The 136,736-nt window shown below is 33.5% G+C and overlaps 9 protein-coding genes and 1 long non-coding RNA gene across 25 annotated transcripts; 2 read left to right on the top strand and 8 right to left on the bottom strand.

The window, feature by feature from the left end:
* Positions 1-42,806: 42,806 nt before the first annotated feature.
* On the bottom strand, positions 42,807-45,090 carry LOC145316422 (endonuclease III-like protein 1). Its single transcript, XM_080156891.1, has 5 exons — positions 44,973-45,090; positions 44,458-44,546; positions 43,995-44,120; positions 43,298-43,523; positions 42,807-43,137 (listed from the first exon to the last, which is right to left on the bottom strand). The coding sequence occupies exons 1-5, from the start codon at positions 45,076-45,078 to the stop codon at positions 42,965-42,967; spliced, it is 720 nt and encodes a 239-aa protein (XP_080013017.1). The 5' UTR covers positions 45,079-45,090; the 3' UTR covers positions 42,807-42,964.
* A 797-nt stretch (positions 45,091-45,887) lies between these two features.
* alpha-Man-IIb (alpha-Mannosidase class II b) lies at positions 45,888-58,727 on the bottom strand. 4 transcript variants are annotated; one of them, XR_013878492.1, is made up of 17 exons: positions 58,288-58,727; positions 57,577-57,835; positions 57,062-57,136; positions 56,111-56,728; positions 55,434-55,680; positions 54,921-55,094; positions 54,525-54,690; positions 54,033-54,189; positions 53,392-53,623; positions 52,849-53,127; positions 52,029-52,343; positions 51,580-51,764; positions 50,821-51,182; positions 49,991-50,195; positions 48,192-48,372; positions 47,545-47,596; positions 46,944-47,050 (listed from the first exon to the last, which is right to left on the bottom strand). XR_013878492.1 is itself a non-coding variant. In XM_080156886.1 (16 exons), exons 1-15 carry the CDS (start codon positions 58,331-58,333, stop codon positions 48,213-48,215), a joined length of 3,480 nt encoding a protein of 1,159 aa, XP_080013012.1. In that variant the 5' UTR covers positions 58,334-58,727; the 3' UTR covers positions 47,530-47,596; positions 48,192-48,212. The 4 variants fall into 4 exon arrangements, 2 of the variants coding, with proteins under 2 accessions (XP_080013012.1, XP_080013013.1); XR_013878493.1 differs by having other exon boundaries at positions 45,888-47,799; positions 48,141-48,372; positions 58,288-58,726; XM_080156886.1 differs by lacking the exon at positions 46,944-47,050 and having other exon boundaries at positions 47,530-47,596.
* On the bottom strand, positions 58,386-59,679 carry HemK1 (HemK methyltransferase 1). Its single transcript, XM_080155373.1, has 2 exons — positions 58,921-59,679; positions 58,386-58,397 (listed from the first exon to the last, which is right to left on the bottom strand). Exons 1-2 carry the CDS (start codon positions 59,677-59,679, stop codon positions 58,386-58,388), a joined length of 771 nt encoding a protein of 256 aa, XP_080011499.1.
* Positions 58,720-61,805, bottom strand: mRpL33 (mitochondrial ribosomal protein L33). The gene is made up of 3 exons (XM_080156890.1): positions 61,501-61,805; positions 60,831-60,990; positions 58,720-59,941 (listed from the first exon to the last, which is right to left on the bottom strand). The coding sequence occupies exons 1-3, from the start codon at positions 61,513-61,515 to the stop codon at positions 59,808-59,810; spliced, it is 309 nt and encodes a 102-aa protein (XP_080013016.1). The 5' UTR covers positions 61,516-61,805; the 3' UTR covers positions 58,720-59,807.
* Positions 61,806-62,273: 468 nt separating this feature from the next.
* On the bottom strand, positions 62,274-66,294 carry LOC145315388 (cytochrome P450 2L1-like). Its single transcript, XM_080155372.1, has 8 exons — positions 66,238-66,294; positions 65,707-65,962; positions 65,183-65,522; positions 64,500-64,736; positions 63,858-64,041; positions 63,388-63,570; positions 62,946-63,073; positions 62,274-62,385 (listed from the first exon to the last, which is right to left on the bottom strand). The coding sequence occupies exons 1-8, from the start codon at positions 66,292-66,294 to the stop codon at positions 62,274-62,276; spliced, it is 1,497 nt and encodes a 498-aa protein (XP_080011498.1).
* Positions 66,294-73,572, bottom strand: LOC145316417 (uncharacterized). The gene is made up of 9 exons (XM_080156888.1): positions 73,479-73,572; positions 72,985-73,102; positions 72,436-72,583; positions 71,722-71,997; positions 70,053-71,488; positions 69,054-69,205; positions 68,392-68,645; positions 67,007-67,236; positions 66,294-66,456 (listed from the first exon to the last, which is right to left on the bottom strand). The coding sequence occupies exons 2-8, from the start codon at positions 73,042-73,044 to the stop codon at positions 67,061-67,063; spliced, it is 2,502 nt and encodes an 833-aa protein (XP_080013014.1). The 5' UTR covers positions 73,045-73,102; positions 73,479-73,572; the 3' UTR covers positions 66,294-66,456; positions 67,007-67,060.
* A 5,152-nt stretch (positions 73,573-78,724) lies between these two features.
* Positions 78,725-120,408, bottom strand: LOC145316415 (cyclin-dependent kinase 11B-like). 13 transcript variants are annotated; one of them, XM_080156885.1, is made up of 12 exons: positions 120,367-120,400; positions 102,103-102,375; positions 101,290-101,514; positions 100,726-100,905; positions 98,785-99,341; positions 98,307-98,550; positions 97,989-98,112; positions 97,451-97,569; positions 96,516-96,632; positions 91,616-91,720; positions 90,953-91,142; positions 89,975-90,457 (listed from the first exon to the last, which is right to left on the bottom strand). In XM_080156885.1, the coding sequence occupies exons 2-12, from the start codon at positions 102,364-102,366 to the stop codon at positions 90,318-90,320; spliced, it is 2,265 nt and encodes a 754-aa protein (XP_080013011.1). In that variant the 5' UTR covers positions 102,367-102,375; positions 120,367-120,400; the 3' UTR covers positions 89,975-90,317. The 13 variants fall into 13 exon arrangements, 1 of the variants encoding a protein (XP_080013011.1); XR_013878481.1 differs by lacking the exons at positions 89,975-90,457; positions 90,953-91,142; positions 91,616-91,720; ... (6 more) ...; positions 101,290-101,514; positions 102,103-102,375 and adding exons at positions 78,725-78,830; positions 79,004-79,137; positions 79,549-79,617; ... (2 more) ...; positions 81,623-84,792; positions 85,704-85,765 and having other exon boundaries at positions 120,367-120,408; XR_013878487.1 differs by lacking the exons at positions 89,975-90,457; positions 90,953-91,142; positions 91,616-91,720; ... (6 more) ...; positions 101,290-101,514; positions 102,103-102,375 and adding exons at positions 78,725-78,830; positions 79,004-79,137; positions 79,571-79,617; ... (2 more) ...; positions 81,623-84,792; positions 85,704-85,765 and having other exon boundaries at positions 120,367-120,408.
* On the bottom strand, positions 85,762-87,039 carry LOC145316421 (uncharacterized). Its single transcript, XR_013878494.1, has 2 exons — positions 86,905-87,039; positions 85,762-85,973 (listed from the first exon to the last, which is right to left on the bottom strand). It is a non-coding gene; the product is annotated as an uncharacterized LOC145316421 (long non-coding RNA).
* Positions 106,612-115,817, top strand: LOC145316418 (uncharacterized). Its single transcript, XM_080156889.1, has 5 exons — positions 106,612-106,796; positions 107,089-107,165; positions 111,228-111,314; positions 111,720-113,042; positions 115,649-115,817. The coding sequence occupies exons 1-4, from the start codon at positions 106,656-106,658 to the stop codon at positions 112,993-112,995; spliced, it is 1,581 nt and encodes a 526-aa protein (XP_080013015.1). The 5' UTR covers positions 106,612-106,655; the 3' UTR covers positions 112,996-113,042; positions 115,649-115,817.
* A 4,549-nt stretch (positions 120,409-124,957) lies between the features above and the next one.
* On the top strand, positions 124,958-128,556 carry LOC145316414 (uncharacterized). Its single transcript, XM_080156884.1, has 2 exons — positions 124,958-125,247; positions 127,390-128,556. The coding sequence occupies exons 1-2, from the start codon at positions 125,245-125,247 to the stop codon at positions 128,479-128,481; spliced, it is 1,095 nt and encodes a 364-aa protein (XP_080013010.1). The 5' UTR covers positions 124,958-125,244; the 3' UTR covers positions 128,482-128,556.
* Positions 128,557-136,736: the final 8,180 nt, after the last annotated feature.

Genomic DNA, 136,736 nt, shown 5'->3' with positions numbered 1-136,736 from the left:
AGAGTTCCAGGGAGATTTTTCTAGTAATTAATTCCAGAATGGTTACGTCAGTCTGGTATACTGGTAATCTAATTTTCAAATGATTGCTTTTTTTCTTTTTTCTTAGTTTATAGTTTACTAAATTTAATTAACACACCCTTTACAATTTTCTCCAAATTTTCTGGATTAATCTGGATTTCATGGCCTTTCTTTGAAAACTCTTAAATTGAATTAATTGCCCATTGTCCCCTTCCTTACTCCCTGCCACTAAGCTCACATACCCCTCCTGGGTTTTAGTTTAAGGGGATGTATCAAAAATTGTATTGGGGCCGGGGGTGTCAAATTTTTCGGGTGAGCCTAGTACACCCCAATGAAAAATCCTGTGCACGGCAGTGGTTTAAAGTCAAACTATCATCATCCAAACCTTTCAACCAAGATTGTTTCTGATGATTGTGGATGTGTATTAATTTATCGTCCATTGTCTTATCCCCTAAGATAACTACTGAGGAAGTATAACTATGCCTATAACATAACTAGCGCAGCAACTTATATTTTAGAGAGAAAAAAACAGTGGTCTGATATGATATATAGATCATGGATCTAAAAGGTTAATAAGAAAAGCGACAATAAATTGATTTAAACACTAAATTATTATAAACAAAATTACCCCATGTTTAGATGTAGAAATAGCTCATGATTCTTTTCTTTCCATATGTTAATTCTTCATAACACTGATCATCTGCTCTATAACTGACTTTGTCAGTATGTCCATCCGCAGTTTTTGTGCTTCGCTGCTTATGGATGTTATTGTCCTTGTTAAATATCTTTATTATGCATATTTTTAAGATGTTTAATATGTTATTAATCATAAAAATTGAAGTATTAATCTTTTAATTTGCCGTGGGGGGTTTTTAACAACATATAAAGTTTTGATATTTTACAACATTTTTAACTTAATTGGTAAAATCGGTGAAATATTTATAAGGGGGGGGGGAAGGGTGTTACCCCCCCCCCAAAAAAAAAAGACTTGGATGTCTGGCTCACATCAACATATCCAGCAATTAAAGAATATTTATTTATCGCATCGTATTATAGACAGCGTTCCGCGGATAAACCAGTTTTTTAATCCAAAGGCCGGGCTAGCAAAACTGGTATCAATTCAATGATTTTAGTTTATAATTCGTGAACAAAATGTCAGTAATACAATGCGATAGATAACTATTCTTGATTTTTCAGTATGGCTAGAAACCAGTTTTAATTCAGCGGATATTAATCGGTTTCGAAGCCATACTGGAAAAGAAATTTCTATGTATATTTGTCTTTGATCAAATAGTTTTGATAGCTTTGCTTGAATGGAACATAATCATCCATAGTTTCTCCTATACAATTATAATATTTCTACAAATACGGTCATGTAAATGAGGTCTGTTCGTATGTGTGTGTGTAAGGGTTTTGGTGTGTGTGTTAGACTGTGTATATGTGTTAGTGTGTGTGTGTATGTGTGTGTGATGTGTGAAAGAGTAAATACCAATAATTTACACATGAAATCGTGTCACAAATTGCTAAATTATGCAGGGAGGGAGGGGACAATGGGCTGTTTATTAGTCCCCAAAGTCTTTAAAAAACATTTTCTTAATCGTTGGCTTAAAATCTTTAAGGACTTTTACGGAATTTTGATCGGTTGGTTCAATTAGTTGAGAGTCAAACGATTCATCCACTAATTTTATCGGCCATTGTCTTATCCCTGTGAATTATGTGTGAGAATATGTTTAGATCATACAGGGATTCTTAAATGGCACAATTGAAGATATATTATTATTTTACACAAATTCCTGAACAATATGTTAAAACCATAATTTTTTGTGGAATAACCAGGGCTATAAGTATAAGAAAATGGAAGAACAAACTCATATGAAAGAACCAGGGATACATGAATAAGTGAATGCAAGATAGTTATTATTGAACACCGTAAAAGTGTCTGACTATGACGTCAGTAAAAATTAACAATTAACCAATGAGAAGCCAGTATTCACAATGGTAAAATATATAGCGGCCTCTCATTGGTTAATCTTTAATTTTTTCTGACGTCATATTCAGACACTTTTACGGTGTTCTTATTATTTTTCACAAATTCATCAAAGTATTTAGAGATACAACGGTAGGTACTTTAAGATTACTAGCGGCTGCGCCCCTAGCATCTAGGGGCTCTATATATTCGAAGGGTAAAAAAAAAACATAAAAACCAATTTAAAAAATCAAATAGACTAAAACCACTTCAGAGCCTATAAGAGGCTTCACTGTAAAGAAGAACCATATCGGTTCAGCGGTTAGCGAGATCCTTCGCTACAGACAAATAAAGCTTATTACTTTATATTATAGGATTGCACAAAAAATTCTAAACGTTAACAAGTAAAATAAATAGGGATGATCTACACAGTACAAAACCCTGAATAGAAAATAGGAAATCATTTAAATTAGCAGGTCCTGCCCTTCCTTTTAACCCCCTCAAAATTCGCAACCCCCATGTTAAACCCTGAGCATGGCATGCCACTAATTGAAAATAAAATATATATAATTTTCTCTGATACAAAAAAGTAAAATCAAGTATTTTAACTATTTTAATATTTCTTTTATCCTGGGTACATAATTTATCCTGGAATTTGTGATTTTATTTGTGTGTGAAGGGTTTTGTGTGTGTGTATGTGTATATGTGTGTGTGTGTCACAGCATCCTTTAATTAAGTTTTCAACGCGATAGAATGAGGGTGAAATCTTGAATATGCAATAATCAGGAATCTTTAGGGATAAGACAATGGGCGATGAATTGATTTACAACCCCCAAAGCAAAATAACTTTTCTGCTAATTAAAATTATTGGTCGAATATCCAGAACATTGATAGTTTGTACCAAGTAATCAATATTTAATAAAGTGGCCAGAGTTTTTAAGTCAACAAATAAGAGAAGGTGTTTATTAAACTTTGGGTACATGTATAATTTTCACTGATTTGACCTCTTCCTCCCTGGCAATAATGAAACCCCCAATCGATGAATTAATCATAAATACATTGGCTGGAAGCAAAGTTTTATACATGTTTTCCCATGTAAGTATATATGGTGTAAGTACGTAAGTACAGCATTAAAGCTTTTAAATTACTGTACCTAAATATCATCGATTATACATGATTTTTCAGTATGGCTGAGAACCGGTTCTAATCTACGGTATATTAATCGGTTTCGAAGATAAAGGTACTGGAAAGATTGGATCATATAATTATTTTTCTCGTATTCATTTGAATCCGGTGGATAGGAACTGGTTCTCATGAATACGAAAAAAGTATGTCTAGCATCGTATTATATCCAGTTTTCTACGAATATAGAAATGTACAATCATAAGATTAAAACTAGTTTTAATCTTATAATTGTACATTCTATATCCGCGGAAAGCCGTTTATAATACGATACGAGAAATAACTATTATCAACGTTTATAAAAATGTAAATGGGTTAAACTTTACTAAAGTTATCAATTTGAAATGAATATTTATAGGTTAAACTTATTTAAATAATAATTGATAAACTTCCATTATGATAATATTGAATTTCTAGCTATTATCAGGAATGTAAGAAAATGTAAATTCTGCAGAAATCGTAATGGATAAGACAATGGTCAAAAAATTTATGATGATAAACAAAATTACAAATTCTCTAGACTGAAATTATCATAATAAATAAAATAAAATATTGAATAGTTTTTTAAATACTAGAGGATATGCCTCCTAGCATTTAGAGCTTTTCTAGAAAAAAAAACTTAAAACCATACCAAGATATAAAACTAAAAATAAAATAGAACATAAACGTCGCAGGACCTATGTGAAGCTTACATAAGAAAAAAAAAGTCGGATCAGAATTTATTAAGATCTTAAGCTTCACACAAAAAAAACTTACTACTTATAATTCGATGAAACCAAGAAACTATTTGTTTTGTTTTGATTTTTAACTAATTTATTTTTCTGTTTATTTCTGAAAAAGCGTAAAATATAAGAATATGCTTATTGTTAATTAGGACAGATGTACATATAAAGGGTGCATACTGCATGCTGTGCAATATTGTGTGTGTATGTCTGTGTGTTTGTGTGTGGGGGGAAGGGTTTAAACAAAATAACATAGAAAATAATCCTATGAAATACTATTTTATAAGATACGAGTAGCTTCTCTTTTAGACTCTATAGGCTTTTTTCAAGGTTAACATATTTCCAAACAGCAGAAAAATTTCCTGAAAATTGTAAGAATATCAGTCTTGCCATTTAGGAGATCTCAAAGCACATAATAATGATTAAACTAATACAATTGTTTTAGATGAATTGAATTATTTAATTTATGTTGTTTAGGGTTTGTATAAAAAATAAATTTTATCATTATTGTTATTTTTTTTCATGAAATTTAAATAAACTCCAGATATTTTATGATAACTTAGGTATTCTATTTATTTTATATGAAAAATTTCATAATTTGAGATTAATTTTAATAATATCTGTTAATTTAGATTTTAACTAAAAAAAGTTAGGGCAAAAGGGCAACGAGGGGGGGCTGATATGTTGTGGCGGTAGGGCAACCAGGGGGGCTTCTAGGGGGGGGGGGGGGGCAGCAGGGGGCTTCTACGGGGGCAGTGTGAAGTTTGACAGGAATCAAATAGCAGGAGCTCAATATTTATACATTTACAATATCACTGCTCAATATTAGAGTATACAGAGGGTAGGATTAATGGGGGAGGGTGAAGGGGCCGAAACGTGTAAAATATCCTTCATCTTCCTCTTTCTTTCTTTACATAATTTCTCAGAACCGGTTCTCAGCTATATTAAAAAAACATGTATTGTATCGTATTACAGACATTTTTCCACAAATATGAAAAATAAGATGAAATTAACACCAGTTTTGTTAGCACTATTCTTAAAATTTTTCATTCTATATACGTGGAAAGCTGTCAATAATACGATGCTATAAATAACTATTCTTTATTAACACTATTCTAAGTCATTGTAGTTATTTTTCCATGCATAAATAATGTCAGTTTATTATTGTTTTACAGTACTTTTTAACAACACTATATAAGATTTTTCTAAAGTAATTATAATTTAGAATTAAATCCTTAATACATATTATTAACATCATAAATTAAAACTTAATGAAATTGAAATTACAACAAGATATTAAAAGTTGTGACTACGCCCCAACTATTGGAGATGAGCCTAGCATAGAACTGTCTAACCCTTGCATAAACACGTTCCTGCTGAGCTATTCATTGATCTAATGCAGGGATCAAAAGGGATAAGGCAATGGCCGATAAATTGATGTACATCCCCAATAATAAAACAGCAAATTACTCCTTTGGTAGATTACAATTTGTGGTTGAAACGTATGGATCTTAACTTAATGAACCAACTAAGCGAAATTCTTTTAAAGTCCCCAAAATTGTTAAGCCAACGAATGAGAAAACATTATTATACAACTTTGGGGACTAGTGTAATAAACAACTTCATGTCCCCTTCCTCCCTGGATCCAATGTTTATCCTATTTCCATTATTGAGCATCTACATTTTACTCAAATATTTTCTCCCTTAATTTTATCAAGACATTTCTGAATTGCAACAATTTTTCTTTCAAAAATCAACATTTTCTTATTCTTTAAGTTTATAGTAGCTGCTTTTTTTTTGTTTTCAGTAAGATTTAAATAATTCTTAGAATTTTTAGATCGATGGGAGAAGGGGAGGGCATGATAACCTTCAAGCTACCCCCCCCCCCCCATTTATACCCTTTTATTTGAAAAATTTCAAAAAGAATGAATTAATATAAGAAAATCTTGATTCATTTAAGGGGTGTTGTTATGTAAAATCTGTCAGGGAAGCCTTACTTATTTTCTCTTTAATTTCTTAGGGATATACAGACAGGACAATGGGAGATTAATTTTTTCCTGTATGGCCTCAAAACCTATTGATATCCGCTGTGTTAGAACAGCCAAACTGAAAAGTCATGCATATCATCGTATTACTATACTGACAATTTTCCATGAATATCAAAATAAAAATTCATTAAATTAATACTAATTTTGTAATCCCGGGCCTTCGACCCCTCGAAGCTAACAAAACTGGTTTTAATTTTAATATTTTTCATTCTTTTATCTGCGGATGCTGTCCATAATACGATGCGATACATAACTAATCTTTCATTTTCATATTATCTTTTGTGCAATGTAAATATTGAGAAAATTTGTAGATGAAATACAATAAATTAGATGAAATATAATAGTTATTTATCGCATTGTATTACAGATAGCTTTCCTCGAATATTAAAATGAAAAATAAAAAAAATTAAAACCAAACAAACAGGGGCGTCCAAGCTTTTTAATTTGGGGGGGGGTAAAAATTTTTTAAGGGGGGGGGGGTAATTCGGTTTTGGGGGGGGGGTAAAATGGCGCGCGAAGCGCGCCGCTAATTTTTTTTACCCCCCCCCAAAATTTTTACCTAGGGGGTAAAATTTGCTTGGGGGGGGGGGGTGTAATTACCCCCCTGAAATCTATTGGCAGGGGTAAAATTTGTTTACCCCCCCAAAAATTTACCCCCGGGGTAAAATTTTTGGGGGGGGTAATTTAAATTTTATCAAAAATTTAGTATTAAAAATGCACGCGAAGCGCGCAAAAATTTTTTTTGTTAGAGATTTTCTATTTTGGGGGGGTATTTACCCCCCCAAAATTGTTTGGGGGGGGGGTAAATACCCCCTTCTAAATAGTTGGGGGTGCCTACGGCACCCCCAGGGTAGGAGTGAATTTTAAATGGGGGGGGGTAATCGCCCCATTACCCCCCCCCCCCTTGGACGTCTATGCATATAAACAGCCCCGGGATAACAAAAGTGGTATTAATATTATAATTTTTATTTTAACATTCATAAAAAAAAGTATGTAATACATTGCTGTACATGATTTTTCAGTATGGCTGAAAACCGGTTCTAATCTAGCGAATATCAATCGGTTTCATAGCAATACTGGTAAGGTTATTACAACTCTAAACAATGATTTGTAAATAATTATTTGAACAAATATTCAATAATCAAATAAAATATAAAAAATTCCCTTTTACATTTTATCTTCTTATTTTCATATTTGTATTTTTAAGAGAAAAAAAAATAAACAAAGTTTGCTTTGTTTGAAATAATTTGATGTTTTGAAAGAAGGTAAATAAACTGAAATATTTTCTTAAATGATGGAAAAATATATGGATAAGATGTTATCTTTTATGTTTTTTTAAAGAAAATATTCTCAAATTTACATGAGTTCATGATATTAAATATTTGCAATAAGTGAAGTCTACAATCCGATTTTTTATGTAAATATGTAAATAAGAGAGAAAAAACTTAGGGCGAAGTGTAACATGGTCTTTTCGCTCAAAGTACCTATCGAGCAATAAAACCTATTTCTTCTGTCTAAACCCTTTCTGCCCTAACCCACCGTTGTGACCTAACCCTGAGGAGATAACTTAATATAACCTAACCTAAAGTAAAAAAACAAACTAAATTTAATATGCGACCTAAAGAAGCTGCCCCAAAACCACAAAAGGCCACATTTTAGGTCTAATTATTTTAGCCACAGCTAAGGACACAGACGCCAAGCCCTGTTATTTTTGTTTCTCTGGGAATAAGTTGTGAGACACGTGATATTGGTTACTCATTTCCGATTTAGGTATCCAATCTAGATAATAGTAGTAGCCACTAAATAAATATGGTATATAGATACCAAATAACAATATAATAATGGTATTTCTAATAGATTTAATATAACTTAGAGTGATAAAATACCCTAAGATTCATTTGTCTGTCTTATCTAAATCTAAATGGTAATGTGTCAGCTTGCTGTCGGGGAGATGTCGGGTTCGAGTCTGGACTACACTGCGTCATATTAGAGACGATAAAATTTACCTACTGTAAATCAATAGTATAAGTAATGTTGATGCCTTGGCCCATAAAAGGGTGCATCTTATTATCATGCACAATTAGGACTTCAAGACAAAGGTCTTGCAATTAAAGGGTTGGTTGTCTAATGGTCAACCCAATAATTTCAAGGTGCGTGAAGAGGGCTGAGAACCCAAAGCGGAAACTCGCTCCCGAGAGGTAATTATCTGAAATTTGATAAGTTAGTCAAGTACAAGTATAATAAAGTCTATTTTCATAATTTATAGACCGATGTTGAAAATCGTTATTTGTAGATTGTTTCAATACCATTGAACTTATTCCCCTTGTGACAAACATTCTACATAAATATAGAGTTTATTATTGATTTTGAGCATTGTTGTGAGAAAATTATGGGTAGAGTAATTACAAGATACATATACATACAACATTCAATCCTATAATATAAAGTATTAAGGTTTTTTGTCTGAATCTTGAGATCTCAATAACTACTGAACTGATTGTGTTTTCTTTTATAGGGGAGCTTTACATTGGTCCCGTGAAGGTTTTAGGATATTATATTTTAAGATATAAGTCTTGCGATAGTTTTAAGCTATTTTTCCAGGCACTTTCTACCTCTGAATACAGATATAGGATGATATTATAAAGGATAATATTGTACCAGCGGCTTCGCCTGTAGCATCTAGGGACTCCGTATGTAAAGCAGAAGGGATTGGCAGACAAATGGCAAAAAAACTATCCCTTTACTTTAATCTCTAAAGAAAATAGCTTGAAAAATTAAATTTTAACGAATTAAAACATTTGTTAAAATCATTATTACTGCAGTAAATATTTTTCAAATAATACATTTTAATTATAAAAATGAACTATTTCTTGACATTATTATATCATTTACCTCCCACACATTGTCCAATTAACTCAGGGAGATAGGGGATAAGTCTGATTAATTTTCCAGTACGGCTTTCAAAACGATTAATATCCGCTGGATTAGAAACGGTTGTTAGCCATACTGAAATCTCATGTATAGCATCGTATTACAGACAGTTTTTCACGAGTATTAAAATAATAATCATAAATTAATACTAGTTTTGTTAGACTTCGTCCACTAGGGGCTAACAAAACTGGTTTTAATCTTTTAATATTTCATTTTGATATCCGTAGAAAGCTGTCTATAATACGATACGATATATTAACCTTCTTTCCCTCATAGATTTAATGGCTATCAAAGACTTATGGCATTATTTTAGATGGGGTAAGGAGAAAAGATCAATCACTTATAATCCCTGAAATAACTAGAGTAATATTGGATATCTCTGTTTGAAAATAATTAATAAAGTAATTTATTTTCTTGATAAGTGTGTCCAATCTAGAGATGGCAAATAATAGAATTAAAATAGAGTGTCCAATCTAGAGATGGCAAATAATAGAATTAAAATAGAGTGTCCAATCTAGAGATGGCAAATAATAGAATTAAAATAGAGTGTCCAATCTAGAGATGGCAAATAATAGAATTAAAATAGAGTGTCCAATCTAGAGATGGCAAATAATAGAATTAAAATAGAGTGTCCAATCTAGAGATGGCAAATAATAGAATTAAAATAGAGTGTCCAATCTAGAGATGGCAAGTAATAGAATTAAAATAGAGTGTCCAATCTAGAGATGGCAAGTAATAGAATTAAAATAGAGTGTCCAATCTACAGATGGCAAATAATAGAATTAAAATAGAGTGTCCAATCTAGAGATGGCAAATAATAGAATTAAAATAGAGTGTCCAATCTAGAGATGGCAAATAATAGAATTAAAATAGAGTGTCCAATCTAGAGATGGCAAATAATAGAATTAAAATAGAGTGTCCAATCTAGAGATGGCAAATAATAGAATTAAAATAGAGTGTCCAATCTAGAGATAGCAAATAATAGAATTAATATAGAGTGTCCAATCTAGAGATGGAAAATAATATAATTAAAATAGAGTGTCCAATCTAGAGATGGCAAATAATAGACTTAAAATAGAGTGTACAATCTAGAGATGGCAAATAATAGACTTAAAATAGAGTGTACAATCTAGAGATGGCAAATAATAGAATTAAAATAGAGTGTCCAATCTAGAGATGGCAAATAATAGAATTAAAATAGAGTGTCCAATCTAGAGATGGCAGATAATAGAATTAAAATAGAGTGTCCAATCTAGAGATGGCAAATAATAGAATTAAAATAGAGTGTCTAATCTTGAGATGGCAAATAATAGAATTAAAATAGAGTGTCCAATCTAGAGATGGCAAATAATAGAATTAAAATAAAGTGTCCAATCTAGTGATGGCAAATAATAGAATTAAATTCAAGTTTTAGTTAGATTTATAAATTTTCACTTAGAAGGGTGGCAAGCAAATAACAAGGATGACAACATTCATAAAAGTGTAGCTCAAAAATCAGAAGGAAGGTCAAACGAACAATAACTGTTGTAGAGTGTCATAACTCAATAAGCAAAATATTAATTAAACAATTTAAACAAATGTGTTGCAATATTGGGAAATTCATACTTTATTTTTAGGATTTAATTATAGAAATGCCTAAAATATTGTACCTCATTGTCCTAGGAATCATTATTCTAACAATCAAATAAACAAGATAATATTATCATACAAATTTTGTTGCCAAAAGACTAAAAATCAGAATGTTTTAAATGGACATACGGTCTTTCTGTTACCGATTATAGAGTTGCTACGCGTCCTAAAAAAGTACCTGATCGGTCTAAAACTCTGATAGTCTAAAGTAAGTGCCCAATCAGAAGAAAAATAGGGAGCTATTAATCCTAATTTGTGAAGGTAGTAAAAGGTTTGACAACGGATATATTTCTCTGGGACGCTACTTGTGTAATAATTTAGCTACAAACTCTTTGTCATAACGAGTTGACCAGGGATCTAAAGGGATAAATCAATGGCCGATAAATTGATTTATATTTCCAATTGTGATACATAGTATTACCCCTTCTTTGGATTACAATTAGTGTGTGAAACGTTTGGGCACCCAACTTAATGTCCTAACTAATCAAAATTCTACAAGAGTCCCAAAAGTTGTAAAGCCAACGAATAAGGAAACGTTAGTATAAAACTTTGGGGACTAGTGTAATAAACAGTCCAATGCCCCCTCCCTCCCTGAATGATTTACCAACTCTTTGTTGTAAGGAGTTGACCCTACATATTTTATAAGAAAAGGATGACAACATCCATAAAAGCGATGCTCAACATACTGACATGGACAGGCGAACACTGATAATAGGTAAAAAATGCATACCTTGTTGAAAAAAGGAAACATTCTTACAGACGTTCAATACTGTTTTTAAAAGAGTATGTTGATTTACTTTTTACGATGACAACATCCATATGTTGCGAAGCACAAGAATTGAAGGATGTCCAAACGAACAAAGTGAGCCATAGAGCAAATGTTCAGAGGTTGTAAAAAATAAAAATAAATAATATAAAAATTAAAATGTATGTCTTCTTGTACAATGACCGACAGATAGATGACCCAAGTAATTTTTATCTTTTTTATAAGGGGTATCTTTAACCAAAAATCAAATTTATCTTAAATAGCAGCCGTTATGTACGTCCGGACTGACAAAGTGAATTATAAAGTAGCTTCGCTCAGACGTACAGACAAAGTGAATTGTAAAGTAGCTTAGCTATTTAAAAAAAAAGAGGGAGTACATAAGGATAAAATAAATTTGAATAAATGAGATTAAATTACTCATTAGCATTAATATCTTACCCTTAATTTGAAATTCTAAACTAATCTATGTATATAGTCAGGGCGAGAGGGGACAATGGGCTGTTTATTACTTTAGCCCCCAAAGTTTTGTGATAACGTGTTCTTATTCGTTGGCTTGATAACTTTGGGGACTTTTATTTAATTTTGATTGGTTGGTTTATTAAGTTGTGTGTCCAAACATTTCAACCACTAATTGTAAACTACAGAAGGGTTAATTTTGTATATCATCATTGGGGATGTACATCAATGTCTTATTCCTGCAGATCCCTGGTACATAGTAGTTCACATTTAACATAACATACATATGTGTATTAAAGTCAAGTGTTGTAAGTTCTGCATTTTTTTGAAGCACAATATCTTCATTTCTTTTTTTTCTTTTGAGAACTGAAAATCTGCTCCTTAACTCACTTTGTATGTTTGTCCTTTCATGATTTTGACTTATACTTTTGGATGTTGTCAATTTTTTTTGTTTTGCAGCTACTCTTTAAAAAGAGTTAGTCCTTTCGTCTAACTATCGGTGATTGGTAAGAATATAAATGTAATTTTTTGCTATAGGAACTAATAACTGTACAGAGAAACAAAAATGTTTCTCCCTCTGTTTATTGTTCAATAGTTGCTGCGCTGATTTTGTACATAACTGCAACTCTTATAATGACCATTACTGTTCTCGGCTATATTGATACAACTAGAGTTGGCTCGATATAACAATCTCGCTATTGGCTAGTTTTCTATGAGTACATATCTATCTATATATTTCTCAATAAATCAATATTCCTCCCCCGCTATTACTATCTAAAAGAAAGAAGTAAATATTTAATAACTTAAATTTTTTCACATTACCATCACCAAAGGGTTAATATGATTAAAATTTTAGTTTTAATATTTGAACACACAAAGGGTGTCGCCACAATCGAATTCTTTTAAAACAGAGTTTTCTTAAATTTACTATATTATAAAATAAAATTTTCTTTTTTTAAATTAGAAATTAAATACTTCAATATAATGTAAATAGCAACATGAAATAAAAAAATGAATTTATTTTTAATAAAGTAAAATAATGGGTCTTATCGTTCTGGCCAATGAGAGTTTATTATGGATTATTGGAGCACTATGAGTTTAAAACATTTATTCCTTGGAAAACTTGAGCTCATTTATAGACATTTATTTCCTATATAGATCTGACATGGATCTTGAAGCAATAAAGCAAGCCGTTTTGTAAATGTTAAAAATTGGAAGAAACTATTAAATAAAAGTTATCGCAAATATACTTAGTAAATAACACCACACATTTTTTCTACATGGTTGGGAAAGTAAGATCTAAGAGTCCGTTTTTTGGTCGGTCAGCCAGTCAGTTTTTTAGGCAGTAAGAGTCTGGCGGTCATTCAGTCAAACAGACAGTCAGAACTTAAGCCAGTCGGTCAGTCGGTAGAAACTTAAATCAATTAATCAACAAGTAAGTCAATCAATCAGCAAGTGAGTCAATCAGGAAGTCAACACTTAAGTTGGTCATTCAGTTCGGTTTATCAGTCAACCAGTTAGTCAATCGGTGAGTGCAAAGACACTTACAGGGATGCAACGCATATAAAAAGTGTTCCATTTAGAATTCACATAAAACATAAAGTTTCTGAGATAAGAGATAAATCATTTTCTCGTATTCATTTGAATCCGGTGGATAGGAACCGGTTCTCATGAATACGAAAAAACTATGTCTAGCATCGTATTATATCCAGTTTTCTACGAATATAGAAATGTACAATCAAAAGATTAAAACCAGTTTTTTTAGCCGGTGCCTCCGGCACCTCGGGGCTAAAAAAACTAGTTTTAATCTTATAATTGTACATTCTATATCCGCGGAAAGCCGTTTATAATACGATACGAGAAATAACTATTCCAGTATGGCTTCGAAACCGATTAATATCCGCTGGATCTCAGCAATACTGAAATATCATGTATAGCATCGTATTACTGACAATTTTCCACAAATATTAAAATGAAAAGCATAAAATATTCATATCCAAATCATATTTTAACTTCCGCAGAAAGCTGTCTATAATACGATGCGATAATAACTAATCTGTTTTGAAATTCCCCTGAGTTTACTAAGATTAATCATTGATATAAAGCAGTGCGATATTTAAATGCCTGTAAATAATATAAATAAAGAATTACAACTTCCATAAAAGCAAACGTGAAAACTTGTAGAGTTTCAAAACATAATATTTTTACAAAATATTGTACATTGTTGTCCTAAGAATCAGATGAATAGGATAATTATAGCATATCAAAAAATTTTTTATAAAGCAGCATGTTTTAAATGGACATACGGACATTTGGTAACAGCTATAAAGTTGCTACGCTCTCAAAATCGTTATAGGAATCATAATTCAAAGCTAGAAATCGATGAGACAATTCTAATATGCCTAAATTACCGAAAGGACGTAACCTTTCGTACAAACATCCTCTAATTATAGAAAAGCTTCGCTTTTAAGAATTAATTTAAGTTCTTTTACAAGTTCAGCTTTTGAGGGAAGTTGTTAAAAATTACAATTTTCAATTAAATTACAGGAATTCTGAAAAAAAAATTTACCTTACAATTTTCTTTAAATAGATTAGCTGAAAAATTTAATAGTTATTTCTCGTATCGTATTATAAACGGCTTTCCGCGGATATAGAATGTACAATTATAAGATTAAAACTAGTTTTTTTTAGCCCCGAGGTGCCGAATGAATACGAGAAAATGTTTTACAGCTTTATTAAAATCCTTTGTTTGTTTATCTTCATCCATTTAACGTAAAATATTTTCTTGTGACTGTCTGGAAAGTTTTTACTGGGGAGGTAAAACACAGGTAGGGAGGGGACATTGGGCTGTTTATTACACTGTCCCCAAAGTTTTACTTCCTTTAGAGTCTTTTATTTTTTGATTGGTTGTTTTTTTAAGTTCAGTGTCCAAACGTTTCAACCACTAATTGTTATCTACAAAAGGAGAAATTCTGTGTATCATTACTGGGGATGTAAACGAATATGTAGGAAGTACGGGGTGAGAATTTCGCAAAATCCCCAAAGGTCATATTAGATTTTCACACTTTTAGCTTGTCCGTATGTTTAGCGGCATTCAAATCCCCAATCTCTATTTGAACACAGTTCTCCCCTCAACCCACCCCCCCCCCCCCTACAAAAAAAATTCCAACAATCAATCAAAGTAAAGATTTAACAATTACTGTTATTTGTTAAAACAGTTGGACACTCAACTAAATGAACCAACCAATAAAATTATTATAAAAACTTTGTGGTTTAGTGTAATTAACAGCCCAATGTCCCCTCCCTCCCTGACATACAATACATACATTATACAAACTTAATAATCAAATTTTAAACAAGAAAAAAGAACTTCTTTTTCTTGCTTCAGGGCGCCAAAATTTGACACTTTCTTATATACACTCTAAAAACTATTGAACAGAGTTGAAATATTTATGTTCAATGTTAATCAAGAATAATGTATTAGTATAGATGTATAACCCATACAAATTATACCAGTGCTTGGGAGATTTTTCGTCTGTTAGCATATTGTCTTTTGCAGTGATTGGCTGATATTCACAGACCAAATTGAGTCGGAAGAGGGTCCCCACCCTGTGGACTTAAAGTTATTTAACCACTGCCCCCCCCCCCCCCCCACATTTCTCTTACTTTAACTCTTCAAGCTGTTGGTTGCAGTGACTAGATCTAACTGGACTTTCAAATATTTTTTTTATAGTGAATATTATTTACAAAAAGTTGTTCAGACAAATATGCCTTAAAGAAACATAATTTTTAACATGTTCAAATATCTTGGAGAAATTTTAAAATACGATTTTAAAGATTTATGTATAACATTAAATTATACATATTTTCATTTCCCCCCAAGTTACTTTAAGGCAAAAAGTTGCAAAAAATGCTTTCATTCATAGAAACGAGGAAAAGAAAACTCAAACAAATCAATATTTATAAGTGTAATTTCCGAGTTTAATCAGTTACAAGGCTGTATCATAAACGTTAACATTGAAATAATGTAATCCCAAAAGACAGAATGCTCGGGACAGTGGAAAGAGTGAGGTGTGACGTCATAAAAAATACGTCTATTATCCATATCTTTTTTTATGGGTTCCCTTTACAATTTCTCCCCTCATCCTTCCTTTTTAGACGTATTCTTATGACGTCACACATGACACTTTCCGCTGTCCTAGAATACTCTTGTAAATAAGCTACGCTACTTAAAAACCCAGTATGGAGAGTAAAAGTGATGAAGGGACAAAAGAAGAATTACTTTTGCCTGATAATCATGTGATTGATGGATGGGTATAACACATACAGGATGCCGTTAGGTAGTGTTCATATTTGGAGGGTAAAAGTCATACATACCTCTTGAAATATTAGAATATGAAATATGGATAAAATACAGCTCACAGTGCGTTTAAAGGTGCTTTGACTTTAGTGTCAGAACCTAAATTGGGACATTGTGCATTTCATTACCCTAGGTTAGGTAACTTTATTTCACTTTTCAATCAAATCTAAAATGCAGCCGTTTTTGAGAAAATTAGATTTGAAAATTTCAAGTTAAATTTTCACCCACTAGGAGTTATCGCATAACCATGACAAGAAAAGCTAAGATTATTTATCTAAAATTTTGAACAAGTTTGCTTTTATAAAGTTCTTCATAAAATCACTCCTGAAGTGAGTTGATTCATGGCCATTTTATCAATTGCTTTGCTAAGGTCACAGAAATTCAGCCTTAAATAAATCATATATAGAAAGGTTTTATGACAGCCTAGCAGCACCAAATAAACATTATTATTATTTTTTTTTTTAAATGTTACCTCTAACGGCAGCTTTACACTGCACTACCCTACTCTTATTCAAAGTGATGTCAAGCTGAGGGAATATAAGGTGTCGGGACAAAAATACAGGGTTACCGCATTTTTTTTGTAGAATTCTGATGATTAACGGACAAAGATTCTGTTTCTGCAATAACAGTTTATTAAGTTGATTTTTGTCTAAACAATAATTCTATTTTTATCTATTAATATTTCAAAGATTGACAACTCGGACAAATAAATTTTTGATTAATAATTTATTGAAAATCTGTTTTTTTCTGATAAAAAAACTCCCAAAGACAATTAAGAAAATAAGATATTGAGAATTTGTGTCGAGGGTAAGTAGTTTACATCAAGAAATACTAGTGTAGTAGTGATCCTTCCATAAAAGTAGCAGAATGTGTGTCTTAAGCTTAAAATCTCGCCAACCACTGGAATGGCATGGTTCTGCTTTTTAGTAAAGATTCTTATTTGTCAGAGGATGGTTTATAACTATTTTAGGGTAATGATAATACGTATGATTTTAGTATATTTTATCCATTATGGAGCCTCGAGAGGTAAGGGGCACATCCGCTATCATAATAATAAAACACCCTGTATGATATTTCTCTAGTATCCACCCTGTTATTAAAATAACAGGTACTTTGTAGTGAATCAGAAAGAGAGGGGACAATGGGCTGCTTATTACACTATTCCCCAAAGTTTTATAATAATGTTTTCTTACTCGTTGGCTTTACAACTTTGGGGACTGTTATTGAATTATGATTGGTTTGTATATTAATCTGAGTGTTCAAACGTTTCAACCACTAATTGTAACTAGAATGTACATCAATTTATCGGGCATTGTCTTATCCCTATAGATCCCTGACATAGTGAATAGTCTTAGATATAAATGATTGATTTCATTCTCCTAAACAAATGTTGCGGTATACCTTGGAATATTTCAGCGTAGCTTACGCTTATTTCAGTTTTTCTGTCAGAAAAAGTGTAATCCTCATTTAATTCTGCTATTCAAAATCCAATCCTTATAAAAAAGTAAGACGATGTTTGTCTGTTTGTACCGAAAGATCTCGCTAACCGCTGAATCGATCGGGTTCTCCTTAACAGGGTAGCTTCTCATAGTTTCCGGGGAGGTTTAAAACTATTTTGGGGGAAGATACCACCACCCTCCCCAGAGAAATCGACAAAAATAAATAAAATAAACGCCGCCCTTTGGACATTTTTGCAATTTGCTTAAAACATATTTAACGCTATCTATTGGCGAAAAAAAATATTTTTGGTAATAGCTGTATTTAAAATAGGCTAAAAAGAAACAATTTTACTTGTCCCTAGAGGCCTCTAGGGGCGTAGTTGCAAGTAATTTAGAAAGGGAAGGGACATTGAACCATAAATTAAATTTATCAGGTCCCCAAAGTTTTGTAAACACTCTCTCTCATTCGTTGCCTTAAAAAATTTGAGACTTTTCAAAAATCTTGAATTGTTGTTTTACACTAATCCAATAATTATAATCTACAGAAGGGGTATTTTTGTTTATCATCGTTTTAGCGCCTTGGTATTTTTCTTTCTATATGTTTTTTTTTCATGATATACTAATAATGTTCTAATTTAGACATATTGAAATAAAAAGTTATTAAATAATACCGAAAAAGTTGTTATTTTGATTGACTTTTGTTTTGCTGTAAGGTACATATATATATACATTATATACAAAAAATAAAAGATCTTCTTAGTTTTAAGAGAACCACTCTAATTGTGTATTTATAGGGGATGGGTAGAATAAATTCAACTGAGTTTAAAATGCATAGAGAAAAAAATAAAAGAGAGGAATCGAAGCAACTAGAAGACGAAAATAGGCAGTGGGCCTAGAGGCCTACTCAGCGCTGTTGCCGCGCTAAAATTTATTGCTATTCCACTACTTTTCAAATGGGAGGATTAAAAATTATTTTAAAAAAATATTTTTTACTTTTTACTATTTCCATATTTAGGGCAAGAATATTAGATTAGATATTTTCGTTTTAATGTTTTAATTAAAAATTACATAGAAATTTTATTTTTATTTAAACAAATTTGTTCATGAAAGATGAATCCTTCTATTTCTAAAAAGGGGGAAATTTTTTTTATAATGAACATTCAGCTGATTCTGACCGCCAACGGCTGTTTGCTAAATATCGCTTTTCTTTTTATTCACATTATTATTTATGATTGACTTACAAAAAGCCCTGGGCGGCTTTTGATTTTCGTCTGCTTCTAAATTTAGGGATGGGGAAGAAGTATTTTACCATGAAAAAGGGGTGAGTATTCATCCTCTTATCCTTAAATGTCTAAAACAACGACGTCCAAGCTTTTAAGTTTCAGATGTTTTTTTTTGGGTGGGGGAGGGGGGTAATACTAGTGAATCCCAACTTGGTGGTTAACTATTTATGGAGGGGAAGGTCAAATCTAACTTTTTTTTATATTTTGGGGGGAAGGAGTCGATATTACATTTTAACCCCTTGAACCTACTTGGTATAGAAAAAACCTTATTTTGAAAATTTCTAGAGGAGGCGTGAGGGAGGGGGGACAACCAATATTTTAGGGGATATTACTAATATTATTCTTCTTCTTCTTTTGATAATAGATCTGACCACTTTTTATTTACATTTTCATTGTTTCATCTTTTTAGTCCACAATCCAAAAAGTGGATTAAAATAAAACTCACAATGGTCTGTGTTAAGATTTTTAAAATGTTATAACAAAAAATCTAATAAGATCGATGAATGCGATTTAAAGACAAAATCAATTTATTTAGTAAGTTGCTTCACCCATAGCCTTTGGAGGCAAAAATAGCATAAAACCCTCCCAAAACAGTATTAATGTTTCCTTTAATAATACAACGAATTCAAACCAGTATTTTCATTTCGGATCAGAAGCGTAATCTAGATATAGTATGTCTATTCATAGGATAGTACAGAAAGAGCATGACAAAAATAGGTTTTGAAAATAATCTAGTAAATATCTATTTAGATTTTAGGAATTGATTTTGTTCTTCATATTTCCAATTGAACATAGATATTTTTTAAGAGACAGATAAACATGACTTGGTAGTATTGTAACTGAACCACTAAAAATAGCATAAAACCTTTATAAGAAAAAATAATAAAACAATCTGATTAAAATTTATATTTTTGTACAGCCAGCAGATTTTAGAACGTTGTGCTATATGAGAGATAGAAAGATAGGGAAAAAGAGATAGATAGATAGAGAGATATGCGGATCGAATTATAATAAATTTTCATTTGTAGCTAAATACAACAAAAACTGACATTGCATCATTTCTTAGTTACGCCGATACCCTATAATCATGGTATGTTCTTACGTCCATCACAACTTTAGACATTGTTAAAGAAATCGACCTTATCTTGTTTGATGCATCGCATTTAATGGTGTAAATTGGTTTCCGTACGTTTATCACATCATGAAACCATCATAACCGCATATTTTTAACCCCTTTCCAAATACTTCAATCAAATTATTCACCCCCTATTCTATTATGAGCAATGAAAAACTTTCAAATTTTTTGTTGTACTAAAAATATGATTTTGAAATGCCTATAACTTTTTTGTTTTTGAAGCTGGAGGCTTTTTTGGGTATCGGGTTTATTCGTGGCAGTCTTTCAGCAGTTAAAGTGGTATATTTCTTGCATGGTTCCTTTTATATAATAGGATTTGAAATAATACAACAGTATGGCAAAAGTTATATCTGCAGAATTAGCGTAAATGATAGCGTGTCTGCTAGCTGTCGGGTTTGAGTCTTAAACACATTGCGTTAAACTAGATACTTTAAAATTGTACCTATTGCTGCTATTTCTGGCACATCAGAGTAGGTTGAATGACTTGGCCCATTACTACAATACAACTCATTACTATGAACGGTATGGACTTACAGACAAAGAAAGTGCAATCAAAGGGTTGGTTGTCTGTTACTTAACCTTAAATATCATATAGAAGGCGTTAGAACATCGTATCCAAGTACAAGCGGATAATGCTCTGGGTTCTCTACTCTTGTTGATCACTTGATATCGAAGGAGAACTCCGCCCCAAACAAGGAATTTATAGATAAATGGGAGAAGTTATAGCACACTGCTTATGACAAGTTTTGATAAGTCTCAGGATTAAATTCAGATTTCAAATAAGATTAACCAAAAAAATTGTATTATTCTCCAAGCCATTTTTATAAACACAGTGCAAAAAGTTTAAAAATAAAGGGAGAGAGGGAACATTATTACACTAGTCCCAAAAGTTTTAAAATGATGTTTTCTTGTTCAGTGGTTTATCAACTTTGGGGACTTTGATTGAATTTTGATTGGTTGATTCGTTAAGTTGAGTCTCCAAACGTTTCACCACTAATTGTAATATGCAGAAGGGGTAATATATGCATTATCATTGGGGATGAATATCAATGTATCAGCCATGGTCTTATCCCTTTAGACCCCTGGTAAAAATAACATTTTTTTAATGCTCTTCAGTGTAGATAAATGGTTTTCTTCAGAATATGTTTATTTTATGAAAGCCTGATAATAGTCTTGGCAAATATATAATATTGATAAGCATAAATGTGTAAATAAGTTTTTTTTTAATTATTTGTACAATTTAATCATTTCCTTTAAAAATTGTAAAATACTAAGTTCAGTTCTGATTTCTGTAATAAAATTGTAATTATATGCAAAGACCTTGAGCTAAAAACAAAAAGAAAAATCATCATCGATGCCAGCGAAGCTCTTTGTGAAAAAAGGACGTATTAACATAATTATATGACAATTTAACTATTTTAAGTTATTGAAAGAAAAAATTAAACACAAAAAAACAGCTCTCAACCTCCCCCACCCCATTAAGCTTCGCTGCTTCCCCAAACGCATTACCAACAATGTAAAGCTCACTGCGGTGTAGACCGACAGACACACCAACAAGCGTGACATAAAGAGTAGCCTCCCTTCTTAAAAAATAAATTTGCTGAATCTAAATCAAATAGTTTTGCTGAGTTTAAACACAAATATTTTAATTAAAATTAAAAATATAAACACAATTTTTATTGAATATTTTAGAAACACAGCTATTCTATAGCTACAGTAAATAGTTTGTCAGGAGAATTATATTCTACTCCCCCTTTGACGTTATGAAGACCCGGAGCCGGAGGGGGGGGGGGAGTGTCGACCTTTCCCCTTTTTCAATCTTAGTTTTTTTTTAAATTTGTTTTTTTCTCGGAGTGGGGCATTTATTTCCAGGGGCGATTTCTCTTGGGAGTGGTGGTGACCTCCTTAAAAATAGTAATAATGAGAAGCTACTCTGTAAATGAGAATCATATCGTTTCAGCGGTTATCGAGATCCTTTAGTGCACACAGACATCCTGTTACTTTTATAAAAAGATAATCCTTCCAGGCTTTACAAATAGTATCTCTATGACTTAACAACAATTTAGTTTTTAAAAAAATTTACTCCTGCTTATGAATCTAAAAACAATTCTAATCCATAACTAATAAGATTTATTTACTGCCTGGAAAAAAATAATTTTCTGCTTAACAAAGTGTTGTTCAATTCATACATGAATTGTTTTCATTTATTAAATTTGAAATTTCAAACTTCATAAATATTCAATTTAGACACAGATACACTTTTACAAGGTTTAAAACTGAAAGATATAAAAATTAAAAAAAATATTAAATTAAATATTTTTTTATTCCACAAAGTGGACGAAAAATTTAATAGCAATGATGATAAATAAAAATAATTTTTTTTGTACATTAAAACTATCGGTTGAAAAGTTTAAACGCATCATCAAGATTTAGTAAAAGTACCAAAATTTTAAAAGCCAACGAATGTGAATCATAAATATAGTCTCATATTTCAGTGGTGTATCTTTGTTCATGCACGCGCCTGGCTCAGTGCATGCAGGGAAAATGGAATGTAATTCTGACAAACAATACTAAAGGAAAATTTCCCCACAACCCCCTTCCCCTTTTCCTCCCCTTCTTACTAACCCCTCGTCAATTACATAAAAAAAATATACTTCCACTTTACTTTAAAGGGTTTCGTGATTTTTTTTTGTAGAATTGATTGTTAGAATAGCTACCCCTGAGTGCATGGAAAAGTTTATGGGTTTAACTTCACAGAATTGAATAAAAGTGAAATTTGTAACAAACCATAAACATATTTGTTTATTGATTGATTTATATATGCTTCATAGAATAGGATATAAAGATTTAGAGAAATGTTTACTTTTTAGTGAAAAAATGAAGGAAAAACTGCATTGGCCTTTAAACATTTTATTTTTTTTTTCTTAAAGAAAGTAGTAGATGTATATTTGTCTGTCTTTTTGCCATGTATTATCACTAAAACTTCACAGTTTTTCTTAAAAAAGAAATAGTCCCAAAAACCCTACAGTTTTAGACACATTTTTTAACTAAAATATAAGGAGTTAAAAGTAAAAAATTTTAAGAAAAAAATTCTCATGCGGGGCTTCAAAATTTTGCCATTCTATAAATTCTTATTATTGATCTATTATTTATCATGTATTGTTGATAATAACACTGAATACAACAGTATGAAAGTCTAGAATATGAATAGGCATTTGTTTAGTTGTATGGTTGTAATACGGAGGTGTAAAATATAAACGATAACAGGGTAATCACATCACCAATCCTATGTTTTAGCAATTCAAATAAAAGTGTTTGTTGTTGGCATTTTTGAAAATCTTTTAAAAAATTACAAAACAAATTATGGTGGTCGCGGTTATACTATTGTCAATCATATTTATTTGAACTTTTGGGCCAAAAAAACATAAGTATTTGAACAAAATTATTATTATTATAACAAATTAAACAGGAGAAAAGGATATAGGATGTACGTGGATATTATGACAGAGGAAAATTTGACGTCAATTTAGCTTGATAATTTGGACCTCATTTATTGGTCAGTTCGTTCATACAGTAGGAGTGGAGGAGATGGTGTAAAGGGGAGTATCGGTATTTTAGCTAGCTGCGAGCATCCCTTTATCAGAGTACTTGAATATTTGGTGCAACATCTATGAAATAACATATCAATTATTGTAGATTATGTGCTTAAATTGACTGCAGTTGACTTAAAATCCCCACTGCACACATATATATAAGGGCGTGTAAATATTATCGCACCAATCTCGCAAGAATTTTGACAACACAAATCAAGCTATAGTCACTAGAATGTCAGGGATATAGGATTATCATTGGAAGATAAAATACCCTTTCCCCTTTTAATTCAAAGATTACAAATTCTGACTCTGTGTTTATGAAAAATTTAACTTACAAGGACGAGTGATTTCCAGTAGGGAGGGAACATTAGGCTAGTTATTACACTATTCCATAAAGTATTATAATAACGTTTTCTTATTCGTTGGCTTAACAACTTTTGAAACTTTTGTTAAATTTTTATTCACTGTACCTTTCACAGGTTGTGCTATTTATTAGAAGCTGTTCATAGGTTCGTGATACAATAAATATAGTGATTTATTTAGAAATTTTCAAAACTATATTTATTAGCTCTTCAACAAAATTTCAAGCTAATAAATCACTTTGAATCATATGATTTTAGGAAGAATAAGGGTTTATGTCGACAGTGAAAAGTGGTCGTGGCTAACACAACATCGACATATTGATAGTATGATGCCACTATAACTTCTTACTTGTGTTTATAATAACTACACTATATTTTTTATAAAGATTAATTATCATGTTTTGTGCTATCCTTGTATTCCTGTAGCTCACATAAAGACCAAAGTTTCTCTACTCTCTCACTTTGTCACAAGCCAATCAGGGATCTGAAGGGATAAGACAATGGCCAATTGATATACGTCTCCAATGATGATTAACAAAATTACTCCTTTTGTTGATTACAATTAGTAGCTGAAAACCAATCAAAAATCAATAAAAGTCCCAAAGGGAACCCGGTATTAGTGTCTTAGAAATTATCTTAGTGACGTCAAAAAAATAGGATGTGTCGATACTACTAGGATTTTTAAGAATTGTTAATATAGGCCTGAAATCAAGATTTTTTGTGCTTTTAAAAAATATTAAAAATATTTCTAAAAATTCTACATTATTTTTGCTCACTTTTAAAAAACAAAATCAACTTTTTTTTATTTTTTTTTATAAAATTATCTTTCAAAATTGAAATAAGATCTATCAGCTGATATTGTACTTCTTACATAACTCAAGAGTTGACTTACAATGTGTAAATATTTTATAGATTATTTAGCAAAATAATAAAAAACCTATATGTAATTTCGTGATTAATAATTGGCTTAATCTTACATTAAACATTGAATGATTTTAAATAATTTTCAAATATTTGCTTTTATAATTATACTTATTGTATAAACACCTCATAAGTTAGCGCAAAATGCTATATATTTTATCACATATGAGCTATTTTTTAAGCCAGCTTTTTAGTCAAAATTTCAAACCAATAACAATTAAATCAAAAGATATTAGGTTAAAACTATATATAAACGAGAGTAAAGAAATAAGATATTGCTATCAACAACAACAAAAAAGGGTTTTGTCTAGTTTTTGGTAAAAATAACGCATATTTATCATTTTAAATTAAAGCTATCTTTTCAAGATTACATCTATAAATTCGTCTGTATTTTATAACTTATACCTGTTCAATTGATTTTCCATAATAATTTTATTTCTATATTAAATTTAGAGACAGCTAATTTTTCTTTAAATATAATGAGATGTTTATCAGAAATTTTTAATTAAGCATAATAATGTATATATAAAAAAGACAATTACGAATAAAAACAAAACAATCAATTATTAGATTATTTATATCAATAAATTTAACGGAATTTGAACGTAATTGTTAAAAAAGCTAGCTTAAACAGTTTTGCCATTAAAAAATAACCTTCTTTATGAATGGTACATTCTAACAAGGGTAATGATATCCAGTAGAGCAACATATTTAACAAATATGTCTTTAAATAATCAGTCTATTTAACAAATATCTTTTTAAAATGCATAAGTTATATTACCTCTCACAAGATTGTTTAGTCCTTTGACACTGTACATAATTATTATTTGATTGATCTATTCTTAATTTTTATTCATATTCAATTTTATTGTTTGTATATAAATATTTAATACCTGTATTATAATACGGTTATTATTTTTTTTGCTATGTTTTTATAAAATAAATATCTAAGCAAATGTTACCAATTCTTATAATTATCTGGAATTGAAAAGAATTACTTTCATTCGGTTGCTAAAAAGAGGAGAAAAAGAAATGTATTGAGTCAGATAGTAGCCTTAACCTGTACAGCTTTACATTTATTTCATAGATAAATTGAAATTGAAATTAGATAAAATTATTAATTGATTTTAGATTATTAAACAAGACATGTTAGAATTATCCTATCAATTTCAAACTCTTCATGATGATTCCTATGACAGTTAGGTATAATTTAGAAAGCAACTCTATCATTGTTAACAGAAAGTCAGTACGTCCATTTAAAACATGCTTTGTGTGTTTTTTGGCTGCTATTGAAGAAAGACAACTGAAATTTTAAGTGAAAAGGTCTTTTAAGAGGTGTTTTAATGTATTTTTTTTACAGTAGCTTTTGATGGATTATTTTAGGTTAGGTTAGGTGATTGCCCTGCAGGGTTAGGAAAATGGCCCCGCATGGATAGAGCCCCCCCCCCCCCCGCAGTGGCTAGAAATAGGATAAAATCTACTGTGAAAATACCAAGAAACGTCCCTTAAGAGGCATTGTCATGAAAGGGACTATACCCAAGATATATGTGCATCTACTTAACGACTTCCAAAATTTGAGGGTGCCCTCAAGTAATGACCCCTTCCCCCCCCCCTGCATCTACTCTATACATTATTTTGTCTGTCTGACTGTCGGTCATGCTTAAAAAACCTTATTGTTGGAGAAATGTTATTTTCACGACTGCTTTTTTAGATAGCCAGCTGTAAGTTTTAGTCAAGATACCTTATATTTATACAGATCTGCTCCATATATTTATTGTCTGTCTGTCTGACAGATATACTTAAAAGGACAATTTAGTTTTAAAAGAAAAAAATTTAAAAAATGTTGGTGGTTTTTTTTCTAAGCGCGTGAGGGTGCAGGTACCCTATCCTAAAATAGTTAAAAACCTTCCCATGACCTATGACCTATGTCCCTGCAAAGGAGAAGCATATTAGTTAGGAAGATCCTTCCATATAAATAGACACACACACACAAACATTCTTTTACTTTGATATAAGGATTAGCATTTTGTTACTGTATCCTATTACTAGCGGCTACGCCTTAGAGGCCTCTTGGGGCACTTGAGGAGGAGAGAGTCCAATTTAATAAACCAATTTATTTTTCTAGATTTTAAAAGAAAAAGACAAACAAACAAACAAAGAGACAGACAAACAGACATCCTGTTACTTTATTATATCCTATTATATAAATTAGTAAGCTAAGCTTTTTTTGACTGTAGCAACGGATCTTGTTAACCGCTGAACCTAAAGGGTTCTTCTTTACAGTGAAGCTTATTATAGGTATAGAAAAGTTTATAACTATTTAGGAAGAGGGCTCTCCGCTCTCCAAAAAAAATAACACCTAGAAAAAAAGTACCATCTCCGCAATTTTACTTCTTTGTTTTAAAACTTAAATTGAAAATTGGAAGAATGAACTTTCCCCCTTACCACCCTAAAAGCTTCTAGTGATGTTACTGCTAGTGATAATATATTATAGTTTATATCAACATAATATGCGGATTTTAAGAAAAATTTAATCAAATATGCGGACTTTTTTCAACCTTTTGACAACATTTATTAGACATATTAGAATTATACCATTGATTTCAAATTTTGCACGGAAGTATGTCCTTTTACTGTATGCTATATTTACGCAATTTTGCAACAAATTTATGTGCAATTTCATTTAGACTTCAAAATTAATATTCTGCTTATTAAGTTCTGACACTCTAGCTATTGTGCGTTTGTTCTACCTTCTGATTTTTGTGCTTCGTTTTTATGGATGTTGTCATCCTTGTCTAGAAAATACAAATTAATTAATCTATGGTAGAAAGTACAGAGAGTATAAATTATTTCCTACATTTTCTTTATCAATTATCAATTATCAATCACCTCTATTATCCATCTCTTTTTTAGGGGTTACCTTTCCCACCTCCCCTCTAATCCCTCGTTTTTAGTTACGTCACTAAGATAATTTCTAAGACACTAATACCGGGTTCTCCCAAAGGTTGTTAGGCCAACGAATAAGAAAACGTTATTAAAAAACTTTGGAGATTAGTGTAATAAACAGCCCGAAGTTCCCTCCCTCCCTGCAAGCCCGTAGCTTTCCCTCACAACCATATCCCCCCCCCCCCCCTCCACCCAACTTTCCCTAGAATCAAATAAATACTATGTAAGATAAATCATATAGATTACTAGAGTTGGCTCGATATAACTCTCTCGCTATTGGCTAGTGTTCTATAAGTATATATCTATTTCTCAATAAATCAATTTTCCGCCCCCGCCATTACTATCAAAAAGAAAGTAGTGAATATTTAATAATTTAAATGATTTTAAGATTTCTTCAATTATATTTTTTTCAGTTTACCATCATCAAAGGGTTAATATGATTAAAATTTTAGTTTCAATATTGGAACACACGGGAAGTGTCGCCACAATAGAATTCTTTTAAAACAGACTTTTCTTAAATTTATTATATTATACATTTTGATTTTCTTTTTTATGATTATAAATTAAATACATCAATATAATGTAAATAGCAACATGAAATGAAAAAAATGAATTTATTTTTAATAAAGTAAATAATGGGTCTTATCGTTCTGGGCAATGAGAGTTTATTATGGATTATGGGAGCACTATGAGTTTTAAACGATTATTCCTTGGAAAATTTGAGCTCATTTATAGACATTTATTTCCTATATAGATATGTCATGGATCTTGAAGCAATAAAGCAGGCCCTTTTGTAAATGTTAAAAATTGGAAGAATCTATTAAATAAAAGTTATCGCAAATATACTTAGTAAATAAATTTTGGAATAAAAAATATGCGGGGTCCAAATTAAACATTTACAAATTTCCCAATACACCCAAACTAGGGTGGAACAAGTTATTTTAAATATTCTTTTAAAATTTTTTTTTACATAAATAATAGATAGTAAAAAGGCTTTAATATCAATGGATATATCAATACTTGGATCTTACATTAGATTTTCTTGTTATCTAATGAAGTGAAACACGCAGTGAAACATACATTCTAATAATATAAAAGTTATCCCATCCACCCTATAATGTTGCGTGTCCTCAAACTTTCTAATCAGAGAAAACTAATCAACATATTTTCATTCTATTAACACCATCTAGGTTTTACACTCATTTTTAATAAAACAAGGATGAAAACATCCATAATAGCGATACTCTCAAATCGGACAAAAGGACTAATTAACCTTAACCCTTGTGGAATGTCAGAACTTAATAGGCAGAATAATACATAATTATAACAAAATTTACATAAATTTGTGGCAAAACTGAATAAATCAACATGTTTTAAATGACTGGATTTTCTAGTGCCGATTAAAGAGTTGCCACGATTTCTAAAAGGTACCTAACAGTTACTGGGATCATCAAGAAAAGTTTGAAAACGACAGGACAATTATAACATGCCTAAATAACGACAAGACGATTAGTGATGCAAACGCTGTTTAATTAAAACTTAACAATTAAAATTTTATTATGTAATTATTAATGGATTTATTATTACTTGGATCTTACACCAGATTTTCATGTAGTCCAATAAAGTGAAACTTGTAGCTGGCTAAAATAACAAAAACCCCTATTTACCCAATCCCTTCCCCTCCTACAGGATGAGCAAACTGACCAATAAGTGATGACCATGTCAGCAACCTAAATTAACGCCAAAGTTTCCCGTCATAATATCCACGTATTTTCTATAACCATTAATGTAACGTATATTCTACTGATTAATTGTTAGGGTATTTTTGTGTATCTGCCCACAAATATAAGTTTGTCCTTGTTGTGAAAGACTTTGTCCAAGGTGAGAGAAAGAGAAAGCTGGGATTTTTTTTGTAGTGAAATGAATTTGTTTTTGTGCAATGCATCACTCATGACAAAACAAAATTGTTACACAGTCAAGATTTTGAAGGACTTCAACTCTGGAGAAGAAAAAAAATAGTACGTCATTTTGAATAAGATGTCAATATGTTGCATTCTGTGGTTGGGTGTCAACGCCCATTAAAAATGAAAAACCCTGCCTTCAACTTTTCACTGGTGAATCGCTGTGCACGGAACTGATGTAAATTTTATAGGATACAGATACATTATTATATCTGTGTTACCATTTGCCTATAAAGATAACCTAAACGATAGGTCAACAACGTCTTAGTTTAATATTATTACAGAACAAGTAGCATGTTCATTTTGAAGGGTATTCTTTACTTACCTTAGGGGGTGGTGTTAAAGAGGTAAACTTCGTTGAAACATAATAGTTTCTAGTTTTCTAGTCCTTCAAAGTCCTAACTATTTGATATGGGTCACATTCCTCGCTTTTCTGAATATATAGTGATAATCTTTGTAATGCTTTAAAGTTGAGTGTATATGTAAATACATTATTTAAAATATTTACTAAAACAAATTATGTTGTATCATGATTAGGAGCAATTACTAAGGAAATGTGTTAACCATCAACCAGTGGTGTAAACAGATATTTGACAACAGAGTGTAAGTCTTTGGGGGGTGAAAAAAGTGGAGGGCTGGCCCTAAAATTTCATAGTTTAAGGGTATGTTGTCAACCACTATTCTGCACACCACTGCAAACAATCCCTTATGAGGAAGATACTACTAGGAAAACTATGTCTAATAAATTATGTCTTAAATAATCAGAAAAAGTGGTTAATTTTCTCATATTATACCAAGCAAAGTTCTTATTATAATTAAGTTACAATTAATGAATAGTAGGGGGAGGAAAAAAGACGTTTGTATGTATAATACAAGAATGTTTACGTACAAACACAGCGAAGCATTAAAAAAATTATCAACCAATACATGTAGAGTAGCTTTGCAATTAAGAACCCTGTTGAGTCAGAAAGCATTTTGAGGAGCCCTATTTTCAATGTAAATCGTGAATTGAACACTAGTGATAAAGAGTGACATATTATCGATATTTTGACGTTATTACAATGACTAAATCTGTTTTATGTTGATACAATAAAATTAATCATCCTATAATATTTATAAAGTATTACATTTTTTGTCGGCTTGTAAGATCTTGACAACGAATGTTTTGAATTGTATGAGTTTTCCATATCAGGGAAGCTTTCTAGAATTACTGGTCAGATTTTAAGTTCTTTCTCTAAAAGTAAAGACAAAAGCGCAGCATCTAGCATCAGAAAGACAACATAAAATTTTAGTGGAATAAATACCATGCTTAAAAACTTCTTAAAACTGCTAAAATGTTAACAGTTCTTTTTTGTCAGACATGCATATTAATATGTAGAATTTATAAATAATAGAGTATCTTCGCAGCTTAGGTTAAAAAGAAAGGGGTTGTAATTTGTAAATTATAGAGTATCTTCACAGCTAAATAGGTTGTAAGAAAGGGGTTGTAATTTGTACATGTTTAATTAACCAAATAAAAAATACATGTTCATTTGTTGCAACAAAAAAGAAATAGCTAAAAGGTAAAACAATGGATTAGTTATTGATCGCATCGTATTAAAATTATAGACAACTTTACGCGGTTGTTAAAATTAAAAATCATAAGAGAATCGCCATTTTAGTCCGCTGCAATTTTCAATTTATTAGAGAATATGAAAATCTGTTGTAGGATCCAAGTAATAATATATCCATCCTGAGGATTTTCTAATTTTAGAAAACCATATGCTTCTGCTAAAAAATGCGGCTGGCAAACTTTGGTTGTAATTAAATGGATTGTAAATATGACAGGAGCATAAATTAAAACCAGATGAAAACAATTATTTCTAACATTATATATTATATACTTTACATCATGCAAAACGATGAACTGAATTTTAGTTTCCGAAAGTGTACTTAGCATCCGCGTCCTATCTCAATATTTGCTACTAGCTAAAAAAGCTTCAAACTTCCCCAAAAAAGAACACAGTAATAGTGTCTAACTGATTATGACGTAACAAAAAAAATTAGCCAATGAGAGGCCACTATAAATTATACCATTGGTCAATAACGGCCTCTCATTGGCTATTTTTTTTTGTTACGCCATAATCAGTCAGACACTATTACTGTGTTCCCAAAAAAATCAAAATTTGAAAAATTAAAATTTTGAATGTATAATGTATAAATCGTTTTTCCTTTTGGCGTTTCCAATAATTGGGTTACCTGCTGTACACATTTGGAAATTATTGAAGAAATAGGCAATCCATTTTCAGCTCATCTGCAAAACTCTTTATTAGGGGAAGTCAGGGATCTAAAAGGATAGGACAATGTCCGATAAATTGTTGCACATACTCACTGAATACCCCTTCTGTGGATTAAAATTACAGGTTGAAACGTTTGGACACTCTTTTAAATGAACTAACCTAATAATGATTCAAAGTCCCAAAGTTATTGAGCCAACAAATAAGAAAACGAAGACGAAGAAAGTCCCTCAAAAAATCAGCATGTTACGTCATAAAAACGAGGAATTATCCATCTCTTTTTAAGAGGTTTTCTTTCCCACTCCTCCTCTCCTCATTTTTATGACGTCATTGAGGGACTTTCTTCGTCTTCAAAAAAACGTTATTTTAAAAACTTTTGGGACAAGTGTAATAAACAGCCCATTGTCCATTCCATTCCTGAGGGGAAGGTGAACCTAATAAGATTAACTTGCACATATATTCTACTAGAGTTGGCTCGATATAATTATCTCCCTATTGGCTAGTTTTCTATATGCATATCTATTTCTCAATAAATCTATTTTCCTCGACCGGCATTACTATCTAAAAGAAAGTAAATATTTAATAATCTAAATGATTTTAAAAAGATTTTTTAAATTATATTTTTTTCTTTACATTACCATCACCAAAGGGTTAATGATGATGATTACAATTTTAGTTTAATATTTGAACACACAAAGTGTCGCCACAATCGAATTCTTTTAAAACAGAGTTTTCTTAAATTTATTATATTATAAATTTAAATTTTCTTTTTTATGATTAGAAATTAAATACATTGATATAAGGTAAATAGCAACATGAAATTAAAAAAAGGAATTTATTTTTAATAAAGTAAAATAATGGGTCTTATCGTTCTGGGCAATGAGATTTTATTATGGATTATTGGAGCACTATGAGTTTTAAACAAATATTCCTTGGAAAACTTGAGCTCGTTTATAGACATTTATTTCCTATATAGATCTGACATGGATCTTGAAGCAATTAAGCAGGCCGTTTTGTACATGTTAAAAATTGGAAGATTTCATTAAATAAAAGTTATCGCAAATATACTTAGTAAATAACCAGGGTCCGTCCGACAGACCAAGCAGCTTACGTTAGTTGTTTTTTTGTGTAATGATATTAAACGTTCACTGATAAATTTTAATTTGAAAATTACTTTAGCGAACTTTTTCTTTCAAAAGTAATTTTTAAAAACTTTAATTAGATACTATAACATAACTTTCCACTATGCCTTAGAAACCGATTATTGTCCGATGGATTAGAGCCGATTACGATACATACTGAAAAACCATGCATCGTATTATATTACAGACAATTTTTCACGAATAGTAAAATAAAAAGTCATAAAATCAAAACCAATTTAGTTGGCTCTGCCCTGCGTGGAATTAATCATTATAATTTATATTTTACTATACGCGGAAAGCTGTCTATAATACGATGCGATACATAACTAATTAAAGGGCTCCAAGTACTCATTGGCCCAAATTAAAATATTTGACTTGCAATTTGGTTTTAAGATTTCAAAAATAATCTATTCGTAATCGCAATATATATTCAAAATTCCAATGTGATCGGTTAAAAAAACGCAAAATATTGAGAATAAAATTTATGACCTTTCTTCTATATTTGAATAGTTCGTGCAGATTCCAAGGTCAAGGGGATTTAGATCAATTTTCACAAAATTTTGAATTGGACCATCCTAGAAAATCTGTAATTAATTATTTCATGGGTTAATATGTCCAACCATAAATAGAGTAGCAGTAACAAGCAGGTATCAAAAGGGATAAGACAATGGCCGATGAATTGGTATACAACCCCAATGATAACACATAAAATTATCCTTTATGTAGATTACAATTAGTGGTTGTAACGATTAAACACTCAACTAATTGAACTAACAAATAAAATTTTTAAAATTCCCTAAAGTTGTTAAGCCAACGAATAAGACGTAATTATAAAACTTTTGAGACTAATCAAAATTCAGGAATAGTACCAAAAGTTGTTGAGCCAACGATTAGGAATGTCGATATAAAACTTTGGAGACTAGTGTAATATAAGTAACCCAATAATAACAGGAGGAATGGACATTGGGCTGTTTATGACTCTGGTCCCCAAAGTTTTATTGTAACGTTTCCTTAATCGTTGGCTAAACAACTTTAGGGACTATAATTGAAATAATTTGAGTGTTCAAACGTTTCAATTACTAATTGTAATTTACAGAAGGGTAAATTTTGTGTATCACCCTTTTATATGTGCATCAATTTATCGGTCATTGTCTTATCCCTTTGGATCCCTGTATTAGTAGACTAATAGAAAACTAATTAATAGTCAAAAATAATTTAGTTATCACCAATTTTTACTGATTTTAAATGGTTAACGAGATACACATTAATGTAAAAATCGACAGATTTATTTTTAATGACAACAAGGAAATAATTAAAGGAATAGTGGGTTCACTTTAAATTCCTCGGAAATTGAGGTATTATTTTCAGATTTGTCTTGCAGAGGGTTTCTTATCTATTTTTAAAATTCAAACAAACTTAAAATCAATGATTTCCTTGCAATTACCATATTGGCATAAAAAGTATATATTTTTGTGTTTTAAATTTTGCTGAAACACAAAACCTTAATGTTTAAGTCAAAATTACCAATGGATATACAATACAGGTGGATATTGTGACAGGGGAAAAATTGTCGTTGATTTAGGTTGCTGACATAGACATCATATTTTCGACAGTTGATTCATCCAATAGGAGGGGATAGGGGAATAGAATGGTGTGGGTGGGGGGTCGTTATTTTTGCCTGGTACACGTTTCACTATTAAATAGAATACATGATAATCTGGTGGAAAATCCAAGTAATAATAAATCCATTAAATTACCTTAGCATACACATTAATTAATAAATTATTTTGCAGTACAGTTAATTCATGATCTAATTCTAATTAACAAGTTACAAAAAGTGGTTGATGCGTTCAAGCCCTGCTTCTCTGCTACTAGTTTCAGCCTGCAAAAATCCAAGCTGTTCCTGAACCCACTTAGTTCATTGTTGGTAAAGAACAAGAAACTCTTTTCTTTTCATTTCAAACAAATGTATAAATCTAAAATTGACATAGAATTACCTTCTATAATGACAAGAAAAAGAGACAAACTGTTCTTTCCTGACAAGGAACTTTTTGAACTTACTATTAAGAAACTTTTTAATTTACCAATTATATTACATTTCAAAAACTTTTATCTAGAACAATTGAATCGCACACTACCAAGCAAAAATAAACTATTTAAATTCAAATTAGTCGATTCAAATATTTGCAACAAATGTAATACAGAAAGCAATACAGATCATGCATTATTCTTTTGTTTATTTCCTTCTTATTTTATTCATAAACTAGCTGTCTTTTTAGATATTAAGTATAATAATGGACAACCTCAATTTATTTTTCTAAAAGAAAGCTTTTACCTATTTAATATGTATTATGATGATTTCTCGTTAAATGTATATACTCAACTATCCAATCTTATTTTAGCTGCAAAAGACAAATCACTCAAATTAAGCAAAGAAGACTGTATTTCAAATTGGAATAAAAACAACCTGCATGCCCATACAATTCTCCTAACCCAATTTTCCTTCAAACTGTTACAAAATGCAGGGCAAGAAACTAATTTTATCTCTGATTTTCTTGAGTTTTTAATAACACAGTGATTCCTGTTTTTTCTGATTAATTTCCAGCTACTAAGCTATGTTGATGTAAATAAAAGTCTCGTACTATAATATGTAATTCTGTATGTATATGTCTTTTCTTTATGAAATACATATCTTTAAAACAAAACGAATTTTGTATTTTTCTTAAGAATATTATTTTGTTTTATTGTAGCTGGATTACTCATTACAAATGTACATTTTTGTTCTTGTTATACCTTACCAAATTTACATTTGTTAGACATCTTAAATGTTATAAAATGGACAAGTGATTCTTCTTTTTTTTTTTATAAAAAGTGACAAAATAAAAAGCAATGTAACAGTGGATATATTATTACATGGATCTTACACTAATTCCTCCTCTCCCCTCCTACTGGATGAATGAAATAACCAACAAATGATGACGCATACGATAAAGCATACAATAAAGAGGAATATTAATCCTTCATGGGTTAGTTTACAAATATCTGGAAAAAGTCTTCAAAATAATCTAAGGAATGAGAGAGGGGCCTGAATCGTAAGGGAAAAGCACGTTTATGGAGATATTACGCGAATCTCTAAAATCAGTAGGAAGGACAAACGAACTATAACTCTTGTAGAGTGTCAGAACTTAGTAAGCAGAACATTAGTTTGAAAGTCTAAACAAAATTGCATATAAATTTGTTGTTTGAGTTACTACACTTTCTAAATTTACCTAACTGTTATGGGAATCATCATGCAAAGTTTGAAAACGATAGGACAATTCTAACATGCAGGGCGACCACTCCAAAACAAAAAAAATATAGTATTTTTATAGTATATTTTTTAAATCCATATAGTATATATAGTATATTTTTTAAAACTCATATAGTATGATATAGTATCGGACTTAGAATTTTTTAGTAATACATAGTATATACATCATCAATAATAACTCAAAGCATAGCTGTTATCAAAGCAATTTCACATATAATGATCTTACTCTGTGATTATTAGGCTGGGTTTTAATGTGAGACTATAGGATATTTAGGATAAAAGTTTACTTTTGGTTAGTATTCACATATATATTTAATCATTTTTGGATAGGTCTCAGGTTCAGGTGCTGCAGGCTATATGGAAGGTGGTTTCTGGACAAGTAAAAAAAAATTCTGTTAGAAGGGTTATAGATCAACTTAAAAAACAAAATATGCACCTTTTTGGATGTTATTAACATAAATGAAGAAAAAATTAAAATAGGCCTCCAAGTTCTGGTCTTGCAGGCCTCCAGGTCCACTCTGGACAGGTTGTAGATATTTTTTTATTTGAAGAGTAAGAAGCCAACTAATAAAACAGAATATGCATCTTTTTGAATGCTATTAACATACAGGGAGTAAGGGAGGGAACAATGGATCGAATATTCAATCTTTAGGAGTCTCAGACTTTGGGGACTGGCTTAAAGGGAATGTGCAAGAATTTAGCAGTTTCTGACTGAGTTTGGGGACTTGCGCAAGAAATGCCGTTACTCGCTATGTTAGTTTTGAATATATATAGTTTTGCAGACAGAGAGTAGTTCAAATATAAATACACAGCCCCCCTCCCATACTATATTTCACTCCCTTCATCCCCACCTCCTTTTTAAAAGTAGACGAGAAAGGGAAATGGAGAAGGGATGTGGGGAAAATAAACAGGATAAAAAGGGGCAGGAAGGCGTGCGGGTCATGTCCGCTGTTCATGTGAAAAAGGCCGTGACTTTATCTACATTCAAGAAAAGACTTGATAGTCATATTCAGACTTTGGCCTAGATATTCAGACCTCTTACTATGACCCTACTTGGGTTCTTAAGAGTAAAATAACAATAAACAACAATATACTTGCCCATCCAGCTACACGCCTGCCTGCCCCTTTTTTTCCGTGTTCACATCACTTGCCCCCAAATCTCTTTTCTCTTTCCCTGTCATCTGAAGAGATCCAGGGAGATATTTCTAGTAATTAATTACAGAATGGTTATGTCAGTCTGTAATACTGGTAATCTTATTTTCAAATGATTGCTTTTTTTCTTGGAACTTTTTTCTTAGTTTATGGTTTTCTAGATTTAATCAACAATCACTTTACAATTTCCACCATATTTTCGGGATTATTCTGGTTTTCATGGCCTTTCTTCAAAAACTCTCAAATTGAATTAATTGCCCATTGTCCCCTCCCTTACTCCATGATTAACATATCTGAAGAAAGAATTAAAATCGGCCTCCAAGTTCTTGTCCGGCAGGCCTCCAGGTCCACTCTTGACAGGTAAAAAATTCAAATTTCTTATTTGAAGAGTTTGAGGTCAACTTTTAGAATGTTATTAACATAACTGAAGAAAAAAATTAAAATCGACCTCTAACAACCTTTGTTTTTAGGTCCTTTTTTACTTAAAAATTTCAAACAGCTTTAAATTTCTTATTTTTGAAGCTAGAAGAAATTTTTTTTGCAGAAAATGTTTACCTTTATGTAAATATTATATTAAAAATATCAAAATATAAATTTCAGCGGTAGCAGCTGTACTTGGCAGCTGCAAGCCGCCGCAGTCGGTGGTCGGCAGGAAAACGGCAGCGGATCTTTATGAAATTTTAATATGTTATGTAGACATGTAAGGAAAGCTTAAGTTTATAATTTGAAGTCTCTAAGTCAAAAATTGCGGTCACAGGAGCCTTTGCAAGATTTCTGGAGACCTGGAGGACCAGGACCTGCAGGATCATATCTGGAACCTGAAATTGACTTTAACACCTGTATTTCATATGAGAATGTACTACTAGAGGATATTTTAGTATTTTGATAAGATAAAATGCTTTGTTTAAGTCAAAAAAAAATATTTTTGCTCTTTACCTGGATCACCCTGCCAGGTTTGCTGGCATCCTGTGCCCGCCAGGATGGAGATATTCAAAAAATTCCAACTCTCAGTTATGTGTCATACCCATACTTAAAAAGTCACGCAGTTTGGGCTCATTATCTTTCACACACAGAAAATGAGATAGAAAATCCGGAGAGAGAAAAAGAGAAAACATACTGTGAAAATAAGACAAAACGCTCCTTAAGGGGCGTTGTTACAAAACTGACAATATTCGTTTTTGTCATATAAATGTAATATTATATAGTATATATAGTAAATTTAGGTCAAGTAAAGGTAATAATATATAGTATATATAGTAAATTTTAGTCATATAGTATGATATAGTATCCAAATTCATCCTATATAGTATAAATAGTATATATAGTATGCAGTGGTCGCCCTGAACATGTCTAAATCAGGTAGGGAAAAGAACATTTATGGAGTTACTACGCATGTAAAAAAAAGTTGATATCTATCCAAATATGTCAAGCTTTAACATTTCACAGTTGGGGCACACAGAGAAAAGCATATAAAAAGTTGCTTCATACACACACATACACACTCACACAAATACTCACACACACTCATTCACACAAACACACTTACTCGCGCACACACTTACTCAAGCACACACACACAGACATCCCCAATTAGAATGACAATCTGTCACTTGTGAAGTTTTTGTTGAATCAAAACTGTTTAACGATTAATGTGGACAGTCTTAAGAGAGGATTGTTTTGCCTTATTTTACAGGGTACAAAAAAGTTGTGCGGTATCTAAACCTATTTCTTGGCAACTGTCCCCCCCCCCATTCTTAAAAAAAATATAAACTATATTTCTAGCCCTGAGTGGAGTTTCAACTCTGCGGGGTCTTACAAGGCAATGGATTTTTTTATAACTTGGATCTTACGCCAGATTATCATGTACTCTAATAAACCGAAACTTGTAGCGGACTATAATAACTATCCCACCATTCCCTCCCCTCCTACTGGATGAACGAACTGACCAATAAATGACAGGGAAAAATAGCAACCAAAATTTACGTAAATTTTGTCCCTGTCATAATATCCATGTACATTCTACATCCATTTATAAGGCTAAGCTCAACATAACTTTTAATAATTATAAAATACGTTTTCTTCTCAAAAAATCATTACAATATGACGGAAACACGACTACTTTTGACTAGCTCTTACCATTGTAATATTGCATATCTGACCGACAGACCAACACGTCAGACTTATAGGGTATCTTTTCACCCTGGCTTAAAGGGGTGTAAGAATCTGCTTGAAAGGCATGGCAAAATTCAGAAACTAAATAAATCAAACAATTGGCAATATAAGTCATGTATTTCTTTAATTTATTTCAATAGAACAATCCTAAAATGCTTCTAAAAATGCCTATTTGTAGAATTGCTACGCTTTTACATATTTAACCTATTAATATAAAAGCTCATATTTAAGGTTTAAAATCGATGCAAAGTTTCTAGATTGCCTTCGTTTATTGTTTCTAACCGACGGACGGACACACACATATTAGAAAAGCATCGCTTTCGAAAAAAAACTTGCCACGGTAATATTTCTCGCTTTTCTCTCTGATCTGACATGAAAATCCGAGATAATCCCCCTAAAAATTTTATTTAACACAAGGATATGTTTTGATATGTTTCCAATATGAAGGGCAGGGCAGCAGGGTGTCCCATCGCTTCCGCATTGTTTCATATTCGCACAAAGACACAGTAGCATTCATTCCAAAGGATTTGGTGCTTTCACTCCAACCACTGAACCCCTACTTCTATTTTTTTAAAATAAGATTATTTTTTATCTCCTGGGGTTGTGGGGGAAAGGTTTTAACACTGCGGGGCCCTATTCCTGCAAAATTTCACAGACCTTTACTAACCTAACCTATCTTAATATTTAGTTAAAACAGTTCGTTTGGGATGCAAATTTAATACATGCGAGAAACATAGAGGTAAAGTAGTGAAGTAATTTTTTTGTGATGACAGTTTGAGTATGTGATGGCACACCCAGGCAATAATAAATAGGGGTGGGCGACAGGAAGGGAGTGGACATTGAGCTGTTTATTACACTAGTCCCCAAAGTTAGGTTTTCTTATTAGTTGGCTTTACAACTTTGGGGACTCTTATTCATTTTTGATTAGTTGGTTTATTAAATTGAGTGCAATCTACAGAATGGGTAATTGAATGTATCATCATTGGGGATGTACATCATTTTATCGGACATTGTGTTATCCCTTTCGATCCTGGGGTGGGCGAGCAGAAATATTTTATCTAGGGGAGAATTCTTGTCAAAATACTTGTAAGACATTTCCTAAATGTTCGTTTTTTCTTTCATATGTCGTGAAGAAAGAAATATGAGAAATATGTCAAAATTAATGATATTATGTGTATCTCTCTATTTTCCTTTCACATTTTAAATCATTTTTAGTAGCAAAGCTATTCTATAACTAACGTTATATGAGCATCTATATGGGGAAATGTGATTTATTCAGCTGCTATTAGATATCAGGGAGTAAGGGAGGGGACAATGGGCAATTAATTTAATACAAGAGTTATCAAAGAAAGGGCATAAAATCCAGTTTAATCCAATAAATTTGTAGGAAATTATAAAGGGATTGTTAATTGAATAATAGATTTCCATAGCGTCATGTAAAGTGAAATCACAACTTGTTTTTGATGAAATATATTGAGGTTTTATGGTGTGATTTTTATATTACAAGATTATTGGACCCGGCCAGCTGCTAGCAAGAATATGACTGCCCCTTTTTATTCTGTTTATTTCCCTTGCCCCCACCTCCCTTCTCCCCGTCTGCTATATTCCAAACTAAAACAACGAGTGGTTATTTCCCTTGCCCCCAATTCCCTTATCCCTTCTCCCCGTCTGCAATATTCAAAACATACACAACGAGTAGCGGCATTTCATGCGCAAGTACCCAAACTCAGTCAGAAACTGCTAAATTCTTGCACATTCCCTTTAAGCCAGTACCCAAAGTATGAGACTCCTAAAAATTAAATATTCGATCCATTGTCCCCTCCCTTACTACCTGATTAGATATAGGCGGCTGATGTTTTTTGTAAAGAAATTACTCTGCGCATGCATCTAATTTGAACTCACTTTTAACTGTTGTATTAACTCTGGAGTTCATAAAATCTCTACAGGGTAAATATATTTAAATCTGCTATTAGAGATAGAAGATGGTTGATATTAGTTGATAAGGTTAATCTGTCCAATGGGCATATAAATATCTTTGTCTTTCTATTTTGAAATTTCCTGGAATCTTTTTTGTTTATAGTGCCTATAAAAAATGACGTCATACAAACAAATGACCAATGATAGGCCAATACACAGATAATTTACCAATGGCAGGCCAGTATACATTTTAATTGACCAATGAAAGGCCACTAAGACGTTATTTTTTTATAGATACTATAATATTGTCCATCCATCCATCTATTAGGGTATAAATTTAGCTTATAAAGATTTCCTGTAATTTATTTTGTTTGTTGTTTAGCTATTTAGGAAATTTTATGTAGGTGCTCCGCTTTTACAATAAGGGATCTTGACACCAAATTTAAAAGGTGAGCTTCCCATAACTTGTCATGAAACATTTTTCCAGCTATTTTACACCCTAATAATATTTTAAGTTGCATGATAAACAAGAGAATTAATTTAGAAACTAAAACTAATTCAGGCAAGAAGGTCCAAGCTTTTTATTTGGGTAGATAAAAATCGGGGTAGAGGGATGATTCATCTTTGCGCATAATTGCTCGCGAATGGCCCCTCAACAAAATGTTTGAGGTGCTACCAAATTCGTTTTGGGGTGATACAACCATATATCCTCATCCCTCTTGGACGTCCCTTTACAAAAATGAAAAATTTAAGCATTTAATGTTGAACAAGGATGCAAACATTCATAAAAGCGAAGCTTTAATGACGGACAATGAAGATCAATTTTAAAGAACCTAGATATTGTTTTACTGAAAGGTCAAAAGGTTTCGTGATTTTTAGGTTAATTTCTTTCGCGGATTTGTATTGGAGCTTTTGCATTAATCTTTTATTGATTTAATTATAAGCGATTAGAAAGGAGGGTGTTAAAAACACCTCCATATTTTAATTAGGCATACCCTAAAGATTTCACAAAAACCCTGTGCATGCCTCTGTATTTAACCTTTTTAAATTAAATATCACCACTTATAACTTTTTGTTTAAACATATGATATTGTTCAAATTAATTTGAATAAATCAATATTAGAAACGGAACACTTTTATTTTAACAACAACAAAAAAGCTTATTAGTAAAATTTGAATGCAATTAGAGTCAATAGCTCAAAATGTAAATGGCTAATTTTTAGAAATACTGGTTTAATTAAATAATAATTTTTTTGTTCAAAACTAAACATTTTTGATTATTCTTTGTCAGGTTTCCACTTTCTTCCGACTGGACAGAGCTCTCTGTTCAAGCATTCCCCACATTTAGGATTGACAGGCAGGCAAATCTGTTGGCCAAACCCAACCAGCATAATGTTCACCTCTTTCCATCTAGACTTGGGCAGCCATGACTCCAGACCTTTCCTAGTATTATGGATATAGAATATACGTGGATATTATGACAGGGGAAAAATTGTCGTCAATTTAGGTTGCTAACATAGAACTCTCTTATTGGTTAATTCGTTCATCCAGTAGGTAAGGAGAGGAAATCTGGTGTAAGATCCAAATATTAATACATCCATTCCTAGTATCCTCTGGCGTTTTGCAGGGGTGCTGTGTCCACTCCAGCCTGCCAGCAATCCTGTGCACGTGTGTGTCCACGCCAATGCCCACGCATTCGTCCCAGGCGGAGCACATGCAGAGGTACGCCATCTTGGGGCCAACACCTTTCAACTGGAGCAGCTCTTTCACGGTCCGCGGAATGTCGCAGTCGTATTTGTCCTTGAGAACTTGGCAGGTTTCTTTGATGTACTTCACCTTTACAATATGAATGTTGTGTTGGAAAAAAAAGACTATATGACATTCGCATATTTGCAATTTATTCTATCAAATGCTTAAAAACTTTTTGAGCAAATCGATAATTTTTTTCTTAGTTTACTTTTAAAAGTTTTAACAGTTATTACTCACATAGAATTATAAACAAATTGTAAAAAAAATGGTTTTAATCCCTGGCTTTAATCTAATGATTGTAGATTTCTATATTCCTAGAAAACTAGATATAATACGATGTTAGACATAGTTGTTTCGTATGAATGAGAACCGGTTCTAATCCACCGGATATTAATCGGTTTCGAATGAATACGAGAAATGTTATTCCCATTTTTGTACAAGTGTTTTTGCAAATCTTTTGGTTTTGCTTCCTTACCAATTACGTTGAATTCGATGTCTGTCTAAATAGAACGTTACAAAAATGACACCGATGACAATTCTCTTTTATATTTTGTGTACCTTAGTCCTCCAGAATCCAACTGGATAGATGAGTTCCCCCAGCTTTTTATCACTGGTCTTAAGAATATTTTCCACAGTGAGACCATGCTCCTTGAGGCGCTCCATAGCTGCGTGATTAGTTTCGTCCTTTAGCACGATCAAATTTAGGTTAACTTCTTGGTGTTATGCAAAAATGGATATATTATTGCTTGGATCATACACCAGATCTTCATGTTCCTTATTGAAGTGAAATTTGTGACGGGGTAAAATTACGACCCCCCCCACCCCTCCTACTAGATAAACTAACTGACCAATGAATGAAGGGGGAAATAGCAACCTGTCCTAAATTGACGACATTTTTCCCCTGTAATAATATCCACATCTTAGATTATCACTTAAAACTGACCTTAACTACTAAAAGAGGACTCATAGTTATAATTTGAATTTTTATTTCCGTCCTACTTTATCTAAAATTTATGTGTGCCTGGGTTCTGCTGGATAACATTAGGCCAATAAGCACATGGAACCTTTTCTCTTTCGCGGAATACTTCTTTTTATATTTATATTCCCTGTAATAATGATTGTATTGTCCTAGATGACCAATCCTTCTTATTGAGAAATTTCTAAAGATATATGTTTGTATTTAGTCACCAAATATGTTTCAATACAGAAATAAGGTATAACCAACAAGCGAAATAAATCTAAAATAATATTTGGGGGGCAAATGGAGAGGTCGTCAATTTTACGATGTGTTGCCCCTCAACGACAGCTGAAAAACATGTATAGGGTTTGTGATTTTTTTTCAGAATTAATTTCGTTATTGGTATAAGCTGGTTTCAATACTTTTAAAGAAACTTTAACTCTTATTATATGGATGAAATAATAAGTACCCGTTATATTATGATTTTCAGAGCAAAAAATTTCAGATTTCTCCTACACTATTTTACTATTGGTCCAATTAAGAGATTGATCATCTAGACTGTCTATATTTATTCCTGTCACAGATAGCAGATTTATCTTCGCGCATTTTGCGTATATTTTTGTATACAATCCGCCAGTTGTCCGGCTCCCAGCCTTCATCATCAACCTCTACCTTAATGTGCATTCTTTTTTTACTCATTCTAAAAAAAATAAATTTGACATGATTTTTTTCGTTTCTTATTAAACAGTACCCAAGGATCTAAAGTGACAAGACAATGGCTGATAAATTGATGTACATCCTAAATGATGATACGCAAAATTGCCTCATCTGTAGATTACAATTGAATTATTGTTTGAAACGTTCGGACACTTAATAAACCAACACATTAAAATTCACTAAAGTCTCCAAAGTTTTTAAACCAACGAACAAAAAAAGGTTATTATAAAACTTTGGGGATTAGTGTGTAATAAACAACTAATTGCCCCCTCTCTTTCCATAACAATACCGGATTTTCAGCTAATCAGAAAGTAATTCTTAATGGAAGGCTCGGCAGTTGTAGCAATGCGAACTCCTTAGGTGAATTTTAACGGCTACTTCTACTCAAACAAAACAGAGGTGAATTCTTTAAAAACTTTTGCGCACTAAATTAAGTGAGACAAACTAAAAAATTAGACGGGGATAATTAATTGCCTCACTAAAATTTAAGAGTGGCAAAAGTTTTTTTAAGAATTCACCTCAGGAATCAAGAATAATGTATATATTTTTTTTACTAGAAATCTGTTTCATCATGATGCGATTAACTTCGATATACACGACTATGAGTGCATTTTTAACACATTATCCAAATTTAGTATTAAAATTGAAAATTTTAAACACCACATAAATTCGGATTCGATATCCTTTGTCAATGATCTCGACTTGGGTTAAACTTTAAAAATCGCATAAAATCACTAATTTATATTTTATTTAGACATAATTAAAACTATCGAGTATTTATTTTTTACATTTATTAAAATTAGGTGATAAAATATAATATAAAATGAGTGAAAAAAACAAAAATGAAAACAAACAAGATTCACAAAAAACTAAATATATTTCATTATTCATACAAAATGAAATTTATTGCAGATCTCGGGAAACTTTTAAAATTCAACAATTCAAAATATATTTAGTAATTCTGCAAATCTTACAAAATAAACTTAACATTTTTTTTTTGAAATTCGACAAATAAATTAACAGGATAGGTATGATAGATTTTAAAGCAAAATTTGATAAAATTGTAATTCAACTTACAATCATTATATTATAAATATCTAAATGGAAATGAACATTAAACTTTATAAAAAGCTTAAGTTTGAATAATAGAATTTCAGAAGGATATATAATATTAAAGATTTAATAGAAACTTGGCGAATTTTAAAATGTCAGGCAAAATTTTGTGAAAGCATTTTGATACAGGATGGTGGGGACATACACCATCCCTTAGTGTACAATATCAGGCTTGCTAACAAATTATGGAATCGTATAGTATTATAGACAGTTTTCCGCAGATAGTAAATCTGCCAATTAGAAGATTAATACCTACCGGTTTTATCAGCCCTGAGGGGCCGAAGGCCTAATCTAACAAAAATGGTATAAATTTTAAGATTTTATTTTAATACCTAATCGCGAAAAATTGTCTTTCATTCGATTCTATACATGAATTTACAGTCTGGCTGAGAACCAGTTCTAATCCAGCGGATATTAATCGGTTTCAAAGTCATACTAGAATAATGATTATTATGAACTAAAATGAGAAAATGATTGGAATATGAGAAATGTTTAAATATGCAGTTTTGTAACTTTAATTTGTGAATAACAAAAAAATCATTTTTGAGTAATAAAAAATACTTCTTTGTGACAATTAGTGCTTTAACAAAACAGAGAAGCTCTTTATGGTGCCTATAAGAAAATTACGTCATGCAATACAAATGAACAATTCACAGAGTAAATTTCCACTGACAGGGCATTATACAGTTACATTGACCAGTGGTAGGCCATGACATTTTTATAGGTACTTCAACAAGCTTCCAAAACAAATAACAAAATACATTAAAATGGTAATAAAAAAACAACAGATCTTTGAACAGCTAATAAAATAGTTTAAGAACTTTGGCTAAGTATTACATAAAGAACAATGTAAATTATAGTTAAGGTAAAAAATAATAGAATATTTATAAATTTTTCTACATTAACATGTAGGTTAGTAAAAACAGCTATTTTCAAGGAGGCGATTTTTCTCGTAGTCTTTGTAAACTTTACCCATATGATTGTTGACAAAATAAGAGAAGTTCAAAATATTTTGAGCGAAAAATTCTTGGTTCTAAGAAAAGAAGTTTAACGGTTGAGTTCTAAATTTTACGGAAGCTTTACATTGGTCCTTGAAGGGTAATAGTTCAGTTTAAATTAAAAGTCATGGAATGGTATAAGGCTATTTTTCTGCCCCACTCCGACCTCTTTGAATACAGAGCCCCTAGATGCTAGTGGCGTTGCAGCTACCGTTCATATAATTAAAGTGTCTCCAAATCAAAAGAGTGAATTTTACCAAGATATTGAGAAATATCCACTACCCCCTATTTATTAGAATTAGAATAAAGAATTATTGGCTACCTAAGAAATGTAAATATATAAATAATATTGCCTAATCTGATGCAGATCATTTCTTCACATTTAATATTTTAAAAAGGGATAGTTCCAAGAAGAAAATAATTAATGGTTTGGATAATTCAGATGGTAATATAAAAAATTAAGTTACTAAGTATAGGTTACTTTTAAAGGGGACCAAAATAATTCGATATGCTGATTTGGTCCAAAGAATGTACATCGCAAAATTGTAATTTTCAAGTAATGATATTATGAAAATTACTTAGCATAAAATTAAGATGTAGTCAGGGGTGTATATTTTACATGGGATCTCCTGCTCAGGGGGGGGGGGGGGGGGGAATAAAAAATAAGTGGTTGGAGGGAAAAAAAATGTAAAAATAAAGAAAGCTGAAAACATTTTTTCTATTCCCCTCCCTCCTTGGTGAAAAAAAACTTTTAAAAATGTGTGGTAGGAGGGATAAATTAAATAAAATTTAGAGTTCTTTAAATATTTTTCCATTTTCCCCCTACTTGGTGAGAACAAACTAGGGATGGGGGGAAGAAAAATAAAGATCTTTTGTAGCAGGGAAAAAAAAAAAAAAAATCTTGTGCAGAATATACACCTCTGGATGTAGTATAAATCTTCTTCGAGGAAGTACTCCTTTTTATATTACATAATATGTAAATTTGTATAATTAAGGAGCTTGATGGAAGGTGACATTGAATGAGGCTATCTCCATAGGAGAGAAGTGTTGAGTGGGAAGAGACTGGTGAAGGACAGGTGCCGAGGACCAGGACAGCTTGGCCTCAAAATTTCCAGTCAGTGTGACTGGGCGGAAGACAGGATTCAAATTTCTGTAAAAAATATTTTTTAAATTTACCTACTACATAGAACGATTCGAATACCTTGGATATCCAAAAACTCCGTAAAAATATTTAACCCAAAGTTTGGTTTTCCAAAACCATTTTACTTTTTATTATATTAGTGCAGGAATAGGCAGGGGTGTATATTCTGCATGGGATCCCCGGCTCAGGGGGGGGGGGGGGGGAAATAAAAAATAAGTGGTTAGAGGGAAAAAAAATGTAAAAATTAAGAAAACTGAAAACATTTTTCCATTTTCCCCCCTCCTTAGTGAATAAAAAAAAAAATGTGTGTTAGGAGGGATAAAATAAATAAAATATAGAGTCCTTTAAATATTTTTCCATTTTCCCCCCTACATGGTGAGAAAAAACTAGGGGGGGAAAAAAATAACAAATTTTGTAGCCGGGGAAAAAAATAAATCTTGTGCAGAATATACACCCCTGGGAATAGGTTTACCTAACCAACAGGCGAAATACATCTAAATTAATATTTGGGGGGCAGATGTAAAGGTCGTTAATTCTACTTGACTATGTAACGACAGCTGAAAACACGTCTAGGTTTCGTGATTTCCCCCCGAATTAATTTCGTTGTTAATATAAGATAATATTAGCGTCTTATTTTCAAAGGGATAGTTTCACGAAGTGCATTTTAAAAAATAGTGAACTGTAAGTTTTTTCTATTTTAAATAACGTAGTAATGCATAATATAAAGTTATTGATTAAAATTAAAAGATTTGACCAGTGATTTTCCTTAAAAAATGAGTTTTCCCTTTTTTTTTTAACTTCGTTGCATGTTATATATGGCAAAAACTTTTTTGTCATAAATACAACTTTAGATAGCATTTATTAGTTAATCGAACTTCAAACTTTTTATACAACAAAATACACATAACAACAAAGAATGACCAATAAAATATTTAGTATAGTACTAAGAGTAGTGATCTTTTAATATGTCTTAGTAGAATATATTAGGCATTGGATAGATATGATTGCGATAAAGAATTTTAACATTGACCTGACCGAACTTTTTTATTTGAAAATATCTCAAAAAGTTAGTGATTTGCAACATAAATTACATGAGAATGGTCTTTTGTATTGTTAGTTGGTATTTCCGCGTGAGATGTGTATATTGTAAGTAAACCGGACGGTTTTCTTTATTTTTTTAAAAAGTATCTTTAGAAAACCTGTCCTATTATGAACCGGACATTATTTTTTATGTTTTTAAAGTAACTTGTCCCAAGGGGAACCCCTGTTCAATTTTTTTATAACTCTTGTGAAATATGTGGAAAAAGATTCTCTGATATTGGTGTTATGGCTATACATATTTGTGAAAAAATAGACCATTCTCATGTAATTTGTGTGGCAAATCACTTTAACTTTTTTAGATATTGTCAAATAAAAAAAGTTTGGTCTGGTCAATGTTAAAAATTCTTTAACATATAATCATATCTATCCAATGCCTAATATATTCTACTAAGACATATAAAAGTTCACTACTCTAAGTACCTTGACTCTTTAAATACACTTCGTAGAACTATCCCTTTGAACCTAAAAATCTATAGGTAATGAATTGTTTGCCCTAATTTTGGGTATCAACAACTTAAATATTTACCTAAAGCGGAACTGATCAAGTCCAACTTCTGAACAATCCGCAGTTGTCAGAGATATCCAGGAACAGTCAGGAGCCAACCTTCTGATGATCATGAGAGCTCCAGGGGTGCCAGATGTGCTGGTGTGCGGTGGCACAAGTCTGCTGGGATCCCAGGTACGCAGATTCACCAGCTCGTAACCACAGGGCAGTTCAGTGGCCAACTCGACTAAATTAAATAAGTCTGTTTAGTTTAAACGATGAGGAAGAGAGAAATTTGAAGGGATCTAAGGGGATAAGACAATGGCCAATAAATTGTTGTAAATCTGCAATGAAAAATACACAAAATTACACTGTAGATTACAACTAGTGGTTAATATTTAGACACTGAATGAACCAACAAATAAAAAATTAATTAAAATCCCTAAAGTTATAATGCCAACATTATTAGAAAACTTTGGGGACTAGTGTAATAAACAGCTCAATGTCCCCTCCCTCCTTGGATATTAGGTTAACTTTCTACCCTAACTTACCTACAAAATTGGCAAGCTATCAGAGGCAGATTATTACACATAAAAGATGCCGATATTATTATTTCATTCATTGTCCTATTATCTGAGTTTCTTGAGATATTAGATTAAGAAACATGAAGATTGTTGATAGTAGAAAATCGTTTTGTCAAAATCCATGGCTTTAGTTTAAGATGTAATGATTCAGATTATAAAATCGACTAGTATCAGGCAAAAATCTTTAGCGACATGCGACATGAACTGACTAATGCAAACGATTTTTATCCATTGGTTGTGTTTTGGATTGATGACGCTTTCGCTTTAAGGCATACAATATTAACTAACTTGTTTCATCAAGAATCTGAGCTCCATCTCCATCAGTGTAGACCAGAATTGGGACAGGATGCTCCAGGTATCTGCTCAATATTAATCCAAGAGTTGACAGGAATGGAAGTATTGACGATGCATCTGGATGACTGGCGTCAGTGCCTCCAAACTTCAGATTCTCCATATTTTCATCCAAAGGTTCTTGCAGCTTTTTAGGCTCTAACAGCAGAGTGTATCTGTGCCTGGTCAAACGGCTGTCCAACACACCCTCTCCCATGCCTCTGGCATCGTCGTACATAGTACGTTTGTCAACCATCACCTCCAACCATCCTTCCTTTAAGGAGCTGGCTCCCGTTGCATGGTCAACCAATAAACTTAACCTAAAACAACATAAATAACAACAATAAGTAAGTGGGATGAATTCAAGCCAGGATATATTTACCTCCTTAATAATATAAAGACGGGACAAAAAAAAAAAGATAATGGGGAGTAGGGAATTAAATCAACTTTATGGTAAGATAAAAACACCTCTACTTGTACAATAATAAAATCTACAAACTTCTGTTTTACAGCTTAAGAGTGAGAAGAAAAATAATTGGGTTCCGTTGGAAGTACATCACCAATGACTAAAAGAGTGATAGTTTCAACGCGCATTGGTTTATCAATCAGGAATTTAATGGCAATCAATGCAAACAAAACATACCTACTGTGTGTTAGTACCTATACAAAGTATAATATCAAATTTAGTACAAATTTACATGAAGAATTTAAACTAACCTTGATTTAGAATCTTCAATGTAAACAGATTCCGTAACAGGGAACAAGTTTCCTGGAATGCCAGTTTGGTCAGAATATATTCTCTCCACCATTCCCAGTCCTGCTTGGTCAGTGTACAGGCGCTTAGTTTCTCCACCATTCTTTATATCAGTTCGGAATCTCATAAACATTTCTTTATCCATATTCTAAAACAAATTCGTTATTAGATTACAAGATATTTATGGAAAATAAGGTCTAAAATAAAAAATCTATTATTTTTTTAGATGTTTCTCTCCTTTTTTCCTTTTTTTTGAGAAAGACGTATATGAATTCGTTGATTTATCAGATTTTGTTGTAAATTAAACCCAGGTAATTTATTAAGTGTCACAAAAGTCTTCGTAACTTTTCTTAAATGCAATTTTTTTTAAAGCAAACTAAGCTAAATGGATTAACGATAAAATGATTTTTACCTGATTTGGTCCAAAGTCAAAAAGATTTTCAATATGAACAGCCTCACTGAGTGGCCCCGTGTCATGCGTCAGCCTGACGCTGTGCACAAACATAGACTTGCCCTTCTTCCCAGTCACGTGCCAGACCACCCGCAGCTCAGAGAACAGAGGCCCGGAGATGATTATAACATCATCAATATCGGCAGCAGTTACCATAGGATCCTCGGTGGGTATACCATCAACATTTTCCACGCTGAATAGATACGCTCCGGATCTGAAGATTTGGGACACGTAGGCCCCAAACTCAAGCTGGACTTCACGTGTGTCGCCTTGGATCTGAAATTGTATTAATTTAACAATGGATTTATTTTTACTTGGATGTTACACCAGATTATCATGTACTCTATCAAAATTAAACACGTTGTTGGATAATATAACGATACCCCTCCCTCTCCCCCCCCCCCACCACTACTGTATGAACGAACTGACCAATGATGTCGATGTTAGCAACCATATTGTATATTCTATATCTATTTATTTACTACTATGAATAACAATTTTATTAGAAGACAATATGAAAAGATTTTTAGGAAATTGAGGGGGCATGCATTTTTACTTAAGTATAATAAGTTAGATTTAATACAGGGATCTAAAGGGATAAGACAATGGCCGATGGTTCATCCCCATTGACGATACACAAATTCACCCCTTCTTTAGATTACATTTAGTTGTTGAAACGTTTGGACACTGAACCTAAAGAACCAACAAATCAGAATTCACTTTAGTCCCCAAAGTTGTTAATCCGACGAATTGGCCTTAATGGAGTTATAATTAATCTTACCTTATTCTTTACTGACTGTAAAAGTTTAGTCTCAGAATGAAAATAAAGTTTATAAATTCTGTTCTCCAAAACAATTCCCCCCTCTGGTATATTTGTCATCTCCACCCTTGCTCCCAGAGTCTTGACCCCCTCCGGGCAGCGCATGCAGTACACCTTGGTGATGGGGCTGCTGGGAGCTGACCGTCCATCCGATTCCTCCAGGTCACTCTGGCGAGGGATACATCCCTCTAGGCGGTAGACAGAAACTGAGACAGGTGGTAAAACAGCCATGAAATACACCTAAAATGTTTTATATTTATCATTATTCGTGGAAAAAAAAGAAAATAACTGTTCAGTACAAGGGATGATTTATTAATTCAAGAAATCAATGTCTACAGCCTTGCACTACCTATTTGTGTAAAAACATAAGAAATGTTTCATTTTTAACATGTGAATCGGTTTAGAAGCCAACAAAATCTTAAGCTTCAGACAAAAAAAAAACTTATTACTTTATAATATAGGATAGTGCAAAGTTTTGTTTCTTGTTATTACGAGCAATCTTACCTTAAAGAGAGAAGTATCAATTTTGGACTGTACGGTGGTATTATGAATAGGAAATACTTGCAGATCAAGACTTGTGTTAGTGCTGTCATAGATGCAAACATCTTGACTGCGAGAGGTGATGTGCACCAGCTTTTGCACGATGCTCGCCTCGGAGTTGACCAACACAAACTTCTTGGACTCCGCGGATCCGATGTTTAGGATAAGAGCATCCTCGTCGTATTCTCCTTTGTTCCTAAACAAAAGGACATGATTATTATGTCTATCTATATTTCTAGTGCATTTAGAACACCCTAGAAAGTCAAGTTCATAGGTATATGGATTTCTAGAAACATATATGAGAAACTTTCAAAGGAGACTATGTACGAACGAGAGCAAGTGATGTTAAGCACATTCCAGCAGGGATGAAATGTATTTTTTTGATGATAAACTTGAGTTCTGTTATACCTATAGGGATAAATGATTTTAATGGTTTTCCTACGTAACATTAAGAATTTTATGAAGATAAATAGTGGGAGAGGGGGGTGGAATTCCATTGCCATTTAGGATTCTGGAGTATTTCAATCTCAACCCCCCCCCCCAAAAAAAAAATTTTCTCAATTAAAGGAAACAATACCTAAAGCTTTTAAATATGTCAAGTTTACCTAATATTTGTTTGTTTGAATGGATTGTTGATTCTGACTTGAGATGGGTCTTGAGCTGTTAAATAGTGAACTATCAACCTCTCCAGCTGGTTCATATTGTTGATGGCGGTGTTGAGCCGATACTCATAATCATCCATAACTGCAGCCTTACTTGTTCCTAAATATTCATTCTGAATAAGTCTTACACGTTTTTTTTTGGGTGGGGTCTTAGGTGTTTTGGGGTAGTATCAAACCCCCCCCCCCCCAAAAAAAAAAATTGAAATTACTGCTTATGGAACCTCTATTTATTTTATTTCTAAAATTGTGAGGGGGTTAATACCCATTTACACTCCCCCAATGAAGTCCTTGGTTTAGGCTCATCAGGGGCTTTAGTGTTATGCTATGTAGATGTAATTAAAATGCAAATGCTAGAAGTGGATTAACGACAAAAATGTACTTGGATCTCTTTCTTTTGTTCCAAGTTATCATCATGAAATTATCCTTATTTTTCACCTGTAATTGCATCATGATGTTGGAAAAGTGCCAGAGCTCTCCTGGAATCCACCAGCTTGGAGTAGAGTGATGTGAAGGAGGCCAGGGCCATGTGCTCCTCCCCCTTGTGAGCACGGGCTAGACACAGCGTGTACAATATCTCAGTCTTCTTTAATTTACTTGACACCTGTAACAGATAATAATTCATATATCATCCTTATAGAAATAAGAAACGTATAAGGATGTCTTTGTGTGCGTGTGTATAAATATATTTATTAATATATTTATAACTATTTAGGGGATGGTACCAACACCCTCCAAAGAGAAATAACCTCATTGTTTGTTAATTCTCAGACTAAAACTATTAGTTTAGGTTAGATTCTCATTGAATTTACCCTATCATAAAAATTGTAATACCTCTCTAGCTAGAAGCTTGACATATGGTCTGGTAAAATAATACCCAGACCAATAAGCAGGCCTCCCCTCGCTGAATATGTCAGAATATACATGGAAGTCTCCGGTCAGAGTTGGAAATTTGTCCATCCGACTTCGTACCTCTCGGAAATAGTCTTTCAGGGTTCCGAAGCTTATCTAAAAATATTTTTGTATTAGTATTGATGATTATATCAGATACAAATGTCAAAATTTATCTAAGAATTAAGGGGAGGGAGGAAGAAATTTATCTGCTACTTGCCCCTCTGTGCTCTTAATTTTAAACGCATAATTCTGCACCCCCCCCCCCCCTATGAGGGGGAGGGGGAAGGAAGGGCATTCAAAATAAGGAAATATTCAGTATTTCTACTATATAATTTGGAAAAGAAATAAGCAAGGGGTGGGTAGAGAGAAATTCAAATAGGTTGGAAAATAAATATACTCCACTGAATTATAAGCGTAAAAAAGTTCGTTGTATTAAGAAATAAATATTTTTACCTCAGCATTATAGTTTCCTCTGTTGATAAACTCCATAATCTGCATGTAATTATTATACTGCTGATCAAACTCAACATCCTTCTCATACCGAAAATCATCCCCCAACGGAACAAGGACAACATTGTGTGGTAGGAGGGAGCCGGTTCTACCATATTGGTCCAGGAGTAGCTCTGCTCTTGTCTGTATGTTGCCAGAGTGGATTGGGTTGTAGTGCATTGTAAATTCGTTGTATTCCCCATCAACATGCCTAAATATAATGTTAAATCTCTAAAATGTCCAACTTGGAAGCGCATTTCTCTTTCAAGTGTCCAAAAAAATTAGGAAGAAAAAGTTGAGCCTTTCAAAAAAAAACTTCTAGTATAACCATAACTTCAAGAATATCAGAATTTCTACCAATAGCAGCAATTCAAACAATATATTTACAAGGAAGATTTGTTTACCGACCATTACAGTTCCTTTCTAACACCTGCTAAAATTTCTTATGTACTTGAATTACAAATAGAATCTTAGAAGCTTATATAATATTATGTTAACTAATAACTAATCAATATCTTGCATGTCTAAGTAGTCATGATATCTATCTTGAATCGATTCCAGGCTTTAATGTCATGAAATTGATAAGCAGCAAATGTAACTATTTATAATAAAAAGCATACAATGTCGTAAAAAAATCCTACCTAAAATCAAATCCTAGACACGTGGTAGGGTCAGGACCACAGCTGTGCTTGATACTGTAAATATCGTAGGGGAAATTATGACACAGAGGCGCCATACTTCCGTCCTTCTCCCAGCTCTGCTTCCACAGGAAGTCTCCATTCTGATTCCTGGCCATCCACTCCTTCCAGATGTAATGAATCCGCATGATCACCATATTGTACACATTTGCCTTTGCCAACAAATGTGGGAAGGCGCCTCCATGGCCGAAACTGTCAACAGACCAGCTGTTGCGTGGACGAACATTAAGCTCCCGTCGCATAAATTCGTGACCTTCAACCAATTGGTCAACCATGGAAAAAAAGTCCACGTTTGCCTCGTCGGTCATGACCCAGCCTCCGGTGGTGATCTCAAGCCTACCAGACTCCAACAGAGCCAGCATCTTGTCCCTGCTGAGCGTGTCAGCTTGCTCCCACCATCGCCATACGTAGCTAGCCTCGGATAGGATGAAGGTCATGTTGGTGTGCTGGGTCAGCTTGTTCACCACGTTGGAGATGATGGACTTGGTCGAGGTGGCAAAGTATTCCTCAACAGTCTTTAGCCAGCCAGGATCTGTATGAGAGTGCGGCATCAAAATAACCCTAAACACAAAAGTTAATATGAGATGTATTTAAAACTTTAATATGCTACGAAGGACAATAATTTTTAACTAGGACAGACGATTGGCTTGGTGTGAAAAAAAAATTATTTACATACCAAACTTGAATTTCTATGATGTAATAAATAGTTATTACACCAATGACAAAGCGAGAGATAAAACAGGAATAAAACATGAAAAACTATAAGCATTTCTAAAAATTACTTAAGTTAGATTGCAAATTAACGTAAGTATTAGTGGACCAAAAACATGAAACTGAATATTACAGACAAACAGACAGACGTACATAATATTACTACTAACAAATATTACTAACTTGAGTGGAAGCTGGGGCCATATTTGTCGTCTTCTAGCATACCTATCCTCGTATGCATTACTCCAAAATTCTCGTCTAAAAGAATTGATTTATTATTACTTGGATCTGACACCGGATTCATATATGTTCTCTAATAAAGGGAAACTTCTATTGGGCTACAATGATCTACCCTATCCTCTCCTACTGGTAAAACGAATTGACCAATAAATGACAGGGGAAATAGAAAGCTTAATTGACAATTTTGCTTCTGTCATAATATCTACGTATATTCTACTACATTCATTTCTATGAAGTATATTCATAAAAAGGACGAGTACCAACTATCCCGTTTCCCAAACAAGGACGAAAAATCAACACATGAGGCACCATTTCTTAATGAAACAATTCTTTTTTTATCTAGTAAGACATTCTTTAATTAGAAGAAATCAATAGAAAAACAATTGATAGCTTTAATTGTAAAAACAAAATCTAACTGTTTTTAACGTTTTTAACAAGTTGTTTGCAATAGATTTTACCTCGTAATCCAAGACGGGTTCAGCTCCATGGTGGGAAATAGCTGACTAGTCTCAATGTCGGCCGAATAGACAGCTGTCGCAGGACAATAGTCCATCCGTTCAGCAGCCTGTCCTGCCCCTTGGCCTCCAGCGGCCCGGAGTCTGCCATACTGACCATTTGTCGGAGTGCTTGGTGTCCGTAGGGTGGCTGTGGGAGCGTCGTTTCCATAACCATCCCAGCGCAGTTGTACGCTGTACAGCAAGATAAACAGGGCACCAACTAAAAAATAATTTATTGAGGGTTGAAAGAATTTCCAGTTACTCCTAGCAATTCAACTTTAATTGTAAATGTGGTATATACTAACTATTGTAGAGATATCGAAATATGTAGTCTGAGAATATAGGATATAAAGGGGGGGGGGGGAGGGTTAATGCAACTATCTTGTAATCCGTGTGCAATAGGGTCTAAGAATCCTAATTTTGTTATGAAACTTGGTAGGTATGCGTAATCCTTTGTAGGTATATTTTCCCTAAATTGAACAATACCAAGTTTCATAACGAAATTCTGATTCTAAGTGTCATTTGCACACTGATTACAAGGTGGTTGCATTACCCCCCCCCCCCCCCAAACAAGCATTGATAGCCTTTTCGTGGGCGGAAAAATATTTTTTTAATATTCGCTTATAATGAAACAAAATATTGAAGGAGGTGAAACCTTAAAAATAAAATTACCTGTTGTGATAAGAATGAGTAATTGCAATTGTTTCTTTGGCATCATCACGCGTAATTTTCAAGCAAAAATTTAGGGATACAAAATTATAATAAAAAGATTAGTAAATAGTCTACACAGAGTTTAGATCACAGATTAGACAAATATAAAATAAATTTCGTTTTTTTTTGGTTAATTGAACACAGAGTAGGATACAAGTAATAAATTGAGACTTTTCCCTCCAGTTTACCAATAAAATTTTCACTTTGCAGTATCAGATCACATTTTAAATTTAGTTATGAGAGTTTTCGAAAATATTTTTTAGTTTCGGCCGATCAAACACAAAGCAAGAGGTCGCGTGGGCAGCCATAGATAGTTCATACTCGTTTTCAAATTTTACAAAGTTTTCCAGGATCAGTTTCATAACAATAATACATATTTTCATTCACTACATATTTTATCTGCAATATAATAAAAACTGCATGAATATATGGTTGAGCAAAGTATAACTAAAAAAATAATTAAGCATATTTATCTTTAGATAAAACTAAAAATCTCTCCTTATCTTGAAAATCTTTAATAACTTTAATAATTTTAAACGGAATACATAGTTTAATAAGTTGTTCTGGAAGAATATGAGGATGACAGGGGTCAACCTCCAGGTAAACGAGTCCATCTGGTACCAGCATCATGTCAGCAAGTTTTAATATATCAAGTATTACGTCAAGACCTCGTGCTCCCCCGTCAAGAGCTCTTAAATCTTCATATAAGGATATTTCTGGCTCAAGATTGGAAAGATCCTTGCGCAACACATAGGGAGGATTTGAAACAATGGCATCAAATTTTTGGATTTTAATATCTTCTGGCAGTTCTGTGTTGCCTTCTTCTTTACACTCATAAATATTAAGTCTATCTGCGAGGCCTAGAGTTATGGCATTTTCTGCAGTAAGCTGAGCTGCCATTCTAGATCGTTCCAAAGCAGTTATGTGGATATTTTTATTTTCATGTAAAAGAGAGAGGCAAATGTTACCACTGCCTGGTCCTATTTCCAGCAAGTGACACTTTTTATCAGCTGGAATATCATCCAGTACAATCTGGACTAGTTGTTCAGTTTCAGGACGGGGTATAAATACTGGCGGTCTAACTTGCAGACGTATTTCTCTAAAATCCCAATCGCCGATAATGTACTGGATAGGCATGCGGGCCATGCGACAGGCAATCAGCCTGTTTAATTGCTCTGCTTGTTCTGTTGTTAGTTTTTCATCTTGATGCTGAAGACAAGCTTGATGATTTTTGAGGCCAAGGACGTGGCTGACCAGAAATCTACTGGAGGCTGCAGGTTCAGGTACACTCAATTCATCCAGAAGTTTAGTAGTTTTGACAAGGACACTACCAACATCTTCACTTGAATCCATAAAGTTTCCTTGACTGTAACTACGTTTATTGCATTTATAACTGTCGTCATGAGAACTAGATTTTAGGATTAAACTAGAATAAGTTTTGGGTGAATGCCATGGCAAGGATTTACATTTGTTTAAGATTATCATTGAGGCTCTGGACAAATTGACCGCCATTTTGAATCGATCTGGTTAGTGTAGATAATTCGGGGGATTCTGGAAATTTGATGTTCACGGATAGATCTCACTTTCTTTTCTTCTTTATATAATACAGCTTGACCTAGATAGAAAAGAATTTATCAAAAAAACCGGCGTTTTTCCTCAAAGTGCCATGTTGTGCAAGGAACCCTTCCCTCCTTATTTTAAAATAAATTGAAAATAAAAATAGACAATATTTTTTAGTTAGTTTATTATTTTAGGCCAGGTTAGGTTAAATTAGGAACTGGGTAGCAACAAAGATAAAGGGTACGTAAGTGTAGGCCCCGCAGGGCTCCTATCAGGTGTTAACCACAGGAGAAAAAAAAAATAACCTTGCATTTAAATAAAGCCAACAAGCAAATTTCAAAATCTAAGCGTCATTTAATCACATTTGTAAAATGACGTCGTTTTATTGTAAAATTAACACATATGTCCTACTACATTTTTAAACGATAAAGAGATGATTAAAGTACACATCTTGATGAAATAAACAAAGGAGAGAGGGGACATATGACTGTAAATTAGACTAATACCCAAAGTTTTATAATGATATTTTATAGTTTCATTGGCCAATAAACTTTGGATATGTTTATTATATTTTAAAATGGTTATTGCTATCATTTAACATTAATTAAACCAAAAATATGTTTTAAAAAGTTTATTCCAACGTAATTAATGATGAATTTGCCCTGAAAATAGGCAAAAAACGGCTAAACGGCTGAGCCGCCAGCCGTTACTTTTCCAACTTTTTGTTCGATTTAGGGAAAATAGACCTACCAAGGATTACTCATGAAAAATTTCAGATTGAAATTCGAATTCTAAGTGCCATTTAATCATTGATTACGAGATGGTTGCATTAAACCCTCCCCCCCCCTTACCGAAGTTATTTTGTTTATCATCATTGAGGATGTTTATCAATTTATCGTCCATTATCTTTACCCTTGTAATCCCTGGAAATAAACTTAGCTTACCTACAATAGGATCAAGATCTAGAAACTCCAGCTTCTCCCCCAGCCTGCTGCGGGCTTTTAAACGGCCGTGACCGGAAACAATGGATTTGCAGAGAACGACAACGCGATCAGCTTTGGCTTTCTTGGCACACTGCACAGCTGTACAACTAAGGTTTAATGCCTAAACAGTTCAATTAGTTAATACTTAGTGTGAGTCCTCTTATATGCAGGGGTGCATATTCTGCACAAGATAGTTTGCAAAAATATTAACCCCCCCCCCCCTAGTTTTAGTTGTGAATGCAATTAAGCTCAGCTAAGCTCAGATGTGTTTTTACACCCTCACCAACCCCCACTCCACATATTTTCACCCCCCCCCCTCCAATTAGTCCAGTACCATATGCAAAATATAAACTTCTCCATATATGTTCTGAGGTTTATTACCTTCTATCAAAATAATTTTTCCTCCATATATGTTATGAGGTTTATTTCCTATCAAACTAATTTTTGTTTTAGGTGTCGATCGTATTTTTGAAGTTTTGCTAGAAGAGATAGTAGAAATTTTGTGATTTATATCTTTGCTCGGGTTCCTTTGAATTATAGGTTTGGTTACAAATATTAGCATCCCCCCCCCCCCCCACCCATATCTAATACTGAAATCATTTAAATAAGAAAAAATATAGAATTATTTTACCTTTGTTAAAAACATCTTATTTCATCACACTTGTAGTTATAATTTCTGAAAGTAAGTTACAATATCAAGCTCTAATAAAACTTAAATATGTTCACAGCAAAACACACTGAGTTTTAGGGGTTTTACATAAAATTACATTTTACATATTTTTTTATTTAAGCATTATGAATAAAATTAACATAAAATAAAATATTTTAAGATCCTCATCTTTGGCTGAGAAAATTTAAAGTACACCGGTTTAAAATAAATATAAATACATAAGTTTTTTTTATAATTTTCAATGCATTTGCATATAATATACAAGTCTTTAAAAGTAACAAAATATAAGTCTTTTATCTCAAATTAAAGGGTAAACTTTTAGAAGACACAATCAAATTAAAATATTTATTTATCATAATATTATATAGGACATTAAGTACTGGAACCTTTTTAAAATGCCCAAAGTCTTATATTGCTTAGAATTTGAAAAATCTTTTATTATATTGACTTTAAATGCTGATAAAACCAAATACCGATTTCTTGAGATTTTTATTTTATCAAATTCAGATCTTGCTTTTATTCAAAAATTAAAATATCACTTTTTTACACCAGGAATTAAAAACAACTTAAAAGAAGATTGTGCATGTGCATAGTTGACCGTAATATATATCACTCCGCTTCCATTCATACATAACCAATGGCACAATAATATTAATAAATAATGATTAAAACGAGTATCAGTTATATCCATAACTACAGAATGAAGAGAGATTGGTCATTGAAGGGGACAAGATCTACTCCCTCTCCTTGAAGATGACCCTGTATGGCTTGGGGTTCCTGAGAACAGCTGTTCCAGACTTGAACTGGGTTCCCATCTTACCATCGTCTCCATCAACCAAACAGAGCCTTGAAGAAAATTAATGCATAAAAATAGATGTAGAATATGTGTACAATGTACATGTAAATTAGACAGGGGGAAAATTTTAGTCAATTTAAGGCCGACGTCATTTATTGGCCAATTCGTCCATCCAGTAGAAGGGAAGGGGATGTAGTGAAAGCGTTATTTTAGCCCGCTACAAGTTTCACTTTATAAGAGTAAATGATAATCTGGTGTAAGATCCATGTAATAATAAATCCATTATCATAAATCTTTCTACGACTACATATAAAGCATAGTTTCAATGAAAAAGACGGTCAAAATGCAACCTTGTTCTAAATCTGCAGGAAGACCATTTAATTTATGGATTTTTTTAATTTCTTTGTTTACTTTTAGCACAATCTAGTTTAGGCTAAGTAAGGGATACATTAGAAAAAATTATGCAAAAAATGGGATTTTGCTTTATTTTCATTATTTATATAATATCAATCATAAAATAAGTCTTACTTTATGGCACTTAAGATTTTCCCTTTAGTTCTGTTGGTTTGTATACCATTGAAAGAATTACAAGTGACACTCAAAGTAATACCTGAATGTAGCGAGAATATTGGTTAGTATGAGGAACATCTCCATGTTAGCAAGCTCAACACCGGGGCACACTCTCTCTCCAACTCCATAGGGCAAAAATCCTTTCTTGTCCTCCACAAGTTTTCCATCCTGAGAGAAAGTCATTATTTATATTTTGTGGGTATTCTTAGAAATTTCCAAGGAGATATGTTTATAACAATAGTCCCCAAAGTAACGGATTCTTATTCGTTGGCTTGACAACTTTGGGAGACTTATTATATTGAATTTTTATTGGTTGGCTCATTAAGTTAAGTGTTTAAACGTTTCAACTAGTTATTATAATTTACAGAAGAGGTTACTTTATATATCAATATATCATCATTGGAGACGTAAAATTACATCAATTTATCGGCAATTGTCCTATCCCTTTAGATCCCTGCTCATTATTATGTAACTAAACACACCTCAATAAAATGTTCGGGATAAAACTGTTCAGGTTTCTCCCAGTGCTTGGGACTCCTGTGACACCCACTGATGTTGGCCATGATGAGAGTGTTGGCGGGCAGGTTGTAGCCGCGCAGGCTGGTGTCACACACGGTCTTGTGCATCAGAGCGGTCGGTGCGATGTCGGCAAATCTTTGAATCTCCTGAATTAATTGAAACAATAGGTAAAAATTAACAATAGCTTAAAATATTTAAATATGACGTATGGTTAAAGAAAAAAAGTAGTACGCACAAAAGGCAACGTCTATGGAACAATTTCTTCTATTTCTTCCTATTATAAATAAATGAACAATAACATTGATAGATCAACTATATATAACAAACTCCATAAAAAAAAATATTGATGAAAAAGATAAACTTATTTATCACAAATAATGTAAGGTATCTGAAGACGCAATTAATCGAAAGTTTGTCTATAACAAAAATTCACCTTAATAACAGCCATTGTGTAAGGCAATTCTGTCCTCTTGTCCCATGTGACCTCTACGCCTCTGCCGACCACAGAGTCCAACTCCTTGCCAACCTTGTCCTGAACCTCGGGGTGGCATGACAGAATACGGACAGCCCAGCGGAGCATCACAGATTCAGACTCGGAGCCGATGATGAAAATTTCTCTACAAAAAAAAAATAAACTATTTAAACATATGTACATTTTAATCAGACAACCCGGCCTCATTTGAGACTGGACATGAAATGATATTACCTAATTCGCGATATTCAGCATTCAATTTACTTTAATTCGAGTGGGTAGCTTTTTCACAACGATAATATATTTTTCTAAATGAAAAAGTCAAACCAACAAAAATAGGGAAACTTGAAAGGAAATAAAATCAATTAATAATAGAATATACAATACATTGATATTTTGACAGGGGAAAAATTGTCGTCAATTTAGCTTGCTAACATGGACACACTTATTGGTTAGTTCGTTCATCCAGTAAGAGGGGTGGGGATGGGGTAAATGGGGTGGATCGTTATTTCAGCCAGCTACATGTTTCACTTTATTAGAGTACATGATAATCAGGTGTAAGATCCAAGCAATAATAAATCCATTACTGTAATATAATCTTACCTCAAAAGAGCAGCCAATCCTTGCTCGGTGAAGAAAACCTCTCCCTTGTTGACCTTCTCTAGGTAGGTATCCTGCATGTCACCGGTCCTGTTGCCCCTGTAGTCCTGTCTGTGCTCACGGATCCACTTCTCGGAGACCTCGTGGAACCTGTTTCTGTAGTAGCGTCCCTTCTCCATCTTGGTAATACTCTCGGGCAACACTTTGGTCAGGATTGGCAGGAAAGAAAAGATTGCTGCTCTAAATAGGAAAAAATTAATAATAGGTAACTAAAGCTAATATGTCTAAATTAACAAATCAATTTTCTTATTCTATTTACTTCAATGATTTATCAAGTTGAAGAAAGGCGTGTAGATGGAAACCCCTGAGACTTAAATAAGAGCTGAATGATTATGTATTTCTGCCCAAAAGTGAAATCTATCCCCCTTAATGAAACAATATCTTTTACCTGGACAATGACATAATGGATATAAAATATACACGCGGATATTATGACAGGGAAAACATTGTCGTCATTTTAGGTTGCAAACATGGACATTATTTATTGGTCAGTTAGTTCATCCAGTAGAAGGGGAGGGGATGGGGTAAAGTGGGTGTATGGGGAGTATTTTAGCCAGCTACGAGTTTCACTTTATTAGAGTACACGATAATCTAGTGTAAGACCAAAGAAATAATAAAACCATTACCTGGACATAAATTGGGTGATCTTATCAACACACTCGTACACAGTCTGAAACTCTTGTTGCTGGGCATGGAGCCTGCGACCACATGCAAGATTCCACAGGATATTGATAATACAAACATTCAGCTTGTAGCTCACAGCCAGGGGCTCGTTCAGCTTCTTGCTCAGGTCCGTCTTCATGTCGTTGACCTCGTCCATGACCAGATCCTGGAATCCCTGGGCAGATGTGCTGGTCACCTTGTCAATGTACTCCTTGAGGAAGCTGCGCTGGCTCTTCCAGTGGGCACCCTCGGTTGTGGTGATTCCTGTACGCCCTTTCTGGAAAAATGTGCCAGAAAAATTACCTATTTTCAATAAGAGATTTAAAATTGGCTATGAGGAATCTCGCAATGCTAACTTTTTTATCTATTCCAAAATTAAATTAATTAGCAAACTAACAGTAACACCCAACGAGAAGGTCCCTTTTTTCAGCGACTGCTTTTAAAATCCTTATTGCAAAAGAATTAGGTAAGTGTTACTATTATAAACATGCTAAAGTATTTCTAAATCCCATCATTCCTGGTCTTCCAGAGAACTCTGGCCTCTCAAAAGCCTCCTTGATCACCTCCGGTGTGTTGAGAACAACAACCGGCTTGGTCCCAATAAAAATGGAGAAGACATCCCCATGCTTAGCGGTCAGCTTGCTGAATGATCTGGTCAGGTTTCTAACATCCAGGTATGGGAGGGAGCCAAGGACACCAAAACAAGGCGGGCCTGGTGGAAAGTCTCGTGGCCGGATGGATTTCTAAAAAAAATGTATTTCAAGATTATTGTTATTAAATATCACATGGTAAAAAAAACTTTGTCATTAACCATAAAATTAGTCGTGAAAAAAATAACCATACATAGTCAAACATTTTTAGAAACTAAGAGGGAATTACGAAAAAAAATATTTTTGAAAGGCAAGGAGAAAACTAGGAGGCAGAATTTTTTTCAGTATGGCTTCGCTATAAATAAATATTCTTATAAGGATTTTCTTGTTGGTAATAATCTTATGTTAATTCAACTAAAAAGGGCTACCTTGACAGAATAAATGATGAAAATGACCAATAACGCAGTGAATATCGGCCAAAACATTTTTATCTGAAATTAGTAAATATAAATTTTCTATTAACAAAATGTTCCAAAAATGTAGACAAATGTCACATGAAAAGCGTAAAAGACACAGCCATTTCAAACAGGGGGAGGGATCTGGCACTTGGCGAAATGATTTTCAGGTGCCAAATCCATTCACTGAAAGGGAGAGGTAATTTTCTAGTAAATCCCGTAAAGGTGTGTGTTATAAGGCCTAAAAATAGTAGTAGAACGATAAGTTGCTCTATATATTTGTATTTCCTATTGAATAGAACAATAGGGAAGAAATTTTTTTTTTTTTTTTTGATAACCGTACCTGGAATATCTGAAATTTCTATCAAACGCTTTGTTTGGCTCAAACTGACACAAATAAAAAAAAATATAATTATAATAAATCAACCTGTAAAGAATGACTTCTTCCTTTGTTTAATGGTATAGATTGTTCTTAACCTTTACCTTGTACCTATAGAAAACATTATTATTATAATTATATTTTTTTTAAATTTTTGTCAGTTTGAGCCAAACAAAGCGTTTGATAGAAATTTCGTATTTTTTTTAGATAATCCAGGTATGGTTATCAAAAAAAAAAAAAAAATTTCCCTATTGTTCTATTCAATAGGGAATACATATATCTAGAGCACCTTATCGTTCTACTACTATTTTTAGGCCTTATAACACACACCTTTACGGGATTTACTAGAAAATGACCTCTCCCTTTATCAAATAAAACAACAATAGGTACAAAAATGACTTGATTAATATATTGATACTATCGTTTCCTGGAAAACTTTGGGGGCTCAAAAGTTCCTGGAACACGGTCATTCTTGACATGCCAGGGGGTCAGCAGATTGTAATCTATTTGCTTCCAGGGAATCTTGATGTGCGGTGTTACTGTTGATCCATCCAGTTTGGTGTAGGCTTCATGTAGGTCGTATTCTCCTTCATCTAAGCATAAAAATAAAAATGACATTGATTTTTAGCAGATTTTATCCGATGAATTGACCGTAAAGGGGGGGGGGGGTTAATGCAACCATCTCGTAATCAATGTATAAATGGCACTTAGAATTCAAATTTCGATCTGAAATTTTGCATGAGTAATCCTTGGTAGGTCTATTTTCCCTAAATCGAACAAAAAGTTGGAAAAATAACGGCTAACAGCTGGCGGCTCTGCAGTTTAGCCATTTTTTGAGCTATTTTCAATGCAAATCATCACGAAACCTATCTCCACATAATACTATTTACTGCTCCAAAATGTTTTCAAACGGTTCTAGCCGGTAGTTGCTAGTACTAGAAATCTGAAAATGTTGTATTTGTATCATTTCTCATGATTTAAAGCAAAAATATGTTTCAAAAAGTTGATTCCTACGTAATTTATGACAGATTTGCCCTAAAAATAGCCAAAAAAACGGCTAAACGGCTGAGCCGTTAGCCGTTACTTTTTCAACTTTTTTGTTCGATTTAGGGAAAATAGACCTACCAAGGATTACTCATGCACAATTTTAGATCGAAATTCGAATTCTAAGTGCCATTTATACATTGATTACGAGATGGTTGCATTAAACCCCCCCCCCCCCCTTAGTTAAGTTGACATACCTATAAAAGGTTAATCAATATTCATAGTAATTTTGATGTGATTTTTTAAAGCTGGCCAATAAAAAAAGACAACCAATGTGTAGGTGTGGATTCAATTAAGCATAAGTATGACATAAAAAAACTCCATCTTTCCAGGGGCTGCTTTACTATTCAGCCAATTTATTGCATTTAAAATTGCCGAAAATTAAATATTTTGTTGGAGTAAAACTTGTTTTTTTTGGTGTAGCTGAAAGGGAAGTGGGTAAGAAGGGGGGGGGGAGAAAAAAGGGAAGGGGGTTGAGGGAAAATTTTCATTTATAATTATTTTTCAGAATCACATTCCCTTTTCCCTGCATCTATCGATTTGCTATAATGAAACAGTATAGGTGTGTTTGACGTTTTCGTGCAAGTGATAATATGAATTGAAGATACAGCCATAACCATGCATATCAGTAAAAAAAACGAACCAGTTGTTGAAATAAAGTAACCCGCTAATTACTAATGTTGTAATTCTTAATAATGACTAACCTTGGGCCGGCTTATAAAGCCTGCAAAAAGCGCCCGACTTCTTATCGTGAGAAACAAGATAAGTGCCTCCGCTTAGGGACTTCAACTCCGCCACCAAATTGTGCAAGTTGGCCAGCTGGAGGGAGGGGTCAAATTTGGCGGTGCTGACAGTTTCCTCGCCCAGGGTCTGCTGGTGCTCCGTCATTCCCTCCTCCTTTATCTGCTTTAGGGTTAACTTCTGTGACATCAACATTTTTCCGTTCTCTGGGTCAATCCTTAAATCAAAAAAATAAAGTTTTCAAAAAGTGAATAATAAGGAGTACAGAATACTATAGTCGTAGCTCAGTGGAAGCACACTGAGCTACGGTGTTGAGAGTTGGAGCTGACCTCTCCATATGTTGACTCGAATTTCTCATAGGAAACTTAAGTGATCGTAAAAATAAAGGGTGAGGAATAGAAAATCAATAAACTTTTGTATTTGATTGTAATACATTTCTGTCATTTGTAGAATGACCAACGGACAGAAACACCAAGCATAGGGAATATTCAACGAAAATTCCAACAGCCTATCTCAAATAGCATCTGATAAAATTATATTTCCTCCATACCGTTCATTACAGTCTGACTGACATTTCTAATTAAAGACTAGCCACGCCACTGTTACTTAAAAATGAATAGCTGACCTGTATCTAACAGTGAGGGAGGATCTGAGCAGATTATCACACCACTCCCTACAGCATTCAGAAACAGTGGTCTGTTCAGCCCCTAGGTGAGTCTGGTATTCAAGCTTTACACTCGGCGATATTACACCGAAGTACGGCGACAAACCAGCTATCTAAAAGAATCAAAGTTTCTCTAAAAATTACGATTTATGACAAGAGTGCTTTGGGTTAATTTTTTACGTTAACAATTGACGTAGAATATACGTGGATATTATGACAGGGGAAAAATTTAGCTTGCTAGCATGGAACTCGTTTATTGGTAAGTTCATTCAATGGGGTAATGGGTGTGGAAAGGGGGAATCTATATCGCTGAAAACTTCACTTTACTTTAGAAGAACGTGAAATCTAGTTAAGTTCCAAGTAATAATATGTCAAATACGTTAACAAATAACACATTTTGAACGACCAAAGAAAGTACGAATACGACAAGATGCTTTGAGAAATCGACCAAATAGGTTATGGGTCTACATCCCAAGTTAGCCCACGGCTACAGAATGTAGAAAAAAACTATGTAGGTAGACCAATGTTAATAAACTTCTCTGTAAATATTTCTTATGTAATAATGCTTGCGTATTTAATTGAAATATATTTCATAGTACATAATTCTAAGTCATGTAAGGATTCCTTTAAATGCAAGTAGAAAATATAAACTTTCATGTTATAAAACCTTAATATAATGCAGTAATATTCAAATTGCAACAAGTAAAATAATGCCATTACGAGGTACAGCTTTTAAAAACTTAAACAGGTAATGTAAAAAGAATAGAAAAGCTAGATAGTTATTTTTGTGTTTTTTAAAAGATTTGAATTGTTATGTTAAATGAAAAAAAGTTCGAACTTTAGCCCATTACATATAATTTCTACTTTTGAATTCCACTAATATCAAACAATCAAACTGTAGTCAATTACCTTTACTTACTAAATCTAATTATAGAGGAGCTGCACTTCTAAAATGCATACCTTAGATCTTATCAGTAAGCGAAAATTTGATTTCTTCTCCGCATTAGCAAGATTCCAGAGACTGTATGAATAATTATATCCAGGAAATGGTGGTAGGTATTCGTCAATATTCCCAACAACCGGAGCTCCTATCCTTATATCCTCCCCCTTGTATTCACTCTTCTTTTTCTTGTCCCTGTTGAGTTGTTGCTTGCCATGTAGGGCAGACTGACCAAGAAGAAGAGAATCAAGGATGTCAATTTCTTTGCTGGCCGGCAAAGGTTCACTAAATATTGAACTTGGGGGCGGGATTGCTTCTTGTTGCGGTCGAGTTTCAACAATTTTTTGTTTTACTGGAACTTTAGCATTCCCAGTTACGGAGGTTGTAACCTCAGTTGGTTTTATTAGCTCAGGAGGAGAACTTCTATCATCATCTTTAATTTCATGGCTTTCATTTTCATCATAATCCTGCGCTGTTTTATTGGAATGATTCTCTTGTTCTTTTATTTCGTCTTTAGCAGCTGTTGCCTTGGAAGTTGCAGCCTTTCCCATTGCTGAAGGATTTTCAATGTTATCAGTTGAAACATGGCCACTTCTAGTCCTACTTCTTGTTACAGTTGCTTTTACTAATTGTGAAGTATTTTGTGATCGCAATCTTGAACTTCTTCTTCTATCAATGGTCTCGTCAGTTAATTTATCTTTGGATTTATCATTGTCGCCAAGATCAATCATAAGCTCATCATCCTCATCAGAAGTATCCGCTCCATCCAGCTGAGCAAGCAGTGACTCGTCAATGTCAACAGATGATGGATCAAAGACTATATTGCCTGGATCAGACATGACATCAACAAGACTAACATTCTGAAGCTCAATATCTGTGAAAGAAAGTGAGGATAAGGTTCCGTCAACCTGAGTTATGGATTCTTTAGGAACATTGGGTTCTTTAATATTAAATTCTTCACTGACTACTTTGGACTCTTTGGTTGACTCTTGACCAAATGACTCTAAATCGTCAATATTTTCACCAAACAAATCATCTTTAGGAATTGATTCTTTAGGGACAGTGGGTTCTTTGTTATTAGATTCTTCCCGGGCTACTTTAGACTCTTTGGTAACTTTGATTGACTCTTGACCGAATGACTCTAAATCGTCAATATTTTCACCAAACAAATCATCTTCTTTAGGGGCAATGGCTTCTTTGTTTTTGGCTACTTTAGACTCTTTGGAAACTTTAGTTGAATCTTGACCAAATGACTCCAAATCATCAATACTTTCGCTAAACAAGTAGTCTTCTTCCGGAACTGCAGATATTTGATTGTCAGGAGTTGTACCGCGGGCTTTTTCCTGGGATTTTCCCCCTGTTCCCCATTCTTTGTTCATGTACGAACGTACAGAATATTTGAAGCCAAGTTTGTTTCTATCACTGGCAGTTACTTGCTTGGGTATAAACGGTTTACCTAAAACAAAACAACATGCCAATACCATTTTTGTAAAACAAGAACAATCATACAAAGATTTAGAGCAGCAATTAAGGAGAATTACATAATAGCTTAAATAAAAAAAAATATTAGCTATAATAACTACTATGGCCGTACAAAAAAAAAGATTAAAAAGAATCTAAGTTATCATTTGTATTATTATAAACTAAGAATTTCACAGCACTTTATTAATTCATTTGCAAGTGTTTTACCTATAAAAATGACGCGCTTAGTGTCAGCCGGAGTAGCGCCCTGGTAATCTTGAATATGCACAGGTATTTCCCAAGCTCTGTTGAAGGCAGGGTAGAAATTATCCATGATACACTTGAGGGCCGAGCTGGAGATGATGACGTCAGGTACGTACAGTGCTGCCAGCTTGCCAGCATTAGGATCCTGGATAATGGACAGTTTGTGCATGTATGTGTTCTCAGGTATAAAAGAAGGGTTTTCGTTAATTGCAGGCATCTCAGGAGGCTCTTTAGTTCCACCTTAATATTTAACGACTTTTTAAAAAGTAATAAATAGCATTTTAATAATAAAAGTCGTAAGAAGTGGAAGAATATGATAGATCTTATGGGATGTGACAAAAGACATGTTGCACACAAAATTATTGAAATCAAAATTACCCCTTCTTTAAACTAGAATTATTGATGGAAACCTTTTAATACTGTTGGGTTGTACAACTAAATTAACAGTTCCAAACAATTTTACTTTTAAGCTAATGAATGAGAGAAAGTTTTAAAAAAACTGAGGGCCAATATAATTTCCAGTCAGCGCCCCATCCCTCCCAATAAAAGAGAAAATGAAATATGGCTAATAGTAGATTTATATATTAAACAGAAAACAGACGCAACACATAGCAAAGCACTCGTCCACTAAAGGTCGACTGATATTGACAAAGTCAAAACAATAAAATCATTACACACCTTGGTTTCTTCTTATTTGTCTTTCTAGACTTCTAGACATGCCCTGACCGGTGCCCGGCATAATCTTAGGATCAGCTGGGTATTTGTAGACAAGTCTGGTATAGTTGGTGCCCAGCTGAACACAATGTAATGGCTTTGGAACTTGTGCCTGATAATAAAAAAAATATATAGTAGAGCAGTATTATCAGTCTTACTAACCAAGAAAAAAAGGGATTTTATGAAGTATTACTATTTTCAAGTAAAAGACATTTTTATACAGATTTGTACTAAAAATGCTACATACTTAAAATCATTTATAACAAAAAGTAGTTGTGCTATCTCTTTTTTTTGCGAAGTTAATCTATACTTTGTCTTTCCGACTGTCCGTAACGCCATGGGAGAAATGTGATTTTATCATGTACTTTTAAAATTGGACCACTGCACTGGTTTTCTTGGTAATGATGCCCCTTTCATAATACATCTGCTTTATAACACACGTTGTTTTCATAAATTATTTATTGTGCTTTGCTACTTATGAATGTTTTCATCCCTGTTTTTTCATAGACTTACCAAAGGAATTTTGCCTCTCTGTAGGACAGTTTCTTGAAACGACAAATAGCAATGATCCATTTCTCCCTGTTCCTTTCTGGCCGCACAAAGTCTTATGTCTCGTAGCTTCTTCCAGTGCCTAAATAATATATTTATACTTTTAATACCATCTAGCGGCTGGGTCCCCAGCATATAAGGGAGGGATGGCAGGGTAAATAGCCTAAAAACAAACAAAGACTTTAATTTTGAAAATAAGTCTAAGACAATCCAAAAACCTATATGAAACTTACATGTAAAGGAAAGCTATAGCGGTCCTGTGCAGGTTAGCGAGGTCCATCAGTACACACAGACAGACAGATACACTGTTACTTGTATATAACAATAAAAGAAATATTTAGAAAAACAAACATTATTGAATGTCATTTCGATACATTTTGGTTTAAAAGAATTTTTTTAAGTGTTAATATTAATTTAAAAAGAAGAAAGTATGTGAAATTGTTAATACTAATACTAACTATTAATAATAATGAAAAAATATTCATTGTTGGATAACGAATAATTAGAATAGAAAACATATGGTGTTGACATATGAATGGTCTAAAGCCAACTAATGAATATAATAACTTGAATCAAAATTATTAATTCTTGAAAAACCGGTTGTTCTGTCATGTAAGTACAGCATGAAACAATTTCCTCGTACTGTACATAAATACTTCTTAGAGAGGGGGGGAATGAAAAAGGGAAGGGGGGCGGGGGGTATAAAAAAATAATAAAGTGTACTGAAAAAACATCCAGAAAAATTTAGAAAATCTGATAAATATGGGGAAATATTATAAAAATCAGCACAAAGCTACTTGTCCTCTCATCTACAGACACAAAAATACCTTGGAATGGTGGAAAATTTAATTTCAACGTGATGATTTTGTAAAAGGGAAAAAACAATCTTGTGCAGAAAATAAAACCATGCATAAATTGTGACGCAAAGTACAAAGTTTTATCCACATGCTAGAAACTCTTGTCGAGTTTCAAATAAATAAACGAGAAAAAAATCTAAATCACCCCCATCACATCAATTTAGTGACAATAGTCCTACAGACAATTAACCCTTCGATTACACGACATTCGCCTTAATGTATCAACTGTGCATTGTAATGAGTTTCGCCTGATTTTGGCAAAGGCATTCCTTCCATTCATACTAATAATGTCTCACATTTGATATAACAGTAGTATGAACCACAATTAACGCCTTTAGTTAATACGCATTATAGGGCTAAGATACGAACCTGGCACCTACCCACCTTCGCAACTACGAGAGAATGCAACATTCGTACCTGGGAAAGTCTAGGACCCTGATCTTCCTGGCCTCTCTGTGCTCCGTCACATACTTGTCAATGCCAGGATTGCAGAACTCAAACTTTTTCCTATTCTCCTCACAATACTCGTACGAGAACTTGGCAAACTCCGCCCTCTCCTCTTGCACAGATGCCAACATGTCCAGATATTCCTTCTCGCTGGCGCTATACAGTTCACCACATTTATATCTTTTCTGCAACACCAAAAAGTATTTCTGATCCTTGGAGTTCAAAGAACTCAACCGCGGAAATTCCAGGTCAAAGTTTCCTTTCTTAGCTTTATTGGGTCGTTCAATGCTTGGCTCATCAAGGTCGCACCAAATAGAATACTTACGTTTGTTATCTTTAAATTTAGATACAGGATTCGCGACACAGCTAGAAGTATTGTTATCATCCTTGTTGTCATGATTGTCATCCATCTTTTCTTCAGGCGAATCATCAGCTATTTGATTCCTTAACTCTATAGCAAGGTCCTTGGCTTTAATACGGTGTCGGGTCTTCTTTGATTCTACTTCCACGGCTGGCTCGGGGACGACCTCCTTCTCAATTTTCTAATCATAGAATATAGATAAATCATCCAAAAAAAACATTGAACTACATCATATAATAAATTATTGATATTTAACTCATGAAATAAATAAATACGATGCTCTATCAAAACAGAATAAAAACAAAGAATAATTTCCATGGAACTGACAAACTTTTACAGGACCATTCAAAAAAAGAGAAAGTAATGAAATTTCTTTTTTAATTAGTGGAAGTAGTGAAAGATAGATGCCTTTTTTCGAAGCAGGAATAAAAACTATTTACCTTGTGTTCATTAATCTTGGCAGCATCCCTTTCTTCCTTCCTTTTTCTTGACCTTTCCTTGGCAAATTCTTCCTATAAATAAAGACCATGATTATATTTATTAGTTTGTAAAAACTAATGATTTAAGTAACTTTAATCTATAATACAAAGTAGAACGATGTCTGTCTGTCCGTCTGTCTGTCTGTCCCTTAAGATCTCGGTAACCACTGAACCGATCGGATTCTACTCTTCAGGGTATCTACCTATTGGTCCTGTGGTTTTAAGCTATTTTCTTGGGGGGTGGGACACCCCCAACCTCCCACAAAAACCAAAAAATCCCCCCCATTTTTTTTTTTTTTTTTTTTTTTTTTTTTGAAGGAGATTTCCATGGTCCTTTACGATTTTCGCCATAATTTTTTTTATCACCTCTTGGGGCAAAGCCCCTAGAGGCTAGGGGCGAAGCCGCTAGTTTAGTAAATAGGAATAGGTAAAAAATGTGACGCATAAATAAACATATTCTAATGGATGTATGGATTTTCTTTGAGTGTCTAAAGACGTACATACAAACTCTATATACAGATAAGCTTTTCTTTTATGGCTTCGAATCCGATTGATATCCGCTGGATTAGAACCTGTTCTTAGCCATACTTAAAAATAATGTTTAGCAACGTATTACAGACAATTGTTCCACGAATATTAAAATAAAAAACAAAAATTAATACTAGTTTTGTTAGACTGGTTTTAATCTTATATTTCTTCATTTTAATATCCGTGGAAAGCTGTCTATAAGACGTTGCAATAAATAACTATTCTTTTAAATTGAGAAAACTAACCTGAAGCTGTTGCGGGATAATATTTCCATATTCATCAATGAAATCATCTTCAGCACTCTCATTCTCCTCATCACCCCCCTTGCTATCCTTAATCTCCTTGATCTGTTCAGTGAGTAAGTCTAATCTTGCCTCTATGGCCTTCCTCTTCTTTTTCTTCTTTTCAAGACTTGGCCTAGAATATACGTGGATATTATGACAGGAGTAAAAATGTTGCCAAAATATATTGACATCGTTTATTTATCAGTTCATTCATCCAGTAAGAGGGGAGGAGGTAAAAAAATGTTAAGGATCGTTATTTTAGCCAGCTAAAAGTTTCACATCAGTTTTAGAGTACGTGATAAACTGGTATTAGATGCAAGTAATAATTAAACCCATTACATTAAGGTTCTTTTATAAATACCGCGCCATTAGCGTAAATGATATCATGCCTGCAGCCTTCTTGCTAACAAGGAGGTGTTGAGTTCGAATTCGCGTCATGCTAGAGACGTTAAAAACGGTACCAACAAATGAAATTACCTGGCACGTAACACTAATAGTTCGAGTAAAGGGAGTGTCTTGGCCTGTAAACAGACAGAACGCATTACTATGCACAGTTAGGTCTTCTAGACAAAAGCCGTCCAGTCAAAGGGTTGGTTGTCTGTACAAAAGAACACAATAGCCAGCAATACAAAAACTGAATTACCTCATTTGATTCCCCTCCTCAATTTCGAATGGATTATCGAAGTCAATCTGTTCTGGCTCCATCTTGTACCAGAGGTATTTGTAGGTGAAGCAGGACTCAAAATCATTCTTGCTGATACAGCCACTCCTGTCCGTTGTCGCCTTCTTCCGAGAATCCCAGTCTATGTTCTTGAAAACCTTAAAGAAAATTAGAATCCTGTTTTTTTTTTGGTTGCAAAATATAGTATTTTAAGGCTCTTGAGATTGAAATATTCCCCTTTAATTGGTGAAGCAATTCTATTTCCAACCATTTTCACTGGGCTGCATCGGGCTGCTTAACTATGCGTTACGACGTAAATATGATTTACTCTGATTCTAAATAAGATAGGCTGCAATATATGTTTTGAAGTTGCCCCTGACTAGAAAAAAAAACATTAACAATATATTAAACTTCTAGCGGCTACGTTCCTTGACTCAAGGGCCAGGAAAATAGCTTAAATCAATCTTCTTAATACTGAAATCTGAAACTAGGAAGGCATAAAACCATTGCAGGACCAATGTGAAGCTTCTCTTAAATGGAGAACTGAATAGGTTCAGTGGTTATCAAAATCTTATGCTTCAGACAAAAAAAAATTTACAATAGGTAAATAATAAAAATGAGCATTTAATTTATAACTAACACTAACTCCATCTTATAGAAAAAAAAATAAGGGATTTTAAATATTATACCTGGGAAAGATAATCTTCTCCAGTAGTATCATTCCCTACGTTCCCAGCCATATTTTCAACTTTTAAGTTTACCTTAAAATAAATATATTTTCTTGAAAAGTTAACAAAGGTAGTGGGCAGGGTCCGTGATTTAGCAAATCATTTGAAATTACTGAAAGTTTGGATATTTGTGTAGCATAATGTGGGTAAGAAGGGGGGAAGAATGAATTGGGTTATAGGGAAATTTTTACTTAAAATACATGTCCCTTGTCCTGAGGTGGATTCTTAAAAAAAATTTGCCCCACTAATCGCTTAATGGGGCAAAATTGTTTTCTTGAAAAAACCTCCAAAATCACATAAAAACTCTACAAAAATTAAACAGCATCTTAAGTTCATAACCCTTCTATGATTTTGTTTTTTTTTGTTGTAGATTTTTAATGTGATTTTGGTGGATTTATCACGAAAACAATTTTACCTCACTAAGCGATTAGTGGGGCAAACTTTTTTAAAGAATCCACCTCTGGTAATATACTCAGATATCTGTGTATTACGGTGTAATACAATTAGAAACATCCTTTTGTCACAGGATTGTCTTAATTTTAACGATTAAAACTAATTTGTCCAGCACAAACGAAAAGTTTCTTTGAAAGAGTTGAAGTTATAGATGAATTAATCTTCAGCACTCTTATCCCCCCATTCATTCAGGGAATTGGGATAGACCAAACCTTTCATCATTTCCCGTTTCATAAAGGTCCAGAAAAGTGATAGGGGGAGGGGCTATTATTCGGGTAACGATTGGAAATAAACTGAGAAGCATATTACGTTGTCACTTTTTTTGGGGGGGGGTCATGTTAGGTTAGTTTATTTGGGGCACCCCAGGAATAGGCCTTTCATGGTTAGGCCCCTCTTCCCGGCTTGGATTTAATAAAAGCAAAGCTTTTTTCAAAGATAAGTACTGGGGCATATCTGTGCTCGATAAGCACTTCGAGAGAAAGCGTCGAGAAGTCTTTTCATTTAGAAAATCGGACGGAAATACCATAATTATAGGGAATTATAGAAAGCTTTATTCTGGGACCATTAAAAAATCGCTCAACAATTTAGACAAATCTGAATCCTAAGTTACAAAATGACAGGGCTCACCAGTCACGCATCAACCGCGACTAAGCCTCAAATTTAAACCAGTTTGGATACATTGGAAATTAATTGAAAAGAGGGATTACCATATTTGGGGAAGGAATAACTACTAGGATTTTTAAAATTGTAAAGGGTTAATTTCCCTGAGGCTTAAAGGAGGCTGAAGCGGGGCAAACGAACCTTGCAAAATACAGAAGTTGATCTAACCTTTAAAAAGCCAAGACTACAAAAATTGACAAGCCATCTCTTTTTATCTTATGACGTCATAATATTTGTCCATCGACATCTGAAACCGGAAAACATACAAAGTCGATTAAAAATGAATCAATACGATAAAATCAAAGTTTAATATTCTAAATAAAAGAAGCAAGTATAAGAATGAAACAAAAGACTAAATCCATAACAAAAGATTAATAAACAGGTGTTTATGCGAGTTAATTGTAAGTATTATTGTGAAAAATCCTCTTTTGAATAATGTGGCAAAATCTTAAATACTAGATATACAAAATTTCAGCTTAGAAATACTCTATAATGCAAAAATTTGTTTAAAATCACATTAAACACCTGAATATTAACATATAAAACTAAACATGACTTGTAACACAGGACTTTAAACATAGCATTAAAAGCAAAATGATACAGACTGGTCACCTTTTTAACGTCGCGGTTCAATTTGTATGTTTTGCTTTCATACCTTACTATTTCATTGAAAAATAGGTGTAAAAAGGTTAGTTTAAAAATTCATTCAAGAGGATGCACGGCCAAGAGCAAGAACATTCCAGCAATGGATGTAGAATATACGTGGATATTTTGACAGGGGTAAAATTGATGTCAATTTAGTTTGCTAACATAAGAACTCGTTTATTGGACATTTCGTTCATCCAGGAGGAGGGTAGTGGAGAAGATAGGGAAAAGGAGATGGATGAGGATTATCGTTATTTTAGCCCGCTTTGATTTTCACTTTATTAGAGAACATGAAAATATGGTGTAACGTCCAAGAAATAATAAATCCATTCTTTCAGCAGTGAATAATTCAAATCCTTTCCATTTAGTTAAATCAACAACAAAAAAAATTGCTTTCATTTGTGCATAGTCCCTTAAAGAACAACCTTTTTACATCTATTTTTCAACCTTTATAAAAGTAATTAAAAAAAATGTTCATTTAAATCTTATTTTGTCTCAAAAATTAAGTTTCAATAAAATAGAATAAAATTTTCTATTTGTTACAGGAGCTAAAATTTTTGTTTTTAATTCAAATTAAACAAAGAGGGGAAAATAAAAATGCAATCAAACTTTTGAGACAAAATAATATTGATATCAATATTAAATGTTACATTAATATAACTCCTTTAAATATTTAAAAAATAAAAAGTATATAAATGATTAATCTTGCATTAAATACAATCTTAAAAGATATCAACATGAAATTATATGAAATTGATAAATATTTATTATATCAATAATAATATTAAATACGCTTTTGCAAGGGATTTACTCAGAAACCTATATCTACAATTTAAAAGATTTTAATTAGCTAAGCCTGCAATTGAAAATATAAAAAAATTATTTAAAAAATTCGCCTGATAAGTTTCTTATCTATTTATACATGTCTTCATTGACTGTACTTTATACTTTCAACTTGGTAAATTGATAAGAAAATTGATTACAAAATCTAATTTTGATCGTCTTATCTAAACTTGCAGTCTACAGATTAAAATAAATAGATGGCCATGAATTGAAATAAATTTAAATATTTAAAACATTATGCTTTTAAAGTAAAAATTATTCATAAAGCCTAAACTTAGTGATAAAGTAACAAAACATCTTTTTATTCCTTCTATTCATTAAGTAAGGGGAGTAAAATAAGAAAAACTTGTCTTCAAATTAAAACATTTATAGAAAATTGTAAATGTGTCAATAAATATCCAATAATAAGAATCAAGCAAACTGCATTCAGTTAAAAAAAAATGTTTTCCTATCATACATTAACTTTGAACCATACTGTTTATAAACTCATTTATGATTACCAAACAATATTTTTAAAACTCAATACATATGTGTAAACAAAAATTAAATATATTTTAAGTTAATAACTAAAATTTTAAAGTCAAGCATCAACTTAATTTTTAAAATTCGCTTATTTAAAAGTTTTTTGTTTTTTTATTATGCTGAACTAAAAAGAGAAACACTAGTATCACCCATTTTTATTTAATTTCTGACTTGAGCTGTTGTAAGAACTCGTAGTAGCTGTAGCTGGTCTGACTCCTGTCATCAATGAGCATGCCGATGAACAGATGGCGCTGGTTCCCGTCGTCACGGATCACCTTCACCGGCACCGAGTGAGACTTGCGGTTGTTGAGAAAGTGGATGAAGGTGCGCAGCCGCTCCGAGTCCTCGTTCTCAAGCTCTGGCAGGTCAAGCAGGTTCTCGTCCACCTCCGTCACCTTGCTCACCCCGAATATCTTCTCGCAGAAGAATGAGGAGGTGACCTTGCCAAGATAGAGGTACATGATGTCACCAAGGTCCATCAGGTAGACACCAGACATAGCTATATGCTCAGCTGATAACTGCAGTCGATCTGAAGAAAAAAAAGATAAAAAGTCTCTATAATAAGCGGTAGAATGTATGTCAGTCTTTTTAAAAAGATAATCTTATCTATGCCCTGAGCGGTTTCTCTTAACCATAACAAGGAGTAGCTCAAACTTTCCAAGAAAAAAAAGACCCTAAAACTAGAATTTTTCGAAAATTTTTCTTGCTTTCAATGTGGTGGAGGGAAGTATTTTCTCCCAATTTTCAAAGGGCGCAGCCGATAGTGAAACATAGAAAACTTAAAACTGAATTAACTCGGAAGGTAAAACAAATTAAAGGAGGCTCGAAAAAATAATTTAGGTAGCTATTTTCAGTTCAAATTATATGTAGAAATTTCGCTGCAATTACTTTAAGCTCCTTAAAGACTTTTCAGTCACGCTTTTCGAGATTAATGATTAATTATGTATCATAGGACGAAAACTAAGTATTTTCACAGTAGCTTTTGATAGGTTATTTTGGGTTTAGTAAATGTTAATGATTGCCCTTCAGGGTTAAAGAACCCAGAAGTGGATACAAATAGGAGAAAAGCTACTGTGAAAATACGAAGAAACCCGCTACTTTGGTTTTATTCCATGATCCAAAAGTTTTTTTTACCTGGATTAGGAATAGGAATTCCATCCTCGTCCTCGATAGTCCTCACCATCTCCAGCTGATCAACTCTGTACAAATCTGGATACACTAACTGAATCAAGTTGGTCAGGGGCAGACACTTCATATTGATCATACTGTATGTCCGCTCATCTAAGGGAACCCCAGACCGCTGAGTAAAGGCAAAACATTTCAACATGCCCAGAATATAGAGCGGTACCAGGCTAAGGTTTGGGCTGACCAGCAGAGCACCTGGCTGGTTGGCACACTGTATCATGCGCCATCGTGAAATTATATCAATACAGGCATTGATAAAAGCTTCTTTAGCATCATACACGCTAGCGTTCAAGGATCTATCGACGGCCATTTTTGCCAGCAAGCCGACAATACACTGTTGGTCGGCACCCTGGATAATCTCCTGCAGTGAATTAGATGTTGGGAGGCAGAGTGTGTGCACGCGGATTCTTCTCTCGCCCTTGCTGCTTGTGTACAGCAGCGCTGCCTGGAAACTAACCTCCCGACTGTCCTTCAGGTCTTCGTCGATTGAGACTTGCATGCCAAATCCCGCGTCGGGATTTACATTCGGCAGCGACAATAAATCCGTGGACCTGACAAAGAAGTGTCCGTGGAACGTGTGGAGCGACATGCCGCGTGTACATCTTATTCTCATCACAGACTCGAATCCAATTTTTCTTGTCAAATATCGTCTGAATGCCTTGTCAAATTTTTCCGCGATTGATAAATTCTTGTGGCTATGATAGCCAATGAAAGAAGATACTTGTCCACCAGAAAATTTAGAAATGCCCGACATTGTAGCTAAATCTATATGTTGGTTGGCAAGAACAAACAAGTCTACAGCCACTTGCTGTCCAGAGCACTCCAAAGCTAGTTTCTTGTAAAAATCAGTTGTCGGGCCCAACAGGTTTGAATCAATTTTGTCCTTCTGCTGGCTACCTTCACGGCTTGTTAGAGCGCCTGGTCCAACATTTGGTAAGGAACACTGCAGTACAGTTACCCTACCGCCAGTGGGCGCTATCATTTTGTATGCAGCTTTCAAGGCTGCGCCCATGCAGCTTTCAACCTCTTGTGTTCCATTAAACAGCTCCGGCAGTTCATTCAGCATCTGAACTAGCTGTTCCTTGCAGCTTTGTAGGTTTATTAACAAGTCTGAAGGGGATGGCAAAAATATATCATCAATATCACCGACAATGAGTTGCGAAACCTGAGACGCTCCCTCTGGCATCATGTAGAACTGTAGAGTTCTGTCGTATGTTATAAATCCCAGCTGTGTTCTACCATCGCCTGGGAGCTTGTCAAGCTCATCAAGAAGAATGTCGCACACATTGCGCAAGTAGCCACTTTCTAGCGCTTGTCTCGACACGTCCAAAAGGAAAAGATAGACTGCAGGTTGGGGTGGACGCAGCATGTACTCTGACGGGGCTATAAATTCTATTGTGCTACTCTTGCACTCGGGCCTCCGGGAGGGGTCTCCGTAAGATTTGGAAACAGGATCATAGAGAAATTCTTCAGGCAACTCGTTGACTCGATAGCATAAATTACATCGCCAGCGCCGCTGATCAACAAAATGTACAAATGGGTTGATGTACGTTCTGCAAGACCGACATCTGACTATAGTGCTACACTGGATCACTGGCAAATGGGACAGGTCTTTATATGGATGAATTAAAACACCAAGTGGTAGCCTCGCTTTCTTCAAAAGTGCATCAGTTTCGGGTATCCTATTAAGAGTACATCGGAATATATCTTTGTCACAATTTATACTGTTCCACTGTTCGGTTTGTAGTCTCACTTCAGGGGGTGATACTTTGTCAGGTGGCAAAATATGGCGATTCTGTAGTAGGTCTATTGTATCCTGGCCCCACAGTTTCCGGAACCCTTGCTGTGTTACAGATAGATTGCCTAGTTTGTTGTTAATATGATTCATGTCTCCGTATTTGCTAGGGTATTGCTGACCGTTCATATTTGGTGGCATGTTGTTTGCCGGCGGCCCACCAGTTACAGGAGGCTGGTAAGCTCCAGAATTAGAATTTGGTAAGGGAGGCATTCCAACACCGGCAGATGGTGGCATTGGGGGCATTCCAACACCAGAGGATGGTGGCATTGGAGGCATTCCAATACCAGATGATGGTGGCATTGGAGGCATACCAGTTGCAGACACAGGAGGCATTCCGTTACTTACAGGATTATTTGAGGGTGGTGGCGGATATGAGGGATATCTAGGTCGTGACGGCTGGCTTGCAGGATACTGAACAGATGATGCCCCATTTGGATACTGCGGCATTTGTGGTGGTCCTAACGAGGGGGGCCCAAGCATAGGATTAGTCAATGGGGCTTGATTTGTAGCTGTTGATATTGGGGTAAAAGCAGAATTTGTGGGTGGTTGATTTAAAGGCTGACCCTGTGTCGATGGGGGCCGGCTTCCAGCGATGGAATTAGGATTTGACGTTCCCTGCATTGAATTAGAAGCTGTACTACTTGCGATTGAATTATTAAACATAGGATTTTGTGGTTGCCCATAGGAGGGTGTTGGTGGAGGTAATGCCTGACCAGGCAAAGGAGGCCCTAAAGAAGCGGGTGGTCCCATGGGACGTGGTGTTGGGGGTCCCTGATAAATCGACGTAGAAGGATATGATGAGGGTTGAGACATTGGGTTTGAGGCAGGAACAGGAGGCCCCAAATGTTTTGGTGGACCTGCCAGGCTTGGCAGTGTTGAGGGAAACCTTGGTTGACTAGGCATATTGTTGCTAACACTAGGGGGCATAAATTGATTAACTGGTGGCCGGATAGGGCCCGTCGGTAGTTGACTGCGGGGATTGGTGGTTGGTGCCGCCGTGGGACCGCTGAAGGACTGAGGTGGGACGGGAGAAGAATTAACTGGGGAAACTACAGATGTCGGAGGCCGGTAGCCTTGTATTGGCGATATACCTGGTGGCCCAACAGCGCCTGGAGACAGTGGGTTGCCCGGTCGAAGCGGTGGTCCAAGGGGTAAGGAACCAGGTAGGGAAGGAGGCCCTAGTGGACGATGACCGTTCGTTAGGAGAGCTTTGCTGGGCATAGAAGGTGGGCCGAAAGTTTGTGGGGGTCCAAGAGACTGAGGGGGGCCCTTGGGCGCACCATAGTTCCCATTCAATCCATTCGTATTTGGTTGATCCATCCTAAGGAAAAAAATATCTTGTTATATAAATTATTACCTATCATTTAATACACTTAAAAACATCATAAAAGCTAAAATTAACAACAAAAAACTACTAGGTAAATTTCAATTTTAAAGAAAGGAAGTCAGATATCTTGTTAAATAATAATGGTAAAAATGAGATTTTAGCATTTATTCTAATTGGGCATCCTAAATCATGCTTCAGGAATCTATAAAAATGAAGAATGTTTCTAAATAAACTAAACACTTTGTTCTACAAGATCTCACTTGAAATAACAACTCTCTTAGATAAATATCTTATTTTTTATGGGAAATTGTCTATAATGCAATAGAACTCTTTTTTTCAGTCTGGCTCGTAATGGTTTGAATCCAACAAAAACAAATAGTTTCAGTAGCCAAGCAAGAATCCTACGAGTCTATATTTGGGAAGGGTAAGACAGAAAAATAACCTAAAACCCAACTGGCCCCAAACTCTAATTTAAAAATAAAATAACCCAAAATCACACTGGGAGCTTTGAGAAGCTTTACATAAACAAAGAACTCAATCGGTTCAGTAGTTAGCGAGATCATAGCGGACAATGGAAAAATCCTTAATATTTTATATATTAGAATTGTAATTTTCACTATTTAATTAAATATCAACCCTAATATATACCGGCGGCTATTATCCGAAAAAGATACTTAAGAAATCTTTTTCTTGTGATGCTAAATTATCATTAAGTAGCGGTTGGCCACCTATAATCTAGGGGCTCCGTTTTCAAAGGGTAAGAATGAGGCAGTATAATAGCCTAAAACCATCCCGGGACCTATAGGAAGTTTCCACCCAAAAAAAATGAAAAATCAGTTCAGTAGTTATGGAAATCTTAAGCTTCAGACAAAAAAGCTTAATACTTTAAATAACTTTAATCCTACCTCTTAATTCAATGTAAAAATATATCACAAAATTTTCAGCTCTTATTAATCATTCTTCTTCTGAAATTATTTAGAAAAGTTCTTAATAAAAATATAAAATAAGTTATCAAATTTGAAATTAATTCTAAAAATCTAATTTTTAAACGTAGTTTAAGAATAAAATAACTTTTATAACACTTAAAAAATAAGAAAAATATTGCATAATTTTTCTAGAATCACGTCCAAAATGCATTAATGTGTTGGAACTTATAAATTGGCAAATCAGCCCTTCTTCAGTGTGTGTGTGTGTGTCAGTGTGTGTGTGCGAGTCTGCTGTTGATTCTTATAAAAAAAAAAATACCACGCATGCGCAAACATAACATGATTAAAAGTATACGTCATTTATTTTAAAAAGAAATTAATTAATCATACAAAGGAATAATCATAATTATTTTATTTTAAAGAATCTTAATTCAATGAACATTAAGTATTTTTAGGATAAAAATAAAGAATTTGCTTTAAAATTGGTTATTGGATGCGCTCTTTAATTTTAGTTTCAAACTAAGACGACATTAAAAGCTTATAATATAATAAGGACCTTCCCAGTTTATATAACTGTTCTTTAAAGTTTACTGTGAATGCTAAATGTTTTCTAACAAAATGATGTATTATTACGTGGACCTTTAACCAGATTATAATTTACTCGTAACTAGTAGCTGACTAAAATGACAATAACCCCATACCATCCTACTGGATAAAGTGACCAATAAATGATGTCTATGTTAGCGACAATTTTTACCGCCGTAAAATCCACGTATATTATACTACATCCATTTATAACAGGCCCCACAACTTGGTCAATTTTAAAGAATAAATTTAAGGTCTAGATAACCAATCATTTGACTGGACCAATATAGGATTATACGATAGAATCAATCATACCTCATTATAGGTTTGATAGTGTACATATGGTGTTACCAGGGATCTAAAGGGACAAGACAATGATCGATTAATTGATAAGCATCCCCAATTATGATGCACAAAATTACCCCTTTTGTAGATTACGGTTAGTAGTTGAAACATTTGGACACTGACCCAACCAATCAAAATTCATTAAAGATCCTCAAGTTGTTCGGCAAACTATTTAGAAAACATTATTATGTAACTTTGAGAAAAACTACTTAGGTCCAAACACTAAGAAACTATGGCTATACACACATACGCTATCAGTTGTCCGATTAACAAACTATTCTAAAAGATTTTAGTTAAATTAACATTATTAGGTATATTTCTGATGAGATCAAGATTTCAATAATTCACGCAGGAATTCTTACGTCGTTACATACATAAACAATTTACATAATAAATATTTTATCTCATAAGTGATAATTTATCGAGCTTTGATTATGTAAAAATTACTTTTCGGTATGGCTTCAAAACCAATCGATATCCGCAGGATTATAACCTGCTCTGAGCATACTGAAAAATCAAGCATCCTATCGTATTATATAAAGAGACAATTTTCCACGAATAATAAAATGAAAAATATTAATACCATTTTTGTTAGAACGGGCCTTTCGCCCCTAAGGGCTAATAAAACTCGAGTTATTATAATTTTTCAATTAACTATCCGCGAAAAGCTTTATATAATACGATACGATTAAAAACTATTCCTGTTTGATTTGCTTTTACAAAACGAATACATTTTCTAACACAGTGCTGGTTCAAGTAAGAACTATTAATAAAAATTCTATATAAAAATGCAAAATTGAATATTTATCTATATCGAGACAAAAAGGAAGGGAGTTTATTACTAACAAGTGAGTCAAAATTATTTAAGGACAATGGGAATCAAGAAAGAACAAATCCTATAATATATTATAGTTTAAATATTAAAGCTAGAAAATTCGGAAAATTCTAATGTTTTAGTAATTTTAGCAAAAAGAATGTATGCAATAGTATCATTTAATCACTTTGACAATTTCGGCGCACTTGGTAAGAAATACCCCCCCCCCCCCCCCCTCATCTTATAATCTAACAAGGTTCCTCCCCCATCATCCATCCCCTAACGGCCCATCTCAGCTTGTTATGGCTGGTTTCTCCCGGCAAATTCAGCTTCTCCCAGGCCTTTCTGTACTCTGTATGTAGACGGACAGGATCAGTGCGACCACGGCGTGCCGGCTGACCCGCCCCTCCGCCACCAGTTGCACGACAACGTATAACTCCTGTGTTAGACGCTAATGATTTTTTATCTAACAAAGTGGCACTTAGTATATTTTGCTTAGGCAGTATTCGATCAGAAGATCTTGCTTTTGGTATGACAATATCTACATAAAGGCTGGACTGTTCGGTTTGGTGTAAAGCTGATGTAACAACCGTACTACTTGTGGTCGCTGCTGTGCTTCCCTCCTCTACAGTTGTTGTGGTGGTAGTTGTATGTATACTCTGTGAAGTAGTTCTATCAATCCCAGCAACTAATCTTGCCCTGTGTGATGAAGGCTTAGCGTCCGTAGCATCTAAATTATTGTTTCTAGAAATTGCTTCAATACTAGATTCATGTTCAATATCTGGTTCCTTGGCTTCGCTGGTTGTTCTTCGATGACTCCTTCTCTCCCTAACAATAAATTATTTTATTTCAGACAAATATAACAAGTTGTGTTCATTGGAAAAAGGGTATTATCCTTCATAGATGTTTCTCCCCAATTTTTTCAAGAATGAATTATGAAAAGGAGGTTAGTTTTTCCCTATGCCTGCGGGACTATCCAGTACCCAATACAAACTACCTAAACTAATCTGATTTAATAAAATTAACTAAATTTCAAATTTAATTTAAAAGTAGGTAAGGGGTGTTTTCTTTGTAAAACCAGGCACTAATAAAAAAATAATTCTAATAGATCTTAAATTTATCAACATTTTCAATAGAAATAGAAAAAGAATATTCAAATAAAAAATACGCAAGAAAATCAATCATACTACCATTATTTGTCTGGAAGCTTCGAATGAGCAAGACAATGAGTTGCCACTTTTTATAGGGTAAAGCATTTTCCTGTCTGTGCAATTTACAATCCATTGCCCCCTTCCTCCCTGATAACCCCAAATCAAAAAAAGTATCCAACCCTTTGTTTACCTTTTCTTTCTTCCTTCCGGAGTTCGTTTGCCATCCAGGTTTGTCAGCTTTTTCTCCAGGTGTTTCCGTCTCTCCTCATACTTGATCAGTCTCTGTAAATCTGACACAAACGTGTTCAACTTGTCTTCAGGTACACTCTTGTATCCAAGCTCGGATAAATGGTTCCTGAAGTAGAAAAAGAACATTTAAATATTATACTTTATTGGCTATTAAGCATACACAATGGATATATTATTACTTGGGTTTTACACCAGATTATCATGTTCTTTGACAACGTGAACTCGCAGCGGATTAGAATAACAATACATCCACCCCCTTCACCAACATCCCCTCCCATTCTACTAGATTAAGCGAACAGACCAATGAATGAGTTCCGTGCTAGCAGCCTAAATTAACGATAAATTTTTCCGTTATCTACGTATATTCTTGAACCATTTCAACAGCCCAGCGACAGTAGGCAACACCAATAGATTTGGTATTTGTTAATCTGACACAATAATCCGTCTCACTTGAAAGAAATTTATAGCAGACAGAAGATTTGTTTATATAATGTCACATTTGTTTCATTCCAATAATACAAGCGACGACATTTTTGGACAAAGTTATTTATTCTTAGAAATTGAACTATTAAAGCATTTTGAAGACTACAATTACATGTACATTCTGTAAATATTAAGTGGAACCCCGTAGTAATAGAGTAGCTTAGCCCCCCATTCGTTATTTATTTCTGTATGTTCTTGCAGAAATAACCATTTTAAGGGAGCTACAGGATTTTAGAAGTTAGCCTATGATTTTACTGATAAAGGTTTGTCAAGGTTTTGTTCGAAAATAGAACTTTCAGGGAAAAGGGAATGATATTGTGACAAACAATTCTAAGGAAAATTTCCCCACAACCCCCTTTCTCTCCCCTTCTTACCCACCCCTCTTCAGTTATAAGAAAAAACAAGATAAACCCCCCAGCTAACTTCCAAAGGTTTCATGATTTTTTTTTGTAGAATTGATTGTTACAATAGCTAAGTAGGCCTGAGAGCTTTGAAAAACCTAAACTTATTGAATTAGATAACATTGACATAGAACTACAAGACGATGTGTACTTATAAAATAAAGCATTCTATACCTAATATCTTCAACTGTGAATTTTAAATCCATTTTTAATTTAATTACATCTGAAATGGAGAAACCAAATGAATAATAATAATTTACTATTGTTGTAAATAAGTCACATTAATCATAATTTTGAATCTATTTATGAAAAAAATTACAAACAATTAATATACAGTACAGTTATGATCTTAACTTTCCCCTTGTTGATTTTTATTTATGTTTATAAAAAAAAGACTTCAAATAAGGCTAAGTTATATCGGGGTGATGAAAAAATATATGAATATAATTACGTTTACTACAGCTTAAAAACACCTTGATTTTGATGACAAATATAATAATGAGAATGTAAATGTAAACAAATAAACTCTCACTACACTAATATAACTGGCGTGTGAGGAGGAAATCTAAAATTTGAGGTTCCATCCAGCGGCGGGTACACCTCCTCTGACCTGGAAACTGCTGGCTCCAGCCTCATCATCATCGTCCATGTTCTTCTTGAAAGCATGTCCTCCAGAGGGTGGCTTAGGACTGGCAATCTTTTTAACTGAAAAATTATAAAATCAACAGAACAAACGAAGTAGTAACAAACGTCGGATTGAACAAAAGCAGGAATGTCTAAAATAATTAGTTAATAAGTATTTCTATACAGGTAAGAATAAGTTAAGATATGAATATAAAAATAAGCCCTTTTGTTATTTAAAAACCCTATAAGATGGTTTAAAAGAAGTTAGGATACGTTAAGTGTTTGTCCATTACGTCGTTTATCACTCTTGCGTTTGTCCTAGGGCCAAAATCAATAATGTAAAATTGTAAGTGTCTTTATATTATCAAATATTCATAAAGGCTCTCTTTAATAAATGTTACTTATTTTAGTGAATTTAACCTTATTTTTAATTTAAAGAACTTTTTATGTAGATTTACATAACCCAAAAAGATATTTTGAAATATATATGATTAATTCAAACATTCTAAAAAAATATATGTATGCATAAATTGTATTTTTTGAGAAATATTTCCGCGCTACCAGCAATAAACTTACCCTTGTCGCCAGGCTCTTGTTCCGACTTTGCTGGCCAAGTGGGAAACATGCTTGGATCAATAGGCCGTGGATCCTCCTGGAAATAATCTGCCTTCAAAGCTTCATCACAAGATATTCTCTTCTTTGGATCATAACAAAGCAGGTCCTTCAAGAGTTGTAAACCTTCGGCAGAAAGCATCTTTACGGGAAACTAAAACGTAATTTATGCTTGAAAATCTTACAGGCAAGGGTTTAGAATGGAGCTACGGTCTCGAAATCAAACAAAAAAAACTATAGATAAACCTACACTATTTGTATATTTTTATCGTATTATCTCAAAAATGTAAACATAAAAAATCTTAATAAAAAAAAAGTCAGCGTATAAAAAGTTTTGCATTAAATTCATATTTATAGTTACATTTTTTTAAATCTAGAATTTGAACCCAAGAAATGCACTCGAATGATAATCATACTCAAAATCGGCAAGGGTGAGGTAATAACGAGAAGCTCTCATTAGACAGCGCATCAAGTTCTACTTCAATATGGAGCTTCAGGTGGCTATACAAAAGTGTCTCGTCATACTCGAGGAATCTTAGCTCCAAACTTTAAGAAACTACGGCTTATCAATCAATCAATTCAAGTGATAAAAAGATTTTTGTAGAGCATATGCATAATATTTTTTACCTTCTCTCTTAAATGTGAGACAGGTTGTTCCACAAATTTCATTCTCTGAACTCCAGGTAAATCTTTATAACCTGGCCAAACTCTTTCACTCGGGGTGCCCAACAACTAGAAGTACAAAAAAAATATTAACAAGATTTGTCAACTTTTTAAATAATTCTATTAAAAAGGGGCTGATATTCTTCAACAAAGTACTTTAAAAATGAACTTATACATTTTAACATTTTTTTTTTAGATTAGTGCCAAAAATACAGACTTATGAAAATTGAGTTTGGGTCAGCATAAAAATGTCAATATTAATAGGAAAATTACCAGGAATAAGGTATAACCAACAAGCGAAATAAATCTAAAATAATATTTGGGGGACATATGGAGGTCGTCAATTCTACTATGTTCCCCCAAACGACAGCTTAAAAAGACAGTTTCGAGATTTATTTCGCATTAATTTCGTTATTAAATAAGGTGGAAAATTACTATCTTTATTATATATTTCCATTTAATTTATTGTTTTTTTTTATAAATTTCTTTTTTAGGATATTCTTAAGTTTAGAATCTAGAATAAAAATTGTAGCGTGAAAATTTTGGTGAATGATTTGTTGATCTGATAAGACCTGGTGAAGTTTTTTATCCGTCCAACACCGCTTTCCTAAAATATATCAATACAATTATACTTCATACTATAGATTTTAATTCTTTGTAATATTTCACGTCCTTTCCTCCTACTGCCTTATAAAAGCATGTTTACCTTGGTTGTTAATATAATGAGATACGTTTCCATGAAAACTGATGCCTTTTTTTTAAATGAAAAGAATAATGTTCTTACAAACCCCAAAGAATATTTACTTATTTATATTCTTATAACAAGCTAAAAAGTTTAAAATCCGAAAAAAGAGGAAAATACATCCTAAATTACGTGAAACTTAAAAATGACGGTTTACGACGGCAGTTCCGCCGCCATTTTTTCACAATTAAACATTTTACCTCTTTAAAGCAACTACCGTGCTGTAACTGTTTTTGGTAGAGCTCCTTTGGCTACAAAAAAAATGTCCCATCAGTCCCCCCCCCCCTTTCATAGACAGACTCATATTTATACTTCTAGATTAACAGATTGAGATCCAAGTACTACATAAAACGATTCAAAATTATTTTCCAGTATGTCTTCGAAACAAATTTATATCCGGTGGATTAGAACCTGTTCTAAGCCACACTGAAAAATACCTACCTAATTAAAAAAAATACTTACCTATTGTGGCTGTATCAAAAGACAAAAAAAAACAAGTCGACATTCTTACCTTATGATAACTACTAGCGGCTACGCCCCTAGAGGCCTCTAGTGGCACTTTTAATGCTTTTTTATTTCAAATATATAGGTAATTAGAGAAATAATTGGTTTATGTTTCGTTAAAGTCTCTTTTTTTGGAAGGGTAATTTTTTTCTAGGGGTGATTTCTCTTGGGAGGGTGGTGGTACCCTCCCCCAAAATAGTTATAATCCTTCCCGGGACCTATGAGAAGCTACCCTGTTAAGGAGAACCCGATCGGTTCAGCGGTTAGCGAGATCCTTTGGTACAAACACACAGACAAACACACAAACACACAGACATCCTGTTACTTTAGTATAAGGATTACCTATACAAGTTGTTAACAACCATATTACATGTTGTAAAAAAAATTTTGCATCAAAACAATCTCTTCTTGTAATATAATGAGACACTTCAACCAAATTAAGTTGCTTATTACATTTATACAGCTTAAAACGAAAACATTTGGACTGGGGAAGGTGAATAAGTACAAGTTTTGTCAAGTGAAGTGTAGAAAATCATTTACTTATTCAACTTAAAACTGTGTCTTAGTTTTACAAAATCAGCATAACATTTAGTTTTGATCCCTTGTATGTTATTCTTTGCATATCAATATATCCCCCACATTTAGCAACGAGCAGCTCTATAATTAAGTATGAATATATTACTATATATATCAAAAATTCTGTATAAAACGACAGGAAGAACTCATATTAGGAGGTCTAAGCATCATACACATAAAAAAAAAACAATAAATAAAGACCTAACAGAATAAGCCAAAAATTAGGACCAGCCTATGACGGTTTAGACCGTTAATGTCAGAATTTTCGGTTAAAAAAAAAAAAACTTGCGGCAGTCTAACAATAGTTGTTGACATCGCACTAGGCACTTTTCTGGACATTTTTGAGGGAAAAATGAAAATAGTAAAGTTTAACGGTGAATAACGGTGATTGGTTAGTCCAAATTTTCGGCTATTTCCGTTAGGATCTGCATTAATATGTTCTATGAAACTGACATTCAGACCACCCGGAGTCCTTCCTGCCAAAAATGGAGCACATCGTTGTTTCATGTTGTTTTATCTATTTTCGACGCAGATAATCTCCGCAACCTCTGTAAATGTGCGTCTTAGGCGGCTACCAATAATGACACTATTGATAGGTATGGCGAGTTCTACAACTTTGGTTTTCTTAAACAACCCTGAAAAACAGCGTCTTTAAGGCCTTTTATGGGGGGAAAATTGCAGATAAAAAATCCCAATTTTTATCGATTCTGGTAGTTATGTTATGTTATTTTGCATTTTTTATCATCTAGTATTTTGTAATCTTTTTTAAATGTTGATCAAAGCATTCCTAAAATCTATTTAAAAATACTCTTTTTTTCGCGCATATTCCAGTTTATAGATAAAATATGACTTTAAATTAACTTAAGATACCATTAACCCCAAAATTTAATCCTGTTAAAAACAGGTAAGAGAAAAATAATTTCCTATAAGTAAAGAGACATTTAGTTTTGACAAACTTTTCAAAAACCACTTTGATTGGTGGTCCGATAATGTTCTAGCCTTTCTATAAAAATGAGAAGTAGCCTTTACAATTAGAATTAGTAAACTCATGCTGATGGTAATTTAATCTTTTTCATTCCTCTTACATTTTAAAAACCAAACTATTAGTTTTGTTTATTTTAATTCTTTATTTGTGTTGATTATTTTTAATGAGCTGAGACTGCTAGGAGCATAACTTATTTAGCGGCATTCTGCTTTATTGTCCAGTCAAAAAAATTATACAAAATAAGGAGTCAGTTCAAGTACCAAAAGAATGAGTTTTAGATCAAATTTTCCAGCCTTACATCATTTAAGAAAAAAAAACAATAGTTTAGGTAATCATTTAAAGTTTAAGAGAGCAAAAGAGGAGTATGCACGAACGAGCAAGTGATTCTAAGCACCTTCCAGCAGTGATTCTAAATGTTTGTTTTTTTAATATACCAGGGCTATGTTTAATATCGTTTTATCAATTTTAAAAGATAAGTTTCACCATGGTTTTCTATCAATAAAACTTTGAAATGTTCAGCATTTTTGGATGACAAATCATCAAATGTTTTGTTGAGTTCAAAGGTTCAAATAAAATAACATGCAAAAACATAACCAAATGCTATAAATTACGAAAGTACTCAAATTATACTGTTTACAATATTACAAGTTACCATCCTTTTTCTAAACATTTGATGATCTATAGTAAAAAATGCCTACCTATCTTTTTTTTTTAAATTATATAACATCATAGTGTAACTTTTTTTTTAAAATTGATAAAACGATATTAAACATAACCCTGGTATATTCACAAAAAAACATTTAGAATCATTGCAGAAAGGTACTTATAATCACTTGCTCTCGTTTGTGCACACTCCTCTTTAAGTCGGTCTCAAATGATTCTAATTCCAATAAACAATTTAGGGCGAAAAACATTATTTTTCAGTAATAGCGGCGAGTCCGCCACAAAATCTTTACAGATTCCATTTGGACCACATAAAAGTAACTATGTCAAATCCCAGTTCTGTAACAAGTTTCTTTTGGCCAATTTACCCAAGGTACAAGAAACTTTTAATTTTATTTCATCTCCTTTTTTTGACAGCAAAGCTTCTCTATAATTTAATTTGTCTCTCCGCCGGCCAGTCGGTCCGTGACGCTATTAGGGAAATGTGATTATATTAGTGATGGGAATCCGGATCCGGAATCCGAATCCGGAATCCGCCCAATTTTCGGCCAATTTTGGAATCCGAATCCGGAATCCGTTTTTTATAGCGGATTCCGGATTCTAAATTGGTAGGCTAAAATTACCGTCTTTTTTCTTACAACTCCCTCTGTTTGAAGGCAAAGATCAAAAAAAAAATTTCTACATAACAAATTTTAATAATTACTAATGTAATGTAAATGTTTTAGTTATGCTGGAAGTCAACACTAGTTTAAACAAATCAAGGCTTCAACCAAGTAACATAGTGATAAATTAACGAAAAAAGCTATCCCTCTGTGACGGACGGCCTTTTAAAATACTGCTAGAATCCGGAATCCGAAATCCGCCAAAAATAAGAATCCGGAATCCGCAAGAATCCGTCACTTTTTTTGACGGATTCCTTCAGAATCCGGAATCCGAATCCGGCCCAAAAATTCGACGGATTCCCATCCCTAGATTATATACATACATATGCTTTTCTCTTTCTTTTTTGTTTTGACAACTTAACATCTGCTCTATAATTCACTTAGTCCGTTTGTCCATTAGATGAATTTTTGTGCTTCGCTACTTAATGATGTTGTCATTCTATTTAGCTTATCAAATATAGTATATTTATATTTTATCAATAAAATGAAGAAATGTAATATATTTATATATGTATAAGACGACCGTTGAATTCCGAGGAATACATATTTGCTATAAAAGGTCAGTTATCACAATTGTTAAGCAATCTGTTTACAAACTATGTTTAACTCAATGAATTGACAACAACTTAATTCGCTTTCCCAAACTCAATTTAATTCATAATATATAAAAATAAAATTTCTTAATTTGGAGAGTTGTAAGAATATCAGCCCCGGGATATTTGTTTCCAATACCTTAAAAATTCTATTCAGTTCATCTACTTCTGATTTTCCTGGGAAGAGGGGCTCCATTAATAACAACTCTCCAAAAATGCAACCAACCGACCAAACGTCGATAAATGTCGAGTATTCCTAGACACAAGCAGAAACAGGTGAATATAAAAAGTTGTTACCTCAGTGTGGCGATACTACCCGTCGGCTTCCATCACTCAAAGAAACTTGGGTATGGAAGCGGACCTGTATAGAAACTTCTTAGTATATATTTAATAAAACCAATTATTTTAATTCTCATTTTGTTTTGAAATTAAAATTTTCTTGATGAGAAAATTAATAGACTAGTCAGAGGGAGGGATTATCCAAAATCCATTGAAACAAGGGTTGAGCTTTGTTACAAATGAAAAATCCTTCGCCACCCACAAAAAGTGTAAGGGTGTTTGGTGGTTTTCTGAGATGCCAGATGTTATAAGTTTTGATTATTCCCAATCGCTCAACGGTTTAAGGATAATCCTCCCCCACTCTAATTTTTCTCAAATTCTTTTATTTTCCTATACAACCCCCTTTTTATTTTGTTTTAAACTTTATGATTTTCCTGCAAATAAAGTCTTTATTATTTACAACAAAGAAATAAATAATTTCCAGTATCGCTTCAAAACTGATTAATACCCGGTGGATTAGAACCGGAACTCAGCCATACTGATAAAATCTGCATAGCATCATATTAAATCCAGTTTCTTTTTACAAAAAATAAAAATGTAAAATCATTAAAGATTAAAAACCAGTTTTTTAGCCCGTGCCTTCAGCATCTCTGGGCTAAAAAAACTGGTTTTAATCTTATAATTGTACATTTTCAAATCCGCGGAAAGCTGTTTATAATACGATGCGATAAATAACTAGGAATTATCTAGCCCTAATAAAAAAAATAATAAAAATATGTAAAAAAAAATATTTACCTTAATTCCCAGCAAAAGTTCTGGAGACCTGTACCATAGTGTAACCACTATCGAGGTGTAGTGCTTCAGTGGAGACCCGTACTCACGGGCCAACCCGAAATCACCAACTTTAAGAATGCCTTAGCAGAGAAATATGTGTTAGTTAATTATCAATAGGCAGTTATTAAAGAAAACCAATATTAATATACAGGAGTCTTGTTAACATTTGAGACCATATAAATCTTCTTATTATTAACCCGTGCATGGTCCTGTTTAGATAATAAAGTTCATTCAGAAAATAATGATCTAAACGTTTAAAACATATAAAGATTATTACAAAACTGTTCATATACAAACAACACAAACAATAACTTGCCATTTTTCTTGCAAAGAATTAATAGGTAAGTTCAAATCGGCTAAGCATTTTGCAACTAAGTAATTCTTGTTACAGCACTTAAAAAAGCTGACGTAAAGACAAAACCTAAATGCATCAAAGCTGCGCTGCTAAAGTTAGGGTGCAGCTTTTTTTCCTATCTCAAGAAATAAGTTTAACACATACCTTTATGACTAAGCAAGAGATTGGAAGCCTTAAGGTCTCTGTGTAGAATCCAGTTATCATGAAGATGAGCAATAGCTCGTAACAGCTGGATCATCAGACATTTCACCTCTCCAGGTAAAAATACCTAAAAAAAATTTAGTTGTCAAACATGGTAGGTAGTGTGTTTCATCAGAAATATTTGAATTTGAGATGAGGGAACGTGTGCTGTAAATAATCAAAAATAGATAGACCCACGAAGGCGACGTAAACATTACTGACCTACGTACTTTTCTAATAAGTTTCCTGATTAATAGAAGAAAAATGTAATTGAAATAGCACCTGTTCTTTTTTCCTAAGTGTCTCCATTAATGTTTTGAGGTCGTGCTGCACAAAGTCCATGACAATAAAGATGTGGTCCATGATGGACCCAACCACAATCTCTCTCACATGGACAACGTTGGGATGCTGACCGATAAGCAGAGTGTTCACTTCACGTAATGAGGTAATTGGAAATCCTTCTTTCTCCCTCTCCATTTTGAGCTTTTTAAGTGCAACTATTTCATTAGTTCGTTTATCTCGTGCTCTGAAAATACATTCGTTGTAATAAAAAATATATAATCCTATATTCTAAATGTTGATAATGAAAACCAGTATCATTATTGTGTTGACTACAATATTCACACGTAAACAAATTCCAGCATAATTTGTCATATCAAAAATATTACCTAGACTCTACTTAAATAAGGCAGGCGTTCTACTTTAACCCATTCTTATGACTAGAAACTTACGAATAAAATGAACAGAAACAAATAACTACCTGAATACAACACCGTAAGTTCCTTCTTCTATCCTGTTTAGACATTTAAACTCTGCAACATCTCTGCATCCATTAACACTGGGCAGGTACGGAGGTAACTCATCCTTAATTGGAACAGGACTGGCAGGAGGCGAGTCCATGTGGTGGTCTGTGGAAGGGGCCACTGCTGGAGAATTTACTCTGGAACCCTTGGCAGAAACACGTCCTGGCGTCCCGTCCGATTCTTCCTTAAGTGGTGTAGGTGATCGAGACGGCGTCCTGTTTGGCGATTTGTCGGCCCATTTTCCTCCTATAACTGGTGACTTTTCCACTACACTTTCTTTTTCCCTTGGCTTTGAATCCTTGTCTTCTTTTATTGACTTCTTCTCCACCATTTCTTCTAGTTTCTTGTCATCTTCATCCTCTTCGACCTCGCCATCCTCAGAGCTGTTATCCTCGTGTTCCGGCGTGTCCTCAGACTTCTGTGAAGCTGTTGAACCAGATTCCTCGCCAGACTCGGACTCTTCTTCGCTCTCTGATTGTTCCTCTTCTACTTCAGTGTCATCATCTTCACCGTCCTATAACAGAGAAGTTAAAGTATTTCATCACAATCAAGAAGGGAAACCTGCAGGTTGTTTCAAGAATGCAAGAGTACCTAAATAATTTCAAAATCCGCCTGCAAAATCTAACCGAATCAGTTTCGAATAAATCTGCATTTTTTTAACAATCCGAGGATCATGGAAAGAAAACAAAGTCATTCCTTAATTAGGACAGAAGTCACCTTCCTATGAAGGACATAAGTAGCTTCCCTTATGTGAGAATTTGTTAGATGAAGGGCATAACATGTCTCCCTTAACAAAGATTTTGGAAGATGGAGGACATAAGTAGCCTCCCTTCACCAGACAAAACCTTCACATAGCAAAATCTTGCATAAATAGTTTATCTGTCCTTCACATAGCAAATTCTTGCAAAACATAGCAAATTCTTGCAAAACATAGCATTTCTGTCCTTCACATAGCAAATTCTTGCAAAACATAGCATTTCTGTCCTTCACATAGCAAATTCTTGCAAAACATAGCAAATTCTTGCAAAACATAGCAAATTCTTGCAAAACATAAATATATGGGTCCGAAATTCAAAAACAGAGTTTCAGCGCTCTCAGACCACCCGTTCACGAGATACAGGCACCTGGTGTCCTTGGTACCCACGGTTAGATTTGGGAAATGGTTCGAATCCTTAAAAAATTCAAAAAATATTTTGACACTTAGAATTATTTTCAAATTTTTGATAAAAATTATTCCAAAAATTTTTTGGACTCATTCACTTTTTTGCATGTCCACCTGGGTATTTTCTTCAACAAATTTTTAAGGATTCGAACCATTTCCCAAATCTAACCATGGGTACCAAGGACACCAGGTGCCCGTATCTCAAGAACGGGTGGTCGGAGAGCGCTGAAACTCTGTTTTTGAGTTTGGGACCCCTAAATATATGTTTTGCAAGAATTTGCTATGTTTTGCAAGAATTTGCTATGTTTTGCAAAAATTTGCTATGTGAAGGACAGAAATGCTATGTTTTGCAAGAATTTGATATGTTTTGCAAGAATTTGCTATGCTTTGCAAGAATTTGCTATGTTTTGCAAGAATTTGCTATGTGAAGGACAGAAATGCTATGTTTTGTGAGGTTTTGCTATGTGAAGGACAGAAAAGCTAAGTTTTGCAAGATGAAGGACATAAGCAGCCTTCCTAATGTAAGAATTTGTCAGACAAAGGACATAAGTCACCTCCCTTAAGTTAGATTTTGTTAGATGAAGGACATAAGTAGCCTTCCTTAGACCAATTTCCAGTGACTTCTGTCCTAATTAGGAATGACTTTGTTTTCTTTCCATGATCCCAATCCGATTAGTATAATGATTTCATAAAGCATGACTAAAAAACATACTAGATAGCAATTAGAAACGGTTACCTCACTCTCTTCTTCACTGCCACTGTTTTTAGCTTCTGCTTCTTCATTAGAACCTGACTCGCTACTCACACTACGGCTTTTTTTTCTCCTCTTCTCCTTTTTTCTGTGACCTTTACTTCTGGACCTCGACCTTTGGCCAGCCTTTTTACGTTTTAAAACTCTCTGCAATCTCTCCATTTCCTAGAATAATGAAATCATCATCAAAATAATATTCTTATATTTAGTTTTAAGTTCGATGATGGTTTTTGGTACCAAACCTTAAAATCATATTTTTTAGTATAATTTTTTATATCAATGGGCTTTATATTTGCGCATGGTTTTAATAAAAAACGATGGAAAATTGATGTTTAGGGTTTTTATAATTCTCATGGCCCCTACTTGAGCATATCGAGAATATTAGGGCATCATCAAAACATGTTAATTTTATCATAGTTATAATTACAATCAATAGAATATTCTTCACAATAACAGTTTTATTTATAGTCTCCAAATTATTAGAAATTTCAGTAGTGGAACAGAAAAATAAACCTATCTTTATCTTTATTGCCTATGAAAGTTGTTTACCTTTTCTAATAATTTAGTCTTTTTCCTTGCTTCAGCTTCTTTTTTCTTTTCTTCCAACATTTTATCTGCCATCAGTATCCTGTTCTTACGTTCCTCCAAATCTGAACTTTTGTCTTTCCTTTTGTCACTTGTTCTGTCATAATGTCGTCGTTCCCCTTCTCTGGGAGGTCGGTCACGGTCTCTGTCTCGATCATACCGATCACGTATGATTTTGTCTCTCAGATCCTGCAATAGAATAATAGGTATACAAAAACATAAAAAAATTAGGTTATATAAATTCCAAAGCTAGGATAGTCTTGGAAAATTTGTTATGCAGGCTTTAGAAAGATTTAATATGCGCACATCCAAGGCATTATCTACGCAATCATGATTCCAACTGCAAAACCTACCAGAAGTTTAACTATTAAAATATGTTTTGCATAAGGTAATAACATGACTCGACTTGCATTGACTTTCACTTGAGCAGTAAAATTTATCTTTTATCTAAGATTATATGTATGTTAAAATAATATCTTAAATTTTCGAGATTGTCAAAAATATTTTCTTTAGATATAGCTATTAGATTTATGATTAATAATGAATAGAAAAAGCCACTTCTAAAGTATAATTCTGTTTCCTAATACATTTTAAATATATCAAACCTATTGATATTTGAGCTCTAGGGGCAATTGGAACCAATTAACTAGATTATTTTAAATATAATAAGTAATAAGCCACCAATGCTCGCCACCAATGCTCCCCACCCAATTTACAAAGCTATAATTCAGTTACAAAGGTTACTCAAATAAGTTTCCCCAATAGTTAATAGCTTACATGATTTTCACCACGATCCCGTCGAGTATCCACATCGTATCTGCTTCTATCACGTTCCCTCCGCCGATCATAGTCCCGACCACTTTTGTCCTTCGACTGACGTTCATCACTTCGCCGTTTGTATTTGGACGATTCTCGGCTGCGTTTGCGTTTTTTCGCCTTGTGTTTGGTTAATGAAGCGGAGTGCTGTGGCGGACGAATTCTGGGTCCGTCTCCTTCACTTTCTGCCTCGGACAAAGATATGGCTTCTTCTCCTTCACTCATATTTTGTCTGAAAACAATAATAAATAATACAAAGATTTTATTGCTAGTTCTTTGAAATTCCAATGAGACAGCTTTACATGTAATCGAGACTGCATAAATTAGGAACTTAAACTATGTTAAAACATACAGTGTGGTGTCTCGCCCATGACTCATGATGTACAACTTCTAATGAAATATCCTTTAAATTCATGAAAGTTTTCTTTCAGCCTTTAGCTAATGAAAAAGCGAAGAATTTGAGCAAATAACAAATATGAGACATCACCCAACTAAAACATCTAAAAAAAAACAAAGAAACTGACTCTAAACCTAAAATGACAGGCAATATATTAGTTTTTATACAAAATACAAACAAATGAGGTATTTTCTTACCAAAAATAACAATTATGATAAACAACACCTGAAGTAGAAAAGCACAAACAATGTGTAAATGAACGGACGGCCGGGCGAAGTTTGTTATAGAGTATATAATCGGTAGTAATTGCCAAACTTCGTAGCCGCGCAGCGGCACATACGAAGTTTAGATTTTATAGTGTACACAAAAGTAATGTGATGTATGTTTTGTTTATAGTCTGTCTCAGTTCGTTCTCTGAGACGGGACAGACAGGTTCATTTTATTTAATAAAGTCTTAGCCGATGAAGAGTCTTCCAATTTAATAAGTAAGCCTTGACGAAATGAGAGGCAGGAAGTCAATCTTCTATATTACTAAGGTGTTTAAAATAGTCCTTAGTACAAAGTGTTTTACAGGTTGTTGAGAGGCTGTGTTTGCTGTTTATATTTTATATATTTTAATTTAAGGTTTTATTTTTTAGGTGTTTATAAATTCATTCTTTTTATTTAAGTTTAGCTGGCAACATTGTTGCGCTTTTTTGCCGCGTAGTTTTTTGTGTTTGAAAAAGTTTATTCTGCGGAGAAATGTTGTGCTGTGCGGTGATTGTCGAGTTATTTATTTGGATATTTTTTCTTTTATTTTAGGTTGTTTTATATATTTATTGAAAGGATTGATATTTTTTATTAATATTTTCGTTTAAATTTTTTAGATTTTGTACAATGTCTTATCGTGAGGTTTTAAGTGTGGACCCAGCTTTGAATAATGGTTTTGTGGATCCTCAGTTTGCTTTAGAGCAACAACAACTTTCTTTAGCTAATGTTGAGCAGGAGTTGGCGGCGGCGCGAGCTAGGGAAGCTGAGTTAGTTAAATTAGCAGCGGAGGCTAATGCTAATGCGAAAAAGGCGGAAGAAGCTAGATTAGCTGCTGAGGCGGCTAAAAGTATTGTTCAGTCTAGTTCAGTATCTGTGCCAACGGTTAATAGTGAAGCTCATAGTGTTAAATATATTAAACAATTGGAGGAGCTTAATAAAAAGTATGAAGAAGTAAAAAATATTGCCAGAGAAGGCAGAAAAAAGGGGGAGGTGGCTAAGCATAGTAAACCCCAGATCAAGCGTTCAATTGGCTTCATTTTTGACATTAAATTTGGAATTGAGGATCTGAAAGATTCGATGGAAAAGTTAATTGATTCTCAGTTGAGAGGTGAAGTTCTTGATGGTGATACTCTATTGTATGTTAAGGATAAGATCGAGGAGATGGAATCTATTGTTGATAATGAAATGGAAGCCAATGAAATTGCCTCTGCATCTAGATTTGGTTGGGGTACTGTGAAATATTATGAAAATTATTCTTGTTTTATTGGTAAGGAGGATGCTGATAAGAAGTCTCAGCGGTTTTTTCAAGCTGAGGGAAAAGCTAGAGCAAATTATTCTAATAAGAGTTTTAGAGGCTTTGGTAAAGGAAGAGGAAAGTTTCATCCATATAATAATTCTGTTAATAATTCTAATGTTAATAGTAGTTCAAATAATTTTCACAAAAATAATTTTTATGAAAGGAAAAGAAGGGTAGATCCGGAAACTGTTTGTTTTAAGTGTAATTTGAAGGGGCATATGAAAGCTGATTGTCCTAAAAATTAGTTTAAAATTTTTATTTGAGTTTTTATTTTTCATAAAGTTTTTTATTTTTTATAAAGCTTTTGATTTTATTTTTAAAGAGTTTTTAATTTTTATAAAGTTTTTATATTTTTTATTGTGATTTAAGATATTTTTATTTTGATTTATATGTGTTTTATTTGTAGATAATTTATCTATTCTGATTGCATTTTATATTTTATACTATTTTAGAATTAAGATGGTTGATGATTTTGATTGTAGGCCGTTTGTATTTGATTTGCCAGAGGAGGAATCTGGTGTAGCTGACATGTTGAGTAATAATGCGCGATATGCTGGAAAGAAGCTTTCAACAGACAAGCGGGTTCCAGGTAGAATTGGTAATCCGGAATATTTTTCGTTTTGGAGAGACACTCTTAAAGCTTCTGATTTTATATTAAAAACTATAAGTGAAGGTTATACTTTTCCTTTTAAGTCAATTCCGCCTTCTAGTTTTTGTAGAAACAATCAAAGTATGTTAAAAAATCGTGATTTTGCTTTACAAGAGCTTTTAAGATTGGAATCTTTAGGATGCATTACTAGAGTGAGTGAAAGACCCTATTTATGTTTACCTTTATCAGTAGTGTTTTCTAAAAAATATAGATTGGTAGTGGATGCTAGTAGGCATTTGAATCCTTATTTGGAGGACAGAAAAGTTAAGCTTGAGGATTTAAGTGTGAGTGAGCAGTTATTAATGCAAGGAGATTTTCAAACTACACAAGACTTGGACAGCGGATACTGGCACGTGCCATTACATGAAGATATGAGAAAGTATGTAGGTGTTCATTTTGTGATGGATAATGGTGAAATTTTGTATTTTGTCTGGCGAGTTCTTTTCCTTGGTATAAAGGATGCTGTGTATATTTTTACAAAACTTTTAATTCCTCATAAAACTTATTTGAGAAGTTTGGGTATAAGGGTGTCTGTTTACTTAGATGATCTCCGAGGTCATCAAGATCTGTGTTTTGTGTTGTGGAATCTGGACGAAATATTGAGAATTCTGGTTGTTTGGTAGTTCTTTGCTTATAAGTTAGGTAAGTGCTTTTGTTTATTGTCTATGAAATAAAGAGAACCTAGGTAGAGAAAAAATGATAACATGAATTGAAATTTCAGACCAAAAGAAATGGATAATTTGTACATTTAATCTTAACGGATATATACAGTAATTTATTCTTAAAAAAGAAATTTCCACGAAAATGTTTAAGACAGGTATACAAACGAACGTTTTGAATTGTAAAACAGCTTCGCTACAGACTAAAATCCTCATCCTTCTAATAAACGTTTTTCTACACAAATACAAATTACATGACTGAAACGAAACAACATTTAAACAGAGTAGCCAGCTAAAAATAATATTTAAAATTTCATATTTCACTCTTTTAGTTTGTATAATATAATTAATAAACACTTTCTTTAAATTAATTTAATAAAATTTATAAAAAAATTTTAGTTTTCCAAAAAATAAAAATCTGGCTATACTTGCCGAGAACGCTAAGAAAATAATGTAACGCGGCATTTTTATGGGCTTTTTATAAATTGAAAATAAAAGAATAGACATAATACAAATTAATGGTCAATTAGACACTTTTCTCGTCAAATTTAAAAAATTGATATTAAAAGATAAAAAAATTACTTATTAATTTTTAATTTTGATCAATAAAAGTTTAAAATAAAATTTAATTTTTATTATTTGTTTCTGTTTTACTAAAAGCCGTGTTCTGAAAATCAATCTGAAACTTGCAAAAACAAAAAATATTTTTGATCGGAAATTAATTATTTCAATTTTATTTCCTTATGACAACAATTGGCAACTATTTTTGCTAAGTATTTCATTGCGATTTTAATAATTTCTGATTGCATTTAAATTCATACTTATGCAGTTGCCGATCCATATGATTATGAGACTTTGAAAATCTCTCCTTGACATTTGTTATTTTTTTTCAGTGACTAATGTTTTCATTTAAAATTAATAATAAAAAAAATTCATTGATTAATATGTAAAAGCACAGATTTTTTTGAAATGTATGTAAGATTAACTATCAACTAATTCAAACTAAAAATCTTACCTTGAACGTCCCTTGCGTGTTAATTAATGCAAATTGCATATTTATTAATTTTGTTCATTTGAATTTAAAATGGTATCTCTAAATATTTGATAGTTTTTAAGGAGACATTGTATTTAGAACTCAATATATTAAGGCAAAACCTTCCAAACACAAAGTCCTGTCGTAACCACGCATATCTATATACCTATTAATAAATACCTGCATATATTTAAACTATCATACAAAAATATACGTTTTTAGTATATAAAATGACAGTTTCGTCAACACGGAGCCGGAAATCTCACGCAGAATCTATATCAGTCTCCTCGCTGTTATCTCATGAGGAGAATTCCTTGTTATTGTCCCTGCTCGGTCCGCGCTGTCAGTCTCTAGCTGGCACTGTTGTACAGGTATTAATGTATTATTACCAATTGTCATACTATAGTACAAGTGGTTAATATCCTGTTACTATGATGTGTAGAATTGTCCCTTACTCGTGAAATATTAATTGATGTTTATATTTCATATTTTTTTAAAGTACGAATCTTATCTGTAAAGCCTTTATGAAGCAATATATTCTACATGGATCAAATTTGCACATTTTTAATTTCAATGTAGCGCATCATTGACTTAATTCAACATGATTCATATAAAGAGCGAAATATGTTTAATTGATCGATACGTTGACTGTTATTTATATAGGTGTACTGCAGCGAGGGACCTGGACACAGCTACAGATGGAACAAACGATGTACTGGAGTTGTTAGCTTTGTCAAGGAAAATAATTCTTTTTACCTACACTTTTAATTTGCTTTTCACAATGAATTCAACTGGGATGAAAATATCCAATAAAGTAAAGCAAAATAATTCATATATTTGTTATTTACATGTATAAAATGATAACGCAATCAATATTCAACAAAAAATATAAAACTAAGCAAGATTTCGCGTAAATCTGTCCAAATGCTTAAGATGGACATACTTAAATTTTAAGACTAAATTATGATGCATCGCCCACTACGCAGTGCCTAAGTATTACTTAAATCATTATTTCAAAAATCAGATGAAAAAGATTATTTATTAAATCAAAATTTAGCTCAAAAAAATTTAATTAACATGTCACAAGGACTCTGGCAGGAAATTGACAACTTATTCATACGTACTGTACTAAATCAATCTTTACGTGGACTAATTTAACCAAATTAGGGTTTTTTTAGGTTTTTGATAATTCATACAACCCCCTTAAGTTATTCATTACAATAGAATAAAATTTTAAAATTTATTTACTGTGTAAATATGCATAAATATGACGTTTTTACTGACAATTAGGTTGATTTTTACTCAAAGCATTTTTCTTGTAGACAATAAAATGATTATAACTTTCGTTCTATTTAAGATAAATTGATGAAATAAAAAGTATATTCAATTTTATTATGCTGAGAAGTCACTTATTGGTTTTAAGAAATAATAAACCCCTTTGAGTTGGGGAGGGGGGGGGGGCGTTGAGTATCGAAATAATGAAACTAATGTAAATTTCTTTTTATGGTGGGTTTTAATGATTCATATAGCAGCCAAACTGTTTTTAGGCAATACCCCTTTGTCTGTCTGTCCCTCTGTCTGTCTGTTTTTTTTGTCTGTCTGTCACTCCACTTGTCAGTCTATCTGTCTAACTGCCTCTTTTTCGGATTTCAATGAATCATCTAGCATAGCCTAATTCTAATTTTTTAATGCCTCAAAAACTGTCTGTCTGTCCGTCTGTCTGTCTATCCCTCCATCTGTCTGATCATTCACAGGTTCTCTATTGGATTTTATTTAATGAATTGTCTATTATGGTCAAACTGTAATTTGATCATTCTTCTTGCCTGTCTGTCTGTCTCGTCTATCTGCTGAGTTTCTACCATTGGTCTAACAGACTGATTCACTTAATTAACCCCTTACGGTCGGGCCCCTTACCGCACCTTAATCAGTCGGGGGGGGGGGGGGCGTCCCCCCCCCCTATTATCTCAGTTCCTTTTAGAGCTAGTAAGCTAAAATTTTTTGTGCAAGTCCCCTTGAGATATTTAAGGTTAAGGATATTTTGCAGTTGTTAGATAACTAACTTTTAGATTTTAAGTCGCCCCCCTGCCGCCAACCCCTAGCCCTCCGGGGCTCCAAAAAATCCTAAAAATGAACCTAACCTTAATTTTCTCAGAAACCATTTGACTAATAGGGATGATTTCTTAAACTTAAGCTTTTATGATTATAAACTAACTCCTAGTTTATAAGTCACCCCCTTGAAAATAAAGGTTAGGTTCATTTTTATGGGTTTATTTTATCCCCGGAGGACTAGGGGTTAGCAGCAGGGGGGTGACTTCTATACCAAAAGCTAGTTTATAACCATAAAGGCTTAAGTTTAAGAATTTATCTCTATTGGTCAAATGGTTTCTGAGAAAATTAAGGTTAGGTTCTTTTTTAGGGTTTTTTTGAGGCCCGGAGGGCTAGGAGTAGGCGGCAGGGGGGTGACTTCTAAACTAGAAGTTAGTTTGTAACTATAAAAGCTTAAGTTTAAGAAATCATCCCTATTGGTCAAATGGTTTCTGAGAAAATTAAGGTTATGTTTATTTTTAGGGGGGTTTTGAGCCCCAGGGGGCTAGGGGATGGGGTAGGGGGTTGACTTTGAAACCATAAGATGTTCATACCCCTAAAAGCTTAAGTCCAAAAAATTTGCATGGTTCATCAAGTGGTTCCGGAGAACCCCCCCCCCCCCCAGCATCAAAAAAGCTTCAGTTACGTCCCCCTTTTAAACATAAGCTTTTCTTATATGTCAACATAACATATCTAAATTTCATAGAGATCCGCAGCCGTTTTCCCTGCTGACATTTATATTTGATATTTCTAATATAAAATTTACTAAAAGATAAACATTTTCTGTAAAAAAATTGTTCTTCTAGCTTCAAAAATAAGAAAATTACAGCCGTTTAAAATTTTTAAGTAAAAAAGGTTGTTAAATAAAAAGGTGAACTAAGCAAAAATTGACTTTGACTTATAAAAGGTCGGAAATTTATTATCAAACAGGGGACTTGCACAAAAAAGATTTAGCCCTCTAGGTCTAATAGGAACTGAGATAATAGGGGGGGAGCGTTGAACGCCCACCCCATCACCAACCGATTAAGGTGCGGCAAGGGGCCCGACTGTTAAGGGTTAATAATACATATTTAATAATTCATATTAAAATCGATAATACTGTAAAAATGGTTGAATGCTTGTTTCAATAGAAAATTAGATTTAACTAATAATAATGTTGAATCTTGTACCAGGAGATAAACAAATAACCTTGTGTTGCAATAAAAAATAAAAAAAATTATCCAATTTACTTATGAAAAAAAGTGTAATACTGTATCTATAATCTTTTTGTACATAAATGATAATAATATCAGGTTATATTCCATTAATTTATAACCACCTAAATTTTTTGACACTTACAACTTTTAACAGCTCCCTTTAACCAAAATCAAGGATAGTTTATTTAAGTATGTCACCAAAACTTCATTACATAAGTAATACATTTTTACAAACTTTAAAAAGAGGATTGGGAAATATCTCTCTCCCCAACATTAACTTTAATCACTATTGTAAACAATATTAAAAGTTATAAATATATATCAATCAAGATCTTTAGAGGTATTAACTGTGGTTTAATTACATATGTATGAGAGCTCCTTCTTGTGTCAATCACTTTTATTTACTGATTAAAATTTGTACAGTACAGTTGTACAGAATATTGCAAGATTTTTTTTAGTTAAGTCTGGAAATTAATGATTAATTTATCTAAAAATAGATAGCATAGAATTATCTTAATCAGTGGCTTAATTTTATACACCCGCCTTAAACACCTCCCCCCCCCCCACTCTTTATTTTAAGGGGTGTAAATTTATTTCCTTTACACCCCCTTGGAATTTATAGAGGGGTGTATCTGAGGGTGTAGGCTCTTGTCAAGAGGGTGGACATGGGTGGACACCTAGGGAGGTGTATCCATCCCCCTTAATTTAACAAGGGTGGTGTAAACAACCCCTACACCAACCTTTTGCACGCCTTTGATCTTAACTATACTTTTAGTGTACATAAAGTTGTAAATTCAGTAACTATTCTACAAAAATTATCTTCCTAAATTGATATATGATTTTCAGGGTAATCTCCGGTGGACTAAACATTAAAATTTTATGGAAACAAAGATATCTTTGGAACATGCATGACTTGAAATTATCCCCCCTTTGTACTCAATACGCATTTTTTGTTCTAAGTGCGTCAATTTTGCGTTTAAAGATACCCTTAGTTTAAGCATTAATTTCTCCAAAAAATGATGAAAAAAGATAATTTTTTTTTTGATAAAATGATAAAAGTATATGTAAAATGAAATAACCAGCAAAAAAAATTACAAAATTACGTTAAATAGAACGAAAATTAGAGCGTTTTATATGCCTTATAAAATGCGTATTTCTCATGAAAATTGTAACGATTTAGTGTATTGAGTAAAATATTTACAAACTTCCCGCTTTTATAAGAAGCTAGAGCCTTTGTGATGTTTTAAATGGACCTAAGTACTTTCTGGTATATATAGTTACTACGCTTTCTAAATTGTACACAACTATTACATAAATTATCATGCAAGTTTTAAATCTATAGGACCATCCAAACATGCATGAATTAACAATAAGAGCTATCCGTTTTGTACGAATGGACAGACTCGAGAAGCTTTTAAAATAAAAGAAGGAATGAATCAAGGTTTAGTGAAATATAATATTCACATAGGAATTAATTCAATGTTTAAATATCTTATAAAAAAAAGAATTATTACTTCAGGATAATAACAAGAGATCATATTATATTCGTGTGTATGATATGGACAACAGCCTCCTTGTCTTTGAACAAGAAATATATAATCAATTCAAGTAAGTTTAACAGTTTTTATGTATTTTCCTGTATGGCTTCGAAACAGATTATTATCCGCTAGATTAGAACCAGTTCTCGGCTATACTTAAAAATAATGTTTAGCCTCGTATTACAGACAATTTTTCACGAATAATACCACAAGGCTAATAATACCTGTTGTGTTAGCCCAGAGGATAACTTTATAAAACTGGTTTTAATCTTATAATTTTTTATTTTAATATCCACGGAAAGGTGTCTATAATACGTTGGATCAATATCTATTCTAAAGTAAAAAAGAAATAGAATTATTAAACAAATAGTTTGGGATACTTACATACTTCTAATAAGTCTAGAATCCCAATATTGCAATATCATCTTATAATTCTTAGTTTTTACTTGGGGATTAATCTTATTAATACTTTTAGGTACAAGACACCAAGGCCATATTTCCATACATTTGAAGGAGATGATTCTCAAGTTGGTCTAAACTTTGCTGATGAACGCGAAGCTGCCATTTTTCAGGAAGTTATCGAAGGGAAACTGGCTGAAAGAAAGCAGAGACGGGAAAAAAGACAACAGTCCAAACGCGCTGCAACAAATAATAATGGCGGTTCAGCCGCGAATGGTGGCAATAGTGCTAGGCCTACAAATGGAATGAGCAGGACGGCAAATCCACCAGCACCCAACTTTGGTAGCCCATCCAATCAGTCAGGTTCTATTTCCAGTCGGAGTAGTGTTGGCAAAGGTGAACGGAGAAAACTAAAAAAGGAAGATATTGGAATGCCTACTAATTTTCAGCACATCAGCCATGTTGGTTGGGATCCTAATAGAGGTTTTGATCTGGAAAATGTTGACCCAAATTTGAAGAAGTTTTTCCAGAAAGCTGGCGTGGACGAGAGAATCCTCCAGAACAAGGATACCCGTGAGTTTATATATGACTTTATTGACAAGCATGGTGGTGTAGAGGCTGCTCTTAGAGAAGTGAATAATCTAAATGAAGGCATTGCTCCTCCCCCACCACCACGCATACTAACAGCCCCTCCTAGCGTGTCTGCATCGCCCCGTTCAGGTGTACCTAGCAGCCAGCCGCCGCCGCCTCCACCTCCATTGCAGCATCAACAAAGTTATCCTCCACCTGTCCAACATCCTGTTTCAAGAACAAGTTCCATGCGCGCTGCTCCTCCTGCGCCTCCAAGTGTGAAAATTGCATCCAACCCGCCGCCACCTCCACCCCCTCCAATGCCTAGCAGCAACGCCCCTGCACCGCCTCCTCCACCCCCAGTTTCTTCTGCTCCACCACCCCCTCCACCTATACCAAGTGGAGGTATTGCCGGAGGAAACGTTGGAGCTACAACAGCTGCCCCACCACCTCCTCCTCCAGCCCTACCCCCTGTTCAAAACGTTCGCTCCAACCTAATGGAGGAGATACGGAAAGGAGGAGGCACCTTGCGCCATGTATCGCCCGAGAAAACGGCCCGGCCTCAGATTGACACGCGCGGCGAGCTTCTAGGACAGATTAGACAAGGCGTGGTGCTGAAAAAGGTTGAGGTGAACCAGGCGCCAGAGGTGAGTACGCCACCGACGGCCCAGAGCGGCATAGCTGGCATGTTGCAGCGCGCTCTGCAGGAGAGAGGGATGGTGATGGGTCTATCCTCGAGTGAGGACGAACAGGAGGATGATGATGAGGATGAGTGGGACTAAAACCTGCAACACTGCAATAATAAAAGCCAACAAGAAAAATGAAAGGGGTAATTTGGTTCTATGTGTAATTTGTTTCCATATTACTTAACTTTTCAAAGTTATTCAATGGGTGTTCTAAACCAGGGACGTAGAGGTCATTAAGCTGTTTATTACACTAGTCCCCAAAGTTTTAAAATGACGTTTTCTTATTCGTTAGCATAACAACTTTGGTGAATTTTATTAAATTTTGATTGATTGGTTCATTAGGTTGAGTGTCCAAACGTTCAACCAACTATTGTAGTCTACATAAGGGTAATTTTGTGTATCATCATTGTAAATGTATATGAATCTATCTTTTAATCCCTGGATCTAAACAATCTTTCTGGGCTTATTAGATTAGCCATTTTTGTCTCTACCAAAGGGGGGCTTATTAGATTAGCCATTTTTGTCTCTACCAAAGGGGTAGTTGCACGAAATGCAATCGTCTTTTTGTGATATATGCAAAAGACGATTTTCAAGTCTTGATATTTTAAAAACTACTTGGTAGAAAATTGAAATTCTTTCAAATATATGCCATAAAAATGTAGTTTAACCCATCAACTAGGAAAAAATATGCGGTTCACTAAATTAAGTTCAAATGCATTTCGTGTAACTACCTTTTTACTTCAAAAATGACTGAACTTATTTCGATAATATCCTAATCTAATTAACTTAAAAATTTGTGTATTTATCATTGAAATTAATTGCACAATAATGATCTTTATATTAAGCACAAATCTACACTTCATATTGCCTATTGATAATATTATAATAATCATAGTTTATTATTAGTAGTAGCGAAGCTACTCTATAATTCGAAATGTCCGTCCGTCTGAGACAGAAAGGGGGAAACGTGATTTTCTCGGCTCTTATAAAAGATAGAGAGCTGAAATTTTCAGGGATTGATTATGTTAACAGTCTTCAAATTTTCATCAAGTTTCATTAAGATTCGTCAGTTGGTTGGAATGCTAGATCGATTCCTACATTTTTAAGTTTTCATGATTATCTCAACTCCTATTCAACATAGACGGCTGAAATTTTCAGAGATTGAGTACTTTAATATTTTGCATACTTTTATTAAGTTTTATCGAGATTTGCTTATTGGTTGGGGTGCTAGTTCGATTCCTAGATTTTTAGGTTTTCATGATTTTCTTTACTTCTATCTGAGATTAACGGCTGATACTTTTAAGGATTAAATAAGTTCACAATTAACTTATCCCCACAAAGTTTCATTAAGATTTGCTGAGGTGCTAGATCGATTCCTAGATTTTCACGTTATACAGGGTGCACCACATAAATCCGGACTTTTTCTTATTTTTAAACAAATAAACATAAAATCGTCAATTTTAAAGATTTTATTGAATTTTAAAAACTGGAAAGGAACCTAGGTATATGACTATTAGATTATTAAATAAAATCGCCACCAGCCTCAATCACCGCCTTTACCCGCCCCCTGAGCCGCCCGCCGACCCTGGTCACCATGTCCCTGTTCAAGCAGGCGAAGTTCTCCATGATAGGAGCAATGAGAGAGGTCTTTTTTATATGGGCGCGTCTATTGGTTCATGCTTTAACTGCGCTCCAGGCCCAAAAGTCCATTGGATTAAGATTGGGGCTGCTGGGAAGCCACATCTCCTTAAGGAGTGAGTAACAGCAGGATCCAAATTAACCAATCTTTAAAGCTACCATTTGACACGGCGGCTCTCATTTGGGCCACAGTTAGGCTAGAACAACGTTTTATACCTTTTTAAAAATGGCACGAAGATTAAGATAGGGTTATCAGCGCAATACATAGTCTTAAACGAGTTTCAAGGTTCCATATGGGCCCCTGAAGTTAAGAACCGAGAAATTTTCAAGATTTTTGACGTTTTTGACATCCTAAAATCTACCACGATCCACTTTGTCGGAGTACTACAGCCAAGTCAGCTGGGATAGAGAGCTCTAGTCTTTTCTTGTGTTTTCACTAGGCATCTGATAGTATCTCCAGCAAGTTACATTAGTCCATCTCACCTACATATGGGCTGAGGTCAAATTTAGTAGGCCCAAGTCATAAATCCACAGTAATTTATCTGCGCGATTCGAATCTGCCTTGTTGAACATATGCGCGGCCAGCTCGGCGTACACGTCCTCCATCGTCCAAAGATTTTCATGGGCAAAAAGGTCATTACCTAAGCTTTTTATAGTGGGGTCAAACGTCCTGATTGGTCAAGTAGTTTTGGCGCTATGGCCGTTTAAAAAAAGTCCGGATTTATGTGGCGCACCCTGTAAATCGTACAAGATTTCGTGATTTTTTTGTTTAGTGTTTTTTTTATGAAACTGCAATAAAGTTAATTTTTTTCCGGATATCCATCCATATTTTTGAGCTTTGCTACTTATAAATGTTGTCATATTTGTTATTATATAAATGGTACAATGTACCTAACATATGATATTCGGATCATGGAAAGAAAACAAAGTAGTGGGTTTTGTCGTATTTTCACATTAGGTTTTCCCCTACTTCTAGCCCCTGCGGGGGGGCTCTAACCCTGCGGGGCAATCATTAACATCTACTTAACCTAAAATAACCTTTAAAAAGCTACCGTGAAAATACGAAGAAACTTGCTACTTAGCTTTCTTTCCATGATAATGATATTTCTAGTCGAAAGAAAAAATTTGAATTGTCCAATAAATTTTTTTAATATTTTGCTTTTGTTACAAGTATTTTTATCACACTAAAACAAAGTTTTATTGTCATAACATATTTATTAACATGTACTGTGTACAAATATTTAATCTCATGAAAAAATTATTATAAAAAAAATAATATTGTATTAATAAGTATCATTCTAAATGATTTAGATTTTTTAGAAATTGGTTAAATATCTTATTTTGCCTTTGGAATGCCCACAAACCTTCCATTTAAAACTTGCTTCTATCCGCGGATGGTTCTCCAAAAATTTATTTTTTTTATTCTTAGAGATCTTAATGGATAGGACAATTTGTCGTCAATTTAGGTTGCTATTATAGTCCTTATATATTGGTGAATATGTTCCTCCATGGTCAGGTGAGTGGATTGGGAAAGTTTTAAGAGGGGGGGAGTGGAGGTATTGTTATATTAGCCAACAGGGAGAAACATTTTATCAGGATATGCAAGAATCTCTTAAAATATCCACTTTTTCTTTATCCATTCAGCGGTTATTGTACCTTTTTAAAGCAACTGCAATGCAAAATTTCAGTGCTGTAACTCTTTTTTTAGTTAAGTTTTCATGACTTTTAGTTTTTGGTTTCAATAAGCCCCCCCTTAAACATTTTGGGTGTTTGTTGGGTATTCCACTCGCAAAATAAGAAATTTTGCCGAAAAAAAAATGTTTTACAAATTGTATTTAAGTTTGATTAATCTGAACTAAATTAATTTTGGGATCTCTTATTAATGATCTGATCAAAAAAAAATGAATGCAGAAACCTGTGAAACTATTTACACTATCTATGTATCTAATATTGTACTTAAAAATATATATCGCTAAATACATTCAAGTTTTATATTTGTATTTTTTAGTAGCAAATTTGTGATATAATTCTTTATGCATCTGATTTTTGGAATACTGATTCCTATTACAACAAGGTACAAAGTTATAAGCGAAGCATTTCCATAATATTAATGAAGTCCTGAAATTGTAAGTATGTCCTTAAACATTATTATGCTTATTCAGTTTTGATGTTAATGTTCGTTTCAGATCTTCGCTTTTATGGATGTTGTCATCCTTGTTTGAAATGTTTTTGTGTTTTTAATATTATAGAAATATTGCGTGCTAAGTTTTGTCTTTTGTAGATAATGGATAATTGGGAAAAGTTTAGACAATAATTTTGGTTGTTCTTTACTTCTGAATTTTTTTTATTATTCCTCACTTATTATCATCTTTGTATGACACGAAACCTAGACTTATCTCACAACTAGCGGACGCTTATACCCAAAATGTTCTCGTCTTAAAAATGTTTTCAAACGACATGGCAATGTTATGAAATATCCTTTATTGTTTCTTTAAGCAACAAAGTTGTACATTGTTAAGATGCGTTGCATCTCTCTAATGCCCAATAACTAGGATGGTACATTACGAAAATTTTAAATCCGCCTTTCCTATAAAAAAATTTTCTACAACAATGGTTGGCCAGTCTGTCCGTACCCTCTAGCTCTGAAAGTAATTTCTTGCATGATAGAACTGTCCTGTGAATTTCAAACTTTGCATGATTATTCTTTAAACAGTTCGGTACAATTAAGAAATTGTAGCAACCCTGTAATCTTTACCAGAAAGTCCGTGTGTCCTATAAATAATAAATCATCCTATTAAAATGATTTTGAAATAATGATTTGTCGGATGATTCGGAACAATGTTATAAGCAAAGCATCTATATAATCAAGTCGAAAAATGTAAATATGTCCATGTAATGAAACACAAAATCCTGTACTTAAGAAGTCCTAAGACAGATCTACAATATCCGTTTGTCTGATTTGTTGAGCTGTACTTGAATGGAACTTGTCACCCTTGTTTTCAGAATTGAATTCAGAACTTTTTGTTAGCTTCGCCTACAAAAGAATTTGATTCTTGTTTGATAAAAGCCGGTATGGGCAGAGAGGAGGGTAACAAATCAAATAAATCCTAATTGACTATAAGATTAAAAAATTTACAGCTGTTTTATTGCGTACTAATTTCTAGAAAATATTTCAACCATTTTTAAGTTGCAATGGCAATTATATTCAGGAAGGGAGGAGACATTGGGCTGCTTATTACAATAGTCCCCAAAGTTTTATAATAACGTTTGCTTATTCATCGGTTTAAAAACTTTGGGAACATTTATTGAATTTTGATTGGTTGGTTCATTAAGTTGAGTGTCCAAACGTTTCATTTATTCTACAGAATTGGTAATTTTGTGTATCATCATTGGGAACGTACATCCATTTATCGGTATTTGTCTTATCCCTTTAGATCCCTGACTATATTATATTAGGAGTTGAAAATATCTTTTTACTTGCCCGAAATTGTTGCTTGATTAGCTAACACATATTTTTGATTGCACAGCTACTCTATAAATATAATCTGTCCGACTGTACTACGTCGCGCGTCATGGATAGCTTTAATCATTCATTTCAGTTGTATGATTTTTGTCAAGGAGGGAGGGGACATTGGGCTGCTTATTACACTAGTCCCAAAAATTTCTAATAACATTTTTTTAATCGTTGACTTAACAACTTTGGGGACTTTTGATTAGTTGGTTCATTAAGTTTAGTATCTAAACGTTTCAATGTTTAAATGTAAACTACAAAACGGGTAATTTTGTGTATCATTTAAATTTTATTAAATATATAGTATTAAAAATGCAAAAATTTTTAATTAGAGATTTTTTATTTTTGGGGGGAGTATTTACTAATTACCCCCCCAAAATTGTTTGGGAGGGGTAAATACCCCCTCCTAAATGGTTGGGGGTGCCTACGGCACCCCCAAGGTAGGGGTAAATTTTGAATGGGGGGGGTAATCGCCCCATTACCCCCCCCCCCCTTGGACGCCTATGTTGAGGGTGATCGTTATTTTTCAGCTACTAGTTTTATTTTATTAGGGTACATGATAATCTGGTGAAAGATCCAAGTAATAATAAATCCATTAAAGTAACACATTTCTAAAATTGCAATGCATATCTTCAATTCATATTTGCACAAAGTCACAATGACATAATAAATAATGCAAAATTATTAATTGCTCTCAGTTTATCAAATTCTGATCTAAATTAGAAATAAACTGAACCTCATCAAATGAATTGAAACTTGCCTAGATGCAATTTTTTTTATTTTGAGCAATTGGGTTAAAGTATACAATGCAACTGTTGGCTTTTATCAGGGCTCGGCAGCCGCGACTAAGCCTCAAATTAAATCCCGTTTGGATACGTAACAATTATTTTTTGAAAAGATGGATTGCCGTATTTGCAGGGAATAAAGGGAGGGGACAATGGATTGAATATTCAATTTTTAGGAGTCTCAGACTTTGGGTACTGGCTTAAAGAGAATGTGTAAGAATTTAGATGGTTCTGACTGACTTTTGGTACTAGTGCATCATTGCCGCTAACTCGCTGAGTTAGTTTTGAGTATAGCAGACAAGTATCAATAAACTTAATTTCTAGCAGACAGAAAAAAATTTTATAAGATGGTTGGTTTAAAAAAAAAATTTCTCTCCAAAAACTATCATTTCATAGATAAAAACTGTATTGTTATATTTATGTAATAAACCATCTAAGAACCATTAAATTTAATTCTTGTATACATTGGCATTTTAAAATTTAGGAATATGGGGTGAACGAGTTCCAGGGACGATTTTTCTAGTAATTAATTACAATATAGTTACGTCAGTCTGATGTACTGGTAATCTAATTTTTAAATGAATGCTTTTTTTCTAAACTAAGAACTTTTTTCTTATTTTATAGTTTTCTAAATTTGATTAACACACCCTTTACAATTTTCTTCAAATTTTCAGGATAAATGTGGATTTCATGGCCTTTCAGCGAAAACTCTTAAATTGAATTAATTGCCTATTGTCCCCTCCCTTACTCCCTGCATATTTGGGTTAGGTTTAGACTTCCAGCCGATTTTTAAAGTTGTTAAAGGCTGATTTCTTTTAGGCTTACAGGCGGCTGCCGAGCCCTGCGTTTTTTAAACTATGCTTTTCTACATTTGACGTAGGTCCATAATTAAAACCTATGCTAGTTAAGTTCGAAACGTTCTATCGTTTTAAAACTTTCATATGATATTTGTATCTGCTTGGTAATTATGACAGAATGAATAATTATCAATATTGAATCTTTGAAAACAAGGATATCACCATAGCTAGTGGAAAATATATTCAATTATATAATCATATTTTGATATGAAAAATCAGTAAAATGGCATACATTAAAATGTAAAAATTTTCTCAAAAATTCAAGTATAAAGCAAATACATTTTCCATTAATAAATGAATCTTCCAGCTTATCAAAAAAAAGTGTTATGATTTAATTTTTCTTTTATGACAAATAATAAGGCTAAAATTACTTATATTTTTCTATTTATTGGATGAATGATAAGCTTTAACGAATATTTTCACAATCCATAATAGATTTGTTTCTTTTAGCAGCGCAGATACTTCGTAACTTGAGAATATACGTCTATCCGTCTACAAATAGGTTATGCTGAAATAAATCTCCGGGAATAGTCCATTTCGTGGCAACGCCCCTTATAATTTCATATTTTAAAGTTAATACATATGATTTACAGCCTAATTTTAGAAATATACACTTTTCTAAGACATAACGATATTTTTCGATTTTAGCAATCATTAATTTTAATTTATTTTGTCTCTTGTAGAAGTGAATCAAGCAATATTAGCTTGGTCGTTTTAGAATTTCAAACAGCTTCGAGAATATTGGACGTCATCGTTCTTATTTCAGCTATTTTTACTTTTTTTCTATTTGTACTCCACCTACCACCCTAATGAAAAACTTGTAATCTGTAAGAACTAAATTTGTCTATTGCATTGTTTCTAACTGGTAATTGTAGTTTTAAACGCGCACTTTGTGTTTTAGAAGCCTTAGTTTCCATTACTTGGCATGTCTGTTGTTAACGTTTAGATTTTTTAAAGACTTTGAGCTAACCACGACATTAGCTTAATTATTTGTACCATGAAGTCAAGATTCGAGATCTATTAAAGTAATACCTTATATTTTCCAGAGCCGTTGTAAATAGTCAAGATCTTGGTAACTGCTAAACTGATTGGGTTCTAGTCATTAGGGATTATAGCTACTGGTCCTGCAGTGGTTTCAAGCTTTTATTCTAAAAAAATGCTACTCTCCCCCCATTAAAAAGATTAATGCTGGACATTTTGTATTATCAAAAATTAACAGTTTCTGTGATGTTTTATTTGTCGCTAATGTGTGTTTTTAAAAAAATATGAAAACTACACAGATTACAATTCAAAGAAAATAAAAAATTAGGGGTGGGGGGGGGGGGACTTCCTAGAGGCTAGAGAAACATAAGAAATCTTCAGTATTTGCTTATTTTTGTATTTAATTTTTAACAAGTATGTTAAGATACATTAGTTAGAACAAAGTAATTAAAGTTATCTAAATAAAATCAACAAATTAGTGACTATAAGCTTATTGGTCGTGGGACAAGACAGTTAATAGCAGCCGAGCAAATACAATTCTTGCTTTGCCAGTCTAATTGTTATACATTGATTGATGAACAGAAAAGGTGAGGTATAGAGTAGATCTTCATTGTTCCTTGAAATCTACCAAAACAATGCCACCTTTCTTTTTTTAATCATGTAAAAACACTTCAAGAAATTTGTAATTGCAACCAGAAAAACAGTTTTATAGATATTTTTATTTCTGGGAACTAATTATTTTTGTATTGATTTTTATTTTTGCGTGTTATGACCGAATACAATCTTGTTACTTTTTTCTTATTGATGTTGACATTTTTATTTTTATCTCTGGTTTAATGCACTAGAATCTTGTTGACAATATTTATAATGCAAATCTTTCCATTTCAAATATTTTTCTTGATTACTTCAACAGATACGTATTATTATAATAATATTACTAGCGGCTACGCCCCCTAGAGGCCTCTAGTGGCACTTGAGGTGATGCGGGCCTGAATTCTACCACCCCTCTCCATTTTATCAATTTTAGTTTCAAAAAGGAAATAAAATTATAAAAATATGGGGGGTTGGTGGTTCCCTCCCCAAAAATAGCTATAAATCTTCCGAGGACCAATGAGAAGCTACACTGTAAAGGAGAACCGCATTGGTTCAGCGGTTAGCCTTACAATATTGGATGGCATTTCTGTTAAATGAATCCGTAAATAAAAGTTACATGATGTTTGTTTGTCTGTCTGTACCTAAGAATCTCTCTAACAGCTGGACAGTGAAAGGTTTATAACTATTGTGGGCAGTGTAATTCCAACATCCAAAGAAAATCGCCAATAAAAAAACAAAAATCTCTTACAACAAAAACAAACATAAATATAACATGTCAAAACTGTTGACATTTTGTCGCATGGATGTCCAAGCTTTTTTTGAGTGGAGGAAATTAGAATTTTCAAAGATTTAGGGGAGTAAACACGCCCACCACCCTTGGACGTCAACCATAACTCCAAGGAGTTAAAAGCTATAATAAATTCATGTAAATATTTAGCAAATTTTAAGTATTTAAAAAATAATTAGCTTACAGAGAGGCTTTGCCTGTAAAAGATACTAATTAAGTGGTACCCTTCTACATTTTAACAAACCTTGGCAATTTCACTTCAAAAGAAGGTGGACCAAAAAAAACACGCCATTTATTTTTGTGGAATGGTAATGTACTATATAAATGTTCTAAATATATTTTAGATGATAAGAGGCAAACCCATGAGAAGCAAAGCAAGCCTACATAAACTAATTTCATTCCTGAGCATACCCCCCCCTAAATTTTTCTCAATTACTGAAAGTCTTGTACTTTCAGATAATCAATAATGTCAGATTCCTAAAGCTCAGGATTGGAACAGTTTTTTCACCTCTATTATTACTCTTCTATTACTGAAATAATCATCATTTCTATTAGAAACTGAAAATGGTAATATGTCGTGATTCTGCCTAATAAGAGCTTAAGAAAAGTCAAACATTTATCTGCTTAATGAGGTAATACATTATCAGGAAATATACGTTCCTGACAGGTAAGGGGGGGGGGGTAAATGGGTAATTTACACCCCCCAAAAACGTTGACAAATCTCATTTTACACCCTTTAAATTTTGAAAAAGTACATTAGATTACCATCCTTTAATGTTTTTATGTTCCCCTCATTGGTTCAAGTGATTGTACCCAAACGTGAATGTCAAACTTGATCATTGATTTCAAAACACAAGTAATAAATTTTATAAGAATGCAGGTTCTTTCATAACAAGAACATTTTTGTCCAATAGCAACAAATCTTCAACTACACGAACTGATTTGATACAATTTATTCTGTAGAACATGTCACCAAATAAGACAAACTTGTCTTTAAAACACACAAAAGTCCGACGATTATAAATATTACGAGGGCGCATTGAACTTTTAAGTTTCTTTTTTCAATAAAAGCGAATTTTCTTATTGATGGCCGCAGCATAGCGCCGACAAATATTCAAAAAATAAAAATATGCAATGTAGACATGTCAAAAAAGCTAATGTTTAAAATTTTGTGTAACTAAATAAAAAAAATTAGACCACAAATTGCATGGATGATCAGGATCATACCTGGAACCGAAGACTCATCAAGGCTTGTTGACATCCTGTGGCCGCCAGGATATTGATATATACAAATTTTAAAATTCCATTTATGTGAAATTATTGCAAAGATAATTGTCACCAAAATACAGTTTATATGTTTTACACACAGTTGTTACTTTGAAGTGAATGTTAATCTTAATTTACTTGGTACAACCGAACGTTTCCACAAGACTCATAGCCAGCGTCACTACAAAAGTAGTAAACTAAAAGGAAAAACCCTATTTTTCTTAGGGTTATTTTCTTTGGTGGGTAAAATTACCCTCCCTAAAAACCTTTGAACCTTGCATGAACCCTAGAGAAGTTTCGCTGTAAAGGAGAACCATATCGGTTAACAGTTAAGGAGATCCTTTGCTAAACAACCAGACAGACATCCTGTTCCTTTTATAAAAGGATTTTAAAAATTATCAATAATTCATTATTTTAACTTAAATTATGACAGGAAAATTACTGATGAAATATTTGGTTATTTTTTCAAAGTTTTGTAGATCTACAACTTTGAAAATAAATTTAAAGCAATTGTATTAAACATTCAATATCCACTTTTACTTAAGGATCTAAAGAGAAAGACAATGGCGAATTAATTAATGTACTTTCACAATGATGATACACAAAATTACCCCTTCTGTAGATCGCAATTAGTGATTGGAACGTTCGTACACTTAAATTAATGAACCAACCAATCAAGCCCCAAAGTTGTTAAACCACCGAATAATAAAATGTTAAATAAAATTTTGGGAACTAGTGTAATGAACAGTCCAATGCCCCCTCCCTCCCTGAATTCCAATGGTTTATGTCGACCATAAGGATTTATTAAAAGTGGTCGTGGCTGACATGATACCGACAAGGTATTTTGAAAAACTATTTTTTGTATAATATTTTCGAGGACTACATGGCTTTAATAAAAAGTAGTAATTCTATCATAATTCTGACATATTGACAGTTTAATGACATTATTACTTAATACATAGTTATATCTAGCAGTTTTTTTTAACAAATTTACTTACAATTTTGCTTCGACTTTTATACATTCATATTCTGATTATTCAGTTCTGACACTATACAATTGTTAATGTCCGTTTGTCCTACCGTTTTAGTGCTTCGCTTTTATGGATGTTTTATCCCCTTACTATTTTGCTAGCATACTTTGCTACTTGAATAATAAGCAGGGATCTAAAGGGATAAGACATTGGCTTATAAATTGATGTAAATTCCCAATGATGATACATAAAATTACCACTTTTGTATGTTACAATCATTGGTTGAAACGTTTGGACACTCAACTTAATGAACCATCCTATCAAAATTATTAAAAGTGCCAAAAGCTCTTTAACCATGCGAATAAAAAAACGTTATTATAAAGCTTTTTGAACTAGTGTAATAGCCTAATGTCCCTTCCTTCCCTGGGAATAAGTAAGAAATATTTTCCTAATCTTTTTTAAAAATTTGTAAAATTTGTGGAAACTGAAACTATACTACACTTGCTCCACCCCTTTTAATAACGCAAAAAGTCTCTTTTTTGATATCATGAACTTGAAAATGGGCTTTATTTCTCGTTTTCCCGGTTTCCAGCATACTTTAGTTTGATTTACATTCCCTAGTCAAACTGAATCAGATTTCACGAAGAGATTTCAGATTTTTCAAAGATTTACTCCGAGTCGTATTCTAGAGCGCGGAGATGCTTGCTTGGTTGTGATGGGGGAGGGGGTTGGGGGAGTTTTGTGCTCCATTTAGACCGAGATGTCGGGGGATGTTTAATTAATGTTTAACTTTCTTCATATAATTGGAGCAGTCCGTAGAAAAATGCGTCGGGGGTAAGTTGGTGCAGCAGTATAAAATGGTTTGACCACCAGTGGTTGGTCAGTAGTTGCATGTGAGGCAAGTTGCTGGGTAGAGCTATCTCATAGTGCTCTACATCCGTGAGAGCTTCCTAACATGGTAGACATTTCATCCTTATAATAAAGTAACAGGAAGTTTATCTGTCTGTTTGTTTGTCTTTTTGTATCGAAGGATCTCGCTAACCGCAGAAACGATCGGGTTCTCCTTAACAGGGTAGCTTCTCGTTCTCATAAGTCCAGGGTAGGTTCCTCCATCCTCTCAAGAGAAATCGCCCCTAGAAAAAATACCCCTATAAAAAATAAGTGGGGGGATTCAACTCCTCCAACCTACTCGCTAGTTTTAAATAAGCTAGTAGCTTCACGTCTAGCCTCTAGGGGAAAGTGGAGAAAATAGCCTAAAACCATCCCAAGATAATTATAGAGCTTCCCCCAAAAGTGCAAAAAATTCGGACTAACATTTTATAGGTCATAAGCTACAGACCAAAAACCTTATTACTGAACATTATTAGATACCAGCAAGGGAGGGAGAGGACAATGGATTTTTAAACAATCTACAACCTTTTTACTTTCTGCTATTTTCTTTCTATCAAAGGCAGAGTTTTTCAAACGGAAAGAAGATTGATTTATCGTCCATTGTCCTATGTATGACTGACTATTCTACTATCTTGTAATGTTCGTCTGTCTGTCTGTCAAACGTAAAAAAATCAGGAACAAAAAGAATAATTTTTGTCTGTATTTCGGAAAGCTTTCTACTTTTTATCTTATCATGGTTTTAATCAGTGGTATGCACAGGGGTTTGTCAAAGGGGGTGTAGACCTTGAAGAGAAAAAAGAGGAAAGGAAACCCTTTCCAATCTTACATATTCTTATGGTTTTAAGCTATTTGAGAACAAGATATAACATCCTAACATAAGTATTTCTTAATTTAACCCACTTAAAATTGACAGAAATTAAAAACAGGTTTTTGAAGCATAATTTAGTAAGAACTGCTAAATATAATATTTTTATAAAAAATGTCCCATGCCAATTAAGAAAATATGGTATTGATTATTAATTTCTGCCAATGGTAAGTGGGTTAAATTAGGAAATACTTGTTCCTTTAAAAAAAAAACACCGTACCTAGTAATAATGTTTATTTGTTTGTTCGTTAAGTTGTTGCTAACCACTGAACCGATTTAGTACTCCATTTTAGGAAGGATTTACAGAGCTTCCGGGAGTGTTTTAGGCTACTTTTAAAATTTGAGACTTTTGATGGTTTTAGACTATTTTTTTAGCAATCTTCTTCTTAATTTACTAGCCTTTTAACTGTAATATAAAGTAGTACGTTTTTTTTGCCTGAAGCTTAATATTTTTAAAAAATATCTAGTACAAATGGGTTTAAGATAAGGTTTTAAAATATCTCTGAGTGGTTTAATAATATTTTTCTGACCTCAATATTTCTGACCTATTAAATATTTTTAATTTGAGTGGTTTACTTATCGAAAATCAACAAAAAAAAATTTCTCACATAACTAGCCATAATTAGTAATTACCCTATAGAATTTTACCATTTTCTTGTGGTTCCTGGCAAATACTTTCCTAACCATTAGTATTTGCAGTAGCGAAGCTTCTATATAACTTACTTTGTTTCGTAGCGTAGCTATTCAGAATGTGTCTGTTTGTCCTCAATTCTATGGGGGACGGGGGTAATGTAATTTGCAGAGCTGCCATATAAGATAGACGGCTGAACTCTTGTGTTAAGATTCAGAGAGACATTATATTCTACACTGCATGACTTAGAAATACATAGAATGCTGTTTTTTTATGTAATGATCTTGCTGTTCAATTCTATAAATAACTTAGTCCGTCAGTCTATCAGTAGTGCTCTGAAAGATAGTATTTTATCAGCAATTAAAGATATAAGCCTGCATTTTATTATGAATAGTATGATTATTAATTGCATCTTTTCTGCTATCAACTTGGTTCGTTAGGCTGTTTATAAGGCTCTAGTGAACATCGAATTTACTCCATAACTCACTTTGTCCGTTTCTCTGTCAATTACACGTATTTTTGTGAATTAATTTCAATTGATGTTGCCATCCTTGTTTTATTGCAAATTATACTCATAGAATTCGTTTTTGATAAAATTTCGTTCACTTAAATATATTTTGTTTTCATTCTTTTTTGATATATACTGTACAAAAGAAAACATTCATAAAAAATAATAGATTAAGCTGCTCTTATTAACCATTGACATATTTCAGGCAAGACTGATAACTCTAGTGCTACTGGTGGGCACAGCTGCTGCCCTTGACCTGAAGGCATTATGTCCCGCCTACCCTCTGTGCGACAATGCACTGTTGGCGTACTACATCAATCTTGAGAACCCTCAGCCCGCGGCACCCTGCGCTAACTTTCCCTTGTGTGATGTACACCATGTTGCCCTGGCACAACGCGCTGCTGGCCGAAGAAGGAGATCCCTGCCCGTACCTGGCACTATTCCCGGCCTGGTTCCTGGATCAGCTGCCGAGGCCCAATGGTATTCCCAACAGCTGACTGCTCTGGCTGCTGCCGGTCCCACCGGCCAACTGCCTGTTCCCGGCACAACTGGCCTCGTTCCCGGCTCCGCCGCCGAGGCCCAGTGGTATCAGCAACAGCTGTCAGCTATTGCCGCCACTTTGGGTAGAAAGAAGAGATCTCTGCCTGTTCCCGGCACAACTGGACTTGTTCCCGGATCTGCCGCTGAGGCTCAATGGTACCAACAGCAGTTGAGTGCCATCGCCGCCAGTGCTGCTGCCCCAGCCGGACCTCTGCCTGTACCTGGCACAACTGGACTTGTTCCTGGATCTGCCGCCGAGGCCCAGTGGTACCAACAACAGCTGACTGCTTTGGCCGCCCTTGGCAGGAAGAAGAGGTCTCTTCCTGTTCCTGGAACTATCCCCGGTCTTGCACCTGGCTCTGCTGCCGAGGCTCAATGGTACCAACAGCAGTTGAGCGCTATCGCCGCCAGAGCCGCTGCCCCAGCCGGACCTCTGCCTGTTCCTGGCACAACCGGACTAGTCCCCGGATCTGCCGCCGAGGCTCAGTGGTACCAGCAACAGCTGACTGCTTTGGCCGCTCTTGGCAGAAAGAAGAGATCCCTTCCTGTTCCTGGAACAATTCCCGGTCTGGTTCCTGGCTCCGCTGCTGAAGCTCAGTGGTACCAACAACAGCTGGCTCACCTGGCCCTAGGCAGGAAGAAGAGATCTGTTCCTGTACCTGGAACTGTACCTGGCCTCGTGTCTGGCAGTGCTGCTGAGGCTCAATGGTATGCCGCTCTTCTAGTCCACCAAGCACAACTTGCTCACCACCAGTAGAATATACTAGATAAATATATATTGTACCTTATAAATACATACATTCTAAAATTTTAATAAAATTACGTAAACTGATTATTTTTATCTTAACGTTTTATATACAGAGGCCTCTAGGGGCATTTTCAATTTCAATTTTAATTTTAAAAAGAAAAAGTGAGAAATTTTTATTTTGGGTTGACATTTTTTCTAATGATAATTTCTCTTGGAAGGGAGGTGAAACCCACCCTCAAAATGGATAAAAACCTTCCTAGGACCTAGGGGGAGCTGTAGAAGCTCCTGTGAAATAGAACCATTTCGGTTCAGCGGTTAGCAAGAACAGAAACTAGCAGCTAATTTTTTGTACACAGCAGATTTTAACGTAGATTGAAAAGAAAAAAATTACGTGTCCTAGAGGCCTCTAAGGGCGCAGCCGCTAGTCATATGAAATAGTAATAAGTGTGTATGTTCTAAAAAATCTCGTAAACAGCTGGACCGATCGTTACATAATTTGCGTTATGTTTGGTAATGGTCTAATGAAGATTGTAGGAAATTGGGCGTGATTTTGGAGAAAGCCCAAAATGTCCCGATTTTGTATCACTTTTGAAAAGTGCGAAAAGGGAAGGGGGGAAGAAAATCTCTTCCCTTTTCTCCCATCTCTTTTGAAGAGATTTTCTTCCCCCCTTCCCTTTTTCTTTCCCGAAACGTATATGACGTAACTGGAATCGCACTTTTCAAAGTGATACAAAATCGGGACAGATTGGGCTTTCTCGTGATTTTGTGACAGCGCAAAATTACCATTCTATTGTCTACTTGTCCCAATTGTTTTTCTTTTTGTCCTATGAATTAAATTATTGTTTTAGAATTTTAGCTTCTGTTGAATATTACAATAGTTATTTAATGTATCGTTTCATTGACAGCTTTCCGCGGCTATTAGAATGTTAAATTAAAAGATTGAGATAAGAAGTTTTGTTAGCTCCTAAGGGCGGAAGGCTTGAGCTAACAAAACTGATATAAATTTTAATTTGATATTTGTAGAAAACTTGTCTATAATACGATGCTATACATGATTTTTTAGTATTGCTGAGAACCGGTTCTAATTCAGAGGATATTAATCGGTTTTGAAGCCACACTGGAAAAAAAATTCAAGAACATTTTAGACTTCAGCATTTTTCTCGATTTTTGGGAGCGAAGCTTTTCTATTGGGGCTGTACATTTGTACAAAATGTTCAAAATAGACTTCTATTCATTGTAGTTTTAAGGAAGTAAAAGATTTGTCAGATACTGCCAAAAATGCTTAAATGTTTAACTTTTTTCATAGGGTTGCGAGAGATATATTTGTAGGCAGTAAATGTTTATATCAAAGTAAAACTAATTTTTGATCGATTTCAATTGACGTGTTTATTTAAAGATAAAAAGGTAGAACTAAAAAAGAACTTTATCTTTATCTAAATTTGAAATGAGGAGGGGTAGTTTTTCTATGTCTAAGCCCTACGGGGGCGGGCCTGCAACTGCGGTGCCCTAACCCAGTGGGGCTGCAATCTGAAGTAATTAAAAAACAATTATTTCAATTTATTTCAAAATTTGGGGTGTGTTTCTGTGATTGACAAGGCACTTTGAAGGAAATTGCCTCTTCGCCTTTATAAACGTGGACATCCTTGTTAATCAGGGAGGGAGGGGACAAAGGGCTGTTTATTTTAATAGTCTCCAAAGTTATAATAATGTTTTCTTATTCTTTAGCTTAACAAATTTTTATTTGTTGAGTGTTCTAACATTTAAACCTTTTTTTAATCTACAGAAGGGGTAATTTTGTGTTTCATCATTAGGAACGTACATCAATTTATCGGCCATTGTCTTATCCCTTTAGATCCCTGCTTGTTACGCCTACAATAAAAGCTTGTTCTTATTTGCATAATTTGTGTAAATATTATGATGCAAAAATTACAATAAAACTGCAACGAAACACCTGTCTTTGATATTATTAGGAATTTGGTGTATAATAATGGATTTAATATTACTTACAACACCTTAATATGTACTCTAATAAAGTGTAACATGTAGCTGGCTAAAGTAACGATACTCCATTACCCCATCTCTTCCCCTTCAACTAGATAAACGAACTGACAAATAAATGATATCCATGTTAGCAACCTAAATTTACGACACTTTGTCCCCTGTCATAATATCCACGTATATTATACATTTATTTGTATATATTTGTTAGCTCTTTTAATTAATTTATATGTGATAGAATTATATTATCGATTTCAAACACTTAGGTTAACAGTTAGGTACGATTAAAGGAAGCGTAGCAACTCTTTAACCAATACCAGAAAGTCCGTACGTCCAAACATCTGATTTTTAACTTTTTTACAACAAATATTTATCATATTTAATTTTCCTTTAGAATAATGATTCCTAGGACCACAAGGTACAATATAATAAGCGAGGCTTCTCTAAAATCATACCTAAAAGTGAAAGTATGCCATTTCACTGCATCCTGTATCTACGCAATTTTGCAACACATGTTCAATTTTGTTTAGACTTACAAATTTTCTGCTTATTAAGTTCTGCCATCTACAAGAGTTATCGATCGTTTGTCCTCCCTTCTTATTTTAAAGCCTCGCTTCTATGGATGTTGTCATCCTTGTTTAAGAATCAAATTTAGAATAGCATAGTTTTGATAATTAAGAAGTTTGAACAAAATTTCCATGCAAAAATTGCTCAAAATACATTGAAATTGCGGACTACAGACAGTAAATTACACTGGTATTTTTTATTCGTTGGCTTAAAAACTTGATTGGTTACCTTAAGCTAGTAGTGTCCTAAATTTCTCAACCAATAACTAATCTGCAAAAGTGGTAAGTTTGCCATTCATCATTGGGTATGGTCATTAATGACAGTCCATTGTCTTATCCCTTAAGATCCTTATCTTAAATTTCAAATATAACCAAAACAATGGATTTATTTTTACTTGGATTCTACAACATAATTTTTATTTTCTCTTATATAGTGAAACATGAAGCGGGCTAAAACAACAATTCCCCCCTTTACCACATCTCCTACTACTGGATTAACGAAGTGATCAATATATGACAAGGAAAATAGTAACCTAATTGACGACAATTTTTCCCCTGTCATAATATCCACGTATATTCTATGTCCATTCCTTCGTGAAGTCAAACTTGTATTTTGAGATCCATTATTAGAAGAAGATAGTTTTGTTAGTTTTTGTTTAGTCTGTAAAACTGGCCCGCGGCTAGTAATCATTTATCGGCCTCATGATTTTTTAATAGCGAAGCTTTTCTATAATAAAGGTCGGTCTGTACGTCCACAATCGATGTTTTTCTTCTTTTATTAAGGCATGTTAAGATTGTTCTATCGATTTTAAATTTGACAAAATGATTCCTGTAATAGTTAGGTATGTTTTAGAAAGCATAGCAACTCTATAATTGTTACCAAAATTTTTTTTGTTTTTTTTTCAACATAAATTATAGTATAATATGATTATTATTCTATCCATCTGATTCCTAGGATAACAAGGTACAATGTTACAAGCAAAGCACCTATATGAGCAAAAATTAATTATGTCTGTAAACAGCAACTTGCATAAAAAATTTACATACAATTTTGCTTAGACTGTCTGATTTTAGAGTTTCGCTTTTATGGACGTTTTCTTACTTGTTAAAACTAGAGATTGCAATTTAAATCTATTTAAATTTAAGTCTAAATGATATACTTTATTACCCAAAAGAAAACCCGCGTAACGCATAGCGCATCCGCTCATTGCCGGAAAAGTACATAATTGGTCCAAATCTCTACCCAGTACTGTATATTTAGAGTATAGGGGAATGTCTTTTCCAAAAACAGGCGCAACTCATAAACCATGCACAGCTTGGACCTTCATTCACATCATTAAGCATGATTTGATTCAAAATACACCAAAAATAATTTCTCGTGGCGTATCCCGTCAACTATAGGCTTTCTAACACTAAAAAGAAACGTTAAGTGTATTTAGAGAAATGTTAGACAAACGAAAATTAACAAATACAGAGTGGCACTGCGACCGGTTTTAAAATTAGAGTTGTTACGCTTCCTAAATAGTACATAACTATTACAGGAATCATCATGCAAATTTTGAAATCATTAGGATATTTTTAACATGCCTAAATTGAAAAAAAATAGAACTACAAAACCTTAGATAACAATCTCCTTAATATTAATTGATTACATTGCAATATTTTTTTAACTGTTGGCTTTAGCGCAAAATATTTGTGGTATTACATAACAATGGATTTATTATTACTTGGATCTTACACAAGATTTTCATTATATGTAATAAAGAATACTCTGTAGCGGGCTAAAATAACGATCTCCCCCATCCCCTTCCTTTACCCAAACAACCCCCCCCCCCTCCTACTTTGATAATCCGCCCGAACAATAAATGCGAGGGGATATTGTAACCTATATTGGCGACAATTTTTCTCCTGTCATAATATCCACGTATATTTTACATCCAGTTATATAACTTGAAATTTCTTTCTATTGAATTTAAATGTTTTAAATTAGTTACATTTTTTTCCTAAATTGGGGTGGAAAGGAGAAAAAGTTGCTACGTTGCTTGAAGCTAAAAAGAAAATGTCAACGTAAAAATGTTTGAATACAATTATGGTTATCTTGCGTGTTGCTTTCTTTACTTTTTCACGTTTTGTGTATGTCCGTCCGTATGTCGTGTATAAAAACTAAGTTGTGTTTTTAGTTGCCATATTAATTGAGGAACACTTGGTAAGGGTAAGGGGGGGGGGGGATTAACCCCATGCTTTACATTTTAGCTCTAAAAAGTACAAAACAAATTTGAGTTGGAAGATTTTTTGCCAGGGTCGCGATCATTTTAAAGGATGGAAGTTGTGAGCCTTACATATAAGTTTCACTATAAAGGAGAACAATATTGGTCCAGCGGTTAGCGAGATCCCATATTACAACTCACAGACAGACGGACAAACATTCTGTTACTTTATTATGAGGATAAATAGTTATTGATTTGATATTTCATTATCCTTAACTGTTTGATTAATACCATGGTTGCTACGCTATTTCTAATATTTTTCATATTTTATTATTCAATGGATTTTGTGATTCTTGTTGTTTACAAAATCAACAACCCAAATTTTTTTGTATTGAATGTTAAATGCTAATTATACATTTATAATTGTTTAATACTTTTTCTTTCCTCAATTCAATAGATAAAACTATTTAATTTACTCTGTTGCTATTGTATATAGACTGCTGATTTTATCTTGTAAAGATTTTCCTGATCAATGAGCATCTACTTTTAATCTTACTTGGTCTGTCAGTCTGTCTGTAATGCCTTAAAGTACATTAAATTTCTATGTAAAGGAGAAATTTCAGAAATAAGGATGTCCCTAACCGCGAAACCGATATGGTTCTCCTTTACAATGTAGCTTCTCCTAATTTCTGGGAATGTTTATAATTCTTTTTAAATTTTTAATTTTAAAATGATTGAAAATTTGGGGAGGGTATATTACTTACCCTCCACCTCAAGTGCCGCTAGTTTTATCACAAGGATTAAGGCTAGAAAATTTGGATCATGGAAGAAAAACAAAGTAGCGGGTTTCGTCGTACTTTCACAGTAGCGGGGCAATCATTAACATTTACTTAACCTAACCTAAAATAAAATAACTTATCACAAGCTACTGTGAAAATACGAGAAAACCCGCTACTTCGTTTTCTTTCCATGATCCGAAAATTGTAAATTCTTGTCGTCTGAATGCAAAATTTGTTACAAGTTTCATATTTAATGCACTTTGCAAAAGTGAATTAATATTTGTTAGAATTTATCTAAACACTATTATCATCTGACACTTCATTTATATCATTCTACGCCAGTAATTAATTCATTTTTAAACAATTATCTACTGGAACATAAAAGTGTTATGGTAATAAAATGGCCTAGAAACCAAGATAGGAAAAAATCATTTAGTAGTAGCGCAGCAATATCATTAAAAAAAACATTTGGAGAAAAATATTAAATCATAAACTGTTGTAAACAGGTGGCGTGCTCAGGGTTTTGCCAGGGGTTGTACTCTAAAACTATGATTTTACAGTAAACTTAAACCCAAATCTAGCTTTAATTATACAGATAACGAAAGGGGTTTTATTAGTAGCGAAGCTACTCTATAATTCACTTTGTCCGTCCGTCCGTCAGTCAGTCCGTCCGTCCGTCCGTAACGCTATGGGGGAAATGGGATTTACTCAGCTCCTATAAAAGATAGAATGCTGAAATTTTTTGACAACATTCCCATCATTAAGGAGCACAATTGACTATAAAACATCATTTGCGGTTGGACCGATTTTTAGCAGGTTTTAGGCTATTTTTATATTTTTCACATTCTTCTCCATATCTTCAGTGTTTATGGTCCGATTTTAAAAATTTTTTCAGTTACAGATATCAAAATTAAATTTCCTGTCGTTTAAAGAAACAATCATGAAGGCCAGACTGCCTTTTTAGCAGGTTTTAGGCTATTTTTATATTTTTAACATTTTTCTCCATATCTTCAGTGTATGGTCCGATTTTCAAAATTTTTTCAGTTATAGATATCAAAATTAAATTTTCCGTCGTTTAAAGATGACAACCATGACGGCCAGACTGCCTTTTCAGCAGGTTTTAGGCTGTTTTTTTTTATATTTTTAACATTTTTCTCCATATCTTCAGTGTTTATAGTCCGATTTTAAAAAATTTTTTCAGTTGTAGATATCAAAATTAAATTTCCTGTCTTTAAAGGAAATAACCATGACGGCCAGACTGCCTTTTTGGCAGGTTTTAGGCTATTTATAAATATATTTAACACTTTTTTCCATATCTTCAGTGTACATGGTCCGATTTTCCAAATTTTTAAAGTTTTTAAGGATTTAAAAATTAAATTTTTTGTCGTTTTAAGAAAACAACCATGGCGGCCAGACTGCCTTTTATCAGGTTTTTGGCTATTTTTATATGTTTTACATATTTCCCAATATCTTTGTTTATTTTGATCCAATTTTCAAACTTTTATGGGATATCAGTATCAAAATAATTTTTCCCATTGTTATGAGCATCTTTAATATAATTTACTTTGACCATCGTCATCATACAAAATAAAACAAGGTTTCATATTTATTTTATCCAATAAATCTATTCTTGATTTTAGTAAAAACCTTATAAATCTACCTGTACGTATTCCCATCTATGATTTTTTGTGCTTCGCTACTTATGGATGTTGTCATCCTTGTTTTATTATCAGAGGGGGTCCGATTTCCTCCTCCTACATAAATTGATTAACAATGCTAATTTTTAAATTGACACCCCAATTAGCTGTTTTAGTGGGGTTTTACCCCTTGTCAAGGAGGTGTGGGGGTTGGACCTTTTGCACGCCTTTGGTTGTATAGAAAAGCTATTTGGCATATAGATTTTCATTAAACGATAAGTAAAGTTAAATCAAGACTTGTAAAACAAATAATTGTTGATAATGTAATTTTGTTTTTAAAAACTTTTGAATCCAAAAGGAGAGAAAAATTATTTCCGTCAGTAGCGGAGCAATATTAAGCTAATAAACTGAAGCAGTAGCAGAAAAGCGAAGCAAAGTAAGTGAAGTTATAGAAAAGCTTGTAAAACAAATAATTGACATTAATTTATTTGAAAAAATACAAATACAAAATAATAAGAAATGTTTTGCTAATGTCGTAGGTCAAACCTATATACGTTTGTTGTTGTGGATGTAGAATAGACGTGGATATTATGAAAGGGGAAAAATTTAGGTTGCTAACATGGAACTCGCTTATTGGTCAGTTTTTTTCATCCAGCAGGTGGGTAGGGGATCGGGTAAAGTAGGTGGAAGGGCAGAATTGTTATTTTAGCCCTCTGCGTGTTTCACGTTTTTAGAGAACATGAAAATCTGATGTAGGATTCGAGTAATAATATATTCATTTGTAAAAACGTACAAATAATTGACATTAATTAATTTGAAAAATATTCATATTCTTCTTTTTCATATGTTATATAAAAATTGTCGTCAATTTTGGTCGCTAACATAAAACTCGCTTATTGGTCAGTTCGTTCATCAATTGTGAGGAAGGAGAGGATGGTGGGGGGATATCGCTATTTTAGTCCGCTGCATGTTTCCCTTTAATCAAGAATCTGGATAAGATCCATGTAATAATATATCCACTCTTGTTGTAGAGTGGTGTCATTTTTGAAAAGTGATGCAAAATTAATTCATTCTTTA

This window comes from Acartia tonsa, chromosome 4 (genome assembly GCF_053477335.1).
Source record: "Acartia tonsa isolate MP-2025a chromosome 4, ASM5347733v1, whole genome shotgun sequence".
NCBI lineage: Eukaryota > Metazoa > Arthropoda > Copepoda > Calanoida > Acartiidae > Acartia > Acartia tonsa.
The sequence above is the reverse complement of the archived record's forward strand: the minus strand, read 5'-3'. Positions and strand labels throughout refer to the sequence as shown.

Bases quoted from the DNA above. Each gene is read 5' to 3' on its own strand.
- LOC145316422 (XM_080156891.1), bottom strand. From the start codon at position 45,078: ATGCACATTAAGGTAGAGGTTGATGATGAAGGCTGGGAGCCGGACAAC. The intron at 44,121-44,457 runs GCACACATAAAT...ATCGTGCTAAAG, and splicing joins TGTTATCCAGCAGAACCCAG to GACGAAACTAATCACGCAGC. The intron at 43,524-43,994 runs GTACACAAAATA...CATATTGTAAAG, and splicing joins TTGGATTCTGGAGGACTAAG to GTGAAGTACATCAAAGAAAC.
- alpha-Man-IIb (XM_080156886.1), bottom strand. From the start codon at position 58,333: ATGATGCCAAAGAAACAATTGCAATTACTCATTCTTATCACAACAG. The intron at 57,836-58,287 runs GTAATTTTATTT...ATTATTTTTTAG, and splicing joins ACTCATTCTTATCACAACAG to TTGGTGCCCTGTTTATCTTG. The intron at 55,095-55,433 runs GTAAAAATATTT...AAATATTTTTAG, and splicing joins GAGGAAACTATAATGCTGAG to ATAAGCTTCGGAACCCTGAA.
- HemK1 (XM_080155373.1), bottom strand. From the start codon at position 59,679: ATGGATTCAAGTGAAGATGTTGGTAGTGTCCTTGTCAAAACTACTAAA.
- mRpL33 (XM_080156890.1), bottom strand. The intron at 59,942-60,830 runs GTAAGCTAAGTT...TTTTCTATCTAG, and splicing joins AGATCTTGATCCTATTGTAG to GTCAAGCTGTATTATATAAA.
- LOC145315388 (XM_080155372.1), bottom strand. From the start codon at position 66,294: ATGTTTTGGCCGATATTCACTGCGTTATTGGTCATTTTCATCATTTAT. The intron at 65,523-65,706 runs GTTTATAATAGT...TATTGAAAATAG, and splicing joins ATTTAGAAATACTTTAGCAT to GTAATTTTTCTGGCACATTT. The intron at 63,074-63,387 runs GTGTGTTTAGTT...ACTTTCTCTCAG, and splicing joins ATCCCGAACATTTTATTGAG to GATGGAAAACTTGTGGAGGA.
- LOC145316417 (XM_080156888.1), bottom strand. From the start codon at position 73,044: ATGGATCATTGCTATTTGTCGTTTCAAGAAACTGTCCTACAGAGAGGC. The intron at 71,998-72,435 runs GTGTGTAATGAT...TTAAATATTAAG, and splicing joins ACAAATAAGAAGAAACCAAG to GTGGAACTAAAGAGCCTCCT. The intron at 69,206-70,052 runs GTATGCATTTTA...TGATTCTTTTAG, and splicing joins GCTTACTGATAAGATCTAAG to ATAGCTGGTTTGTCGCCGTA.
- LOC145316415 (XM_080156885.1), bottom strand. From the start codon at position 102,366: ATGAGTGAAGGAGAAGAAGCCATATCTTTGTCCGAGGCAGAAAGTGAA. The intron at 100,906-101,289 runs GTAAACAACTTT...TCATTATTCTAG, and splicing joins AGACTAAATTATTAGAAAAG to GAAATGGAGAGATTGCAGAG. The intron at 99,342-100,725 runs GTAACCGTTTCT...TCTCTGTTATAG, and splicing joins GCAGTGAAGAAGAGAGTGAG to GACGGTGAAGATGATGACAC.
- LOC145316418 (XM_080156889.1), top strand. From the start codon at position 106,656: ATGACAGTTTCGTCAACACGGAGCCGGAAATCTCACGCAGAATCTATA. The intron at 106,797-107,088 runs GTATTAATGTAT...TTATTTATATAG, and splicing joins TAGCTGGCACTGTTGTACAG to GTGTACTGCAGCGAGGGACC. The intron at 107,166-111,227 runs AAATAATTCTTT...ATTACTTCAGGA, and splicing joins GTTGTTAGCTTTGTCAAGGA to TAATAACAAGAGATCATATT.